The sequence below is a fragment of the Mesocricetus auratus genome, unplaced genomic scaffold (genome assembly GCF_017639785.1).
Source record: "Mesocricetus auratus isolate SY011 unplaced genomic scaffold, BCM_Maur_2.0 Super-Scaffold_15014, whole genome shotgun sequence".
Lineage (NCBI taxonomy): Eukaryota > Metazoa > Chordata > Mammalia > Rodentia > Cricetidae > Mesocricetus > Mesocricetus auratus.
The window spans coordinates 8,286,523-8,400,042 of NW_024429186.1; the positions used below are offsets into that span (position 1 = coordinate 8,286,523).

Genomic DNA, 113,520 nt, shown 5'->3' on the forward strand with positions numbered 1-113,520 from the left:
GCAAGCTTGAGAGGAAAAGGGATGCAGTGTGCAGGAGGATGTGACCGGATGCTTGGGACATGGACCCAGCCAGTGCTCCTGAGGTGTAGACCCTCCAGGTAGAGCAACTCCCAGCAGCACTTGGGGCCATCCCAGGGAGACAGGCTCAGGAGCCTGGGCACATGGAGCTGAATGCTGGGTCTGCAGTATTATCCCACAGAGCTCCATAGGTGTCTGTACCCATGGCTCTAGTGTGCCCAAGAACTAGGTTCCAAAGGAAGGATTTGGGGAAACACCGGGGAGGGCAGTGTGATCCTTCTGGAGGTCACAGTCCAAGGTCTCAGACAGGGGGAGGAGCTGGAATTACAGGCCTGTCAGCATGCACCAGCCTCAGCTCCCAGCATCTACAAGTCCCTGGAAAATGAATAGGTACACTCTGGCTCAAAGCCTGTTTGCCTCCCACCCTTGTCCCTCAGCACGGAGAAGCTGCAGCACATGGCTGTCTTCCCAACAGCCCCAGACAACAGCTCATGTGCCAACCGCTGGTCCCAGGCTGACCCTGGCTCTTTGGCTGTGCCCCTACCTCTGTCTTCTTAGACTCTGGCATAGAAGTGCTACCTATTTGACTGGGCTGGTTGGATAAAGTCGATCTTTCTCTGCTCCATTTAGAACCTGCTTCCCACAAGGTTGTGCCTCGCCTACTGTGAGGCTCTGCTGCCCAGAAGGCTGACAGGGGTGTCTGACCTGGGTGGGTCAGCTGCCAGTGCTCTGCAGGTCACAGCAGCCAGAAGACTCCTGTTCTCTCATCCTGCCAGATATGCCCATCATCAGCCTGGGTCTTTTCCATGAGCACCTCATGAAGGGGGTTGAAGCCTTTGAGGGTGACTCCAGAGGGAAGAAGGCTGTCCTTTCCTGGGGCAGCGAGTGAAGGGGAGGGGACTCTTACGTTTCTTGACATCTGAGGCTGGTTGAATTTTCAGGTTTATCTACCTAATATGAACTCTGGGAAGGGCAGTGATTTTCCTCTGAGCCTGTTGCCATGGAGCCCAGTTGGGGGATCAAAGGTGTTGAGGTCCAAGCCTATCCTGAATGTGATTCATAATCCACCTACTCACTCAGAACTTCCTGGGTTATCTGCTGTGAACCAGGAATCCTGGTGGTATGGATGAAATAGCATCTAAAACAAAGAAAGGTCGTTGCATCAAAACCACGTTCTGTGGTGGTTTGAGTAAGACTGTCTTTCATGAGTTCATATATTTCACCAGAGAGTGGCATTATTTGAAAGGCTTGGAAGGATGATGATGTGTGGCCTTAAAGGACTTGTCACTGGGGGTACCAGTGTCTATTTGTGTATCAGGATGCAGCTCTTACCTTCTGTTCCAGAGCAATGTGTGAGGCCAGGCACCCCACCACGATGATCGTGGACTAAACCTCTGAAGCTGTAAGTCAGCCCCAATTAAATACTTTCTTTTGCTAGATAGCGATGATGTCTGCCTTTAATCCCAGCACTTGGGAGGCAGAGGCAGGCAGGTACCTGTGAATTTGAGGCCAGCCTGGTCTACAGAGTGAGTTCTAGTACAGCCAGGGCTAAACCCTGTCTCAAGAAACCAAACAACAACAGAAAAAGTGTTTCTTTACAGCAGTAGAACAGTGACTAACACACATTCTTAAGTAGGGAGACAAAAAAAATACACAAATAAAACAAGTGTAGGGTACATCAGGAACTGTGGTAGCCAAGGGAGGCATGACCCACCTGTGCTCTGGTTCTGAGGTGATGCCTGAGGGACAGCAAAGACAGCAGCACGGTACGAAAGGGCCTGAATTAATTCCAGAGGGGGAGAGCTGACAGAATGTGATGGGGAAGTCCTGTGTGTATGTCAATAAAGCACTGTTGGCCAATAGGGAAGCGAGATAGGTGGGACTAGGAGTCCAGGAGGACTGAATAGGAGAAACACAGGGAGTCATCATGTAGCCCGCCAGGGAAGTAAGATGTCCATCCAGTAAGAGAAATACTTAGATGGGTTAAATACTTAAGTCAAAGATAGCCAGTAAGAAACAAGCAAACAGCCAACAGCTTCATAACTAATACAGCGTCCTGTGTGGTCATTTGGGGACTGTAACGGGGAAAAACCAAAGCAGCTGACAAGGAAAAGGTTTCTCTCTACAAAAATGAATATATGGGATGCTCAAGAAACAGCAAACCCATCTGCTAGGCCAGGTAGACCATAAAGATAGCACCTGAAGTCATCTAGCGGGACCCGAGCGCCTGCTGAACCGTCAAGACTCGGGCCTGCCCACTCCCGAGTCTGCCACAACCTCTAACTGCCTCTCCCACCCATCCCGTGCAGTGTGTGTCTGTGTGCATGTGTACGCGCACGCGCATGTGCGTGACATGGGTTTTTCTTTTCTTTCAGCCAAAACAACCTCAGTGATCCAGGAAGTGGGTACTGCAAGCTGTAAATATTTTAATGATGATAATTCAAATATACACAAAGGAAAATGGCATAATAAGCCAGCTTCAAATAGGCAGCAATTTTCCACAGAAATGGAAAACAGATTCATAATTGCTAAGGATGAGAAGGGAGGGTGGCAGTCAGTTCTTAGTGGGTGTAAGCTTTTATTCTGGGGATGAAGAATGAGACAGAGGTGGTGGCTATGCCCACAATGACACACTAAATGCCACCAAAGCATGCCCATTAAATGAGTGCTTTTTCTGTGGTGCCAGGCTAGTCACCATTTCAAAGAAAGCAGTATTTTTAAGATACATTTTTAAAGTGTATGGGTGTTTTGCCTACATGAGTGTCTGTGTATTACACGTGTGCCTGGTGCCGTCATAGGTCAGAAGAGGGCGTCAGACTACCTGGAACTGGTTGTGGGCCACCATCTGTGTGCTGAGAATTGAACTCAGCTCCTCTGAAAGAGCAGCCAGCAGTCTTAACTGCTGAGCTCCCGAAAGACATTTCTGGGTCTGTATCAACATCAACCGTGAAACAACGCTGACTGCTCTGTTGGAACACCACAGGGCAAACCCTGGGTACCACAGTCTTTTCCCACAAATACTGTGGTTTGTTTGTTTGCCATGCTAACTGATCAGCAATTTTTTTTCAAGTACCAGGGTTGGAACCAGGGCCTCCAGCCTGTGAGGTGAGGGTTCTCCCACTGAGCTGCCACCCCAGTTTGAGAAGGAATTAACATTACCATCTTGTCAGCTTTACAGAAATTGACTTACCCTTTCTTTTTTTTCTTTTTCGGCAGGGTTTCTCTGTATTGTTTTTGAGGCTGTCGGTCCAGCACGGCCTCGAACTCACAGAGATCCGCCTGCCTCTGCCTCCCGAGTGCTGGGATTAAAGGCGTGGGCCACCATCTCCCGGCGACCCACCTTTCTTAAAACTATTAATTTCCCAGGTCACATTCAGATGGCATTGTTATGGTCCCAAAACCATCTTCATGGGTGGACCTGTCCCACAGCAGGGAATGAAGTATGCTCATTGCTTTGGTTATGGGACCTCTAGGCGTTAATTTTTTATTTACGTTGGGGGAGGAGGGGCCTATGGGTCACAACACATGTGTGGGAGGTCAGAGGACAACTTGCAGAAGTCACTTCTCTATCATGTGGGTCCCAGGGGCAGCGAGTGTCTTTGCCTGCTGAGACAGCAAACTGGCCTTTTTTTTAAAAACATTAACGTGTAAGAGTTAGTTCTACCCTGCAGAATTGCACATATTCTAAGATGGAAGCCCATGGAAGCCAAAGAGGGTGCTTGATTCTCTCAGAACTGGAGTTAAGGACAACTGTGAGCTGCCATGTGCGTCCTGGGCAATGAGCTGGGGTCCTCGGCAAGAGCAACCAGTGCTCTTAGTGGCAGAGCCACCCTCCAGCCCTTTCTTTCTTTTCTCTTCATCTTTTTTATCCCCTCCCCCCATCAAGATTAGAATCTTACTCTTTAGACCAAGCTGGCCTTGAATTAATAATGGTTGGTCCTGTGGCTTCAGTCTCTCAAGTGTCACCTGGACGAAACCACAGCAGTGTGTTGTTATGCTGGCTGTCACTTGCACTGCAGGACAGGTACACACACACACACACACACTTCTGTGTGAGGAAAGCCACTGGGACAGGCAATCCGTGCTACCTGGATAAGACACCCTGCCCTGTGATGCGGTACTTAAAAGTGGACATGCGTGCACTGGCTGTAAATGTGTATTGCAAATGTGAAAGGAGGAAGCTAGATGCACGCATGCACACACACACTCACACACACACACTCTCTCTCACACACACACTCAAAAAAAAAAAAAAAACCAGAAGAAACAGGAGCAAAACAGCAGACAAAACCAGGAGGGAAAACCAACAAATGGGAGTCAGAGCAGGTGGTGTGCACTGTGGCCCAATGGTGCTAGGATGCACTTTGGTTCTCAGCCCCGTTAGTTTTAGTGTAGCCAATTTTTAAGTTTGTGTGCTTGCTTTTCAGACTGGGCCCCTTGTGGACCAAAGGTCACTATGTAGCTAGGAATGATCCTGATCTCCTGATCTTCCAGCTTCCACCTGCAGAGTCTGGGGTTATGGATATGTGCTGTCATTCTCTATAGTGAACAACAGTATAAACACGCCAATTAAAAGATTATCAGGGCCGGGCGTTGGTGGCACATGCCTTTAATCCCAGCACTCGGGAGGCAGAGGCAGGCGGATCTCTGTGAGTTCGAGACCAGCCTGGTCTACAGAGCTAGTTCCAGGACAGCCTCCAAAGCCACAGAGAAACCCTGTCTTGAAAAACCAAAAAAAAAAAAAAAAGCTGATCAGGGCTGGAGAGAGGTCAGCAGTTAAAAGCACAGCACTCTGTTCCCAGCACCCAGACTCATAACTATCTGTAAATCTGATGCCTCTTCCAACATTTATGGGCTCCTGCATGCACAGTGCACCTACACACACAGTAAGAAATTTTTTATTGTTGTTTTTCCACACAGGGTTTCTCTGTGACTTTGGAGGCTGTCCTGGAACTAGCTCTGTAGACTAGGCTGGTCTCGAACTCAGAGATCTGCCTGCCTCTGCTTCCCAAGGGCTGGGATTAAAGGTGTGTGCCACCAACGACTGACTCACTAAATAAATATTTTAAAAGGACAAGATTATTGCCAGACATGGTGGCACACACCTTTAATACTAGCACTCAGGAGACAGAGGCTGGTGGATCTCTGACTTAGTTAGCCTGGGGTATGACACCTGTCTCTAAAACAACGGGGCTGGTGAGATGGCTCAGCGGGTAATGGCAATTGCTGCCAAGCGTGACAACCTGAGTTCCGTCCCTAGGACGCACATGGTAGGGAGAACCGACTCTGCAAGTTGTCCTCTGACCTACTGAGTCACAGAACTCACAATGTGACTAAAATCAAAGTCAACCAAGTTGAAGGGCATAGCTACAGTGACACCAGCCAGATACTCAGAGAAAAATAAAGTTACAAGGGATGCAGGGGTCACTAACTTCTCCAGGATACAAGTTGATCTATAAAACAAACACTAACAGAAGGCTACTAAACATAAGGCCCAAACCTGATACAGCCAGAAGGGACTGACAGACCACTACTACAGCTCTTGAGTTCAATACCCCAGCCCCCGGCTCAGCCCAGTGTCGTTCGGCTTCAGTCTGGGGCCTTAGAGTTAAGTCTTTAATCCACTTTGAGAGAATAGGGTCTTGCACACATCCAGTTTTCCGAATGCCATTTATTGGTGACTTCCCTCCCTCCCCCCAGTGTGTGTTCTTGACCTGCTTGGTGAGGATTAATTGACCACTGCAAGGATGTAGTGCTGGGATTTCGATTCTGTAAGTCTGTATGTACTTGGAAAGAATCATCTCATGCGGCAGTGTGGGTCCTGCGGGTTTATCTGTCGGGTCCATCTGGATTTCCTGTCCTGGTGATCTGGTTTAAAACCGCTGCAGCTATCATTAGGCAGGCATCTTTGTCTACTGCAGAAGTAACAGTTTTATGACTCAGAAGTCCGTATTACTGACAATGGTACTCAAGACTCTTGCTATGCCACCTTTCCTTTTAATATTTCCTTAATACGTTTGGGTACCCAATGTGAGTACATGTATTTATAATGATTGTATTCTCTCAAAGAGCTGACTGTTACTGCATTCGTTATTTTATCCTGACTGTTGAGGGCTGGAGAGAGCTTGATAGTTAAGAGCACTTGCTGTTCTAATGGAAGACCTGGGCTCAGTTCCCAGGGCCTCACAGCCATCTGTAACTGCACTTCCCGGCATGCAGAGTACACAGACATACGTGCAAGCAAAACAGGCATAAAATAAAAGTACATATTAACTAGAAGGAAGCAAGTTGAGAGGGGAAGGGCTTGTTTTGGGCTGGCTATTTCAGGGGTACAGTATACCATGCAGAAGTAAAGAGATGAATGTTGACACTCAGCTCACTAGTTAACTTTCTGTGTGTGTGTGTGTGTGTGTGAGAGAGAGAGAGAGAGAGAGAGAGAGAGAGAGAGAGAGAGAGAGAGAGAGAGAGAGAGAGAGAGAGAGAGTCTGTTGGTGCTGGGATGAAGATTAAGGCCCCCGTGCTGGGTTAACAGACACCACCTCTACACTCTGTTGGTGCTGGGATGAGGATTAAGGCCCCCGTGCTTGCCCAGTAGGACTCGGCCCATTGAGCATCCTCCCCAGCTGCTCCATTTTATTCCGTTTGGGACCTGATCCCATTGACGGTGACACCCACATTCACGGTGGGTTTTCCCTCTTCAGTTATAAATCTTTCTGAAATGGTCTTCCTAAACATACCTAGATGTGTTTCCATGGTAACTCTAAAGCCCGTCAAGTTGACAAAGACAAAACCCTTGCAGCTATCAAGCAGTGAGCTTTGTCTACTGCAGAAATAACGGTTTATCTGGAATCTGACATGATAGCACAAGCCTGTGACACCTGTACACCGGCCGTGGATGCAGGAGGGTGGTAAGTTTGAGGCCAGCCAGAGCAAATAAGGCCAGTCTGAGACATACAGTGAGACCCTATCAGAAAAACAACAAAAAGCCCCCACAAAATGTCTACAGCTAGGTGTGTGGCTCACATCTGTAATTCCACGGCTCAGGAGACCAAGCTAGAAGGATCACAGTGAGTTTGAGACCATCCTCCCTGCTGCCCAGGGGTACCTGTAGGGGCTGTGAGAGCATGCTGACTACCCACACTTCTGTGAAACTAGCCCAGTGCCCATTCTCGCTGTGACTGGAAAACTGCTGAACCCTATTCTCTTTTGACCCCAATCTAATGTTGGAGACCCCAGCAGATATATTTGGCATTTAGTCAGGAAGGTCATGCAGATGGGCAGGCGGGAATCAGGTGTCACACAGCAGGAAAACGCTGTTGCCCAAGGTGGGAAGCATTTCAACCTTGAGTCTCCTTAGTGAAAAGCATTTGACCACCACGATCCAACCAATGCAGATGCAACCTGGGAGAGTTGGCAGTCTATTCCCCCCATCAGCTGTTTATTCACGCCTGGCCTTGGATGTCAAAGGTGTGGTCCCAAGGAGTGGCTGGCCTGTGCTTCTACGCAGGGGTTGTCTCCTGGGGGACTCTGGGTTATGCCTTAGGGAGCCAGAGTGGTGACCTAGCCTCAGAGGTAGGGGTCTACACTTTGCACACACTTGGCTAAACGTAATTCTGAGAAGGGACCTGGGACCCCATCTGAGGGCTTTGCACACAGGCAGCAGCCCAGGCTCCAAAGCTCAAGCGCTCGGCCCTTTTTGGCAGCCTGAATTTTGCCCCACCCTCTCCAACTGCCAGGTGTCTGTTGCTGTATGACAAGCTACACCAAAGACAACAGCTGCTACCAAAGGCCACTGTCCCTAGGGCCAGGGCTCTCACCTGGGATGGTTTGCCCACGCATACCTTGTAATGGTCTCTCCAAGGTCACTTATGTGGCCTTCTCATGGTCCCGTGACCTCTGGTGGCTTTGTACACAGGTCTGGCGGTTGATGGCCTTGTCAGTCATTTTTGCAGGTTGTCTTAAACTTCTTTACAGGATGGTAGAGTCAGCAGGAGAGCCCAATTCCTTTGCCATGCCTGTGAAGGCTCCACTGACTAAGACAATTCTGACCCAGTTCAGAGTTTGTGTATGGGAAACTGGATCCCAGTGTAGTGGCATGGGAGTTGATGGAATTCTTCCAAGTGGAGGCTAGCCCAGGTCCTTAGGTCAACGGAGATCTTAGAGGAGTAAGGTAGCTCTTGTGGGTCCCGAGTTGTCTGTTATGAGTCTGCTTCTCCATGGTACCTCAATCTCTTAAGCATCCTTGCCACTGCCAACCATCTTGCCGGGGTGTGACCCAGAGGCCCTCGCCCCAACCTTTGTTGTGCTGTGTGAACTTTTAGCCTTCAAAATTCTAAGCGATAAGCCTACTTTTCTTCCTAAGTAGTCTGCACCAAGTTTCTATAGCAAACGATAAAACACACTAACAGCCATGGAAAAACACAAGGCACACATAATGGGAAGGGATTCCATGGGGAGTCATAACCATGACGCTCTTACTTAAAAGGCGGAGAGAGAAATGTCACCAGAGGACCCTGCAGCCAGGGTAGTCACAGGCCAGATCCCATACTGGTCCTGCTGAGGCTGTCTGGTGGCACACAGGATGGTACAGACTCCGGCCTCGTAGCTGATGGACTGATGACCACTAGGTAACCTCGGGCCCCAGAGAAGCCAGAGCTTACCCTTAGAAACCAAGGACTAAGAGGACGACCTCTACAGCTTCAGAGTATGTCAAGGACCTGCCTGAAAAGGCCAGTGTGGGAAATGCAGTGAGGAGTCCCCTTAAAGTAGCCCTGAGAGTTATAGGAGGGGAGACGTGGTGGAGAGAATACTTTGTTGGGTTTTACTAATCTGAACAAACAGCAAGTCTTCACAGTATGCGGGCATGCACCCCTCAGGGCCTCTTACTCAGATAGATGAAGAGAGTGAACAAGATCACAAGACCTCGTGACACAGGGCTCAGGTAGAACAGCAGAATCTGGAAGAGAGTGGCGTGGGCATGTCTTCTCCCAAGATTCTAAGTCTTAGTTTCCCCTTCTTCAAAGGAGGGATGGCAAACATGTCTGCTGCACAGACTGAGGGCTGGAGAGAACTGGTCACAGGGAACTGGGCAGCTAAGGTGCTGTGAGCGACTTCTATCTGTGGCCATTCAGAAACTGACTAAAATAACATGTGTGTGCACACGTGTGTGGTGATGCTAGGGAGGAGCCCAGAACCTTGTACACGCTAGGCAACGCCCGTCACGGAGTCTCACCCCACCTAGCCTTTAGTTTTTCATTTTGCTTTTCTCTGTAGCTTTGGAGCCTGTCCTGGCTCTGTAGACTAGGCGGGCCTCGAACTCCTATGTTGAAAGGTTCATGATTGGGGCTGAAAGAGATGGTTCAGTGGTTCAGAGCACTGACTCTTCTTACAGAGGTCCTGGGTTCAATTTCCAGCACCTACGTGACTGCTGGCAACTGTCTGTAACTGTAGTGCCATGGAATCTGAAACCTCACACATAAAGTAGAAAGGTTCCTGCTTATGATGGGATGGATGAGGAAACTGAAAAGAGCAATGCTGGGAACTAGGTACTTGTGTGCTTTGCCAAGGCATCAACTCCAGCAGCGGATGCCTGAGGTGGCCAATGTCAGTGTTTCTGGTTTGGTGATCAGACATAAGTGCCATTCACTGAGGTAGACAGCTCAAAAGGAGGACCAGTGAATGGTGCCCGAGCACATGAACCTCACAGGAGGTAATGGGAAGAGAGGCTGAAAGAGACAGGCCACCAACTGCTCAAGGCAGTATCCCCACTTTGAGACAGGGAGAAAGGACACACAGCCCAGGAGCAGAGACTAGCCTGAGACTCCTCCATGAGTGAGCCTTGACAGCACAAGTGAAGTCAACGGAGTGCATGATAGGCATGGCCTTGACTCTACTAAGGCAAGAGATCTGACCACTTGGGATGGCATACACAGCCCTCTCTTCAAAGCCAGCACCTCCGAAAAGGCTGGGTTCTAGATTAAGTATATAGAGTATGGAGGCTGTGGGCTCTCATTTTCATATAACATCACCAGAGAGTGCTTTAAAGACACAGTACTCCTGGAGCTCTGGAGAATTCCCTATGACTCCTGCATGGTAGGGCTGTAGCCATACTTCCCTTTAGTCTGGATAGGAGCAAGTGCCAATCTCACATGAGGTAAGAAACAAGAGATGGGGGCTGGAGAGATGGCTCAGAGGTTAAGAGCACTGACTGCTCTTCCAGAGGACCAGGGATCAATTCCCAGCAACCACATGGTGGCTCACAACCATCTACAATTCAATCTGGTGTATATGTAATAAATAAATAAATCTTTAAAAAAAACAAAAACAAAAACAAGAGGTGACCTTGTAGTTACCAGCGTGTACACTTTCTGTGTTTTATTTAGACTGGAGGAAGTGCACCTGGACCTGAGGTCTTGTCTTTGATTTGGGGATCCATGGCCTTCCGTGCCTACATGAAGTTTATATACCCTCTATGCCAGTCTTTGCAAGAGTCGTTCCTACTCAAGCTAGTCTTCTAAGTCAATGGATATCAAGCTTAAACAACCCCTCTGTGCAACTGTCCTAGCAGATCCATGGCTATGTGTGACAGGAGAGTGGTCCTTGGCTAGGATCCTCCCTGCCATCTCCCCTTGCCATGTTTACTTTTGGCTTATTTCCTCTATCTCCTGCCAGGAAGCTCCAGGTTCTTCTAATCCTTACTCTTGCTCACTCTTGTTCTGTCCCTCTGGCCACCACAGTCTGACATACAACTCTTGGAGCCTTATCTTGTCTCTGGGATGCGGCCTTCAGGTTCCTCTCAACATGTGGCATTTTCTCAGGACAAGCTCTACAGACACAAACTTGCTATGCCCTTCCTGCCAGGAGTTCCTGCAGCACTGGCTCTGAGCTGTGGACTACAGGATTTTCCCTTTCTGTTATTTTAGGCTGTTAGTGCTGAGGCTGCTGGTGGGCCCTCTCACTCTTACAAAACCTCCTAGTTGATGCAGGCATCACCCACCCACTTACTGCAATGCAGGTTTGAACCTTAGATTCCTGTAGTAGTTACCCACTGCAGTGTAGACCACGTTACCCAAAGGCTTGCTTGCTAAATAAAGGCTTCAGTACCAACTTGGAATTGACAAGAAGTAAAGGAACCTTTGAAAGGTGGGATCTAGCCAAAGTCTTTAGGTCACTGGGGACCAGTGGCTTACCGGGGATCATGGGAGTGCTGGCCTTTGGTCTTCCTGTTTGTTCTTTTTGGCCCTGGCTTGGACAGCTTTGTTCTGCCACTTTCTTTCCATGGTGTGTTACTTGCTCTTACCACTGGTCAAAAGAAGGGGGTCAACAGGCTACACACCATGAGACTGTCAAAAAATTTGAGGGCAAATGGTCATGAGTAAAAACCTTCACAACTGGGCCGGGTGGTGGTGGCACACACCTTTAATCCCAGCACTTGGGAGGCAGAGGCAGGCGGATCTCTGTGAGTTCGAGGCCGGGCTGGACTGACAGCCTCAAAACAATACAGAGAAACCCTGTCTCGTAAAACAAAACAAAACAAAAAACAAAAAAACCTTCACAACTGTGGGCTAATAACCCTTTCTATGTAAGTTAATTTACCTTAGGCATTTATGAATGCAGAGAAAGCTCAGTAATGCATTATTTCAGCCAGGAAAGGGAAGGGCACAGAAGCTGCCAGTATCCCTCACGCTGCTCAGGTACTGAACCATATGTGGTTAGGTTTTGCTGACCAGAAACAAAAAGGCAGTAGTCTGCCCCTTCACTGCCTTAGACCAGGGACTATGCAGAGCCCAGCCTCTAGGACGTAGTCAAGCTGACAAAAGAAAAACTGTTAATAAGGGAAACAACCTCTTACGGTAACACCACACACTTTATGAAATATACACTGTACTTTGATGCCTGGTAACCACACACAAGAAGACTATCAGAATATTGTGGTAGATCTAAAAGCTAAGGACAATAGCCTCCTCCAACCCCCAGCTGCCTGTCCCACAAGGTCAAATATTGGGGCAGTAACACCATCAGAAACCCAAGGCCTTCTTGGAAGGGGAGAAAAACATCCCATTCTGTAGCAAGATAGACATGGGGATGCAAAAATTGTTTTGTTTCATATTTTATTACATCAATGGCTTGAAAATTTTTTATTTAACTTCAGCAAATATTGGAAATAGAAAAATGAATTCTGCAGAATTTCACAAATAAATTTCCCAATCTCCACTAACAAATGTTATAATCCAATGGCTAAGCAGTGATAATGCTATGGACATTCACCACAATGACTGTGCTGAACTATAAAACAAGCAAAGAGAGACATGGAAATATTACTTACAACAGCATTATTACAACATATTTTCTTTAAAATTTTAACATGGATTTTATCACTCCAAAAGATATACAGCATTTCCGTTATATTTGCAAACTTAACCTTATACATCTTTTAAAATCTTGAAAAATTTTAAGCAATCTAAAAAGCACTTAGCAAAGTTTTAAGTCTACATAATGGAATGCTATCCACTCCAGTATAAATTTTCATCTTAGAGAAGGTGACTGTAAACACTCATTATTTTACAACATGCATAGACTCTACTGACCTTCCTTCTGAACTGTAACGCTCCTGCAATTGTGCTTTACTACAGTGAGAAGAAGCTGCAAAGACCAGGGAGTGGCGGGAGGAGCATTGCACACGGTCATTAGGCTCAGATGATCTACCTGCCTTTAGTCGATCTGAGGCAAAGTTGACTTGATACTAAAAACTTGAATCCTGGGTCACTAGGTGTACAAACAGGATAGACACGAGAGAAAGACAGGCTCTGTTCTGTCTCTCCTTTGCTTACATGGAAGCAGGGATCCAGTTAGTGTAATGCACTGTTGGACTTATTTTTGGTGTGCAATTATACCAATAGTACATCTGATATTTAGAATGATAAAAGCAGGGTATAGTTGCAATTTAAAGTGACAATGAACTCACTTAGAGTGGTGTGTAGTACTGAGGAAACTATATAAACAGAAAACAGCTGCTTCATTATTCCACAGTAAGCTTTCTCACCTTCTGTTTTTTGATTACGGTTGTGACCGTCATGGGGAGGGTCTTATAAGAACTGTCAAATCCACCTTTAGGGAGCTGTCTTGACAAACAAAGAGGCGGTGGGAGGGCTACACGGACTCTGCTCCTGCTGACACAGCACCTAACTGGGACACAGAGCTGATCAGCACAACTGAGGCATGGGAAGCCCAGCTAAGAGCAATGTACAGAATTGATCACTGCTGCTGACCAGTCAACACAACATTCAAGTAACAGGGTGTTTAAGTGGGTAAGTGAAAAGAATTACCTAAACACTTTACAGGTCTATATAAAATTAAATAAAACAAACTTTTAATGCATACGCAATACAGTTTATATCTTTAGGGATCTCTAAACTAAAAGTTAGACTATTATTTGTGTCCATGATACTATATTTTGCACAATAACTTATATTTAGAAGATTTTCCCACAAAAATATATAATTATGACATTCACATTGATAATTTTTAAGAACACAAAGCTTAAGTGACATTCCATCAGAAGCAGGCATCATGTCCAAACCTAACCTGCTGATGCACCTAATTTTTGACATGTTGAACAGTCACAGTTCAAGACCAGAGCCCTCAGCTTTGAAAGCTAAGTGATTTCTTGGATTTACATCACTGCAGACTGTGTCATGAGACGCTTAAAACATGGAGACTATTCCAACAGCAGCCAGGCAAAGACCACTTTCCCCCTTTTGTCATGAAATGAAAATGGCATGCCTATCTCTTTCCCTTGGAGAAAAAGCCAAAATCAGCTACTCTGATCACAATCACTCTGACACCCGACTTGTCCCGGCTGCTTGGAACAGGAAAGGACAGGACAGCAGAGTGAGCTTGGTGCCCGGCACTGCCGCTCTGCCCATCACACCGGCCAAGGTGATCGAGTCTAAGCACTGCCCAGAGGGAGCAACTCTTAAGAAAAGTAGCCCGGGCACAAAGACATAGAGCCACTGGCAGAGCGAGAAAGCCATTGTAGCAACCACCACGCTGCGTCTGCTCACTCGAGAGAGGACATGCAAAAAGATGGCGAGCAGGGCTTCATCAGGCGCCTTAGTGTCTCTGTGAGTGAAGCGCAAAGCGCGGCTGACCTCCGACCCCATCATATTTTCATTCCCTTTCTGTTACACAGCAGGGTTATGATACACACAGAGAAAAGCTGACTCCTCACTAGTGTAGCTCTGTCACCTGTCCCTACACAGGAACAGTGGGCTGTGCCTCGCACTGCTCCACAGACTCTCGACCAATGGGCACCTGGTGTGGGACAGATGAAGAAAGTCCCTCTATATTCTCCTTTGGAATGACCTTTCTCCAGTCCTCTCAAAAAGAATGTACACCCCACCCCCAGTCTAGATTTCTAGAGCTGAACCTCTTTCTAAAGAGAACAGCTAACTTAAAAAAATTAAAAAAAAAAAAAAGAAAGGTGCTTAGGAGTCAAAACATCGAATTTTAATTGCATATTTTAAATTCGTAAGAACTCCGTTCATACCTTAAAGCATCTACTTTTTTTTTTCCTTTTTGGTATTGAAAGCAGAAAAAATATTCAGACACTGCAAATAACAACAAAAGATATTTCCACATGGTTAGTGCAGTCTCAACTGGCCACGGATGCTAGAACGCAGTCTGGCCGGCTGCTCCTCAACCCCCTGCAGGCCCACAGTCTGCTAAGAGAGCAAAAGTGATTCTGGAAGTCTCAGAACATTTATTAGAAATCTTTGCTTGTTCCTAGTCTAAACAGATGGCATCGTACACCACTCTGTAGAATGCTTCTTTTCGTGTCGGTCTCACTAAGCAACACATCCATCACTTTTCTGTCCTGTCTGCTGCTGAGAGAGGTGTGGTGCATGTGTGGTCACACCACTACACAGATGACACAACACACGTGGGGTGACAGCCGATGGCCAGGCACACCAAGAGGAGGAGCACTAATGCGCACAGCATCTAGAAAAAACATCCCTAGCTTCCCTCATGTCCTCTCCTGAGCTGACCTGATGTTTCAAGTCAAATCTGCAGAAGCTCTCCCCATCTGCTACACCTCAATGATGTCATCTTTGGCAAGCAATAAACGTTAAATAAGACACTTGAACAGAAAAGCGATTGATAACATGGTTGCCAGAAGGAGAAGGCACCAATTCCAAATGTACAAGCACCAGGTACAGTGATATGAACCAAATCTCTCGGAGTTGGGTGATGATAGTGGTAGTTTGGTAATCAAGAGGAGATAGGGTGTACCCACATCCTGGGATTCCAATGCTGAAGGCTGAAGGCAGAAAGAAAGCATTGAGGTCCATGTTCCCATTAAGCTACAATGTCAAGGACAGTTGCTGCAAATGAGCTTTTTTTTACTCTTGGAAATGGAGAAGAGGAAAAGAGTTAGGGGAGAGGAAGGGGGGAAAAGAGCCACCTGATTTATAAACCATAACTCTGCCCTCTGTTTAGGGAAACAGAAGTCATATCAGGGAGCTTGGTATGACAAAGGTTACAATGTGGTCTGCCAATGGGCTGTGATTTCCAAAGAAGCATGATATTACTTAGGTGGCTGCCCCAGAGAAGGGGAGAAATTTTCTAGAAGGCCAACTAGGCCTTCTGGAATTACACTATGCACAAAGTAGAAACTGCAGGCCATGCAGGAACAGAGCTGGGCCTTTCAAGACTACCTGTTCTGAAGCTGTTGACTGGGAGGGAGAGCTGCCACTGACGGGGCTCGGGCGAGCCAACTGGAGGGTAGGTCCCAGACTGGAGGGTGTGCAGGCCGTGGGTCCCCCAGCCCGTAGGCAGAATGAGATGCAATGGAGCTCTCTGGGAAGTCGTTCCAACATGGAGCAACGAGCAAAGAATTAAGGCAGATGTAGCACAGGACTGGAAGTGTATGCCTTTTTTGGTAATAGCTGCTTGTCCACAGAGATGTGATGCAGATGGCTAGGTGATGTCTTGTAATACCTGATATCTGGATAACATGTCGTCCATACCAAGTGTTCAAAGCTACCAGCAGTTTTCATGAGGCAGATGCGTATCTTACGTCGAGGACAGAAGCAGCCTGAAGGAGGAGAAAAAGGAAGGAGTGAGACCAGCCATCAGCACAGCTCTGGCAGGCTCCACCAGGGAGCAGGGGTGAACTCAACAAGCCTGCACTGCAGGACAAGCATCACACTCCCAGGGCAGGGGTGCTGGCCCACCTTCCTGTCTTTCTCATTCTGAGCATCCCTATCTGCAGAGGTACACAACAGCAATGCTTTCTCCACAAGGTTAGATAAGTCAGCCATCTTCCCTCCTAACTGACAGCTCTGGTGAAATCAGTGTCACTACCTCCAAAATCACAATGCTAGTCATTGCCACAGAAGTTCCAGCAAACACAGGACCAGAGCCGTCTTTACCAACTTAAGCTAGTCAGGCCCAGACAGCATTAAAAACTCGAAGGTGGCTGCTGGACATCACTAAGAGCTCCTAAAGGCATGCAGACTCATCCATAGCAATGGCTAACACTTGAGACCGGCCTAAGTCGTAGGACACAACTCAGCAGTCCCTGATGGCCTTTGTCACAAGTGTAGAGGGAAGCCAGGATGGAGATATGGTGTCTGTAAGTCAGTGACAAGCTACTTGAGCCAGCTGCTGAGTGACTGAACTATAAGACATTTCAGCAGCCCTAAGCATGGTCTGCAGGGAGACCACCCCTTCCAGATTTACCTCATCTTCTTCCTCAGGGATCTTGGCAGAGCTATCAGGGGACTTGACAGGCTTCTGGTTACTGGGCCCATTGGTCTCATCTTTACCGTGTTCTGCTTCCCATTCTTGTAAAACTTCATCTATGTTGAAGCGACGCCGATAATTTACAAAAAAGTTTTTCACCTGAACGACTGACTTGTTCCCAATCACATCAGAGATTGCTTGAAAATCTCGTCCATATTTCCTGATGGCTAAGGACAGAAGAGAATACTTTTAAAAGAATAATTTTAACGTAAGAGAAAACATTTGTATTCATTTTTATGTGTGTGAAAGTTTTCCCCATGTGTGTGTCTGCACACTACTAATATCCTGCAGCAGGCAGGGGTCAGAAGAAGTTGTTAGATTTTCTAAAACTAGAGTTACAAAAGGCTATGAGCTGCCCTATGGGTCCTGGGAATTGAACCTTGGTCCTCTGGAAGAGCAGCCAGTGATCTTAACCATTTTTAAAAATCACAACTCAGGTCGGTGAGGGGGCTGAATGGATAGAGCACTTGCTGATGACCTGAGCTTGATCCTTGAAACCCACCAAAAAGAACCAAAACCACACCCACACCCAACCACACACACACACTAATCACACACCCCCAACAACACCCCCAACCACACCCACATCCCAATCACATACACACCCCAACCACACAAAAGCACAACAATAAAAACTCAACTGATGCTAGCAACCCACCATAGCAGTTTTACCCATAGACACTATCTCAGTGTGTTACAGCAATAGAAACGCATGGCAGTCACCTTTAGTTAACAGATGACAGCACACAAATCTAGTAAAGTCCTGTCCACTAGAAACCTTTCTTAAAGCATGTCACTATCATACAAGTTGCTGAGGTTCCTGTCAAGAGCCTCATGGCTGTGGGCATTCTATTTTGGCTTTTCAGAATCCTAAGTTTGAGAAACATTTCCTGTCTTAAAATGCTAATACTCGCCGGGCGGTGGTGGCGCACGCCTTTAATCCCAGCACTTGGGAGGCAGAGGCAGGTGGATTTCTATGAATTGGAGGCCAGCCTGGTCTACAGAGCACGTTCCAGGACAGCCAGTGCTACAAAGAAAGTAAATAAATAAATAAATAAATAAATAAATAAATAAATAAATAACATGGGCTGAGGCTGTTTCACAGTGGTACAGCATCTGCCTAGCATAGCCCTGGGTTTAGTCCTCAACAACACATACACACAAGTACACATACCTAGGAGAAAGACACAGCTATGATACTGTAAGCTTCCACACAAGTGAAGTAATAGAATGGAACTAATAGAATGAAACATGACATTTCCCAGGTGCTAAAGAGAGCTCCCTCATACCTTGTACGGCGAGAAGCTGTTCTTCCGTAGTCCATCGTGCATTGCATTTCTGAATGACCTAGATATTCAAATGGATTTTCAACTTATTACATGCATTTTATGGCAGTTAAATGAACTGGGTTCCGAAAATTATGTCTTTGTCTTTCCAAATCAAGGCACATTGGAGACATGTACCATACAGATACCAGAATTTTAAGCACATAAACTCAGCCCTAATTCCGAGATAAATATAATCCTACCTCTGGAAGTCGGTAAGGCTCTATTCCACCATCAAGCTTTTCTTTAAGAGCACTGTTTGTCTGCTTAATGTTCTGAATCTAAGAGAGAAAAAGAGTTCCATTTTTAAGATAGAGAGCTAGAAAAGACATCTTAGATGGGGAAATGGCAAAATTCCCATTAGCCTAACTGACCAAGGGCAGCCTCTGTCTTCTCATGAATTATCCTTCTACCCACAGGTGTGCGGACTCAGCACCTAGCTTTTCTACTTATGAGGGGGAGGGAGGGAGGGAGGGAGGGGGAGGAGGGAGGGACGGAGACAGAGGGAGAGACACAGAGACAAAGACACAGAGAGAGGGGGGGAGGGAACGACAAAAATTAAGCCATGTTATTTAATTCCCCCCCGGAACTCCAAGGACGGGGCATTTCTATATTGTATAATGGGATAGAACTCTTAGAGAACTTTTTATTAAAAACAAAAAACACAGAAGCAGTAAGAAAACCAAGGAATAAATAGGTTGATTTTGATAAATAAAACATCAAAGATATTCAGGAGCAGCAGGTATTACAAAAAAAGAAAGAAAGAAAGAAAGAAAGAAAGAAAGAAAGAAAGAAAGAAAGAAAGAAAGAAAGAAAGCTTACCAGCAAAGGAACATCTAAAGAGAGAAAAGAGAGTTTGGAGTAGGAGGGGCAAGGTATACCCTTCCTCCTTGTCCTGGAGATTGGCACAAGACCAGACTCTACCACTAATGCATAGAGACACACATACATGCAGCCCTGGTCGGCTAGGCTAATTTGGAACTTGCAGTGTATGCTAGACTGGCTTTGAACATGTTACCTTCCTATCTCAGCTTCCTCAGTGGTACTTACAGGCCTATGTCACCAGGTCCTGCTTACTACCCTGTTCTGTTTCTCTTCTCTTACAAGTTACTATGGTGTGTGAGTATGACGTGTGAGCATGCTTGCATATGCAGTCAGGAGACAGCTCAGTGCAGCTGGTTCTCTCTCTCCTTCTGTCACCTGGGCTCTGGGGAACTCAGAGAGCCAAGTTTATGTGATGAGCACCGTAACTGGAGCCTCTTTGTCACCCTTCATCTGGCTTCTTAAACAGCCTTTTATACTGACAGATTTTCTTTTTCTTTTGGTCTGCCCTGTTTTCTCAAAACAGTCTCACAATATAGATTGGCTGCCCTGGAACTCACTCTGTAGACCAGGATGGCTTCAAACTCCGAGATCTGCCTGCCTGAGATTCCTGAGTGCTGGGAATCACCACCTCTGGCTCCAATATACTCTTTTGAAACTCCATTTCTGTCAAGTGCTTATGGGGTGGGTTGTTTTTTTGAGACAGGGTCTTACTCTGTAGCCCAGGCTGGTTCCAAACTTGTGGCAATCTTGCCTTAGACTCAAAAGTTCAGGGCTAAGAGTAAGAGTTGGAGGCCAGCCTGGCATAGAAAGTAAACCTTGTTTTCAGAAAAAAACAGCAAAGATGGATGGAGAGGTGGAATCTAGGATTTGGGAGTCAGAATAAAACAGGTTAAGGACTGGTTAAGGAAAGAAGCACTTGCTATTCTTCCAGAGGTCCTGAGGTCCTGAGGTCAATTTCCAGCAACCATATAGGGGCTCACAACCATCTATGTTGAGATCTGGTGCCCTCTTCTGACCTTTAGGTAGAACACTGCATAGGTAATAAATAAATGGATAAACCTTAAAGGGGGGCAGAAATTAAAATAGGTCAGTCGGCAAGCTATGGCCAACTGGAAAGGAAACTGAATAAAAATCGGGATAAAGCTGTGTGTAGCATTTAAAGAAAAAGCAAAGTAACCCACATGGCTGGTCCAGGGGCCTCCCCGTGCCTCCCCTCTGTTTCTATTCTACTCATATCTTGTACACAGGGACCCTCTCTCCGTGAGGCCACTGATTCTCCGCAAACTTATCCACTGAGGAAACAAGCACTGTCTTCACAGTTGCCCTGTTCCTGAAAACCAGGAGCAGAGCATAGGGTGCCAGCAAGCAGCCGTCTGGGGCCTCTGGTAGAAAAGTCTTGTTTCCCTGCCTCCATTTCCTTTTCTTACTGCCCTGAATATAGATTCCAGCATTACAAAATAGCTTCTGCAGCTTTCACAGAAGGCAACAGCAAAAAGCTGAGACTCTCAGAAGAGAGAGACTAAAACAAACTGGATCCATAAGTGTCCCTGGACAAAGAACTTACAATAGCAACTATGACGCTCAGACTCCTTGAAATGGTGTTAATCAGGTTTTCTGTCTCTCTGATTTACCTGCAAAGTAACCATCCCTGTAACTGTTATTTTAACTCTAGAAGTGCAACTAAGCACCTGCCTCTTCACTATCATGTTAGGCTCTAAGCCCTCCCTCTACAAAATTTTCAAAGTAAAAGCACAGAATGTTCTTTGGTGCCACATCCGGTGACCGAGGAGAGCCTCTTCTCGCTCACCACTGGGTCCTCCCTCGGCACCTTCCCCACTGCACAGCACTGACAATGCCCTGGGCACGGCAACCCCAGCAGATCTGCAAGGATCAGCCCCAGGATTAATCTCCTCATTTGAAAAGAGGTCTCTAGGAAGATTAAGAGATTCTCCTAAGATCTGGGCATAGCTCTGCTGACAGCAGGCTACAGAGCTGTCCTGACTCTAAATGGATGCTTGGTCCCTGTCCTGTGCCTCCTTGAACCAAATGAAAGACAGAGCCATCAGCTCCACCCTTCTGGAAACCACCAGAAGGTCTGACCACCTTTGACTGCTGGTTTCCAATCACTTAGTCTTAACTCCTCAAGAGGTGGGAGGAGAAAGGGGAGGAGAAGAGGAGAAAAGAAGGGGAAGAGAGAAGCCCTAATGAAAGACCCATTCTACATCGCAGACACAAACAACCACAAAAAACAATTCAAAATACTATCTATGAACTGGTCTCAGGTACAACTCCCATCGCTGACACTCTCCCAACAAAACACTTCTATTACAAGAACACCCAACATGTACTAAATATCTTGGAGTAATTCTAAGCCTTGCACATCAAAAATGATACAGCATAAAAAAATTAAAGACCTGAATAGGTGGAGGGACATACCATCTTAACTCATCAGAAAATACAATAAAGATATTAATTTGATAGCTATCAACAAAATTTCAATCAAAATTCTGGAACATTTTCCTCCTGAAAATTGAAAAGGTGACACAAATTTGATATGGAAATACAAGGGTCAAGGACAATTAAGACCTAGGAGACTTTACTGTCACACACACAAATTTATAAAGCACAAGACATCAGGGTACTATGTGGTTTGTGAAGGACAAACAACCCAACAAAAGAACAAAGAACACAAAATCAGAAGGTCTGTTTTTAAACAAAGGCCTCACTGCTTCTCAGTGAAAGTACTTTTTCAGTAAAAAAAAAAAAAAAATAGATGCCCATACTTACTTACATGTAACACCACACCCAGGAAAACACTGATAGACTGAAGATCAAAATACAAAAGCTGAAACAATGATGCTAAGATGACACTCAACACATCTTCATTACCTGGGGAAAGGTTCTTTTAAAAAAAGATTTGCTGGGTGGTGGCTCATGTCTTTAATTCTATCAATCAGGAGACAGAGGCAGGTGGATCTCTGTGAGTTCAAGGTCAGCCTGATTTAAAGAGTAAGTTCCAGAACAGTCTGGGCTACATAGAGAAAACCTGTCTTGAAAAACAAACAAACAAAAATATTTATCCCTATTTTATGTGTATAGGTGTTTGGCCTACATATATGTGCACCAGGGTACAAGCTTGGTGTCTGTGTAGGTCAGAAGATTCCCTGGGTTCCCTTGGAGTTACAAATGGTTGCAAGCTACTATGTGGGCACTGAGAATCAAAACTCAGGTCCTATTTAAGAAGCTGCTCTTAACCCCTGGAGAAAGTTCTGACCAGGATTTAAAACCTACTAATCTGAGAGGGAAGATTGAGAATTTCAGAGAATGGGGGAGGGACAGAGTGGCAAATGATCTAATGAGACAGGTGGGAAACCATTCACAACCTGGAAAAGGAAACACACAGAGAGGCAGGAACACATTGAGCTAGAGCTTCACTGTGAAGAGCACAATCCAGGAGAGAACCAGGACAAACACCGGGCAGACATACTATGAAAAGAGGACAGCCCAAGGGCCAACCAATAAGAAACAAGGTAAGCAATGTCTACAAAGCCCAAGGAGACCTCATCACAATGCACCAGAGAAAAGCCAGTTTAAAGACAACTGTTGTCAACAATGTAGAACTACCATTGTCAGTGAAGATGACCGTGTCACTCTGAGGAATATTTCTGTTGTCTCTGCTGGTAGGGTGAAGGAGGTACACAGTGAGTAGAGGTTGGGGAGGTTGCACCTGTAACACACAGCTTAGTCCAAAGAGGGAAATGTAGGTGGGAAATGCTGGTATGGTACAACCAAAATACATAGACACTGACAAGATTACTCTGAAAAACCCTGAACATATGACGATCCAACAGAGATGTGCTCTACAGAGACACAAGCATAATGTACCAAATACGTAACATTCATGGTAACAGTTTGTGTAATGGCCCCAAATTGGAAAAAACCAATGTCTCCCATAGTATAATGTATTGCTAGTAGACTATTTCCACAGCAAACAGAAAAAACAGATCAAAAGTAACTGCTTTATAAAACACAGGCAAATTTCACACACTGAGAAAAAGCCGTAAAAACAAACATTTTCTTATGTTTATTTTTTGATAATATAAAAAGTAGACTGAAACTATCTGTGAGGGTTCTTTTGATGGTGGTGGAAACCACACATAAGGCTTCTCACATGCTGACCACACTACAAGCGTCAGCCTAGACCTCTGACTGGGCTGGTGGTTTATCCCAGTGGTGAGTGCTTGCCTAGTACTTCCCTGGGTTCAGTCCTCAGTTCCAGAAAAGAGAAAAACAAAACAAAACAAACAAAACCAAACCAAAGTTAAGTGGCACATATTACCTAAGCCAGGCGGTGGTGGCATAAATCTTTAATCCCACCACTCAGGAGGCAGAGGCAGGTGGATCTCTGAGTTTTGAGGCCAGCCTGGTCTACAAAGTGAGTTCCAGGACATCCAGGACTACATAGAGAAACCCTGTTTTGAAACAAAACAGACCAAAACCCCCAAAACAAATCAGAATAATGGCCTGTCCTGGGGGTAGCACAGACGGAGCTCCAGAGGCCTGATGGAATAGTGGTGAAGGGGAACTTCCTGGTCCACACACATTACTTGAGTGGGTTGATGTAAAAATCTTTGGAGCACACACACAAATACACAGACAAAGCAATTACTTTAAGCTACATAAATAGCCACATGCATTTCTCTATCAAATAGCTCAATTTAAAGGTAATTTTTAGAGGGAAAGGGCAATACCCAAGATCTTCTGCCCAGTTCCTTAGAAATAAAATGCTGAGGGCTCACAGGTAAAGGCAATCTGAGTTCAATCCTAAACTCCATGAAAAGGCAGAAACAAAGACTCAACTCCACAAAGCTGTCTTCTGACCTTCACACATCACACATAATCACCAACCCCCAATACTAACAGATATTTTAAAAAGGGAAACAAATACTCTTCTGACACCTCTAGGACTGCAAGGCCTGGGTAAACAATGACTTTCCCTATGCTGGGCTGGCAGGTACCTGTCGTTTGATGGAGACCAGTTCCATGTCCAGCTGTCTCAGCACCGTGGTTGCAGCAGTAGCATTAGCAGACACAGCCTCCACATCTTCTTGGGAAAGAAACATTCCTTTTGGAGGTTTCCTTTTGGCTCTGTTTTTAGCTTGTGTACTATGCTTTTCTTTTTTGACCTGAGGAATTGTCTCAGCAGGGGGCACCTGTATGACACACATATTTAGTAAGTGAAATTAAAAAACAAAAATGTCAAGTGGAGAGCAGTAATAAGCACGTGTCTTTAACATGGCCCCAAACAATCTAAAACCATCCTTCTTATCTACCCACCCTAAGCAGAAGCTTAAAGATAAAAATTAGCTATGGACACGTCACAGAACACAACTTTTCTATTCTACTTCTTCAGGCCTCTGATAAAAACAACTTATGAGTTCTGTGACTGTGTAGTTGTCTATATGACACGTAGAGTCATTTTATCTCCAGCAAGGCAGACTGCATGACACAGATCACCTTTGCTGGGTGTGGGAGGATGGGGAAAGGGGAGTGTCTGTAAATCTTTCCATTAAGAAATATAAACTTCAAAATGAAACAGGCATTTCACACATCACTTCTTCTTGGACAATGTTTAGTTTTTGGACTGACATACATACTTTTTTCTACAAATGTGCTCTCATTTTAAAAAAAATTACTGGGCTAATTTATTAATGCTTTCTCTAATATGAAAACTTTCAGGGATAAAAATACAAGAGCTTGGCAACAAAAGGACTATCTGACAACCATTTACTTAAACATAAGGTTTTAAGTTGTGTATGGCAGGGAAATATTTGCAATTATAGCATTTGGGAGGCAGGAGTGCAAGGTTAGTCTGGGCCTGACCTTGTCTTTAAAAAAAGTTACCAGTCAAGGATAGAGCTCAACATTTCAGAAGACCTTTTGCTTTATACTTTACAAGACTAAAATAAAAAGACAATTAAACAATGATGGTAACAGAAATTCCTTAAATATGTGGTAATAAATAACAGTAGGAAATAAACTATATTCTGTGTAGCATTATGCTATTTCATAGAGATTACCTATTGGTCATGTGTGTTTTAATAACATTTTACACTGTAAGATTTATTCTACTTTTTCAGTCAGAACTTGTGCCACTTAAAAATAATTACAAAAAACAACAAAGCCAAGCTTGTTCACTTAAAATGTGTTATGAAAAACCTAATAAACAGCAATACACCAAAACAAAGGAAAATTCCAAGTACATGTCACTCTCCAAACAACCTAACTCCATTAGCCCCAGGCACTTTTGTGACACCAAGAAGAATGTTATCCAGAAATAAGGAGGACTAACCCACCTTGGTGAATCTACTTAAAGAAGCTGTAATACACACCATAGGGATACCTTAGAGCAACAATTCAACTATCAAGAATTACTTTAATGGAAAACAAAGTGTAAAATATTTAGATATGTGACCCACTAATTCAGCTCTGTACACAGTAGCATGGACTTAAGTAACCTAAACAGCTGTTTACCATCAGTTGATTCTGAGAGGTTCATACGATAATAAATGGCTATGTATGTGAGTGTACTTAAAATAAGTTTCAAAAATCTCATTAAGGTATCACTTCACTATTTTTTAACTAAAAATTCTGAATTGTGTATACATATGGGCATTATATTTTACAGAGAAAATTGTCTCAAAAGCTACCAAAGTGGTGTTGCAAGCCTTTAATCCCAGCACAAAGGAGACAGAGGCAGGTGAATCTTCTTGTGAGTTGGAAGTCAGGTTGATCTACAGAGCAAGTTCCAGGACAGGATCCAAAGTTACACAGAGAAACCTTTTCTCCAAAAGACTAAAAAGTTACCAAGATCTAACAATGACTATGGGTGATGATTCAGTAATCACTTTAACGCCCTTCTTTTTGCTGAACTCCATTACCTATTTTGTTATAAAAAGCATGCAGCATTGCCAGAATTTTACAGTTTAGGCAGCCCAGAGCCTTTTGTTCTTCCAAGCTTAAAATAACAACTCCCGCCTTTACAGGACAGAGAGCTGAGATACCTGCCCAAGCAGATCCTGGACAGTGGCAGCCAAAAACACCAAGGAGCTGAGCAGTCCTGCCACCAGCGGACATGGGCTTTCCCATATGATTCACAGAGGCAAAGCTGGTTCCATCTGAACCTTTGGACTCAGCACTTAATACACTACACTGTACAAAAGGCAGGCATTACTGGCAGAACCAGTAATGACATTTACTTCCTACAAAGGGGGAAAAATACCTCCTTTTTGCTTTCCTTGTTTGGATCAACCTCAATGTCAATGGGGTGACTTCCATTTGTTTCTTCCAGTTCATCCTCACTGAAAGATAAGAACAAATTACTGAAAGGTTACTCTATATTAACTGCTTTTCACATAAAAACCGAAAAACCAGCCGGAACAGGCGGTACATGTCTTTGATCCCAGCACTTGGATAGGAAGACCTCTTGAGTTCCAGTATAGCCAGGGCTACACAGAGAAACCAAACCAAACAAAAACCAAACAAAATTTATCCTAAAATAGTTCTATCCATCTGCAGACTGCTAGGATAAAAAATTCCTACTGTGTGGTTCTTTCATGGCCATAGTTCTCAGCCTCCCTGATGCTGGTTCCTTGCTGCTTCCTAACTGTATTGAATACCTGATATCGAGGACAGTCTTAGGTGACCCATGAAAGGGCAGCTTGCCCTCAACCCAAGGTCATCAACACAGACTGAGAACCAACCACTGTTTTATGCTAGGTGATGAAGAACTACTAAGGTTTGTAACTAACTACCCAAACCAACTCTAAATAGTATTCCTTTGTATTTGTCAAGTGTTTGTTTTCAATTCTCAGCTAAATTATCAAATGTAGGAAGTATTTACTTTTCCTCATACTGGAGGGCCAGGAAAGATCACCAAAAAAAATGAGAACTATGCAGACATGAACGTCCACTGCACTAGAAACAGACTGGGCAACAAAGGAAAGCCCAAGCTCAACTTTTCTTCTCACGTCCACATACATTGGTGTGGCACTTCAAATACTTTTGCCTGAGGTAGAAAGGACCTCCTTATTTGTTTTTATTTATTTTTTCGAGACAGGGTTTCTCTGTGGCTTTGGAGGCTGTCCTGGAACTCGCTCTTGTAGACCAGGCTGGCCTCAAACTCTCAGAGATCTGCCTGCCTCTGCCTCCCAAGTGCTGGGATTAAAGGCGTGCACCACCAACGCCCGGCAGGACCTCCATATTTAAAATGAGACAATTGAGTCTCTCAGAAGTCAAGCAACTATCCTAATTTGTCTAGTGAAACCAATGGACACTGTCTTCAACTCCAACTTCATACTGTGTAGCAGCATTCCTTCCCAAGGGAACCCCAGCTCCTCCCAAGCCATCACCCATTTCCACTGCTCTCTACTGCATGTAAACTGAGCGTTGAGTTATCCTTAAAGTGAATATCCAGGCTGGCAGGCAGGAGTCCTGGCAATGTGCACTGAAGGACAGGAGCTGGAGGAAGCTTTCCATGCTGAGGACGCCCCCATGACTGCCCTCTTCTCACGCTGCTTTTGTTACAGCAACAAGGTAAGTAACTGATACAAAAATCTAAATTATTTTTCTTCTTTTTAAAGCAAGCATGCCAAATGTTATAATACTCAATAAATTATGACCCTGAAACAAAAACACCCCTTTTAGTCAGGAGGCATCACCTTGAAGAGTAAGGAAGGATCTACAGAGGGACTCTGGTGTCTACTGCCTCTCACACTCGCTTTCCTCTGCACCCACAGCTCTTAGAACCCAGTGCTCACGTAGATGCCATCCCTGACAGCAAGCTCACCTCTCTTCCCGCTCCCGTTTCTGCTTCCGTGCATGACGATCCATCACGCTGGTTTTAGTTCTTGTTTTCTTCCAAGAGTAGTAAAACTTCACCAGACTTGCTATGGATTTATCAGGAAGCTAAATACAAAACACAACTTGTGTAGATGTGAAGCTAATGTTTGCCAATCAAATGTACTTAAGACATATTTCATGAGGATCATTCTCCTATATTTTAAAGTGGATGGAAGCCAGGCAGTGGTGGCGCACGCCTTTAATCCCAGCACTCAGGAGGCAGAGGCAGGTGAATCTCTAGGCCAGCCTAGTCTACCTGGTGAGTTCCAGGACAGCCAGAGCTACAGAGAAACACTGTCTTGAAAAAAACCAAACAAAATAAAATGTATGTAAAGGGGAAAAAAAATCCTCACAAAATGCATTGTCCTTTTTAAAAACTTACCTTAAAATTTATTATAAAAAAGTTGTAACTAAAAAACATCACACATTGAAATTAACCAAACTCAAAGACTCCACAACTTAATGAGCTTCTACTCAGAACAACCACTCAGAACTGAAATTGTAGGGCTTCACAAACGATTCCAAGTTTTCAATATAGAATATTTTTCTGCATCTATCAACCATGAAAAATGAAAAGCCCATACAGAGTTAGAACTACAAAACAATTAGTTTGTTTTTCATTTTGCTTCTTCTTTAGTTTTTTTAGTCTCAGTGTAGTCTTAGAACTCACTCTGCAGATCCAGTTGGCCTTAAATTCAGAGAGTTAAGAACAAACAAGCTGCCGGGCGGTGGTGGTGCACGCCTTTAGTCCCAGCACTCGGATCTCTGTGAGTTCGAGGCTGGGCTGGACCGACAGCCTCCAAAACAACACAGAGAAACCCTGTCTCGTAAAAACCAAAAAAAAAAAAAAAAGAACAAAACAAGCTGCTTAGCCAGCCAGCCTAGTTCTTTCTATAGAACAAGTTCCAGGACAGCCAGGACAGGCTCCAAAGCCACAGAGAAACCTGCTTTTCCAAAAGGCAGAGCAGATGGAGCTCTCTGAATCAGAGACTGTTGTTATCTGTGTATATTTGTGTGTCTGGTGTATACTGAGACTAGAAGAGGGCATCAGATCCCTGGGCCAGGAATTACAGATACCTGTAAGCTGACATGCGGGTGCTGGGAATCTAACCCAAGGCCTTTTGGAAACACAAATATACACAGACATACATGAAAGCAAAACACTCCCACATAAAACAAACAAATGAGCTGTTTGAAGCTGATGATAACAGTCTCACAAAACGTGTGCTGTGAGACATAAGAAGCAAAAACAAAACAAATAAAGCTACTCACCATTTGTTGGATTCTATGAAAAGTTTTCCCATGGAAGCTAAAGGCTTGTTCAAATAAGACTTTATCTTCTACGGTCCACTCATCTGGAAAGGGGGTGAAGTTGGGCAAATCGGCCAATGATTTTTCAATATTATGCTTATGCCAGAAGAGCATCCCAAGAGCCTAGAAAAATGTTATCGGCAAACAAATAAATGAAACATTAAAATGGGAGTGAGATCAGCATGTTTTATGCCAGATAGGTGAGAAAACACTTGTCTCATAGACACAGGAATTACAGGCATCAGTCAAGACACATGTAACTCTAGCCTATGACCCCAAGCATGTCTTAGCATTCAGCAATGGCACTGAACACATGCCCAAGACTCATCATCTTGAGAAGCAAACCCTGTCTACTTAGCGGCAGCTCTCTGCCCTCCACCCACTATGTTCCAGACTGAGCAACCAACTGCCTAGGATTCTGACTACAGAGTGAGTGCCTCCAAAGAGTGGAAAACGAGCATTTTTGCGTCAAGATAGGGTCTCCCTATGAAGTCTATGCTTGTTTCAAACTCTCAATCCTTTTGACTTGCTCTCTCAGTGCTGGGGCCACAGGTTTCTAGCTATTCCTTTTGGTTGTCACAAGGATCACATTCAACATTCTAAAGTGAGATTTGGATTTGTATACAGTTTCAACAAAATACAAAAATTGAGCTTCTTTTAGCCGGGCGGTGGTGGCACACACCTTTAATCCCAGCACTCGGGAGGCAGAGGTAGGCGGATCTCTGTGAGTTCGAGGCCAGGCTGGACCGACAGCCTCCAAAACAATACAGAGAAACCCTGTCTCTTAAAATCTAAAAAAAAAAAAAAAAAAAACCCAACACACTGAAGAGAACACTGAAGGGGGGCGGCCAGTGGCAAATATGCACTTACCTGCTCCATGTTGTACCCGTGCTTCTCTTTGGCAATAGCGATGTACTCGTCCACTGGAAAAGAGGACACTAGTGAGCAGCCTGAGGACAGCAATACACACTCACCAGAGCTGACAAATCTCTTTTACAACCTGTCATGCTCAGTGAAATAAAAGACAGCATCATAGTGTATGACCCTAGTGTGGATCTAAATACCCCAGAGAAAAGACCAAGTGAATATTTATTTCCACACAGTGAGACTGTGAACATTTTCTGCTCCTACTTGTATCCTCCGGGATATAAAAAACTTATTTAGTGTAAAAGGAATTAGGACAGGCTGAAGAGACAGCTTAGTAGCTAACAGTACCAGCTACTCTTCCAGAGGACCTGAGATTGATTCTCAGCACCCAGATGGCTAGTAACTGCCTGGAACTCCAACTTGGGGACAGCAGGAATCTGGCTTCTTCTTCTGTTCTCTGCTGTAATCCCCACATACACGGCATACACACAACACACATGCACATACATATAATAAATATCTTGTCATTTAATTAAAGAAACCACAACCTTATTACAGCTGCTCTTTTGCTTGTCTGAGACAGTATCTTACCACATAGATCAAAGTGCCTCTGGTAACGCCAGCTATCACAGCCGCTCTAAGACAGTCATTTGGTGTATCTACTGGGTGCTCTGGGGCTAAGAACCTGCTCTGCACTAGTCTGTAGGCACTTTTAGCCATTATCCTCAAAACCCTACAAAGCTGAGATTGTCTGCTAAGTTAATGACAGCGGTATCTGCTCTGAACGGTAAAGGCAGCATATGTCAGGTGTGTTCACAATTCAGGCTCTGTCTCTACTGATAAGGCTTGCTTGCAACAGGGTCAAGGCTGGCCTTGAACTTTTGGCAACAGTTCTATACAGTGTCTGGCCCCACAATGTGTTACTTCTTTAGCAATTCTGTGTTCTTAGTATTTAATAAAAATTATAGGTTACTACTGATTGGACTTACCTCCAAGAATGATGCCCAAAAAACTGGGCTTTAAAAATTAAAGTAGGAATTGGGGCAGTAGCGGCACATGCCTTTAATCCTAGCATTCGAGAGGCAGAGGCAGGTTGATCTCTGTGAGTTCAAGGCCAGCCTGGTCTACAGAGTCAGTTTCAGGAGAGTCAGTGCTAGAACCCTGCCTCGCACCAAAGTTAAAACAGGGGCTTGGCAAGAATCCTGACAAATTGAGCTTAACTCCTAGGTTCACACTGTAGGAGGAGAGAATCAACTGCAGCCAAGTCATCATCTGACCTCCACATCAGCAAGGCTGTAAAACAGAACTGTGCAACATAGTGCACCTAGAGAGCAGCCAAATTTCCAACAGGCCAGAGAGTGAAGCTCCTCTGCTTTCTTGTTCAGCCAGTTGAAACGCTCTGAGGTTAACTGATCGGTTATTTTGCTATTCTGCCTCTCTGTGCTCTTACCAGGAAACTGATCTAATCTCTGCTGTTTCTGCTTCACTCAAGCCTTCCTCTCTCTGTAGAGCCAACCTCCTGTGCTCAGCCCATTAAAAGACTGACAGTCAGAACTGTGTTTGCTTCTCTTCTTTTATTTGAGACAGTGTCTCTCCTATGTAGTCCTGGAACCTGCTATGTAGACCAGGCTGGCCTCAAACTCAGAGATCCCAATTATGATTTTACTTTTAACATTGAGTATCATCAACTCTAGCAATGTCAGGCCACCTAATTGGGAACACAGACCATGGACATCTACTCTCCTTTTCTTGAAATGTTCTCTACACAGAGCTAATTGTACAAACACTGCTTGATAGGCCTCATTTCTTTGTATTCTCCCACCCTACCTGGTCCTCACTTCTCTCTGATATTCTGAAAGAGATGGACACCTACCACCCACCCTATCTTCACAGGACAGCAGACAAAGTGATGAAACAGGAGGCGTGCATTATTCAAAAATTCCCTCATGGTTAACTTAAGTGAAACTATTCACTCATAAAGATTTAACAGGTGCTTAAAGTAGATGAAATAGAACAAGAGAAACACAAGTTTCTTATGCTCCAAAAGATGAGGGCTAGGAGGACTTCTCTAATACCTTTTGGTATTTTTTGTTGGTGGTGGTGGTATTTTTTGTTTTTGTTTTTTGGGACAGCTGCTGGTACTGGCTGCCAAAATTATTATTATTTTTTCTGAGACAGGTTTTCTCTGTGTAGCACTGGCTGTATTCATTCTGCATACCAGAGATCCCCCTGCCTCTGCCTCTGCTAGAATTAAAGGCATGTGTCAGCAGGTACTTCTCCAATATTTCTGTGTCTGTCATAATAATCTCGATTCTTACAGAGAGCTCATCTCAATGTGGGGGTTGAGTCGTGTGCATGGCCTCATTGGGGGAACCAGGTCAGGACTGCTAACAAAGGTCACTGAGCTGAAGAACACAGCAGCCCAATTTCCCGCTGTGGGGACACACACTACTGAGAGAAGAGAGTGCCTCTGATTGCTAGAGTGACGCCATCCTGCAGGACAGAAGCACTCAGGGAACTCACTCTGCTCTAAAGTGAAGCTACCACAGCTCAGTGATTACTGTTCACTTGACAATCTCCACCATAACAAGCATGGAAAGCCATCTGATATCAGCTGTGATGGCTACAGATACGTACTATTGTGATTGTGAAACAGACTGTATTAATCCGTGATTAAAGGAATTTGATAGGAGCTAAGGACAAGTAATAGGAAAATGCCTGGTGTTAAACTTTATTTCTATGTTGTTTTTAATCCAATGAAATAATGTCATTACCATGAGTAGTAAGAGTTTCAAATTCAATTGCAAATGAGGAAGAATGAAGATGAAAACTGCTATGGTAACCGTAATACACCCTCCCCTGCCCCAGAAACTGAAGAGATTCAGAAAACCTGATCCTAAATACTTTACAGTGTGGCAGGCTGACGACAAAGCTTATGGCCTTAAAGGAACTTTAAAAAAAGGTCAAGATTTCCAGTGGCACTAGGTATTGCAAAGGAAACACAACAGCAGTTTCGCTCATAGCTCAAATTGCGCATGCCAAGCATTTTTAAAGCATGCAATACTAAGATTGGAGATGTTGCTCAGTAGAGCGCTATGCCTAGTGTGCAGAAGGTTCTGAGTTAAATTCCCAGCACAACAGAGTATGATAAATTCCATCGCATCTCCTTTTATTATTATTAAGGAAGTTATCCCCAAGACTCACACAGAAGCAAAAGAAACATTTAAGTACAGCAGCTCTGCCATCTGGTGGACACAGACAATACCACACCTAACATCTGAAGCCTGACTATCTTCTCTAAGGGTAAAGCACACAAGACAAGTTAGAAATAAGATGAATATGCTATTTCTTAATCTGATCTTATAAAACAGAACCCCACTGCAGAGAATACTCCTCCCCCAGACACCCAGTAAATACAAGGGCAGAAACAAAGCAGATGACTGCTCCAAACAAGGCCATGCATGTTATGTTCTATTCTAATCTAAACTGCACCTCTGTGTCTTGTATCAACTTATTGTATAACTGGAGTAACTCTGCCCACTTTTCTAGAACTCAACTTTCATTTATCAATGTAAGAATAAGCAAACTAGGCTGCGTGTGGTGGTACACACATTTAACCTCTGCAGTCAGGAGGCAAGTGAACCTCTTGAGTTTGAGGTCACTCTACATAGTGGGTTCCAGATCAAACAAAGCTGCATTGTGAGACACCGTTCAAACAAAACAAAATCTCTTCCATGTCAAGTCAAGTCAACTTACTTGACGTGTTCCTAATCAGGAAGTTAAATACACAAGGCAATCTTATTGATTTCCATTCACTCTTGGCTGTATATGCTGTATAAAATCCAAAGGAAAGAATCAAGATCTGTATAGTCACACAGGAAAGAAAGGGAGGAGTAGGGAAGGCAAAGAATGAAGATGGGCCGGTCACGTATCTGCTCCTCATAGCTGATCAGAGGAAAGAGTCCTGGGCCCTAAGTCAAGCCCTTAGCTTCTTTCTCCTAAGGACGTGGATGCTGGACTCCGTTGCTCAAGTGTAAAACAAGAATGAGGCTCTTCTTCAGTCCTTCACAGAGTATGAGAAGAACATTTAAATAATCAAATGTAAACAACTATTAAATCAATTCTACCTAGCATTTCTTTTTTTTACTGAGCTAGAAATCAAACCTACAGTTTCACCCATGCTAGGCCAAGTGTTCTCCCACTGAGCTACATTTAGTTATTTATTTATTTAAAAAAAAGGATTTATTTATTTATTTGTTTGTTTGTTTATTTATTTATTGTGTGTGCAGACAGGCCAGCAGAGGGCACCAGATCTCATTACAGATGTCTGTGAGCCACCATGTGGTTGCTGGGAATTGAACTCAGGACCTTTGGAAGAACAGCCAGTGCTCTTAACCACTGAGCCATCTCTCCAGCCCGAGCTACATTTATTTTTAAGCAAAAATTTTTATGCTACTTTCTCCTCAGTGCTCAGAACTGAATCCAGGTCTTTCCAATGTTAGATAAATTCTCTGCCACTAAGCTAAACCTTCAGCACCTGGAGTATATTCATGCCCCAAACAACCTTTTCATAGCTAGAGAGGCCTTAAAAATGACTCATTTCAAAGCAACCACTGATTAGGTTTCAGGCAGGAGGACGGTGGCAATCGAAAAGCTGTTTTCAGTCTCTAAATTCCAGGGTCATGAGTGGCTTATGTGCCTTTAAGCCTGGCCAGCTGGTGAGGCATCACACAGGAAGCTCTGTCACAGGTGCTTCACCCAGGGTCCTTGCTCTCTTTATGCCTGCTTCTTCTGGGGACAGGGCTGAGGGGGGAGGGTGGGAGGGAGCTTTCTATTATGAATTCTACCTCTTTCAACGCTGCAACCTTCATCCAATACAGACACTCTCAGTGGACAATGCTAGAGCAACAGGCTCTTTAAGAGCCTACAGCACAAGCTGCAGCAGGACAGTCAACAATAAACCAGTCTACTGTACACTGAATTAATTCCCCAACAGATCTTTCAGATCTACTTTGTGGCTAGTGCTGCTCCTGTAGATGTGATTTGGGGTCTTCTGGAATTCTCCTTACAGCTGAAGAGAGAAATAACTCAAACAATGAATTGCAATTGTCTTAAGTACCAAAGAAGGAACCATGAAGGAACTATATCTAAGCAGCCCACTCTGCAGAATGGAGGAAGTCCTTTCCTATAGGGGTAAAACATGCTTTCAACCTTACTCAAGTGCTAGTTATAGTAAGGAAATTAGAAAAAAGAAAAGAGATTGGAGCCTGGCTAAGTAAATTAGGCTACAAGATGAACTGTTCTAACAGTTCAAACTTCACATCTTTATTTTTTGTTGGTGGTACAGTTTTGTTTGTGGGAGATTTGTTTGTTGCTGTTTGAGACAGTTTCACTTTGTAATCCAGGCTGATTTACCCTTACAGACCAAGCTGGCCATAATCTCACATCAGTCCTCTGGCCTCAGTCTTCTGATTTGCTGTGATTACAGGCAAGAGCCATGATACCCAGCTTCTGTTTTGTTTTACCCTGAGATAAGGTTTGATTATGTAGCACAGTTGTGATCTCAAAATCTTGATTTCCCCCCAGGCGTTGGTGGTGCAGCCTTTAGCAGGGGGATCTCTTTGAGTTCCAGACCAGCCTGGTCTACAAGAATGCCAGGATAGGCTCCAAAGCTACACAGAGAAACCCTGTGTCTCAAAAAAAAAAAATAAAACAAAACAAAAACATCTTGATTTCCATGCCTTAGCCTCCAGACTACACCTAGCTTATTTCACCCCCCCCAAAAAAAAACCCAGTGTTTCTCTGTGTAGCCTTGGCTGTCTTCTTGGAACTCACTCTGTAACCCTGGCCTCAATCATAGAAGCGCCTGCCTCTGTCTCCTAAGTGTTGGCATTACACCTACTTCATTTTTTAAAAAGCTTTATTTATTATTTATAAAGTGTTCTGTCTGCATGTATGCCTGAAGACCAGAAAAGGGCACCAGATCTCATTACAGATAGTTGTGAGCCACCATGTGGGTGCTGGGAATTGAACTCAGGGCCTTCAGGAGAGCAGGCAGCGCTCTTAACCACTGAGCCATCTCTCTCCAGCCCCCCCCCTTTTTTAAAAAAGATTTATTATGTATCCTGGCATGTAGATGGTTTGTGAATCACCATGTGGTTGCTGGGAATTGAACTCAGGACCTCTGGAAGAACAGTCAGTGCTCTTAACTTCTGAGCCACCTCTCCAGCCTCCCCTACTTCATTTTTAATGGCAAGAAAGTTAAGTTTAAGAATTATGGTGGGATACCCTGACGCACAGCAGCACAGAGAAGAGGTTAGAAAACAAGCTAACAGTGGTTACAAGCCACACAGCGTGGAGAAGCGAGTGTCTAATGTGAAGTTCTCAACAGAATGTATATTTTTATCATGTGTCAGGCCCAGACAAAAGAATATCCATATGGTAGGATGAAGAATTATCAATTCTGGGGGGGAGGGATGTGTTTTTCAAGACAGGTTTTCTCTAGCCTGGCTGTCTTAGAACTCACTCTGTAGATCATGCTGTCCTCAAACTCAGAGATCTGCCTGCCTGTCTCCTGAGTGCTGAGTGCATATGTCACTGGCCCACCACCACCAGGATCATCAACTATTTTTAATAATAAAAAGAAACTTCAATGCAAGAATGTACTTCCCCAAAACCATTTGATAGTAACTTTCACACCTTACAACCCAATCTCTTAAATATTGAGTTGTATTTGCTAATAGTAACAGATTATAACTACAGAAAAGTAAATAAATTAAATTCTCGACAATGCTTTAATCTTCATCCATAGACCAATCTGGCTAAATTTCACCCTTACATGTGCATGCTTTAATAAAAAGTATAAGCATATTCTATATACCAGAGAGTCATTATCATACCTAACAAAAACAGCATAATCCCTGGGAATGAGCAACAATGTTACGCTCTCTAGACTGTCTACAATGTATAAATCTAACTCTAGCAATGACGGCAGATAAGGAGCAAATCCCTTCTGTCTTTCTCTGGTAGCAGTGGTAAATTAATCTGACCACTTTAGAAAATTATTTGGCACTGACTTCTTAGCTGAACAGATGAGACATAAAAATAGGTCAAAGAATGTTTCTGCAGTAATGTCTGTAGTGAAAACTTGAAGTAACTTTCCTCCACTGACAGAACGAACACTGTAACTAGGCAGATGAGATCAAATGTAAGGGAAGGCCACCTGTAAGACATGATGATTAGTCAAAGCAAAAGAGGCCAGACATGTAAGAGTCCAACATTCCAGGCCACTGCACTCAGCACTATTCAAGTAAGCTCTTCTACAGCACACGTTAGGGACCAGAATTTGTACTGGGTACATTCCATCACTCACAGGGCAGCTTCCCCCAGACTAAAGCCACATCTAAGAGGGCTGTCAGATACTAACAGGGATAAGTACATCAGAAGCAGTAAACTGATGACCACAAGGAAAAACGTTACAAGACTCCAGATGATTCAAGCTGTATAGCAAATAGTTTAAAAAAAAATAATCAAGACTGAGCTGGTGAAACCCGGAGAAACAGCTGACCTGAGCAAGGGGAAATCTTGGATCCCAGACTGATGGCTGGGAATCCAGCATGGGATTGATTCAGACCCTCTGAATGTGGGTGTCAGTGAGGAGGCCTATGCAATCTATGGGGCCTTGGGTAGTAGATCAGTATTTATCCCTGGAACACAAATGGACTTTGCATGCCCATCCCACAATGAGGGATGCCCTTTCAACCTGGACACTTGGGGGAGGGCCTAGGCCCTGCCCTGAACGAAATGACAGATTCTGGAGATTCCCCATGGAGGGCCTTACCCTCCCTGCGGAACAGAGTGGGGATAGGGGTGCTGGGGAGTGGAGGGGGAGAGGAGGGGAGGGAGAGGGAGCTGGGACTGACATGTGAAACAAGTTTGTTTCTAATAATTAAAAAAAAAAAAGACCCTGAATTTGCCAACTGTATGCTGAGACATTTTCACAGCCCAACCATCTCTTCATTCAACTGGTACTGTACATTTACTCACCACATGCAAAAGGGAAGAACAGGTTAGACAAACAGACCAAACATACCATGTTCCTACATGCAGTCTTACAGTACAGAGAAGACCATCCAATCAACAGTATACTGGGTAATCAATGAGGTAAGACGGTGAGTGGTTCCTATTTCACAGGGAGTTGAAGATCCCTCTAGCAGTCTCACCTAAGGAAATGGACACCTGGGAGAATACTTGTTCTCCAGACAAGAGGACAAAGAAGGCATTAATAAGGGTGCTCTAAATAAAGTCACAAGGGCAAATACTAGTTACACAGCTCAGGGTTGCAATGAAGTGGGATGTCCTTCTGTGTGCTGCAAATATGTGTTGCTTTATTGGTTGATAAATAAAACTGATCTGGCCAATGGCCAAGCAGAATATAGGTAGGTGGGAAATGCAAACAGGCAGAATCAGGAAGATGCCATGTAGCTGCAGAAGGGGTAAGATGCCAGAACATTACCAGAAGAGGGCTTCAGATACCATGGAACTGGAGTTGCTTACTGTGTGCACTGCAATGTGGCTGATAAGAATCAAACCCAGGTTCTCCAGAAGAGCAGCCAGTGCTCATAACCACTCGCCCAACTCTCCAGCCCAAATGTGATTTAAAAAAAAAAAAAAAGACAAATTCCTTCATGACTGACCCCTCTTGTACATTTTGTTTTGCCTAAGTCAGCAAGCACCAGACTGAGCCTAGGATATGGCAAACTGTGTATAAAGTCTTTTTGGTGTGCTGTGTGGCGAGTCTTTGAGAGATTGTTACTAATGCTTTGTTAAACTTCAACTGTGTTCCTACACAGGCCAAATCCAAACCTGAATGGTTTTGCAAGCACTGCCACCTACCCAATCCACAATCATGTGGTCTCTAGTCCTGAAAAGCTCAAAGCCTCCTGGCACTACATGTTTGACTTCCTCAACACTAAGCCTGCATCCTAGGCAGGAGAGCTATAAGCTCTAACCTGGAACAGCATGAGTTACTCCTCAGTCCCTGCTCTGTTCTAACCCCGAGGCCATTAAGAATTTCCTAATGATAAGTATAGGACCTCTCATCCACCCCACTGTCATCACCACTATTGCTGTGAGTGTAGGTGTGTGTTCCCATTTTGTAGCATCTATGTGGAGGTCAGAGTACACTATGAGTTGGTCACTCTGTCCTTGCATTGTGGTACACGGGGCGTTGTTGTTAGTTATTTTGTACACTGTGAAGATGTGTCTTTGCCAAGGCGCCTTCTCGTTGGTTTAATAAAGAGCTAGATGGTCATGAGCTAGGCAGGAGGTGTTAGGTGGGAGGGTCAGACAGAGAACTCTGGGAAGTAGAAGGGTGAGGCAGAGAGAGACACAGAAGAAGCCAGGTCAGACTTGGAATGAGTCAGCCACACAAAATGGATAGACGTAAAGGCCACATGGTAGACCATAGATCTATAAAAAGATGGGTTAGTTTAAGTTATAAGAACTAGTTAGGAACAGGCCTAAGCTATTGGCCAGGATCTTAAAATTGAATCTGGGAGGTGACAGGAACCACTGAGCCACCTTGCCCATCTCATAACCACCATCTACTTTTCTGGTTGCTTCACATCTCAATTTCTCAAAGACAATGTGTCTCAGACAAGAGGTTCTGCAAATGTCAGCACTAGATTTCTGTCTTGATCCAGCTAGCAGACTCCTACTCACATTTCAACTATTCTCCTAAATCACTGAGGGTCTTCCAAAGTTCTCCCACGAGGAAGAGGCACTTCTGGTGGTCAAGGAAATCATCACAGGAGATACCTGGTACCAAAATAGGTGAAGGGTCAAATGCCCCCTTCCAATTGGTGAGTATTTTCAAGTCTGACAAGCTGCCACTCTTTAACTCTCACTACACCATGGCAAACTAAATGACACTCAGGTCTTTGTCCCTTACATATCAAACCACTGTTTCTCAAGTAATGTTCTATGTTCATAATGGATTACTGTTTCAACTCTGTGGTTCCTGTCTATGCCCCTGAATTACTTATACTTCCCTAACTGTGTCTCTCTACAAGGCAGATTTTCTCGACATATCCCATAGGCTGCATCTCCCACTAAATGATTTTTACTTAGACATAACCCAAAGCAACTTGTGAAATATTAGTGATATTTTAAGTACTTAATTACCCTTGACTAACCAAAGTAGCACATGAAAGCAGATGTGTGCAGTAAATGTAGTCTAGAGACCTAAGATCTAAATTGACTACTAACTAGCTGTGAGACTGCAAACATCTGATAAGAGAACATAGGAAAAATGTTCTCATTGCCACGGGAATACAAACTTTCCAGATCCTTTACTACCAAACATGTAAAACTGCCCCCCCATATGAATAAAAATCAACCTCACAAAATAAACTCGTTCAAAACAACCCCAACAAGAAACTATGGCAGAATACTACACAAGCAATCTGCACACCTAAGAGAATAAATACATGATCGTGGAAGAGGGAAAAGAATGGACATACCATTGAGTAAGAAAAAATAAAAACAAGAACAGAGCTGGTACTTGCACACCTTTAATCCCAGCATTCGGGAGGCAGGGGCAGGCAGATCTCTGTGAGTTCAAGGCCAGCCTGGTCTACAGAGTGTGTAGCGCTGGCAGTCCTGGAACTGGACGGAAGGATGGACAGAAGGAAGAAAGGAAGGAAGGATCACAAAAAAGGAAGATGCACATGGGGGTGGGGTGGGGCGGGGTGGGTTAGTGCATGATAAAAAAGTTTACAGAGCGCTGGAGAGATGCCTCACTGGCTGCTATTCCAGGATTCAAGTTCAATTACCAGCACCCACATGGTGGCTCACAGGCATCTATAATGGGATCTGGTGCCCTCTTCTGGCATGCAGGTGTACATGCAGGCAGAACACTGTATAATAAATCTTTAATAAAAAAATAAAAGGTTTACAGGAACATTCTCAAACACCAAGCAGTTGTTTTTTAGTAAGAAACCTGGGTTTTTATGTTTTTCTTTTCTGTGTCTTTGAAATAATCAACAGTAGGCAAAAATTGTTACTTTTAGATTAGTTTTTGTTTTTTTTTTCCCCTCCAGTGACAGTTTCTCTGTGTAGCCTTGGCTGTCCTGGTACTCCCTGTATAGACCAGGCTGGCCTCAAACTTGGAGATCTGCCTGCCTCTGCCTCCGGGAGTACTTGGATTGAAGACATGCGCCAGCAGCTTAGTTTTCAAAGTTTGTTCAACTTTTAATGAATAATGAGTGGAGTATAACAGTAAAACTGGAATGTATTTTACAAAATACCTCTTAGGGAGGTGTTATATGTACACTTGTAGGCTACCACTCAGGAGGCTGAGGCAAAGGATCCCAGTGTTGAAGCCAATCTAGCTACACAGTGAATTCTAGCCTTGGGGTGGGGGCATATTAATTTTATATATTCAGTAGTTTCCTTGTAGGTCTACTAAAAATAAAATATTAAAGTTAAATTCTGATCTCAAGGATTCTAGTATGTGAAGTCAAGATACAAGATATGCTAATTAGAAAGAACCAAGGGGGGGAACGACACACCAAAGAAAAGAGGTAAAAAGATACTAACATAACCCTGACCTAGAAGAAGTATTATGAATGGAAAGAGAATCAAGACTGGGAACAGGCCAGGAGTGATGGCACACACCTCTGATCTGCAGCACTCCAGAGGCAGAGGCAAGAGGATCTCTGTGAGGCCAGCCCAGTCTACATAGTGAGTTCCAGGACAGCCAAGGCTACAAAGAGAAATCCTTGGGGGGGGGGGCGCTCAGACGTTAAAGTAAACGCTAGACTTGCAACTACACCCCCAAACACAAAACAAAGCAAAAACCCACCAAACACTGGAATAAACAAAAAGACTCTAGGAGCTCAGACTGGGAGGAGCAGGGTTGGAGCAAAGCACAGCTGGCCAGTGACCTTGGGTTCTTATTTCATTCCGGGTCTCTCTCTAAGCTGTGGAAAGCCGTAAGCTGAGTGAGTCATGGATACAGGGCTCAGAAACCCTTGCTCTTCCCCAAGAGCACTGTGAGTAGAACACATGCAGGAGGACAAAGAAAAGAGACCTTCAGAAGCAGACCATCTGAAAAGAAAAAAATTCCAGCACTAAGGAAGACAGGGAAACTGGGTGCCTAAGATTCTCACAGAAGCAGGGCTCAGGAAAACAAAGCTTTCTTTACATATTACAAGGATGTAAATTTTTCACTTTCTTTTTTTCCCCTGCTCTGTAAGAAAGCATGTTCAAAATGACATGAATTGACTTTGTAAATCACTGTAAATGCTCAAAGAGATGAGTGAAAAACAAGCCATACCAGGAAATATGCAGAAAGCTTTTCTGTAGCATGGTAGAGGATCAGAAACGCTAAGCAGGGTGTGGTGGTGCACACCTTTAGTCCTGGCAGGGGGATCTGTGAGTTCCAGGCCAGAAGTGCATAATACCGAAAGAACATTGTGATGTGATTTCAGTTATAAACCTCATAAATGCCATCCATAAACTCCACTGGAAATTTCTCAAAAGAAAAACTTGTTTTATTTCTTAGTTATATGATGAAAATATAGACCTTCAAACAGCAAGGAATTATGGCAACATGGCACATATAAAATAAGTCTTAAAAGGCAACATGAATAAACAAAAAATACAATTAATATCCTGATCAGAACCTCTCTACTCCTCCCCCTCCAAAACAATGGCTCAGGTATTGCCAGTAACACTGCCAGTACTGCTAGGCTGAGGTGCAGCTCAGTGGTTGAGTACTGACCTAGGACTGTGGACCCTGGGTTCCATCTCTGCATTCCCAGCTGAGGGGTTACATATTTCATTGGAAAAAAACATTTTCTGGGCTAGAATGTCTCATCTTTTGGCATGTGTGTACACCACACAAGTCAGAAGGGCTCATCAGATCCCCCCCAAGTGCTCTGACGGCTGAGCATCTCTCCAGCCCACTACTTCCTTTCTGCTCTGATCCGATCCTTAGTTACACTCATTATTACCTTACACAGCATTCAGGAGTATGTAAAAGATAATGAAGTCATAGGCTAGAAATATTTAAATTAACTGGCCATACTTCCAACTCAAAACTGTGAGACAGCAGTAACAGAGAATTTAAGTAACAGTCTTGCCTTTAAGACACCACATTATCCAAGGAAGGTGGGAAATAAAGGAGCTCAAGACTTACGTTTTGCTTCTGAAAGATTCTGATTAGGTGACCAGACCAACATGCCAAGATTGTCTCGTTCTTGACTGCGCCTTGCCAGTTTGGCTTCGTAGAAAGAAAATAAAAATCGTATTATTATAAGTTAGCAGCTATAAGCAGTAAATATCACCAGTACTCTGATCTTGTAAGCCTTAGAATGACATACCACCTATCCTTCACCTTACACCCTTACTAATAATAAATAACTTTAAGATGATATCTTAAGAAACTCATAAAGTTCACTAAAATGACTTACATGGGGGATGGAACATTTTGCAATCTGTGGATCTTCACCCTTTGTGGGGGCTGAAAGACCTTTTCACGGGGGTTGCCTAAGACCACCCTGCATATCCTGCATCTGATTCATAACAGTATCAAAATTAGAGTTATGAAGAAACAAGGAGCCGGTAAGTGGTGGCACATGTCTTTAGTCCCAGCACTCGGGAGGCAGAGGCAGGCAGATCCCTGAGTTTGAGGTCATTCTGGTCTACAGAGCTAGTTCCAGGACAGCTAGGGCTGCTACACAGAGAAACTTAATCTGGAAAACCCACCCCAAAAAGGAAAATAATTTTATGGTTGGGGGTCAGCACACATGAGGAACTGTGTTAAAGGGCTGCAGCACTAAGAAGACTGAGAACCACTGTCTAAAGGATGAAGAGACAGAAACGTGACAAATAGAAGTGGAACCGCATGCCCCTTTGTAAGTTTTTTGTATTCCTGATGGGTCTGGAACTTGCTATGGAGACCAGGCTGGTCCTGAGCTCATGGAAATACACCTGTCTCTGCCTACCGAGTGTTGAGATTAAAAATAGGCACCCCATTCCTGGCCCAGAATGCCTTTTAAAAATAATTCTGCTTAGCACAACTTTAATCCCAGCACTTGGCAGGCAGAGGCAGGCAGATCTCTGTGATTTCCAGGCCAGCCTGATCTACAGAGCTGAGAAACCTTGTCTGGAAAAAGAAAATTATGGTTTATAAAAATGTCCATTCTGCATAACCCCCATACACATACACAGAAAAAAAAATTAACAGTCCACTGATCAAACCATTTTAATGAAGACACTGAACCCATTTCATGAGTTTGAAACTCTCATTGCCTCTTAACCTATTGACATGAGTTTTGGAGTAGACAAACATTCAAACCAAAACAACATTATCACCAAAGAAAGTACTTAGCAGAAACCTGTGTGGTAGTGCATGTGCCAATCTCAACGCTTAGGAGGCTGAGAAGTTCTCAGGCAGCCAGAACTACAGAGCAAGATCCTATCAAACGAGAAACCCTCTGATGGACTAATGGAAGGTGGGCAAAGGAGGGAGGGCAAGGTTAAAACCCACAAACAGGTCAGGGGGAGGAAAACCGGAGCTCCACGAGTAACTACTTACTATACCATGCTTCCTAAAAAGTACAAAATCTGGGCTGCAGAGATGGCTCAGCTGTTAAAGACCAGACTCACAACCAAAAATAAAAGTACAAAATTCAAAACAATGCCCAAGTTTGGTGATAATGTGGAGAAAATGAAACTCTCTGTACTGATGGTAGCAATGAGAAATGCTACTAATGCTCTGGAGGGAAAGTCTAGCATTTCTCCAAATGGTAATATATCCATGCAATAGAATACAACTGAGCAATAAAAACAAATGAGCTAAACACATAAGAACATGAATGAATCTCAAAATATTTAAGCTAAAGAAGAGTTACAAATACAGAAAAGGGGACACTTTTAGAATGAATCCCATGGTGGTGGGCAGGAACTGTTGGTAACAACATGCACTCGTGAGTTCTATTACCAAAAGAATTATAGCTTTGTGTACACATGCATCAATCTATTTCCCATCTGTCCACTGAGAAAGCCTTGAAGGAAGGAAAACTAAGCACAGTAACTCCCAGATGGGACTTCTAAACATGTCTTCAATAAAATAACAAAGATATCGTCAAGAAATGTTTTATTTCAGGGCTCACAAAATTACAAATGATCCTAGAGTTTTTTCTTATACCACAAAATAAGATTTTCAAAGACCAGGGGGGTTATATCTTCCACTAGCCAAATCTCAAACAATTTGAGCAACAAAATAAATGATACGATGGTTATGTCTTCAACCCCAGCACTTGAGGGAGACAGAGGCTGGAGATCTCTCTTGAAAAGTTTGAGACCAGCCTGGTCTACTTAGTGAGTTCCAGCCCAGTCAAGGATACACATTGAGACCCTGTTCAAAACAAAACAAAACGAGGATGTGGTAGCTCACACCTACAATATTAGCATTTGGAAGGTTGAGGCATGAGAACCCCCACAAACCAGGGCTACAGACTAAGAGAGAAAGATACAGAAAGCAGAAGCAAGAAGAGAGAAAGGAAAGGAGAGGTGAGTTAATCTTTCAAAATAAGTACTCTGTAAATGAACAAGAAATTGTAAAGCTTTATTATTTATTTATTTATTTATTTTGGTTTTTACAAGACAGGGTTTCTCTGTATTGTTTTGGAGGCTATCAGTCCAGCCCAGCCTCAAACTCACAGAGATCTGCCTGCCTCTGCCTCCCGCAGTGCTGGGATTAAAGGCGTGCGCCACCACGCCCGGCTAGGCATAGTTCTGAGATAGGTACTGAGGCTATCTATACACTGTCAACCAGAACACCAGCAATGAGTGACTCAGTACAGTAGTAAATGGGCTGTTTGTGACTGCCAACTCCCCCACCCCCACAGATACACAGCTTACCTAACAGGTACTGTCTAATGCCTGCCATCAGCAAGGCCCATAGCCACCCAAATCACAGACTCAGGGTGTCTGCAGTCTCCCTCTGCCCAGCCCTTGGAATTCTCGTCCATGCGCAAGGCTCCCTCCATGTCACATCCTGGAGTGCAATACCCAGAAGAGCTCCCTGGTTCTTTTTTTTTATTTTAATTTATTAGATATACAATCTTCTACCTGCATGCCAGCAGAGGGCATCAGAGCTCGTTCAAGGTGGTTGTGAGCCACCATGTGGTTGCCTGGAATTGAACTCAGGACCTTTGGAAGAACAGTCAGTGCTCTTAACCGCTGAGCCATCTCTCCAACCCGAGCAGCCTGGTTCTTAAGAGCTACAGCTTGGGGCTGGAGAGATGGCTCAGTGGTTAAGAACACTAGCTGCTCTTCCAGGGGTCCTGAGTTCAATTCCCACCACATAGTGGCTCACAACTTTCCATAATGAGATCTGGTGCCCTCTTCTGGCGTGCAGGGATACATACAGGCGGAACTATATATTACATAATACATCCTTTTGGTTTTGGGACCACTAGGTCCTCAATCTTTCACTGTCCTCTGAGCCATTCCTGGGATCACTCAGCACCAGAGCCATGGACCTAGTGGATGTGGCATTGCCACCAAAGCAGGTGCAGAACATTTTTGAATTTTCAGAGCAGCCTTCCCTGTAGCACACAAATGGTCAGGGCCCAGTGCCTTCACCCCAGTACTTCCTTCTGAATGCATTCTCCCATCCACCTGCATTGCTGTCTGTACTGAGCAGTTACTATTCCTACAATATAAATGATATCCAAAAACATTCTGAAAGTTTCTCTATGAGTGGAACTGCTGTTCCTGGGTTACTCCCTGTAGCCACTGTTGCCCTCCAGCATTCTAGGAACCTTACTGTCCCCAACACTTCATAACCTGAAGCTTTTTAACATTTGTTTCTCTGCCCTGGAGGTCCTGGAACTTGCTATGTAGACCGGGCTGACCTCATACTCACAGAATCTGCCTGCCTCCCGAGCCATGGAAATAAAGGCATGCACCACTACACCCAGACCTAGGCACTCTTCTATATTCCGTTTTTTGTTTTGTTTTTTTTCTTTTGCAAGACAGGGTTTCTCTGTAGCTTTGGAGGCTGTCCTGGAACTAGTTCTTGTAGTTCAGGCTGGTCTTGAACTCACAGAGATCCGCCTACCACTGCCTCCCAAGTGCTGGGGTTAAAGGAGTGCGCCACCAACGCCTGGCTGGTACTCTTCTATGTTAACTGAACATTAGTAACCATTTACTTTTTCTTATTCAGTTCTCTTCATTTTTTTGAATTTATTTTATTTCCCAATGAATAACTAAAATGTTTTCTTTTTATTGCACATGTAAACATCAGTATGCCATGTGTGTCTGGGAGTTACAGACATTTAGGAACTGCCCAATATGGGTGCTAGACCCTCTGGAAGAGCAGCAGGCAGCTCTTAACTGCTCCCCAGACCCACCCAAATAAAGCTTCTGTGAACGGCTGCATGGGAGTTTCATTGAGAACATGTGCTAATTCTATTTCCCTGAAGAGTGAGTTTCCTGGGTCAGTCTTCTAGTAATAGTTACTTCTTTATAAAAGACTGTCTGCTTGTTTTTGAGTGGCTTTACTATAATTCACTTACTTCAGCAAAGTAGTAAAATTCTTCCTGCTTGTCAGTAGTTTTGCCTAGGCCTTTAAACACTCTGCAAGTGAATAGTGCATTTACACAGTGGCTTTAAGTTTCTCCAATGTTAGCCGGGCGTTGGTGGCGCACGCCTTTAATCCCAGCACTCGGGAGGCAGAGGCAGGAGGATCTCTGTGAGTTCGAGGCCAGCCTGGTCTACAGAGAGAGTGCCAGGACAGCCTCCAAAGCCACAGAGAAACCCTGTCTCGAAACAAAAAAAAAAAAAAAAAAAAAGTTTCTCCAATGTTTAGTAATACTGAAGGGCTTTTCATGACATGCTACTTGTATTTTTTGGTGAAGTGACTGTGTAGACTTTTCGCCTATCTTAAAAAACAAAAACAAACCTGGCTTATTGGCTTATTATTGAGTATAATAAGAATTCTTTATGTTAGACATGAATATGCAAATGTTTTCTCAAAGTATGCAGTGTATCTCTCAATAGTGTGTTTCAAAGAATAAAAGTTGTTAATCAAAAAACTGGAATTTGCCTGGCGTTGGTGGCACATGCCTTTAATTCCAGCACTCGGGAGGCAGAGGCAGGCAGATCTCTGTGAGTTGAGGCCAGCCTGGTCTACAGAGCGAGTTCCAGGACATCCTCCAAAACAATACAGAGAAAGCCTGTCTGAAAAACCAAAAAACCAAAAAACAAAAACAAAAACAAAACCCCTGGAATTTAGGAGGTAGGAACAGAGATGGCTCATTAGTTAAGAATACTTACTGCACTTGCATGATGTCTTATAATCCGCTGTAACTCCGGTTATAGGAGGTTTGATGTTCTCTCCTGGCTTCCATGGTTACAAAGTGCCATGGTGCACAGACATACAGACCCATGCACACTAAAGAAGTTTTGTTCACAACTATCAGAAATTAGACAGCACACAATTCCTGAGATGCAGGCCAATGTCGGCATCTTCATACAGTGGGCTAGTACACAGCAATAAGAGTAAGTGCTAACAATAGGCCAGGCGTTGGTGGCACACGCCTTTAATCCCAGCACTTGGGAGGCAGAGGCAGGCGGATCTCTGTGAGTTCGAGGCCAGCCTGGTCTACAAGAGCTAGTTCCAGGAGAGCCTCCAAAGCCACAGAGACCCTGTCTCGAAAAACAAAAACAAAACAAACAAACAAACAAGTGCTAACAATAAATAAATAAATAAATAAATAAATAAATAAATAAATAAATGCTGACTATTGATTTAGACAAGGTTCTGTCTTCAGGATAGAAACTGAGGAGAAGAAGTGTGATGCTTTATATTAGAATGCCAACCACGGGATCAAGTTGGAATGCTTATTTTCCAGTTGGTGGATTATTTTAGAAGGACCAGAAAGTGTGTGTGGCCTTGTTGGCGTTGAGGTTCTGAAAGTCAACTACAGGCCCAGACTCACTTTCTCTCTGCCCCCTGCTTGTGGATCAGATACTGCTCCAGCGACACGCCTGCCTGTCTGCCTGCCTGCCTGCCTGCCTGCCTGCCTGCCTGCCTGCCTGCCTGCCTGCCTGCCAGAGACTCACCCTCTGAAATTGGAAGCAAGCTCCCAACTAAATTCTTTTATAAGTTGCCTTGGTCATGGTTCCTCGTCACAGCATTAGGTAAGACAAAAGGTCAAGGTCAAAGGTTGTCTTCTCTATTCACACAGCATTTTAGGGAAGGTAAAAAGAAAGACTGAGCAGAGACCAATGGTTTCCAGTACAGAGGTGAGGGAGGGTTAAGAAAAGCTCAAGAAGCCCGGTGGTGGCAGCAGTGGCGCAGCACACCTTTAATACCAGAACTTGGGAAGCAGTGGTATCTGTGAGTTCAGGGGCCAGCCTGGTCTACAGAGTGAGTTCCAGGACAGCCAGGGCTATACAGAGAAGCCTTGTCTCAAAGAAAAAAAAAAAAAAAAAGGGGGGGGGACTCTAGCACGGAGCTGAGGCAGGAAGATCAACGTTGAGATTGAGGCCAGCCTGGCTACATAATGAGTTCAAGCCATAGAGAGAGGAAGGAAGGGGTAGGAGAGAGGAAGAAGGAAGGAAAGTAGGAAAGTCACACCATTGTTTCTTGAAGGGATCAAAGACAACCGAAATTCATAGGTTCTGCTTTATGTACACTGAGGAACTCTAAGACGAAAGGAAAGTACCTGCCACTGTTTCTAGATAATTCTAAGGTTGTTGTTTCCAGTCAATAGATGCCAAGTGTTAGAGCATTCAGAATAAACTCAGACCTGCCTGGAACAAGAAGGAGCACAGGAAAGCAGAAATCACCAATAGCAGCATCAACAGAGAAGGCTCACACTAATGACAGGAAGTGCAGTTGTGCAAGCTCTGTCTTACAAGAACTGACATTAGGTAATGAATGCGCTATAGCAACTCCTCACCTAGATGCAATGTACACAGAGCAACACAGCAATGGTATCACTGCTAACCAGGCCTACAGTGATTGCTGTACCTTAATAAGCATTTAAAAGAAAAGCAGAAGCCAGAGACTGTATACCTTCAAAGCCCTGGCCAAGAGACACTGAGATAGGGCCCAAATGAACGTTGGTATGTACTGCTTAGCTCTGTGGAAATTGACTATGCCTTGCTGGCCTTACATTCCTCAGCTCAAGCCATCTCCCGTGTTCTTCACCCTTAGCGAGATGAAGTAGGTGGCTGTAAGGTATTAGGTAGATCAAGTTAACATCTACACTCAGATGATAAGTAACATCCACCAAAAGGCTGGGATTTGGAGAGAAGGTATTGAGAATGATGCTTAAGTCTGCCTCACACAAGTCAAATCCCTTAAAATGAACCTCTAAATATCTACACATGACATCCTCTGCAGTTCTCTCGGGGAAGCCTTGCGATAGTAGCTATAGAACTTGGTTTAGTACAAAATATAGAAAAGTCTTTAATGCTCACTGATGGGGATGAAATAAACTATGGAATTTAAAAGAGTTAAAAACAAAAAATTAGCTCTACACCAGTTTCATTATAAAACTCAAGTTATTATAACAAATATTGTTTATAAATATTAATATAAAATTGGCCCTTCCCAGCTTTCTTAAAACGGGGACTCTGAAAGTTTAGCAAATTTCTAAATATACAATAGCCAGAATTGAAATTCAAGCATGTAATGAACAAGTGTCTCTGTAGTAATGGCCCATGTTGCATCATGTGACATCACAGCAAACAGTCTTGGGTCTGAACTCTCACCCTGTGTATATTGAGCTATGCCTAACATCAATCACAGCACCCAATGACAGCAAACACTGTCTCAATTACCTCCACTCAGGTTAAAAGCCTATTGTATGTTGGGTGTTGGTGGCGCACGCCTTTAACCCCAGAACTCAGGAGGCAGAGGCAGGCAGATCTCTGTGAGTTCAAGACCAGTCTGGTCTACAACAGCTAGTTCCAGGACAACCTCCAAAGCCACAGAGAAACCCTGTCTTGAAAAACCAAAAACCAAACAAACAAAAACTACATTTTACAAACAAAAAAAGAAGCAAAACTCTGAATGTATGATTTTGTTTCTTAAAAACAGTGTGTTCAATTTAAAATCATTTACTCCTACAATATCCTTCTAGCATATTTCCTGGTTATGATTTGAAACCATTAATTAGCTGTCTTTCCATAGGGCCATATTTTATCAACTGTTTGGGAAGGTAACAATTTCCACTTTATATTCCCAGTGACATTGGTTCCTATTCTCCCTATCTTGACCTGTTATTGATTGTCTGACGTTTGGCTCAAGTCAACAGGATAGTCTCTCAATGGGATTTCCCTGATGACTAAAAATAGTGGATACATTTCCTGGCAATATGTAAACATCTTTCATGATCAAATGTCTAGTTCAAATCCTTTTCTATTTTCATATTGATAGTTCTTAAACTTTCATCATTCACTGTAATTATGCATGTCATGTTGGTGGGGTACAGTGTGGGCAGTGGACGCCATGCACAGTAGGGTCAGAGGACAACTCTGGAGTCAGCTCTCTTCCTTGCACCTGTATGAGTGGGACTGAGCTCTGGTCATCAGACTTGCATGACAAGCACTTTACCTCCTGCATCTTCTTACCAGCCTTCTCCACTTTCAGACGGGGCTCCTTGTCTAGAGCATCAGGATATGAAATGGAGTTGACTCCATCTGAGGCCCTCTATATAGAGGGCCACCCAAACACTTGTGTGAGACAGACAGGGTCTCCCTGCCTCTGCCTCCTAGTGCTAAGAGTAAAGGTGTGCTCACACCTGGTTAAAGATGCTATTTAAAAAGAAGAGCTGGTGGTAGTGGCACACGCCTTCAACCCCAGCACTCAGAAAGCAGAGGCAGGTGAAATCTGACAGCCAGAGCTGTTACACAGAGAAACCCTGTGTCAAAACACAAAACAAACAAACAAACAAAAAGCCAGGGGGTGGTGGCACATGCCTTTGATCCCAGCACCCAGGAAGCAGAAGCAGGCAGATCTCTTGAGTTTGATGCCAGCCTGGATTATAGTGAGAGAAACTCAGTTTTTTGTTGTTGTTGTTGTTATATTGTTTTTTTTTGGGGGGGGGCTGAGGGACAGGGGCTGAGGAGATGGCTCAATCGTTCTCAGTCAGTAAAGTGCTTGCTACACATGCATGAAAGCCAGAGTTCGTATCTCCAGAGCCTTCATAAAGAGCAGGGACAGTGGCATCTGTCAGTAACTCAAACACTGGAAAGGAGCCTCACAGGCGGATTCCCTGAAGCTCCCGCACCAGCCAGTCTACCAATCTAGAGGAATCAATGAATCTCAGTCTCAAAAGGACACTGTCTAAAAAGTAGAGATGGAGGAAAGACACTCAAAAATCAACTTCCCGCACTACATGTGCTGGCAGTCACATATGCACATACCTACATTAGCAAGTACATACAACAACATACACAAACACACACTAGCATGTGCGCTCATGTACTTACACCCACATCAAGTAGAAAAAGTGGGATATGTGTTCTAATTGCTTTTGGGGGGGAGTGGGACAGGGATGTCTCACCATATAGCTTTGACTGGTCTGGAATTGATAAGCAGACCAGGCTATCCTCAACTTGAATATCTGCCTGCTTTTGCTTCGAGTACCAAAATTAAGGGCAAATGCCACTACACTGGCTCTAATTGGTTTTAGACTCCACTTTTCATTGATGAAAAAAACAACTGGAATTAGAGAAACGACTTAGTGATTAAGAGAGCACATACTGTTCTTGCAGAGTGAGTTCAGTTCTCAGCACCTACATCAGGTGGTTTCCAACTGCCTATAATTCCAGTTCTCAGGGACCTCTTATTCTCTTCTGGCTTCCAAGGGGACCAGAATGCATGCTCACATTCCCACACACAGATATACACATAATTGAAAAAGATTTAAATTATATGAAAACAGCAAAAATATCAAAAAATGTAGATAAACCATAATATGATGTAAGAACTCAAAAGCCAGACATGGTAGCTCATATAGTAATGAGCTCAAGGCCAGTGACAGCTACATATTAAGTTCATGAAGGCTATATGGAAAGACCCTGCCTCAAAACAAAACAAAGAAGTACTCAGGAAAGAAAAGTGGGGGTTGAAGTCACATGGGATATTGTAACACACTTATTATAAAAGTATAAAATTCCAGCCTCATTGTGGAAGGGCACGCCTTTGACCCCAGCATTGGGAGGTAGAGACTCTGGTCTACAGAGTGAGTTCCAGGACAGCCAGGGCTACACAGAGAAACCCTGCCTCAAATAAATAAATAAATAAATATATAAGAAAACATATAAAAGTCAGTAGGACAACAAATGGGCTGTTGGACTGGGACAAAGAAATAAAATTTGTAACTTAGAGCTGGGCATTGGTGGCGTAGGTCTTTAATCCCAGCACTCAGGAGGCATAGGCAGGCAGATCTCTGGGAGTTCGAGGCCAGCCTGGCCTACAGATCAAATTCCAGGACAGCCTCCAAAACAATACAGAGAAACCCTGTCTCAAAAGACCAAAAATAAATAAATAAATAATAAAATTTTTTAAAAATGGGGCTGGTAAGATGGCTCAGAGGGTAAGAGCACTGGTTGCTCTTCCAGAGGTCCTAAGTTCAATTCTCAGCACATGGTGGCTCATGATGCCCTCTTCTGGCCTGTAGGCATACATGGAGGCAGAATGTTGTATGTCTAATAAATAAATCTTGAAAAAAATAAAATAAAAATAAAAAATTTGTAACTTAGCTGTATATGCTTCATCATTGTTTGGGTTTTCACCCTTGGAATGCACTCACAGGGGCTGGAAAGACGGCTCAGTAGTTAAGAGCACAGGTTCAGTTTCCAGAACTCACAGGACAGTTCACAACCATCTATAGCTCCAGTTCCAGAGGATCTGAGCTCTTTGCCTGACCTCTGTGGGGGCACGCACATACTAAATACAATATAGTCATAGTACTTCTACATTACATGCCTTTCAAGGACACAACAGTGACACTTTTCCTCTATGGCCTCCTTCTCTCAAAGTCATAAGCTCAGTGAGGGGGAAGGCAACAACCTCAAACACCCTACAAAACTTTTGGTCAGTATACTTCAAAACAGCAGTGTCATTTAAAATAAGCGACGTCTACGGAAATGTCATGGCCAAGAAGAACCTAAGATGACAACTAAACACATAGCATTGTCAGAGTCAAGATAAGATGTTATTAGGAAGGGAAACTGGGTATGTGGGGTAGAGAAACTCCCCATGCTATCTTTGTAACTTTTCTGTAAATCTAGTACTATGTTTATATAGTATATAATATGTAACGTAACTATATTCTATATAAATATGTATTATGTATAAAAGGTTAACTGAAAGTCAAAAAAGAAATCTCCCTGTCATCTCCCAATGCATTTAGGTACAGGGGATCCCCAACCCTACCAGCCTGTCTCCACTCACCCCTTGGCTTCTCTCCCACTGCAATCCATTCTTCTCCCACTGCAATGCAACTAACCTGTTGAAACCACCAACTATGACAGTCCAGGCCAACAGTCTTTATAGCCTCTCTGTGTTTACACACACTGGAATACTCTTTATCCCAGTTCAGACTTTTATCATGAGCCATTTGAGCACAAAGGCTGCTGTCAACTAAGTACGATGTAAACCTTGCCCAGGTTTGTGAAGATCAGAAAACAGTGTTTCATACCTGGTATGTGTTTAGTTACACCTCATAAATACCAATTATTTTTTTCTGCCTCCATTGTTAAATTCCAGGCCTTAGACATCTATAGTATCTACCACATTACATGTGTTTTGTAAACTGACAGAAGCACAGGTAGCTAGCCACAGAAAAGCTCTGGAAAGGGCAGTGCCCTGGTTCCCTCCCTCCACTATAGAATCTACCACACTGGGAACTAAATCGGGGAAGAATCCTAGAACTTGGGGCCCCTGAAATGTAACCCCTTTACTTCCTGAGGTTGCTTTTCCTCTTAAGAGTTTCTATGCATGACTGGAGAGATGGCTCAGAGGTCACGAGCACTGGCTACTCTTTCAGAGGTCCTGAGTTCAATTCCCAGCAACCACATGGTGGCTCACAACCATCTGAGACCTGGTGCCTTCTTCTGGCCCGTAGGTTTACGTGCAGGCAGAATACTATATGCACAATAAATAAAATCTTTTAAAAAAAAAATAAGAGTTTCAGCCGGGCGTTCGTGGTGCACGCCTTTAATTCCAGCACTCGAGAGGCAGAGGCAGGCAGATCTCTGTGAGTTCGAGGCCAGCTTGGTCTACAAGAGCTAGTTCCAGGACAGCCTCCAAAACAATACAGAGAAAACCCTGTCTCGAAAAACAAACAAACAAAAAAAGTTTCTATGCAGCCAATTCCTGCACTGCCATCAAAACTAGAAACTGGGCTGACATTAACATTAAAATCATCTTAATATATGAAACAAGGAAAACTGCGGGGGAGAGGGGCACGGGGACAGAAAATAAAGATGGATACAAAGGAAATAAAGTCACAGTCAGCCCCACCAAAAAATCAATAAGTGCTTTTGTTCTGCTTCTGTACTGGACACGTTTGCTTTAGGGTATTTCTTTTTAAACTGGCAGCAATTATTTTACTTGAGATTTCTCCAGTACTTTCTGTTAATAGCTCTGAAATATTTAACTGCACAGCTCAATGCCATATAAATTCAATAGTCACTCAAAAGTATCTCCAACTCAACGTATCTAAACTGATCTTTTCCTTCAGCTTGACCATCACCACTGCCATCACCGTTCTGACTCTTTATCTCAAATACAATCTCTGTGAGTTCAAGGCCAGCCTGGTCTACAAAGCAGTTTCAGGACAGCCAAACCCTGTCTCGAAAAACACAGTTACTCATCAAATGCTGCAGGAAATTGGAATGAACTCAAACGTCCAACAGGAGTCTCAGGCTGAAGAACCCATACCTTACAGGGGATACTCCATGCACCAGACTGACGTCGGACAGGTGCACCTAACCTGTAAGGAAACAACACATAAAGCAAATCTAGGCAAAGAGCAAAGCAGGACAGTACATGCAGTCATCCTTAGCAATAGCTCATGTTCAACTTGAAGTAGATTCTATACATGATGATTATAAAAACAGGGTAGGTTTATAGAAAGAAGCTGAGGTGAAATTATCCTTCAGACCAGAGTTGCAGCATCACCCCCTGAGGTGGGAGAGCAAGCTTATGTCAAGGAGCAGTTTCATTAGGAGAGATACCCATCACGGACAGTGTGACAGGGAGGACAGTGTGACAGGGAAGACAGTGTGAGGATACTGGAGGGTGGAAACCCTTCAGTTCCAGAATATTAAGGAGAGCACAAGCAGAATGACAGGGAGTAAAGGGGAAGCAGGCTCTTCAGTTTTGTCAGCTCCCTTTAGATCAGAGAAACAAGGGGAGGATAATACATGTGGCCTAGTCTATGTCCTACAGGTCAGGAGGCACTGATAAAAGTCTGGCTGTAACTCAACACCACCCTAGGTCTGTGCAGCAGAGCTCACCAAAGAAGGGAGCCGGGCTGGTTTTCAGGGAGAGAACAGCAGCAGGACCTGGGGTCTAACACAGTACTTACCAGCTGTTAATACCAGCTGTCTCTGGAAGGCTCTGCTTGATGCCTGTTACTGCATGCCCATCTCATAACAGAAGTGACCCCTTCATGCTATGCTTCTCCCAAGATACTTTTTATTATTTATGTGTTTTGCCTGAATATTATACATACATACATACATACATACATACATACATACATACATACATATATTAACATGCACCGCTTGTGTGCCTGAAGATTGAGGCCAGAAAAGACATCAGATTCCCTAAAACTGAAGTTATATATAGGCAGTTGTGAGCTACCATGTGGGTGCTGGGGGTAGAACCTAGGCTTCTGGAAGAGCAGCCAGTGCTCAGTCACCTCTCCAGCATTCTCCAAAACATTTAATAAATTTTATTACTGAATTCTTTGATCTCATTTTTTTTGAGACCAGGGTCTGACTACTATGAAGTCCAAGCTGGCCTATACCATGAAATCCTATCACTTCCAATTCCTAGTTATAGGCTACACCTGGCTTAAATGTTTCCTCTTCCTAATGAGAAACTATTTTATTTCCTCTGAGTCTTAAGTTGTTAAGGAATAATATACTATGAAAGAGCATAAGTGGAATGGTCTGTTACAGAGTGAAATAAACACTATTACTGTGTATCATACTTCATAGCCCTGCATCATAATAAAGGACTTTTCTGTAACTAACCCAGATTTGTGAAGACCATATTAGATTCGCCCTTCTCCCCAAACTCTATACTGCGTTATCCTTTTATGGGATAAGAAAGGAGGGTTACTAGCAATTGTAGGCTGGCATCTACCTGAGCTACAATCCAGCCCTCTACCTTAAATAAAAAGGGAAACATGGCATTGGTGTGCACTCCCTTAATCCCAGCACTAGAGGCAGAAGCAGGTGGATCTCTGTGAGTTCGAGGCCAGCCTTGTCTACAAAGTGAGTGCCAGGACAGCCTCCAAAGCTACACAGCTCAACCCTGCCTCAACAAATGAATGAATGAATGAATGAGTGAAACAATTTGTAACACTGTAATTTACTCAAATTATAGAAATATCTATTTCTGATATTAGACTTGAAGATGGAAGGATGAAATGGTCTGTGAACTTTTTTGTGGGTTTTTTCTTTTTGGTATGCTTTTTGTTTTTTGAGACCATGGCACTTGCTACCAAGAGTGACAATCTGAGATCAATTCCCACGACTAACTTTGTAGAAGGAGAAAACTGACTTTAAAAATTGTCCTGTGATCACATATGCCATGTCATGCACATACCCCTGAACATAAACACAAATAAAAAGAGTATCCAAGACCCTAAAGAACAAAAAGAAAAGTCAACAGGTAGACCTGTAACTGTACTTTATTTGTATGGAAGATACAATGTAACTGCATTTATTTATATGGAAGAGGAAGTCACCTAAAAGGCTCCAACCAAAGGCAAACGCACATGCAAAATCTTCTATCTGCCACATGTCCAACACCCACCACATAACATAGGACATTTTGCAAAGCTATCTTCATAAGCCATTTTCACAAATGCTTACTATACCATGATAATAAAAGATCCAGAGACAGATACTAGTGTTCAAACTTCAAGCTGAAGATCAAAGCAAAGCAGCCAAGCCAGTAGATCTTACCTCTACCCAGATGAAATGGCAACCCTGTCTCCATGAATTCTCAGAGGCAAATAGTGCTCAGATCCTGTCTCCACCTTATACTTCTTTATCATCCAAGTCATATCACTGTCTCCACCTCCCTGGTGCTGGGATTAAAGGTGTGTGATCCCAGGTGCTGAGATCACCTTTGTGAGAGGTTTAAGACTGGATCAATTTCTATAGTCAGTGTGGCCTTGAACTACCAGAGATCTGTCTACCTCTTAACCCTGAGTCCTGGGATTGAAGGTGTGCACCAGCACTGCCTGGCTTCTATAGCTGACTCGTATGCTGCTTTTCTATTTTGATCTCAAGTGGCTTTTTTTTGTTTGTTTGTTTTTTGGTTTTTTGTTTGTTTTTTTGTTTTTTGAGACAGGGTTTCTCTGTGGCTTTGGAGGCTGTCCTGGAACTCCCTTGGTAGTCCAGGCTGGCCTCGAACTCACAGAGATCTGCCTGCCTCTGCCTCCCGAGTGCTGGGATTAAAGGTGTGTGCCACCAACACCCAGCTCAAGTGACTTTAATAAGTCATAAACAATATATCTCCACAGCTCACTGTTTTGGGGGTTACATAGTCAAAAGAATTATAAAACAAAGGAAAACATATTAGTGTGATGGCACAAGCCTGTAATCACAGCTCTAGAATAACTGAGGCACAAGGATTTTGAATTCAAGATGAGCTTATACTATACAGAAGACCATCTTTCACCCACATGCATATAGCACTTACAATGGAGGCAGAATTACAAATTTAAGGTCAGTTAGAAAAGCTTATCTCAAACAACAACAACAAAAGAGGGGCAGGATTAAGGCTGACAGATTCCCCTCCCCGGCTAGCATTTGAAAGGCCTTGTGTTAAACTCCTAGCCTGGAAGAAAACTACAAACAGTGGAGATGGAGAGAGAGACACAGAGAGACAGACAGAGACAGACAGAGACAGACAGAGAGACAGAGACAGAGAGACAGAGAGAGTGCTTGTGTGCATGTGAGATACTTAGAGGAAGGAAACGCCATGGAACCAGGTCCACAAGAGAGCCCTGCTCCAGAGTTACTCTGCATGTGCACAGCAGCCCTGATATTCCCACATCTGAGCAGGAGCCTCAGGAAGTCAGCACAAAAGGTAAAATGGCTGCCTCCAGCTATAGGAAACAGACTGGGAGTGAAGAAAAAAGCCATTTGTGTCATGCAAACCATTTACCATCTTTTGGATTTATACCGTATGCCTGCACTGCCTACCTAAATATTCAATCATTTAATTTGTCTAAAAAAAAGTCAACCACAGGAATAAAATGACACCAAGACCACCAGTTCTAACTGGCATCTATTCAATTTGACCATGCCCCTCCCTTTGCCAGGAACTGTGGTTCTAACACTCTTTTACAGGAAGGGTTACCCCACAATCCAGCCATACTAGGAGGTATCAATTACTAAATATGAATTACTATCTTGAATTAAAACTAAACCTTGAGGCAGGTTGTGGTGGAACAACCTTTAGTCCCAGCACTTGGGAAGCAGAGGCAGTGAACAGATGACCTAAGGGAACTTAAAGGAAATGTCCAGAAGACTGACCAAGCAGACATTCATTCTAGGAACAAATAATTACACCATCACAGAGAAACACTGCTTCTGAGAACACAGGACCTAGTAGAGGTGACAGAAGATGACAGACAGGTGGAAGCGGTCCCTGGGCAGGCAAGGGTTTTATCTGCTCACAGCCCAGCCGTCCCTTAAGGCTGCAAACACTCACATGGTGTAGCATTACCAGTCCCTAAAGGGAACCCAAGCTCTAACAAGAAGACTGAAGTCGACTTTCCTCACCTCAGAAAGACCTCAGATTTCTCTTCTGTCCAAATGGAGGGAACAGACCCCTTCTCCAGAGCTTAAACAAAACACACCTAAAACAAGCTGCAAGGTGCCAGCACACATTAGCAGTTTAAAATAGCAACCCGGGCACCAGGGCTACATTCAATTGTAACGTTTTTTTAAAAATTATTTATTTTTACTTTTTTTACTGCATGACTATGTACACCACAGGTGTGCCTCCTATCCTCAGAAGGTCACAGGAGAGTCAAATCTGTTACAGATGTTGCAAACCACGTGTGAGTGCAGTCCTCAGTTCCGGGCCTCTGCCAGGGCTCCAAACAGCTGAGATTTATGAGCGCCTTTAAAAGACTGCGACAGCCAGCCCTCCAGAGGCAGAGGCAGAGGCAGGTGGAGCTCTGCGAACATCTTAAATAACAGAGACAACTGTTCAAATGCTCTCACTTGAAGCCAGCTAAACAATTCTACTTAGCAAATTAAGCACAAAGTTTTTTATGTTTATTTTTGTTTTTTTGAGACAGAATTTCTCTGTCTAGCCTTGCTATCCTGGAAGTGAGGGGTACACAGACAAACCCTGTTTTGAAAAAAATTGAAAGAAAAGGAAGAGAAAGAAATCATGATAGTTAAAATTCTTTCAAACGAAGCTGGGCCATGATGGTGCACACCTTTAATCCCAGCACTCTGTGAGTTCCAGGACAGCCTCCAAAGCCACAGAGAAACCCTGTCTCGAAAAAACCAAAAAACAAACAAACAAAAAAAAAAACAAGTGTGCCAGGCATGGTGGCACTCACCTTTAATCCCAGCACTTGGGAGACAGGCAAACATATCTGAGTTCAGGCTAGCCTGGCCACAGATATTCAGGGTTCCGGGATATTCAGGGCTGTGACACAGAGAAACCCTGTCTTGAAAACCAAAAATTGGGAGGGGGGGGTCCAGGGGACATGGACACAGAGAGAGGTCTGAAGTCACAGTTTTAAAAAATCCAAAACTAATAAATGAAAATACACCAACCATCATTGTAAACCCAGCCTTTACCCTGCAATTAACCAACAGAAACTGATTTGATGCAGGGCACACAGCAGAATCATGGACCCTGCTTTCTTAGAGAGTACCAATTGCTGGACAAGAAAGGCTAAACCTTGTGCAAGTCACTTAACATCTCCCAGCCTTGCTTTTTAAATTGTGTGTGTATGCATGTGTGTGCCCACAAGTAGACACGTGTGCAGGCACCTGCAAAGGCCAGAAACATCAGCTCTCCTGGAGCCAGAGAGAACTGTGAACTGTTTGGTGTGGGTACGGGAACTCAAACTTGAGTCCTCTGGAAGAGCAGTATGTGTGTGCTCTTAACTACTGAGCTATCTTTTAGTTTTCTTATCAGTGATAATAAATGCTTCTAAAATCATTCTAGTTTACTTATGGTAGCTAGTACAAAGAGCTGCACAAATATTGTCTATTAAATAACTACTCAAGTGAGTCTAAGATTGTAATTGGATAAGAAGTGTGATAACCCTTGGAAAAAGGAACTACTTATACACACGGACAACACAACTAGAGACCAATTACAATTCATGATATGCCTTTTAAAATTAAGTAATCTTTCTATCAATGATATTATTACCTACTCAAAAAATTGTAATCCAAAAGAATTAACCAAAGAAAGAGGCAATTATCTTAATGTCCATAAGGCCTCCCCTGCTAGTTGTTCAAGTCTGAGGCAGAGAATCTAGGAGAGACACATTAGGACAGACCAAGTGTCACAGTAAGTTTACATACACAATAATTTTATGCCTAAGGGACTAGGCTTCAGATATTCCCCTTCACTTCAAACATCCAATTGAATAAAAACAAGACTAGCCACTCAGGAGGCAAAGGCAGGTGGATCTCTGTGAGTTGAGGCCGGGCCGGTCCGACAGTCTCCAAAACAATACAGAGAAACCCTGTCTCGTAAAACCAAAAAAAAAAAAAAAAAAAAGACTAGCCATTTCTACTACAAAAAAGTTTATGTAATTTTGGAATTGTAATTTTGAACTGCCCTGTTTACCTTATCCTACTGAAAGCAAATACCAAATGCTTTGCCCTATCTTTCTTTCTTCCACCCACCCACCCACCCACCCACCCACCCATCCATCTGCCCGCAGTACTGAGAACCAAACCCAGACCCTGCATGCTAGGCAAGTTCTCTCCCAGAGTTAAACCCCAGCCCATCAAACACGTTTTAATGAGAATATTTCAATATATTGTGAGCTACATCTGCCTAGCAACAAGTTATAAACTTATGTTCCCATGGATACAGTCATGAACAGTACAGTGGAAGCTGTGGGAATCAAGAAAAGAATCCCAAGAGCAATGCTCTAAGGGTAAAAACCCTGTCTAGTATATTCCCATTAGAACCCACCTCTCCCTGTCTCACAAATCCCAAAATCCTTTCATTACCATCTCCTTTCTTAAACTGCTGCCTGCCCACAGCTACAGCAGTGACTATGTCTGAACTGACAATGACCTCGAGCTTTTTCTATGTTCTACTACCAGAATTGGTACACAGATTTCGTGGTATTTAGGACGTAAAAAATTTGCCAAAATGACTTGAAAACAACGTAGAAACAACTTTATCCTGCCCTGTGGCCCCACATTGGCCTCAAACCTGTAATTCATTCTCTCTCTCTCTCTCTGTCTCTCTCTCTGTCTCTCTCTCTCTCTGTCTCTCTCTCTCTCTCTCTCTCTCTCTCTCTCTCTCTCTCTCTCTCTCTCTCTCTCTCTCTCTCTCTCTCTCTCTCTCTCTCTCTCTCTCTCTCTCTCTCTCTCTCTCTCTCTCTCTCTCTCTCTCTCTCTCTCTCTCTCTCTCTCTCTCTCTCTCTCTCTCTCTCTCTCTCTCTCTCTCTCTCTCTCTCTCTCTCTCTCTCTCTCTCTCTCTCTCTCTCTCTCTCTCTCTCTCTCTCTCTCAACAGAATGTCTCTGTAGCTTTGGAGCTTGTCCTGGAATTTACTCTGTATACCAGGCTGGTCTCAAACTCACAGAGATCCACCTGCCTCTGCCTCCCGAGTACTAGGATTAAAAGCCTACGCCACAAACGCCTGGCTCACAGATTATATATATATATATAGTCAATGAAAAAAGTGAATAAACTAGGCCAGGGTCACCAACAAAAAGAAAAAAAACAATGACCTATAAACAAGAAAGATGCTTAAATTCACTAGCTAGAAGGACTGAATTTACAGTAAAAGCACTTTCAACATCTACAAGAAATCAAAATGAGTCTTCCTCTGCAGAAGGAATTTAAGAGCTTATATATAAATTCTGATCCAGCAAGTCTGCTCTGGAGAAAAGTTAACCCAAGTGAGCACAATCACTTGCAGTTTAGAATACTACAAACATAAAATGCCTATCAGTAGGTTCAGATTATAGATATACCCAGGCAAACTCTATGCTGGCCGGGTGGGGGTAGGGGTGGGGGTGGGGGTGTGAGAAGCAGAGGGCAGAGGCATCTCTGTGAGTTCAAGGCCAGCCTGGTCTACAGTGAGTTCCAGGACAGCCAGGGAAAGAAAGCCTGCCTCAAGAAAAGCAAAGCAAACAAGCAGCATGCTGCCATTCTATAGAAATACAGAGGGTGTGCTCTGTGGTGGAGCACTATCCTAAGAATGCAAAGGAACTGGTTTCCATCCACAGCACCAGAGAAGAAAACAAGAGAAAGGCAGGGTAGCAAATTGACTCAACAAGAGTAATTCCCGGGCTGGAGAGAATGGCTCAGAGGTTAAGAGCACTGACTGCTCTCCCAGAGGTCCTGAGTTCAGTTCCCAGCAACCACATGGTGGCTCACAACCACCTACAATTCAACACTGTATATGTAATACATAAATAAATATTTTTAAAAAAAAGAGTAATTCCCAAGCAAGCATGATAACCTGCGTTCAATGTCTGGAACATGTAGCAGGAGGAACAAACTCCCAAAAACTGTCCTTTGAACCCCACACATGACCAACAATGCACATACATATGCATGATCAATAATTAGCTCATTTCTTCATATATATATGTATGTCCTTAAACTATCTTGTACCAGGAGAAATTGGGAGAAATGAGACAAAGCAGACATCTTAGAAACTAGAAGCAATAGAACCACATGCAAATGAAAGCACACATCTGACTGAAGTCACATGCAGTTAAATAATTGAAGGTTAACAATCTAAGAATATGTACTGTAATCAGTGACTACAAATTTAAACTGACTAGAAAGCCATAGGTACCTCCCTCTTCAGTGGGAAAAGTACATAAAGACAAATCATAAAATAAAACAGAAGTATCCCACCACCTCTAGAACCTAGAAAAATACATAGTAGCAAGACACTGGGCAAATAATTTTTTTCCTAATGTAAGCAAGAGTACACAGTAAGCCAGGCATGACCTATAACAGCCTTTGGGAGGCTGAAGCATGATGATCAAGTTCCAGATCAGCCTGAGTTACATAGCAGGATATTGTTTCTAAAAGCAAAAGTACATGGTAAATATAGTCAATGTCCCTGTAATATACCCTGCTAGCAAACACTGCATATTTCTAGAAAGCACATCTGAACCAGCAATTAACTTCACTTTGGGGAATTAAAACAAACAAACAAACAAACTGGAAATACAGGATTTTTTGGGGGGGGTTGTTGGGATTTTTTGTTTTGGTTTGTTTTGGTTTTGGTTTGGTTTTGGTTTTTCGGTGTAGTTTTGGAGCCTGTCCTAGAACTCTGTAGACCAGGCTGACCTTGAACTCACAGAGATCCACCTGCCTCTGCCTCCCAAATTCCAGGATTAAAGGCATGCATGGTACTTCTTTTTTTTTTTGTGCCTAGTCTTCTTGTATCTTGTTATGCCATGTTCAGTTGATATCCCTGCGAGGCCTGTTATTTTCTGAAGGGAAATGGGGGAGGGGTGTTGAGAGGAAGGGATAGAAAGGAAACTTTGATTGGAATGCATTGAAAACAAAAAAAATTTTTTTGTTTTTTAAATTAGGGGAGTCAGCAATGGTGGCACACCTTCAATCCCAGCACTTGGGAAGCAGTGGCAGGCAAATCTTTGGGTTCAAGACCAGCCAACTCTATAGGACTCCAAGTTTCATGACAGCCAGGGCCATAGAGAACCCTGTCTTGAAAAACAAATGAACAGAGAGGGAGGGAGGGAGGGAGGGATAGTGCATATGTGTGTGAACAAAGGAGTTGGTATGTTTGCTATTTCATGGACTGTTATTCTGTTTTTAACAGTTTTAAAAGTTGGGCGTTGGTAGCACACGCCTTTAATCCCAGCACTCGGGAGGCAGAGGCAGTCGTATCTCTGTGAGTTTACAGCCTGGTCTACAGAATGAGTTCTAGGACAGCCTCCAAAACAATACAGAAAAACCCTGTCTGGAAAAACCAAAACAAACAAACAAACAAACAAACAAAAGTTTTGAAGACCTTGCACACAAAAGAAACTATTACGTCATGAAAGTAGTAATAGTGAATTTAGTTCTTGTCAGGCACAGGCTTATGCAATCTATGTATATTAAATCATTTAATACAATTTTAGAAACAAAGCACTGGTTTGTGAAATTTCGTGAGGCTTATCTTGATCCATATCTAGAGAATTTGTAAAGCTGACATGTTCTAGAAAAGATGAACATTAACATTTTGCACAGAGCATTCATGGGGCCCAGTGTGGTGGTGCATGCACTGAGGAGTCAATGGCAGTGGACTAAGTTTCAGGCTGGCCTGGTGTTACATAGCAAGTTCCATTACAGCTTAAATAGGCTCCCACATGATTTGTATCTACCAGTTGGTAGGTACACAATCAAACAGTTGACTAAATAAATATTTGTAAAGTTCTATACCTAGGCATAGACCCAAAAATTTGTGGCCAGCCTAGGCTACATATTTAGATCCTGCCAGCAAAGAAATATAAGGTCTTTAGCACAATGCAAATTGTCCACTGGCATGCATGTGTACACACATGCGCGCGCACACACACACAAAATTGAAAAGTACGAATCTCTATGATAATGGATGAAAGTTTCAAATGGATTCTTGTCACTCTCCTGAAGCATTCCTTCACAAGAACTTAATTCCCTAAGGGCCTGGATGTATTCTTTGGTCAGTTCTCTAGATAGTACCTAGAACAGAGAGAGCCTAGTGTGTGAGAGCTGCTCATTGAAAAGTTTCTACACTGACAAGCTGGGGAGATGGCTCAGTTGGTAAAATGTTTGCCATACAAACACGAGGACCTGTTAGATCCCCAGAACCCAAGTGAAGTTAGGCACAGTAGTTTGAGTCTGTAACCCCAGTACAGAGAGACAGAGGCAGGCAGATCCCAGTGGCCTGCTGACCAGCCAGGCTGTGAACAATGAATTTCAAGTTCAGTGAGAGACTAAAAAAAGGTGGAATAGCCAGAGAAATGGCCTAGCAGCTAAGAACATGTACTGCTCACCGGGCGTTGGTGGCGCACGCCTTTAATCCCAGCACTTGGGAGGCAGAGGCAGGCAGATCTCTGTGAGTTCAAGGCCAGCCTGGTCTACCAAGCCAGTTCCAGGACAGGCTCCAAGACAATACAGAGAAATCCTGTCGAAAAACTAAAAAAAAAAAAAAAAAAAGAACATGTACTTGCTCTTTTCAGTAGCAAGGTCAGGCTCAAACTGCCTGTAGCTCCAACTCCAGGGGTGTGGCATCCTCTTGTGGTCTCCATGAGCATGCATAAGTACAGAGACAAACAGACACACACACTCTCTCTCTCAAATAAATCTTTTTAAAAAATGGTGGAGAAGCAACTGAGGAAGCTATCCCAACACTGACCTCAGGCTTCAACAGGTCCCTGCACAGGCGAGCACATCCTGGTGTGCAGTTTCTGCACTGCCAGTTGCAGTAACGTTAGTGACAGCTAGATGGGAGGCAGGAGCAGCACCACTAAGCAATGGTCAACATGTGCCTGAGCTAAGGGTTAGGTTCTGTCCTAAATCTTACATTGCTGTGTTTCCTTCACAATTAAAGTGCTAACCAACCAAGTATCTATGGTAAAAGCTGTGCATTAGGGATGTCTAGCAGCTGTTGTTAGTTTTATCAGCAGTTTACAAGAGTCACACTAGACAGGACTGACACCAACACTTCCCCTTTTCTCTTGCTATGCTCTTACACAAAAAGTTGGATTTCAGTCTTCACTTTCTAAAGAAATGAAACCCTTTTTAAAAGAATTTAACCTTCAGAAAAGTGACTTTAGAGGCAATGTGAAAGCTCAGATACTAAAGTTTGTACAACTGAATCAGGGTAAGAGAGGCCTACCTACAGCACCATCCCCAACCTCTCAACCCACAATTCTACACAGAAATGCAATGCTATGGAAGCAAGCAGAAAGCCAAGCAACAAATCAGAATGAGGATGTATCAGCTGATACACAAAATCCCAGTTCAGTTTAGGAGTATTGATACACATGGCAAAAATGTTGCTGAAAATGACTAGGAGACAAAGTTCCTAACAAGGTTACTAAAAGAAATATTCTTTCCCCAACCCCTTCTAAGCAAAAAAAAAAAAAAAAAAGAGGTCCAACACAGTCGAGGGAGTATTTAATTATTTTTAACTTCTGAATAACACTAATGACTATCTTTTGAAGAAATCTGGATTATAATGACTCAATTAGTAATCAGATTTCAATGAGATCTGATCATATACATTATTACAAATAGTGAAGCAACAACTATCAACATAAAATGTATCATTCTGGTTTTACTAAGCCAGGCTGAGAGCCAGCGTGATGACACACACCTAAACCCCAGTATTTGGAAAGCAGATGCAGGAGGATCTAGAGTGACAGTCATCCTGGACTGAGTTCCCAAAACCCATACTGGGTAGCTCACAGCTGTCAGTAATTCCAATTCCAGAAACTCCAATTCTCCATGAACATGAACATAGTATACATACACACAGATATACACATGAGCAGGAATAAAAAAAAATTAAAAGATTTTTAAAATTTATTTTTAAGTATGACCATGAGTGCAAGTACCCTTAAAGGCTATGGCCTCTGGGCGTTGGTGGCGCACATCTTTAATCCCAACACTTGGGAGGCAGAGGCAGGTATACAGCCTGGTATACAGAGCTAGTTCCAGGACAGCCTCCAAAACTATACAGAGAAACCCTGTCTCGAAAAAAAGAAAAAAAAAAAAAGGCTATGGCCTAGAGCTAGAGTTACAGACAGTTGTGTGCCACCTGCTGATGAGGCTGGTGAGAATGAACTCAAGTCTTCTAGAAGAGTAGTACATGCTCTTAAATGCTGAGCCATCTCTCCCACCTCAAAATTAAATCTCTATTTTTATTTTATGTGCATTGGTGTTTTGTCTGCATGTATGTGTGAGTGTCGGATCCCCAGAATTGGAATTACAATTTTGAGCTGCCATGTAGGTGCTAGGATTGAGTCCTTCTTCTGGAAGAGCTCATAACTGCTGAGCCAGCATGCCAGCCCTCCAAAATTAAATCTTAAAAAAAAGAAAAAAAATTGAGGCTCTCTGGAAAGGTGACACACTAAAGAATCACACTAACAATCATGAAGCTAACACAGGAACAGGAAGTACTCCAGGTCCAGGAAGAGCAGGAAAACCTCAGAACTCACGACTATCCAGGTGTACTGCACAACTTTCTAGCCCTGGACAAGATGCCACCTTCTTCCTACCTAACAGAAGTTTAAGCCCCACGTGATGGTGCATGTGCAACCTCAGCACTCAGGAGTCAGGGGCCTACCACAGGCCAGCCTCAGCTACACATAAGACTTGACAACACTCAGGAGTCAGGGGCCTACCACAGGCCAGCCTCAGCTACACATAAGACTTGACAACACTCAGGAGTCAGGGGCCTACCACAGGCCAGCCTCAGCTACACATAAGACTTAACAACACTCAGGAGTCAGGGGCCTACCACAGGCCAGCCTCAGCTACACATAAGACTTAACAACACTCAGGAGTCAGGGGCCTACCACAGGCCAGCCTCAGCTACACATAAGACTTAACAACACTCAGGAGTCAGGGGCCTACCACAGGCCAGCCTCAGCTACACATAAGACTTGACAACACTCAGGAGTCAGGGGCCTACCACAGGCCAGCCTCAGCTACACATAAGACTTAACAACACTCAGGAACAACTGTGAGCCAACAAGACAGCTCAGCACTTTAAGCCATCTGCAGCCCAGCCTACCAACCTGAACTTAATCTTTAGCACCCATATGTTGGACCCAAGTTGTCCTATGAGCTCCACTCAGGTTACACGCATGTGTGCACACACTAAATAAATATAATAAAGGAGGAACTGGGCTGAAGACCTCAGCTGTTATAGAGTGCTTGCCCCCTGTGAGGCCTTGGGTTCAATTCGCATCATTGAGGAAAAAAGTAGTCTATGGGTACAAGAAAATGTTACTGCCAAGTGTTTTCCTTAAAGAGGTTTTCTGGTTTCATACTGGACTGAAATCTTTCAACTAATGATTATCTTGTTAATAGGTTGTTCCTGGACCATTCTTTTTTTGTTTTTTCAAGACATGGTTTCTCTGTCCTGGAACTCATTCTGTAGACCAGGCTGGCAGCAAACTCACAGAGATCTGTCTGTCTCTGCCTCCCAAGTGCTGACATTAAAGTCATGCACCACCACAGCCTGGTCTCCTGGCCCATTCTTATTCATGTCTCATGACAACTTAAGCCTGGGTTAATAACTTACTGAAGGTTTCCAGATTGAACAAAAACTTAACTTTTGGGTTCTGAATACAGAAAATGAAGACAGTAACTTTCCCTGGTGTGACTTTGGGAAGGGTTAAATGATCTAATATAATATTGTACAAAGAAATCTGGTGCAAATGAGTGCTAAACTCACCTGGCCATTACTTTGTCAGTCTCTTGACAGTGATGACAAGCTGCACCTCTATCCACATGCTCTGCCTTTCTTTCTGTTATGCACTAGTGGCAAATGCCCAACACAGCACTTTAACCCCTTCTGAGAAAATAACTGACCACTCCAGGAATCAAAGCCTTCACTTTAACCTCTAATATGCTACTCTAACTGCATGCTAGGCAGACATTAAACCAGGGCTTCTCATCTGACACTGTAATTTGGACCAACCAGTTAATAGCATACTAACATAAACTGAAGAGAATAAGTTCTAAAAACAACAGGTCTCACATTTTGGAGATATGCACCTCAGAAACCAAGAGTCCTACAGTGACACATATAGGTTAAGAGCACTAACTGCTCTTCCAGAGGTCCTGAGTTCAATTCTCAGCAACCACATGGTGGCTCACAACCATCTGTAATGAGATCAGGTGCCCTCTTCTGGCCTGAGGACATACATGCAGACAGAATACAGTATACATAATAAATAAATAAATCTTTAAAAAAAAAGCGTATTTAAAAAAGACAAGGCGCACGCCTTTAATCCCAGCACTGGGGAGGCAGAGGCAGGCGGATCTCTGTGAGTTCGAGGCCAGAGTTCGAGGCCAGCCTGGTCTACAGAGCAAGTTCCAGGACAGCCTCCAAAGCCACAGAGAAACCCTGTCTCGAAAAACCAAAAAAAAAAAAAAAAAAAAAAAGAAGACAAGGAAAAGAGAAAGAAATAAATCTAGTACCATGGTGAATGCAGGGTAAAGCAAAGGAACTGGGGCTGAGCATGATGGTGAACGTCTGTAATCACAACACTACGAAGGGAGGCAGAGGCAGGGGGAGCGGAGGTCACACTGGACTACATAGCCAATTCCAAACCAGCCAGGGATACATAGGGAGTCCTTGTATTTATTTTATTATTTTATTTAGTTATTTATTTTGTTTTTTCCTGACAGGGGTTCTCTGTGTAGCTTTTGTTATCCTGGATCTCCTCTGTAGACCAGGCTGGCCTTAAACTCACAGAGATCCACCTGCTTCTGCCTTGAGTACTGCAATTAAAGGCGTGCGTCGCAATCATCCAGCAAGCAGTCTTTAAAAGGACAGAAGAGAGAAATCATCTACCTATCTACCTACCTGGCTAGCTTTAGAATGCATGTGCCTTAAGAGCTAGGGAATACTAGATCCAAAGTATCAACATAGATGGATATGCACGAATCATTTTATATAAAGACTAGTAAGTAGACAGAATGATACACATTGTATCTCTCATCACAAAAGATACAGACGAACTCCTACTTAGGAGGTAAAGACAGTAGGATCACAGTAGGATCAAACATTCAAGGTCATCCTCTGCTATACAGCAAATTTAAGCATCTTGAGCTAGGAGAGAGCCAGGGTCTTATCTTAAAGTCAATGTGGGCTGCACATCAGACCTGGTCTCAAAGCAAAAGGGCAGGGACTCTAACTCAGGGATGGAACACTCGCCTAGCACGAACAGACCTTGAGTTTGATCCCAGCACCACAAAAAAAATCAATCCACTAATCAATCAAGAGTTCCAGAATTCTTGAATTATGACACTCAATTTCCCTTCTACAGGAAGTGGGTTCCCAAACAGCCCAAGCTGCCCAGAAGGTTCAGATCTTCTCCAACATCCACACAAAAGAGAATTTGCCTCAGCCAATGGTTGAGTCAGCAAGTATCTAAAACCAGAGCCATTTTTGTCCCTGCCCTCAACAGTCATGCTACAAGTACACTGCCATCTCAAGCCTCTCTCCTTCACAGGTGTCACAACCTGCGTGTCACAGTTCCTGGCTACTGGAGCCTCTTTCCCCATTAGCCTCACAAGCATTTACACCAATGAATCATTTGCACATCTGATTTTGCCTGCTTCTTGGGGGATGCAAACAATCACAGAAATAATACAACTCAATTCAAACTAATAAAGCGAGGGGAAGATTAGACTTTAGCTGGGCCTTATATGGCTTAGGCAAACAACGGTCGGTCTCAGGGCAGAGCACTATTCCATTGGAAATGTTTTGTCTTGAACTCTTTATTCCGTTTGTTTTAGAGTACAGGTGGCTGATGAGGCCAAATGTTGGATTTCCCTGAAGCTGGGTTACAGGTGGTTGTAAGCCATGCCGTGTGAGTGCTGGGAACTGAACTCTGAAGTATTATGTACTCTTAATGAATGAGTCATCTCTCCAACTACCCCTGAATTTCTGGTGTTCTGAAGCAGAGACTCACTGCCTAGCGCAAGCTGGCCTCAAATTCATGGGATTCATTCTGCCTCTGTCCTCCTGTATATATATAGGACTACAGATATGAGTCACCACACCTAACTAATAATTCTGTATTCACAATTCTATCTTACCTTATGGTGATTCGCAAAAAAAGGCACCATCAAATTATACATAATAACTATTTTAGCATTTCAATTTTTTAAGGTTTTTAACTCTTCTCTTTCCAAAATTCTAAGTGTATTAGAGTTGACTCATACTACTACCTGAACCCAGTAATAAGGTTCTAAAACAGTAAAACATAAGGTTTGGTCCAGATGGCTTTGCCTTGAGACAGTTTTAATCACTATAACTTTCTAGGCCTCTATTTCCCTCATGTAGAAAAGAGAATAGCTGCCAGGGTGGTGGCACATACCTATAATCCCAACACTTGGGAAGTGGAGGCAAGACAAGTAGGCCATCCTCAACTACACAGTGAGCTCAAGGCTAGCATAAGCTACATGAGACTGGGGGAGGGGGGAACACATGGACGGTCGCCTCAATCAGCAGGTAAGGACATTTGCCAAACCAGACCTAATCCTAAGGACCCATGTGATAGAGAAAATCAGTTCCTGAAGGTTGTCCTCTAACATTCAAATGTCACGGGATGGATGGGATGAATGAATGGATTTAATTTTTTAAATAATAGGGGGAATAGTAGGCTATGGAAGGAACTCCGTAATTAAGCCCAGCTATAATTTCAATTTCCAGAAATGCAACAACAACAACAAGTCAGTGAAAAGCAGATAAGCATAGGTTCCTATAACTGCTGCTCTGCACAGGTAAGACCTTTACAGGTCAGCTGACATGGTAAAGCCAGTGCTAACTATAAACTCTGGAGGCAGACATAAGAGGACGATGGCAATTTCAAGGTTGGCTGATGCTATAAGAAAAGACTACCTCAAAAAGCCAACAAGCCAGGCAAACTCTGTGAGTTCAAGGTTAGCCTGGTCTACAGAGCAAGTTCCGGGACAGGCTCCAAGAGAAACTCATGACGGCTCAGCATAGTCTGACAACACAGACTGGACACCACATGTCAAAGGGGGAGGCTGAGCACTGAATTGTGTTTGACTCCATGGGGTCAAGACTTTCCTTGTGAACAGAGATAGTATTTCATCCCTAACTATGCCACCGGCCTAGCTCAGGCCTCACTTAAATGATTAGGACCAAGGAGCACTTCAGAACTACGGTGCTCTATCAACCCCATCTGCCTGCTATTTGTGAGGGATGACAGAATTAAATCCTCCTTGGACAAGATAAGGTACTCTTAGTTTCAACCACTCTAGAAATTAGGCCAAAATGAGTTCTACAAATAAGCAAAACAGACCTGAACAAAAATTACCATCAAGCCAGGCTTGATGGTCCATACCAACATACAGGAGGCTGAGGCCAGTCTTCATTAAAGGCTTTAAAATGTTCATTCACACATCTTACTACTTAGTTGTTTTTTTTTTGTCTGATTTGTTTGTCTTTTAAAGTGTTCTAGGACAAACGTGGTGGCTCCTGCCTATAACCCAGAACTCAAGAAGCTGGAGAAGGAAGGTCACCACAAGTTACAGGCCAGCCAACCCAGGGCTACTTGGGAGACCATGCGGGGTGGGGGTGGGGGGCGCTTTCTGCTAACTCAAATGTTAGTAAGGAGACAAAACATAAAATAAGATGCTTTCAAAACTTGGGCAGAGCCGGGCGTTGGTGGCGCACGCCTTTAATCCCAGCACCTGGCAGGCAGAGGCAGGCGGATCTCTGTGAGTTCGAGGCTAGCCTGGACTACCAAGTGAGTTCCAGGACAGCCTCCAAAGCCACAGAGAAACCCTGTCTCGAAAAACCAAAAACCAAAAACCAAAAAAAAAAAAAAAAAAAAAAAAAAACTTGGGCAGAAGGATTTGAGAATGCAGCTAAACTGGGCATGGTGATGAACACCTTTGATCCCAGCACTCAGAGGCAGAAAAGCAGGCAGACCTCTGGAAATCTGAGGCTAGCCCAATCTACATAGCAAGCCAGGGCTACACAGTGAAATCCTGTCTCAAAAAAATAAATATAGCTGGGCAGCAACATGTAATTAACATGCCAAGACTCTGGAACGATCCCCAGCACCAGAAGAAAAGAGCAATACATTCATCAGGAAGTAAAGAAAAGCAGTAACAACACCCTTGATTTCACATTAGTTCTTGTTTTTCCTTGTGTGTGTGCTTACAGGAATGTGGGTATAAAGGAATCTGGATGTCAGGGTTTTTCTCTATCAGTCTCCACCTTTTTTTTTTAGACAGGATTCTCTCACTGAACATAGAAGCTTAAGGTTAAACATGTGTGGCCATGCCCATCTTTTTCTTGTAGGTGCTAGGAATTTGAACTCAGGTCCTCTTGTTTCATAGTAAGTACTCATACCCAGAGCATCTCCCCAACCTTGATTCCATTTTTAAGATAGGGCCTTGAGCTCATTAGCCTGCCTCAGCCTTCCAGGTGAGATTGCAGGTGTATGCTACCATTCCTGACACTGTTTATAAGCACATAAAGACCCTGTCTTGTGGTGCTGAAAGATGGCCCAAAAGTTAAGAGCACTAGCTGTTCTTTTGAGAACCTGGGTATGATTCTCAGCACCCATACGGTACTAACAACCATCTGTAACTCGGTTCCAGGGAGTCTGGTGGCCTCTTCTGACCTCAGAAAGCACTGTACACATGTGGTATACAGACATAAGAGCAGGCAAAACACTCATACACATTTCAAAGGAGGAGTGGGTAGGAGGGGGAGACAGAGCAAGGCAGACAGATCTCTGAGTTTGAGGCTAGCCTGGTCTATAGAGTTCCAGGACAACCAGGACTACACAGAGAAACCCTGTCTTGGGGGAAGAGGTCGGGAACAACAACTGTCTTGTGTCTAAAGGCAAACTGGTGTGAAACAAAGATGCTGCACCATTTCTGTTCTAACAGCTTTAAAACGAGCACTTCAGAACCAAAAGCAGGTAGAGCTCTTGTGATCTCAAGGTCAGCCTGGCCTACTTAGTAAACTCAAGGACAACTAGAGCTACATAGTGACTCTCCTTTGATTTTTACAACAAATGAAAACACATTCTGGCATGGTGGCACCCGCCTTTAATCCCAGCACTTGAGAGGCAGAGGAAGGCAGATTTCTTTTCATCTTGAAAAACAATCCCTGCTATGGTGACCCACGCCTTTAATCCCAGCACTCGGGAGGCAGAGACAGGCGGATGGATCTCTGTGAATTCTAGGCCAGCCTGGCCTACAGAGTGAGTTCCAGAAGCGCCAGAGCTGTTACACAGAGAAAGAAAAACTAGATAGATGATAGATAGATAGATAGATAGATAGATAGATAGATAGATAGATAGATAGATAGAACAAAAACCCTAAAGGACAGCATGAAAAATCACTTGGAAATAGTAAACGAATGTGCCCCAGTGCTCAGATTGACAAAAGCAAGGTTTGAAATAATTTCATAGCAGTTAAATTCCTTTCCAGATTAACTCAAACACAAAATAGTACATTTAGAAATATTAATGTGAACAATCAGTTGGCAACAAAGCTTTCTGTGAAAACATTTACAATGTTTTACTTTCTAGACTGTTAAGACGCTAACAAATATATCCCCCATCAAAAGTACAAAGACAAGATGAGAATGTAGCTCAGTGACAGAGTGCTTGTCTAGCATGTCTAAGGACTGGGTTCAATCCCAGCACAACAAAAATAAATAAAATTAACTATCACATCTGGCGTATAAAGACACCCTATGTCACAAAACCAAAAATGTCCCAAGAGTTCAAAAATTATTCTATTACACTTGATGTTTCAAAGAAGAGTCTAACTCTAAAGGCACCAGGCACCTTCATGACCTACAACCACTGAGCATGTCCTTTCCTCAGTCCTACCAATCAATTAAATAAACTTTCAAAATATGTAACAAAAATGTGTTGACAAATGACCATGTTTCCAGAAGGTCTGCTCAATTCAGTATTTAAGAACAATTCCTGAGAGAAACTTTGTGGCTTTATGTTTATGTATTACTGCAGACAGACTTGACCTACAAAATAAGGATAGGGTCAACTGTAACCAAAAAACAGCATGCTTCCCCTGGTGGCCAAGCCAGGAATGGAGCTCTGTTCAGAAGGGGGGGTGGGCGTGGGGGGTGGACAGGACACATGACAAAACCTGGCTCTGTCCTGTCACTCACAAATGAGAAGTGAGGCCCAGAAAAAGATGCCCGTGTTTTGGATGGTTTCCCCTAAGTTTACAAAACAAATCAGGGAGAGCGGAGTTAGACTGCTCATTTATTCTCGGGGTGTCCAAACACTCATCCAGAACCCCCTCTTCTGTATTTTCACTTTTACCTAAACATAGAGTTCAGTACCTTAATAACAACTTAAAAGCAATCTCCTTTCCCAAGGACCAGATCCTTGCAATTTTCTGCAGTCTTGTTTCCAAGGAAAAGCGTTTATCTTTTCAAACCAGTGGTATAACCTACTTAGAAAAACCTCCTGTTCTGAAGCCCTCCAACCAGGACGGTTCACTCTAGCTGTACAAGACTGTCTTTTGAATTTTATTTCTGAAACAAAACCCACGTCCTTTCAAACATTTCCAGTAACCACCACCTTTAAAGACAGTCTCATACAGAGAAGGGATAGAATCATGGGCACTAAAATCCAGCGAATTCCTTTGTCTGATAGGATTCCCCCCCCCGGTACCCCTTTAAATTTGCTTCCACACAGATCAGCAGCAAGGGAAGTGAGATGCCCCATTCTTAGAGACAGGGGTTTCTAGTAGATTGAAAAGGTCGGTTAGCTAAAGCTTTTGATGGTTCTATTCTTTCACAACCTCTTCCTCCCCACCCCATTCCCCAAAGAAAAAGAAATAAAGGAAACACACACATTTACAAACAGATCCCAAAATAGCAGCCACAAGCAAGGCTCTCTTATCTAGGCAGATGCTCTCTGGAAGCACACTTCTTTTATTACCTGATTGGGGTGGAGGGACGGGGAGATCGTCACTCCACTGGCCCTCGGGATGGGATGGGACGGGAGTCAGGGGGACAGCGAGAGCGCAAGGCTGGCAGGTTAACACTGGGAGACGGTTCGGAGTAAGAAGTCTCTGCGGAGCCCTGAGTCCGAGCGCCCCAGGACGCCAACTCTCCAGCACTGCCACCCGGGATCCCGTCCTGGCCCCGGCGCCCCTCACCTGGACGCAGGGACACCCCACTCCGGCACGGCCAGGAGTGACCCCCTCAGGGCCAGGGGCGCAGCGGGCGGGCACCGTCCCCACCGGGGCCCGCGGCCTCCCCGCACCCGGAGCTGCAGCACACTCGTGTGCGAGCGTGCGGCGCCGCCTGCCCTCGCGCCCCGCGTGCCCCCGCGGACCGTAGGCCAACACGCACAAAAACAAAGTTGTCGCCGGGCTCCCTCCCCTCGCTACTCACCGGGGTCGAAATCGGGCACGGCCGCCTGGTACTGGGGTCCCACGCGCATGCCGCCGCCACCTGCGGGGAAGCAGAGCACGGCGGTCAGCGCGGGCGCGGGCGCGGGCCGGGCGCGGGGGCGGCTGCCACCTACCGTGCTCCTCGTCGCTGGACGAGCCCGAGCTGCCCTCCTCCCAGGAGTTGCTGCCGCTGTTCCCGTTGGGAGCCGCCGCCGCCAAACTTTTATTCTGGCCATTATTGGGGGCGGCGGCGGCCGAGGCGGCGGCGGCGGCCGAGGCGGAGGCGGTGCCGGCTGAGGCGGCGGCCGAGGCGGCGGCCGAGGCGGCCGAGGCAGCGGCCGACGCGGCGGCGGCCGCCGTGTTCCTCCCTCGCCGCTTCCCTGAGACCTCGGGGCCCTTCTCCACCATGGCCGGCATCGGCGGGGCCCGGGGCCGGGCCAAAGTGACGGGGACCCCGGCTCGCGAGGCGCGGGCGGCGGGCCGCGGGCAGGGGGCGCAGGTGGGCGCCGGGCCGGGCGGGCGGGCGCGCGGGACCCGCTGGCGCGAGTTGGGGCTAGCGGAGGCCCAGACGGGCGGAGCGACGAGCCGCCTCAGGCCCCCGACGCCGAACGGAGCGCAACTTTGGCTCTCATCGCCGCCCGCACTTCGCTGGCTCTAACTACTCCGGGAGCCGCGGGCGGGCGGGGGGGAGGGGCGGGGCCTGGGCGGGGGAGGGCCGCGCGCAGCCTAACCCCGGCGCGCGGAGGCTCCGCCCTCGCGCACTCCCATTGGCTCTCGCGGGATCCGGGCGGCAGGCGGCCGCGTGGTAGGTCCCGGAGCGCGTCCGTCAGGCGACGGGGGCGGGAGCGCGGGGAAGTGGGGGGGGCAGGAGGCTCCGCGCTTCCGTTGGCCGGGTTGGGTTGACGCGTATCGCCCACTGTACGTGGTTTGAGGTTTGCGATCGCTCTACGCCCCATGATCCATCTCTCGAGGCAACAGCGAGGAGTTAGCCGCCCTGCCAGCCCCCTCCCCCCTCCCCCCGGCGCCCCGCTCCCTCCGCGCGCACCCCGTGGGCCCCGCGCCACCTCCCCCAGGGATCCCGCCGAGCGCCCCATCGGCTTCCCCAAGTGAATGTGCCCGACGCGAGAACAGAAATCGCGGGCAAGGTCGGGACTACTTTCCCCCTCGCGCGGAGGAGTACGCGCACAGTTTGAATGGGCTCCATACAAAGAGGGGAAACTAATTGGAAGAAACTAATTGCGCCCCCGCGTCGCCCAGGGGGATCGGGGTGTACGAGGGCAGGGGGACCTGGGGACGAGGCTCTCGGGTGGCTGTGTCCCCCGAGGGGAGGAAAGCGGCCGTGCTAGGAGTCCACGGCGCTCCCCGCTAATTGGGTTGGGGGCCACCGCGTCCCCGCATTGCCCGAGGGGCAGCGGGAGGAGCGGGGACGATCGGCCGAGGAGGGCCCCGGAGCCGTCGGGATGAGGGGAGGCGCCGAGCGGCCCCGGGGCGGAGGCGGGACTTAGACCGGCCGGGGGCCCCATCGCGGGGGGGGGGCTTGGGTCCCCAGCTCGGCGCGGGAGGAGGGTCACTTCCCGAGACCCAGGCCCTTCCCCCACCCCGCAGGGCCGAGGGCCTGAACGCGTAGGAGTCGGTGACACCCAGCCTCGGGCGTCCTTGTCCCTGGAGTGATCGGCGAGGGGCCGTCACTGCCTGACAGCTGCCTGTGGGGCTGGGTGGGCTGCCCCACCCCCCGCGCCATCAACCAGCCAGACCTGGGAACTAGGCAGGAGATGGCTATTTCCCGTTTAAGTTACTTCAGACCTGGGCTTCATATGGGGACAGTTTTTACACCCGCTCACGATATAAATAGCTACAGGGAGAAAACGAGAGTTTTATGGTTTTAAAGCCTGAATAAATAAGCAGGGTTTTCGCTTCGACGTTTTCTGCAGCGCGAATCATTTTAAACTTTGCTGAAGTGACCACATTCACTTCTAAGCAGCCTTTAAGAACAGGGCCCAGAGCCTCCCGGTAGCAGATCCCTGCCCCCACCAAGTTCCAAGCCTTGCTCTTGGACTGCTCTCTGAAGGACACCCCTCACTTAGGGAGCCCAGGGCACCACAAGCATGAGCCCCGGCACAGCTGCAAAACCAGAGGTGGGAATCAGGGGTGACCTTCCGGGACAGGAACCCCATGAAGCATGGCTTACTGCAGGGCTGAACCTTTGAGGCTAGAGGCACTCTGACCCGCCCCCTCCCTGCCTCCCAAGATGTCCCACAGACCAAGGTTAACCCACAGGGCACAACAGTGATCCGAGTTATTTAGTAGGACAGGTGGAGTCACCTTCCCTACCCACTGGAACCCCAGGCTCGCAGCCACTTCCTAGAAAGTGCCTCCTGTTTCTGGGGGCAAGAGCTATAGAAAGGGAGCCCACAGCCTCTAGAGCAGGGCAGGCTGGGTAAGGCAAACCCGGATCCCAGGGCTCTCGGCTACTATGTTGCATCCAGGGCACTTGCCTGCCTCACCCTAGTTAGGCTCTGATCCAGGGTGCCCTCCCCCACCCCACCCGCCACTGAAAGGGAGGATGGGCTTGGGAAGAAGGAAGCTGAGGTTCACGGGTTTATTTGAACTCCCTTCTACTGCCTACCCCACCCTACCAGTCAGCCCTGAAGTCTTGCTAGGTTGTAGCCTTGGGTGCCTCGGTGAACCTTCCAGTTGGTTATTGGATTGGTTTGCTGGCCGGGTGTTATTATTTGAGACAGTTTCTCCTTTAATGCAGGAGCAGGCAGGTCTTGAACTCCCTAAACAGCTGAAGCTGACATTCCACCCCTGATCCCTCTGGATCTGCCTCCAGTGCTGGGGTTGCCATGCCCGGCTTAATCTATAGTGGTTTTTTTTTTTTATTTATTATGAATACAACACCCTGCCTCCATGTACACATCAGAAGAGGGCACTAGATCTCATTACAGATGGTTGTGAGCCACCATGTGGTTGCTGGGAATTGAACTCATGACCTCTGGAAGAGCAGTCAGTGCTCTTAACCTCTGAGCCATCTCTCCAGCCCCTATAGTGGTTTTTAAAAGATGTTATTATTTCTGTGTGTGTGTGGGAGACAGAGAACCCACATGAGGGCAGGTGCCTGTGGAGGCGAGAAGAGGGGTTGTGTCTCCTGGAGCTGGAGTTACAGAAGCTTGTGAACTGTCCCACCTGGGTTCTAAGAACCAAAGTCAAGTCATCTGCAAGGGCAGTACTTAATCTTACCCACTAGGCAAGGGCAGTACTTAATCTTACCCACTAGGCAAGGGCAGTACTTAATCTTACCTACTAGGTAGGCCACTTCTCCAGCCCCATGGTTGGGCATTTCTCTTCTGTTTTTTGTTTGTTTTCTCCAGACAGGGTTTCTCTGTGTAGCCCTGACTGTCCTAGAACTCACCTCACTCTGTAGACCAGGCTGGCCTTGAACTCACAGAGATCTTCCTGCCTCTGCCTCCCAAGTGCTGGAATTAAAGGCGTGTGCCACCACCAACAGCTCTCATACTGTCGACAATCCTAGCCTCAAATTTATAGCAATCCTTCCCATCCCTCTACCAACAAGTGAGTGGTGAAAACAAAAGCTACCACACCTCTTTGTTTTTGTTTATTTAAGCAAATATGTCCTCTAACACACTCTGCTCCAGTTTGACCACACAGCCGCGTGGATACCGATTGGCTGGCCACACGTCTGCTTCCTCATTCATAAAAACCAGATAACAACAGTGGTTGGCTTTTTGGTTTTTGTTTATGTTTTTCTCTTACGGGGTCTCAATATTAGCCTGGCTGGCCTGGAACTCACTATAGAGACCAAGCTGCCCTCGGCCTCCTCAGTGCTGCTAAGAAAATAGTCAAGATGAGTCACCATGAGTAGCTTCCTGGTGGATGCTTTTTTTTTCTTCTTCTTCTTTGAGACAGGGTTTCTCTGTATTGTTTGGGGGCTGTCCTGGAACACGCTCTGTAGACCAGGCTGGCCTTGAACTCACAGAGATCCTCCTGCCTCTGCCTCCCGAGTGCTGGGATTAAAGGCATGCTCCACCAACGCCCGGCTTGGTGGATGCTTTATAGAAACTCATCTCCTCCAGCCTTACGTTCCCTCCCTCTGCCATAAGGAGCCCTCACCCTGGATGAAGGAAACCCCTTTCTTGTTTGCTGCTGGCATGGCTTACACACATAACTCCATGATGGGGACTGTGCAACCACATATTAAAAATGCTGCTCCAAGTAGGGCAGTGGTAGTTTAATCCCAGCACTTGAAAGGCAGAGGCAGACGAATTTCCATGAGTTCAAGGCCAGCCTGGCCTACAGAGCAAATGCCAGGACAGGCTCCAAAGCTACACAGAGAAACCCTGTCTTGAAAAAAAAAAAAAAGAAGAAAAGAAAACAATGCTACTCCACACACTAGTAGCCCTACTAAGTCAGTGTCTAAAACTGTTCCCAAGCTCCTAGGCAGTCCCTGTACTCCTCATACCCCCCACAGGCACTGACTGAAAGCTTCCACCTTCCACCTTGAGAAAAGCTGAAGCCCTCAGGCAGGGGTGCTCCTTTAGTCCCCAAACTGACACATATCTCTGCACACCCCTCTGCAGACTCTCCCACCCCTGCTGCCTTCCCGGCACTGCCATCACGCCCAGCTCCATCCCAGGCTAACACTGGAGCAGTATTTTCTAAAGAGACCGGCTGCCTAGGCCCCTCTAGCCTTGGCTCACTTCTTCACTCCCCTGGCCAACATACTCCTCAGAAGCTAGTCTACACTTGCCTTCTCTATTCCCTCCCTCCACAGTCTCTCCTCACCCCGCCTGAAGGCCGCTGTCTCCACCCCTCCCTCCCTCCCTCCCTGCCGCCCTGTACAACAGCCAGTTATTAGCGGCACTGAGCCTTCCAGAAGCACCTGAGCAGACATTCCTCTCTGGACATCCTCACTCTCCCTGTTCTACCTCACAGACCCCTCCCCCAGTCTCCTTTGCAGCCCCGCCCCTTCCTTCTAACCTATAATCGCCTCGGTTTCTGATCTGTGATTTCCTCTTTGTGCCTACAGTACCGTAGGTGCTCACTAGATGTTAAGGGAAGAGTGATATGATGTGCAAGCTACTGTGAGTATGCACAGCGGAGCAAATTCCAGGGGATCAAGTGAAATCCAGCTGAGATGTTGGTTCTATCAGGAAGCCCTTACTATCAGTTTAGCATTCTTCAAGGGCCCACTCCACCCCTCCCATCCCCAGCATCCTGTTCTGTATGGTTGAGTCCAAAATTCCTGACCTACATGTGAATCAGAATTGGCATTAAGATGTTCCCGGTCTCCTGTCTATGAGTGATGGGCTCAGGCATGGGCATATGACACAGCCAGAACAGTCACCACTCTTTCTAGAACTTTTGTTGGAAGTCCTTTTTGAGGTCAGGACCTAAGAGGAAGAGCCCAGAGCCTCTAGGATAGGCCTAGCTAAGTAAAGCAAGCCAGGGTTCCAGGGTTCTCAGCTACTATGATATATATACCTAGGGCATCCTGCCTCCCTCACCCTAATTTGGTCCCTTCTCTAGGAAACCCTTCCCCATACCTCCATCACTCAAAATGGAGGGTAAGCTTAGGCAGAAGGAGACCCATCTGAACTCTCCCTACTGCCTACTCCATTCCTATATTACAGGAGGAAACCCAAGCCTTTAAATTGATTAGTATTTCTGTTATAACTCAAGAGTCTTAAATGATACAAACGACTGGACATACAGTCAGAAAGCTAGCTTTGAACAGGGCAGTGATGGTGCACACCTTTGATCCCAGCGTCTGGGAGGCAGAGGCAGGCGGATCTCAGTCCTAGGCCAGCCAGATCTATAGAGCTAGTTCCAGGATGGCTAGGGCTGTTACACAGGGAAACCCTGTCTCAAAAACCCAAAAACCAAAACCAAAACAAAACAAAAAAGCTAGCCTCCCCTGAACATAGAATCATAGAGTTTTGTTTTTAAGCATTGAAATCAAAAGACGCTTTTGTTTGTTTATTGCTTTTGTTTTTTGAGACAGGGTTTTTCTGTAGCTTTGAAGCCTGTCCTGGAACTAACTCTGTAGGCCAGACTGGCATTGAACTCACAGAGATCCATTTGCCTCTGTCTCAAAAGCCCTTTTAATAACTCCTCAATGCTGGGCGTTGGTGGTGTACGCCTTTAATCCCAGCACTCGGGAGGCAGAGGCAGGTGGATCTCTGTGAGTTGGAGACCAGCGTGGTCTACCGAGTGAGTACCAGGACAGCCTCCAAAATAACACAGAGAAACCCTGTCTCGAAAAAAAAAAACAAAAACCCTCAATAAATGCATCATCCCAGCATAGCAGATAAGGAAACTGAGGCACTAAGAGGTGAACTGATTTGCCTGAAGTCATGGATTCAATGAGTAGTGGAAAAAGGACACATCTAAGCCACAGAGCTGTGGAGCCAGGAGGAGAACCCAGGGACCACAGCAAGGATACATGTGAAATTCCTTGTCTTGATTCTTAATAAATACAATGTTGCAGACTAGGGCTATAACACAATTGGTAGAGTTCCGGCCTAGCCTAGCATGTGGGAAGCCGTGAGTTCATTTCCCTGCGTTACATAAACCAGGCATGGCTGAACACAGCTGTAACCACAGCAACTCAGGAAGAAGAGGCGGGCCACCAAGAGGTCAAGCTCAGCCTTGAGAGTTTGAGGTCAACCTCAAAACAATCAAATAAATAGGATGTTGATGGTTCGTGTTGGTATTTTATTATTTTAGATGACTTGTTATTAGAACATTCTACTTGGCAAAAAAAAAAAAATAGCTTCTACAAAGATGGAGACAGGCAATGGCCAGGCCTGGAAGGTGGCAAAAAACAAGTTTAGAAACTGAGACTTAGCCATGCCAGGATTTTAAAGCTGAGCTGAATGGAAAGAACTCAGGAGACCAGAGACCAGGGACCTGGGAGAGAAACTTCAGAATGGGGACAGCATTAGCAGTGCCAGGACCTGCCACCTGTGCTGATTCCCACACTCCACTGGCAGCATCTTAGAGCATCTGCACTTATCTTCAAAGTTACAAGAGATGCTAGACCTACCACTGGCTTGTTGTTTAATATGTTAACAACTCAGCAAGTGACATGAATCATAGACCTAATTACAAGAAAGAACTAGAACCATAAAACAGAAGAAAACCTAGGAGCACAGCTTCATCCATATTTATTATATACGTACATATATATAATACACACATGTACATGTATACACACATACATATATCATACATTGTGTGTATATTGGTTTTCTGAGGCAGTCTTACTTTGAAGCTCAGGCTGGCCTGTAAGTCTATGTGCATCAGATTGTCCTGAAAATTCTGTAGAGCAGACTGGCTTTGAACTTACAAAAGTTCATTGTTGGAGTGCTTGCCTGGCATGTGCAAGACTCTGGATTCAGTCCCCAGTGATGCACAAACTAAAATCCACAGCACAATGAGCAGCCATGTCATGCCTACTATGACAGTTGTCACCAGAAAGATAGACCATAACAACTGCTGTGAAAACATGCAGACATCAGAACTCTCTGCGAGTAGAAATGTTGAATGACACTTCTGCTCTGTGAAAAACTGGGAGATTCTCAGAAGTTCAACACAGAGCTACCAGTTCACCCATAAACCCCACCCTGCCATATCTGCCCCAGAGGACTGAAAGCAAGTCCATATGGAGGTATGTGTACATACGCTCTTAGAAGTACCATGCACAATAGCCACAAAATCAAAAGCACAATGGTTGTCATATGATGAGTGATTAAATGTGGTTTGTTCACACACTGGAATATGATTCAGCCATAGAAAGGCACGCAGTCTGTTGCCTCCCTAGGGAAGGACCTGGGAAACGTTGCAAAAGGGGTCTCCCACAAAAGCCTTGGGATGTGATGGTTATGTGCGAGTACAGAAGTCTGGGACAGCCGGGCGTTGGTGGCCCACACCTTTAATCCCAGCACTCGGGAGGGAGAGGCAGGCGGATCTCTGTGAGTTCGAGACCAGCCTGGTCTACAGAGCAAGTTCCAGGACAGCCTCCAAAACAATACAGAGAAACCCTGTCTCAGAAGAGAGAGAGGGGGGGGGGCCTGGAGAGTTGGCTCAGCTATTAAGAGCACTGGCTGCTCTTACAGAGGACCCAGGTTCAATTCTCAGCATCTACATAGTAAGTAACTCACAACCATCTGTAACTGTAGTTGCAGGGGATCTGACACCCTCTTCTGGCCTTCATGGGCACAAGGCATGCAAGTGCTGCACAAACATACATGCAGGCAAAACACCCTTACATGTACATTTTAAACAAAGAAGAAAGAAACAGAACAAAGAGACATCTCCGTTGGGAGAGTGCTTGTTCATCATGCACAAAGCCCTGGGTTTGAGTTCTAGCACTGAATAGACCAGGCATGGTAGCACACGCCTATAGGCTTACCACTCAGGAGATAGAACCAGGGCTACTTGAAAAGATCCTTTCTTCAAACAAAACAAAGCAAAACAAACAAACAAACAAAAAAGCCCTGTGGTGGTGGCACACACCTTTAATCCCAGCACTCAGGAGGCAAAGGCAGGCGGATCTCTGAGTTCCAGGCCAGCCTGGTCTACAGAGGGAGTTCCAGGACAGCTAGGGATACACAGAGAAACCCTAGCTCAAAATAAATTAATTAATTGAATAAAATTAAAAAGACAGAAAAGGAAAAAGTGGGCATCGCCTAAGGAATGACATGGGAGGCTGTCCTCTGGTCTACATGTGCTTGTACGGACACACACACACACACACACACACACACATACACACTAAACAGTCTGAGTTTTCACAGATTTGATTTCCGTTAGGCTTGGGCTGCAGGGGTGAGTCAGGCCTCCCCTCGGGGTCAGTGTGTCAGTCCTGGCTACTGCTGAAGCTCTGGCATGGCAGGGCACCAGGGCCAGTGGCGGTGACCCATTTTCCCAGGAAAGCCACTGGAGGGTGTTTTTGTCACACCGGTTCCTCCAGCCAGACCCCTACCCATTTTCTGCCCTATCCAGTGGCAGTGGGGAGGAGGCCTGCCAGCCAAAGGCTCAGAGGGAAGTGATGAGCTCATGGCCTTTCCTGTCCAGTCACTTACCTTTTATTCAGACACCCAGGGAACTTCCTGTTTATTTGTTTGTTTGTTCTTGTTGGTTTGAGATAGAACGTCCTTATAGAGCCCAGACTGGTCTCAAGCTCCTGATCTACCTCCTCAGGCCCACAGCGATGGCATTACACGCCTACGCCACCGTCCAGCCCCAGAATCCTTCTATCTATAAGAAGCCTCCCGTGAAAACTGGTTGTAAAATACATGCCTCTGGGCCCCATAGACTCCTTGAAAGGATCCAAGGACCAAGAAGGAAAGGGTTCCAATCTGAGTCTCAGAGTAGTCCCCACAGTAATGGAGTTGGCCTCCCACTCCATGTCTAACTTGAGATTCCCCAGTTTGGGGCCTCACCCTTCTTGGATCTGTGTGGGGTTCCTTTCCCAGAGTTCACAAGTCCACATGGTCTCTCATGATTCAACTCACAGACTAAGGACCAGGAGCCCACTCTGCTGCTGCTGATTTCCCCCCTCTCCCCACAAGTCCATCCCTTTTGGAACGATCGTGGTCATGGCTGTGACATCCCATCTGGCTGATGATCAGCACTGCATTGAAACTAAGTTCCCTAGGCTCAGCACACGGCAAGAGCTCATTAACTCAGCCCTGTTGGCTTTGTGCAGGAGTCAGGCTGGAACAGAAAATACACTAAAGTATAAAGTCATCGCCAGGGAAACAAACACTGACCCTAGCTCTGGCCTCCCAGGAACCTGCCCAGAGCAGGCAGATGCCAGCTCTCAGACCAGCAGAGAGGGCTGTTTTCTCCATCTAGAAACTGCCTTCCAACTTGCGGTTTCCTGTCTGAGGACCCACCCCTCGTCCACAAGATTGATAACTCCCTTCCCTCCTCTCCTCTCCCCTGCTCTCCTTGAGTTTGCTGGATTAGAAAAACACAAACTAGCTCACCCACCCTTAGACAGGTAGAGATGGAGACAAGGTCATAGTGCATGGTCTAAGACACATGATGCTGTGTATACTGATTCCCCAAGACTGCCAACTGTGTCCAGACCCAATCAGACTAGCTTCCCTTTGCCCCTTGCTTACAAGCGCCTGCCTTTAGGAGTGACAGATGAGACCTTCTCCAGGGCTCCATTGGGACATCTTCCCAAAGAGCCATCACCTCTCCACAAGATAGTGAGAGAAGGCCTCTGAAATGGAGACTAGGGAGAGGAGACATAGTGCAGACTGGGCGTGGAGGCTGGGGACTGGAGGAGACCAGCATGGAGGCTGGGGTGTAGCCCAGTTGGAAGAGCACTTTGGAAGCCCCTGGATTCTATCCCCAGCCCCTCACACCAGGTCACAGCCACACACACCAGCCCTCGGGAGGTGGAGGCGGAGGCTAGAGGGTCTGGCAGCCTAGCGTGGTCCCCCCAAACCCATGTGAAATGGCCAGAGAGAACGACTGCCCAGAGTTGTCCTCTGACTTCCACACAAATGCCCCCCCACCTCTCCCTCACTCCCTCACCCCCTTCCCCCCTCCCTCACCCCCTTCCCCCCCACCTCTCCCTCCCTCACCCCCTTCCTCCCTCACTCCCTCACCCCCTTCCCCCTCCCTCACTCCCTCACCCCCTTCCCCCCACCTCTCACTCCCTCACCCCCTTCCCCCCTCACCTCCTCCCTCACTCCCTCACCCCCTTCCCCCTCCCTCACTCCCTCACCCCCTTCCCCCTCCCTCACTCCCTCACCCCCTTCCCCCCACACCTCAACCTCACTCCCTCACCCCCTTCCCCCCACACCTCTCCCTCACTCCCTCACCCCCTTCCCCACACACACACACCTCTTCCTCACTCTCTCACCCCCTTTCCCACAAGCTGGTCTCACACAAATAATAAACTTAGGATCATCCTTTAAGATCAACCCGGACTATGTGTGACCCAGTCTCAAAAAGACAGGAAGACAGGATACACTTCCCTGTTTACCACCCACCCTGGGCTTCCTGCTGCATTGGAGATAAAATTCCAAGCCCCCAACAGCTGTCCTCCGCCACCCTCTTCCTAAGCTGCCCGGTGCACCCAGCATGTGCCTGGGGACTTGAGTGTTACTCCTCTACCTAGAACACCGTACCCCAGGTCTTCCCGAGACTCACACGTCCCCTCCTCCCGGACCCTCCCCATCTCTCTGCGTCTCAGCCCCTCCCCCAGCCCCATCCTCAGCCTTATCTCTGCAGTTCCTCGGCTCTTGGCTCTGGTTTGCTATCGCTCCCTCACTAGACCCCACCCCCACTCAGAGCTGGTCTGTCGGTCTGTCTGCCTGTCTCCCAGGTGGTCCCCCACGGGAGATAAAGCATCTGGGGCCCTCCCAGCACGGCGCATCTCTTGGGGTGCTGGGGTGATACAGGAAGTGTAAAGGGACTCCTGCCACCTCTCCTGCAGTCCCCCTGAAGCCCTCAGCTTCTGCTTTGCTGGTGTCCCGTGCCGTCTCTCCCAGGCCTGACAGACATAGGCCCCAGCAAGTGTGGGGTTCTTGGTAGGAGGGGAGGGGCCACAGGCCTCCGGTTCCTTTACCTTTACCTCATTAGCAGAGGCAGGGCAGGACTCAAGCAGGCTAGGCCTTCCATTTACCCCTAACTTCCTGGACTTCAGGCTCCTCTGAGGAAGGGGCGGGGCCTGTCCCAAGGTGCTACTTAGGAAATCTTAGAAATCCCCGGAGGAGAACCAGGAATTGTCCCGGCACTTGGTTAAGGGTCAACCTAGGCTGTAAGAGACCCTGCCTTTAAAAAAAGCCTTTGGAAGCAGTGGGGAGGGGGATAGTCAATTCATTCTTCTCAGACTTGAGCCCAACTCTACAAAATGAACAACCGAACAGGGAGAGGCAACTGTGAGGGCTGAGAGCCAGATGTCCACAAAGCCAATTCCATTGGCAGAGGTAGGGAGGACATACCAAGGCAACCCCGAGTTTGAGCATCCTGCAGAATCGGAGATTGCCCACCTAGACAAGGGACACTGGCCAACGATGCACAAACACACAAGCCAGGTGTGAAGGCTCACACAGATAATCCCAGCACTCAGGGAGCAGAGCAGCAGGGTTACCATGAGTTCAAGTCAAGCCTGGGCTACACAGTGGTTCCAGCCTGCCCTCAGAAAGACAGAGGAGCGGAGGAGATGGCCTGGAGCTGCACGGGTCCCCAGCACTGCCTGGTCCCCAGCACTTCCTGCAGCAGACATAGTGGCACACACCTGCCCTCTCAGCACTTGGTGTCAGAAACTCCAGGCCCTCTTCAGTTATACAATGAATTGTAGGTCAGCCTGGGATACGTTAGACCCTTTCTAAAATGAACAAACATTAAATACTTAGCCAGGAGTGGTGGCACACACCCTTAATCCTAGCATTCAGGAGGCAGAGGCAGGTGGATCTCAGAGTTCCAGGACAGCCAGGGTTACACAGAAAACCCTGTCTTGAAACATAAAAGCAAACCAACACAAAGAACGAAGGACAGACAGACATAATCTAAGCTACATAAATCATGAGTTCCAGACCAGCCAGCCACAGCTATACAACAAAAACCCATCTCAAATAGCAAATGAAATTGGTGGCTGGGGAGATGATTCAGCCATTGAGAGCACCTGCTGCAGCCGGGCGTTGGTGGCCCACGCCTTTAATCCCAGCACTCGGGAGGCAGAGGCAGGTGGATCTCTGTGAGTTCAAGGCCAGCCTGGTCTACAAGAGCTAGTTCCAGGACAGCCTCCAAAGCCACAGAGAAACCCTGTCTCGAAAAACCAAAAAAAAAAAAAAAAAGAGCACCTGCTGCTCTTCTGCCAAAGGACCTGCGTTCTATTCTCAGCTCCCACCAGGCAGCCAACAGTCTGTCCTGTCCCTCCAGTTCCAGGGGATCTGGTGCCCTCTTCTGGCCTCTGCAGGCACTGCACATATATGGTGCACAGGCGAAGCGTCCATGTACCTAAAATAAAAGTAAATAAAAAAAGATTAAACAAAACTTGATTTAATTATTAATAATTAATTATAATTAAAATAATTAAAAATGACTGTATATGCATATATTTTTGTTGTTGTTGTTGTTTGAGACAGGGTTTCTTTGTGTAGCCCTGGCTGTCCTGGAACTTGCTCTGTAGACCCTGCTGGTCTCAAACTCAGAGACCCTCCTGACTCTGCCTCCCGAGTGCTGGGATGAAAGTCATGCACCATCACCACCACATTTGGCTTGTTTTTTGTTTTGTTTTTAAATGGTACCCAGCACTCTCAAGACCCTGGTCTGAGCCCCAACACTGTGACATGGGCCATCGGGTGAGTGAGCCTTGGAATCATTATGCTCCATAGACTGGGGAATGTTCTACTTGCATATGATGTCATTTCTGGGAAACTCACAGAAGGTGTCAGGGTGACTGCTGGTGGCAGGGAGGTACGGTTGGCTGGTTCTCAGGCTTCCTGGTGGGTCAGGAAGAATGCCGGATAGAGTGCAGAGCTGCAAGCCTGTAAGCTACATCAGAGCACTGAACCATACATTTTTAGATGGGCTGCCATGGGTTTTTGTTTGGCTTGTTTTGCTGTTGTTATTTGGGGTTTTATGCAGCTGGGGATTGACCCCAGGCTTCTCCCTGGCTAGTAAGTGCTTTGCCACTGAATCATGCCTCCAACCCTTTCTTTAAACCTTTATTTTTCTATTTATTTATTTATTTATTTTTGTTGTTGGTGGTTTTTGTTGTTATTGTTGCTTTGTATTTGGAGACAGGATTTACTCTGTAGCTTTGGAGCCCTCGTCCTGGAACTCGCTCTGCAGGCCAGGCTGACCTTGAACTCACAGAGATCCACCCATCTCTGCCTCCTGAGTACTGGGATTAAAGGCGTGCGCCATCACCACCACTCACTATTTTTATTTGCTTTGGTGTTTTGCCTGCATTGGTGTCTGTGTGAGGGTGTCAGATCTTGGAGTTGCAGGCAGTTGGGAGCTGTCACGTGGGTGCTGGGAATTGAACCCAGGTCCTCTGGAAGAGCAGTTAGTGTGCTTTTAACTGCTGAGCCGTCTCTCCAGCCCTTAAACCTTTAGTTTAAGACAGGCTCTCACTAAATTACACTGGTTGGCCTTGAACTCACGAGCCATAAGCCTAGAGCCTACCACACAGTGACAAACTGTACGCTTTGTGTATTTTACATACACACATGCTGAATTAAAGGATACCAAAGAGGCAAATACATCTGTACACATCCGGGCATAACACGACAAGGTCACGGGTGCAGAGCCACCACATGAGACCCGATTGTATCCGGGCTGCGGTTCCCGAGGGGTGGAGTGGGAAGGGAAGGACAGCCCCGGGCGGAGCCGCCTGTGCTGGGGTGAGCTCGGGTGGGAGAAGCTATGCTTGGGACTCAGCAGCAGAAGGCAGGGCTTTGGGTCTGGGAGGGACGTGGATGCTAGGAAAAGGGGCAGAGACCACAGCCCAGGGGCCAGATCGGCTCATCACCTGGGTCTGTACAGCCACAGGTTAAAAATGGCTTTTCCTGTTTCCATTTTTGTATTTGTACATGTGTGTCGTGTGTGCTCATGTGTGAGGGTGCACGTGCAGAGGCCAGAAAGGACAGGCATCGGCATCACTGTCCACCTGAACCTTATGCTCAGACAGAGTCTCAAAAGCTCGCACTTGCCATCCCTGGGGATTGGCATGTCTCTGTGCCCCCAGTGGGGGGTAACAGAGACCTGCTGCTGTGTCCCAGTTTTAATATAGGTGTTAGGAATTCGAACTCAGAACCTTAAGATTGTAAGTCAGGCACTTTCCCACAGAGTCACCTCCTCAGCCCTACTCTTTCCAATTTAATTTGCTTTTTAAAAATATACAGTCATAGGCCGGGCGGTGGTGGCACACGCCTTTAATGCCAGCACTCAGGAGGCAGAGGCAGGCAAATCTCTGTGAGTTCAAGGACAGCCTGGTCTACAGAGCAAGTTCCAGGACAGCCTTTAAAACAATACAGAGAAACCCTGTCTTGAAAAACCAAAAATAATAATAATAATAATAATACAGTCTTAGTCAGGCAGTGGTGGCGCACACCTTTAATCCCAGCACTAGGGAGGCAGAGGCAGAGGAATCTCTGTGAATTAGAGGACAGCCTGGTCTACACAGTGAATTCCAGGACAGCCAAGGCTCTTACACAGAGAAACCCTGTCTCTGGAAAAACAAAATAAAAATATATATACAGTCTTTTTTTTTTTTTTTTTTGGTTTTTTGAGACAGGGTTTCTCTGTTGCTTTGGAGGCTGTCCTGGAACTAGCTCTTGTATACCAGGCTGGTCTCGAACTCACAGAGATTCCTCTGCCTCTGCCTCCTTAGTGCTGGGATTAAAGGCGTGCACCACCAACGCCCAGCAAAATATACAGTCTTGCTATATAGCCCAGGCTGGCCTTGAGTGCCAGATGATTTTTCTGTCTAGTCCTGGTTCTGGGATCACAGGTATGAAACACTATAACTGGTAATACGTTTCTTAAATGACTGAAAAAATAATGTTTTGTGACACAGGAAGCTAGGTGTGGTAGCACAAAATGATATTAATTCAAACTTCAGTGTCTATAAATATGAGTGTATGGGCACACAGCCATCCGTGTTCATTTACATATTACACACAGCCATAATATTCCCTTAGAGAAAAACAGCCAATGATGGCACAGGAAAGGCCCTCACAAGCCCCGTATGAAGGGCTGTATGTAACCTGTGAGTCATGAAAGATGCTTGCAGACATCAGAGCCTCCCCTTCGAGGCTCAGGGGAAAGTCACATGTTATCTGGAAATTAGATGTGGCTTCCTGATTGCTTTGCTGTGGAGATGTGAGTGGAAGTGTCAGGCACTACCTCAATGCGAGAGCTTCAAGACCCAGTGAGTGATCAGTCATTTCCTCATCCTCCCCCTTCCTCGGTCAGAGACTACAAAGGACCCAGAGAACACTGCCTGGGCTGCCGGTGGGGAAAACAGAAGAAGGAGGAGGGAGAGGGAGGAAGGAGGGGAGGAGGAAGAAAGGGAGGAAAAAGTAGAGGGAATGGCAATGAGGGTGGACTTGATCAAAACATATTGTATGCACGTGTGTGCATGTGTGTGTATAAAATTCGCAAGCAATAACAAAGAAAGAAAGAAATGCTGCCTATGCATGATGGACAGGAAGCAAGAGAAGCTGCCTCTTGCTAGGCCACTTGGAAACATGCCAGGGACAGTGTATGGCAAACCTCTGTATTGTCCACTCAGTTTCACTGTAAAAATAAAAAAATAAAATCTTTTTCATTCATCACCATAAAAAATTGAAAGATAGTAACATGGAAAATAATGGCATCTTTTAAAAAAGAAGAAAAAGAAGAAAGAAAAGAACATAGGACCTGCAGACATCTCTCCAAAGAAGAGAGTCAAACAAAGCCATCATCATCTGTTGTCAGGGAAACACAAATGAAACCACAGAGGGATGCGACTTCATGAGGTCGGAGAGAGGGCCTAGTAGGTAAAGTGTTTGTCGTACAAGTATAAGGACCTGAGTTCCAATTCCCAGAACCAACACACAGCTGGACACTGTAACACCTTCTTACAATCAGCCTTCCTGAGCTGAGAGGCAGAGACAGACGCTCTGGAAGCCCTTCGGTCAGCTAGCCTGAGGTTCACAACCTCAGTGAGACCCTGTGTCAAATGGCGGAAGGTGAGGACTACACCAGAGGTTGTCCTCTGACCTCCACTTGTGCATAGCACACACACACACACATGCCCACACACACACACACACACACACACACACACACACACACACACTCACCTACAGGAATACACACAAGCTCAAATAAAGTCAAAATCTGTGTGTGTGTGTGTGTGTAAAATGATGGACAACATGGGTAACTCTTGAAAACATTATGTTGCAAGAAAGAAACTATTGATAAGATTTTTTTATTTGTTTGTTTGTTTTCTTGTTTCATTTGTTTTTTGAGACACAGTTTCTCTGTGTACCCCTGGCTTCTGGCTGTCCTGTAGACCCAGCGTAGAACTCAGAGATCTGCCTGCCTCTGTCTCCCGAGTGCTGGGACTAAAGGTGTGTACCACCATGACTGGCCATGTTTTTTTTATTTTATTTTTTTTGGTTTTTCGAGACAGGGTTTCTCTGTGGCTTTGGAGGCTGTCCTGGAACTCGCTCTGTAGACCAGGCTGGCCTCGAACTCACAGATATCCGCCTGCCTCTGCCTCCCGAGTGCTGGGATTAAAGGCATGCGCCACCAACGCCCGGCTGTTTTTTTTTTATTTTTAAGCAGAGTCTTGTGTAGCTCAGGCTGGCCAATGCATTGCGCCATTCAAGCAGTAGGTCCAGATGGAAACAAAGGTGGAAGGAAGACAAAATCTTCCTCTCCTTTCCACAGCTGGATGCCCTTACCCAGGCCTCTGGCTGTTTAGATTCCACCCCCAGAGAGTTCCACCTCTGGTTTCCCTGGTTCTGGGTGTGAGGCTGTTAGCCCCACTGCTCCTAGCTTGTCCAGTGTGATACCTAAGGAGGGGTAACAACTTCTCCAGACCACACTGCTCCTGAGCAGAAGGACTGGCCCCCATCTTTGTGCTGTGGATCAGGGACCATAGCCTTGGAGACTCTAATCCAAGGCCCCTCCTTAGCTGTAGCTCATGGGGTAGTCTGAGAGAGCTTCTAAGTGAAGGCATCATCTCCCTCCCCCACACCTGCCTCACCCAGGATGACAACTGTGGTTCCCAAGACACACCCCTGGCAGCTGCTGTGCAGGGAGGGAGCAGCTGAGTCCCCAAATAAAACCCAGCATCACAGTGAGAGCTCCCCAGTCTCCCAACCCAGATTTCAGGCCCTGGTCTGGGGTGGAGGGAAATCACAGCTTCTTGTGGGCCTGTTCTGGAGGCAGCACACACAGGACCCAGGCCCAGAGAACACTGCCCCCACTTCACTCACCTGTCCACTCGTCTGTCCACTCGTCTGTCCGTCCGTCTGCCCGGCGGGTACCTACTCAGAGCAGTGGCGCACAGAAGGCGGCCGTTGCAGCATCAGCCCTGCACATCTCCTCTAGGCTGGCTTGGCACAAGTCTCCCCTCCTTGAGGGTCTCCGGCCCAGTCCAGCTGCACGCCTCCCATTACTCCCCTTAGAAAGTAAAAGGACAGCGGCTAAGGTTCTGCGCTCGGGAAGCAGAGGTGAGGGCTGGCTCCCAGCTTGCCTCCCCTCTCCTTTCATTTAGCTGGGCACCCTAGCCCACTCAGGGTAGCTCCTTCCTCCTCAGTTTAATCTCTCAGGAACCACTGTCACAGACATCCCCCAAAGTGTGTCTCCTGGGTGGTTCTGAATCCAGTCGGGTTGACAGGGAAGATTAACTGGGATAAAAGGTAAGTAAATAAATCACCAAAACGTCACAGATCTACCCCTTTCCAGAACCTCCGCCTTGATCCCCTAGGGCCTGTGACTTGATGACTCACTGATGCATGACATTTTCCTAGGGTGACAAAAACAAATGTTTAGGCACCTCAGGCAGGGCACCAGTAACAGACTGAAGCAATGATTCCACCAAAGTTCAGTGGCTCGAACTGATGAGTTCATTTGGGCTTACTTGGAGAGTTCAGATGAAGGGGTCTTACAGAGCTTGGGATGGCCTCAAAGCAGTCATCATTGAAAAGTCCTACCCTGATACTGATGCTGCCCTCCACACAGCTACACAGAGGATGCTGCCATCCAGTCACCACTGTGTACTCTGCTCCCTGAACCTCCTCGGCGGAATGACTTCCAGTTGAAAGGACAGAGGACAAAGGAGCTGGGATCTCAGGTGAAGGTCTGATGACCTCCTTACCCTGTGTGTTGCAGGCTTTCTTGTAGGCTGCCAACCAGCTCCCAAATCATGACACAGAGACTTATTGTTAGTTTTGAGTGCCCAGCCTTAGCTTAGCTCTTATTTTGATCTGTTTCTCTTTATAGACATTTTGCCCTGGACCTTTTCACCTTTCTTTCCTTCTAGATACCTGACTTTCCTGCTGTCTCCACACTTGACTGGCAGCTGCCTGGCTTTTGACCCTGGGTGTGTCCCTCTCCTTCTCCCTCATTCTCTGCAGCCTGTATTTCTTCAACTTATTCTCTCCGCCTGCCAGCCCCGCCTATTCTTCCCCTGCCTAGCTATTGGCCATTCTGCTTTTTATTAGACCAATCAGGTGCCTTAGGTAGGTAAGGTGAACCGACTGTAACACATCTTTACATCATTAACAAAGGCAGCGGAAACAAATGTAACAAACCTTCACACAGTTAAATATTCCTGCAACAATGTAACACATCTTTGCATAGTTAAAGTAATATCCCACAAAGTGTGTGTGTGTACGAGAGAGAGAGAGAGAGAGAGAGAGAGAGAGAGAGAGAGAGAGCACGCACAAATGTTTTTGTTTTTTCCAGACAGGGTTTCTCTGTGTAACGCGGGCTGTCCTGGAACTCACTGCATCAGGCACCCACAGAAGCACTAGATAAGATACATTAAGTACTTTTTTTTTGTTTTTGTTTGAGATTGGGTTTTTTGTAGCTTTGAAGGCTGTCCTGGAACTTGCTTTGTAAACCAGGCTGACCTCAACTCACAGAGGTCCACCTGTTTCTGCCTCCTGAGTGCTGGGATTAAAGACCTGCGCTACCACCTCCCTGATAAATAAGTCTTTTTTAAATAAACAAAACCAAATCTGGTCAGGGCTTTCAAAACCTCCCTAGGAAATGTCTGTGATAGTCTCCAGGCTGGAAGCATCTTATCCAGGGCCTGTGGTTCCTTCCCTACTCCTTGGAAGGATCCCAACCTAACTGCCCAGGGGAGCTCTGAGCCTCACATTGCTCACACCCAAGCAATGTATTTTCCAGGTAGAAATGCTGGTTCCCACTCCTCCTAGAAGCAGCAGTTTGAGTTCCCTGGGGCATCTGCTCCTTCCTAGATCTGGTTTTGGGAACAGAAGCCCCTCCCACTCCAGGGAAGAAGTGATTGGTAAAGTTCAGCATCTTGGGGGAATCTGTTGTCACTGTTCACTCTACAGGGATGTTCCCTCCTCCCTTTTCTTTTTGTATTTATCAGTGTGTATTTTTATCCAAGTAATGCCAGTTTCCAGAACACACATGTGGTGTGCACAGAATTTTAAAAGGCAAATAGGTCTAGAAAGAAAGCAAATGCCCTCCCATCACCACCATCTCTGGGCCTCTGTCTTGATCCCTCCCCAGACTTGCCACATTCCAGACTCTGGGCTGCTTCTCTACTTCAAATGCAAGTTAGGAATTTTCTAGAAGGTGAATTTAGCTTTCTCACAACTCTTCCTGCATACTTATAGATATGCTCCAAGTAGCCTTTCATTATCAATATAGAATGATTTTTGGTTAAGCTGATACTCAGTTATAGCCACTATGATTACATAAACTTGTTACTGAACAACATGCTATGCTCATATTTTCTTTTTTGTATAATTTATTTTTATAAAGATTTTTATATTATTATTATTATTATTGTTGTTATTTTGGTTTTTGAGACAGGGTTTCTCTGTATTGTTTTGGAGGCTGTCCTGGAACTCGCTCTGTAGACCAGGCTGGCCTCGAACTCACAGAGATCTGCCTGCCTCTGCCTCCCGAGTGCTGGGATTAAAGGCGTATGCCACCAATGCCCAGCCTTTATTATGATTTTAAACATTTATTTTTGTCTCAAAAAAAAAAAAAACCCCAGGATTTATTGTTGGTTGGTGTTGGTGCTTGCCTTTGATCTCAGTACATGAGGCCAATCTGGACTACAGAGCGAGTTTCAGGACAGCTGAAGCTGTCACACAGAGAAACCCTTTCTCAAAAGGCAAAATAAGCTGGGTGTTGGTGGCTGCATGCCTTTAACCCCAACACTTGGGAGGCAGAGGCAGGTGGATCTCTGTGAGTTTGAAGCCAGCCTGGTCTACAGAGCAAGTTCCAAATCAGGCTCCAAAGCAATACATAGAAACCCTGTCTCGGAAAAAAAAAAGGTTTATTTTTTACTTTCTAAATAAAGACATTGACATAAATCTCATTTTAAATAATTTGCTTATTTTGGCCAGGTGTTGTGGGATGGTCTCTTTTTTTTTTTTTTTTTTTTTTTGGTTTTCAGGACAGGGTTTCTCTGTGTAGCTTTGGAGCCTGTTCTGGCACTCGCTCTGTAGATCAGGCTGGCCTCAAATTCACAGAGATCCTCCTGCCTCTGCCTCCCAAGTGCTGGATTAAAGGTGGGAGCCACCAACGCTGGGCAAAATAATTATTTTTTTAAAAGGATAATTGCCAGCTGGTGGTAATGATGCGCGCCTTTAATCCCAGCACTTGGGAGGCAGAGGCAGGCAGATCTCTGTGAGTTCAAGGCCAGTCTGGTCTGAGGCGGGGTTGAAATGAGTCCACCAGATCCAAGATAGATTATAAATAGGTGTTTATTAGGGAAGCACTCACGCAGATAAGAGTAAATAACCGCCGTGGTCTTCCTGCCCCAGAAGATACAATCTCTGCCCTTCCAGTGCTCTCTACAACCCAGGAGAGCAGGAGTCAGCCCCTCCTCTACCTTAAAGGGGTCTGCAGCTGAAACCACGCCCAAAGGGTGTGGCCACCACTGGCAAGGCAAGATGCCACTACACTGGTCTACAAAGTGAGTTCCAGGACAGGCTTCAAAGCTACACAGAGAAACTCTGCCTTGAAAAACCAACCAAACAAAATAGATTATAGATAGATAGATAGATAGATAGATAGATAGATAGATAGATAGATAGATAGACAGACAGACAACTAGGATAATTGCCTTTGATTTTGATTGCTGAATATGGAGAACTGCTTCAAAATGGCTCCCAAAGGGCACTGCCTCCTGGTATCCACACCTCTTTTGTGGCCCCTACTCCTAGAATGTGGGAAGGAAGTGTGTGTGACCCACCATAGCCAGCAGAACGTGTCAAAGATGGTGGGGCGTATGTGATTGTGTGACGTAAGACCGCAGTATCATCTAGCTTGAGCCTCTTCCTTGCTGTCTTACAAGGCAGCTGCCATGCTGCAGTGTGTAGACCAGGTTTACACCGGTGTTTACAGGCGTTATAGGAAATATTTGTCTCCAGTGAACTAGAAACGGTCATGCTCCCACCCTGCAGTGACAAGCAACTAGGTTGTGTTCCTGACTTGGGAAAGCGCAGGGGTAGGTTCTTCTGCAGCCACACCTCCAGTTAGAATGGAGTGCCAGCAGCTCGTGAAGCAAAGGTGCAGATAGGCCATGCCCAGACTCTGATGCACTAAGCCGATAAAATGTGTGGAAATCTGTTATGTAGCAAGAGGTGACCTACACCATACCTCTCTTTGTACCTATGGCTAATCCTCTCAGTACTTTCCACTGCCTCGGTACATCTAGTATTCCCTACACACCACTGAAGGTGCTCTCACCACTCTTTCACAGAAGCCCACGGACCCAAAGGTTGCCCTCTGGGCCAACAGCAGTTGGTGGTGATCTGGGTTTCCCCCTTTGCCTCTCTTGGATCTGTTCCTTGGAACCTATGTTTTTTCTTTTTCTTGACTTCCTACTTCATTTAAAGAGTATCCTTGAGTCATTCCCAATAAAAGCTACGTAACAGATTTGGTTTGTTCAGTCTTTGCATGTCTGAGAAGTCTTTTTTTGTTTTTGTTTTTTTCAAGACAGGGTTTCTCTGTGGCTTTTGAGGCTGTCCTGGAACTAGCTCTTGTAGGCCAGGCTGGTCTCAAACTCACAGAGATCCACCTACCTCTGCCTCCTGAGTGGTATTAAAGGCATGTGCCTCCACTGCCTGGCCTCTGAGAAGTCTTGAAACCAACTTTTTTGCTTGATGATAGTTTGGCTGGGTATAGAAACTCAAGCTGAAAAATCCTTTCTCCCTAGCATTTTGAAAGCTTTTTTTCCATTCCCTTGCAGCTTCCAGTGCTGCAATTTTTTGTTTGTTTTGAGACAGAGTCTAATGTATCCCAGGCTAGCCTGGGATACCCTATGTAGCTGCAGATAACCTTGAACTCCTGGCTCTTTCTGCCTTTGTTATAGAATCAATGTGCCTTCCCAGTGAAAAATCACTCTGTATACTTAATGAAGAGACTAGTAAAGAAGAGATCTTTAATATGGTTCATGTCTTGCTCTAGCTGGTATTCAAAGAGGAACAGCCATGAAGATTTTACAGACTTACATACACCGTAGGCTTATGCACTCTACAGAGTCTGACATCCTTAAATCTCTTTCTGATCCTGGCCCCGGTTACACTTTGAACAATTTTAAACAAGTCTGACCACTTAGGGAGATTGATACAGCAGTGATATTGCATAGTATCAAAATCATTTTAAGTATACCAAAGTTTTTCTTTTTCAAATAGTTGTTAGCTGGGGTCATCTTGCCCACCAGCCTGAATTATGGAATTGTGCTTTTCTCAAGAGGTGAGCTTCATGGCAGGCCAGGATGTAACTGTGGCTGTGAACCCGTGTTGCCCCTTGAGCTGCCCCTTATCTGGGGATGGTTCAAATGACTGGTCAATCCTGGGGAACAGAAGTTTGCATCCTAGCACCGTAAATCCTGCTTCTCCCCAGCAGGCCTGGTTGTCACACTACTTATCTTTGGGGTGTTGGGGTGGCAGCGTTCCCTTAGCTAAGTTCTACTTTGTTGATTTAATGTCACCTAAGCAAATCACTTAGTAAATCCTTTATAATATCACTTCTGTCACTTTGCCTTTCTGCTAGCTCACCTCTTACCCCCCTAGTGTGGTTACAGGCTGCAGCCGCCATGGCTGGTCAGGCACTGCCACTGATGAGGCCATGGCCTTTCTGGCTTTTCTGTTTTCTACCTTTGTAAAGGTGTTTGGCGGCTTTAACATATCGCTGGTGCTCCCAGGAGCTCCATGATGCGCCTTGGCTTAGGTCTTTTTGAGCACTGTGCAGGGCACAGTGAGCCCTGCACCCTGGAGACTTGTGTCCTTCAACCACACCGCTCTGAGACCCCTGCTAGTTAGATTCCGTCATCTCCAGGCTCGTCCTCTAGGTATGCCTATTGTTTACTTTTTTCCTATTGTCTGTTTTCTTCTCATTTATCTCATTTACTTACTTACTTTAGGTTTTTGAGACAGAGTCTCATTCTACAGGCCAGGCTAGCCTGGAATTCACTATGTAACCCAGGCTATCCTCAAATGTGTGGGTCTATCTGACTCAGCTTCCCAAGTGCTAGGATTTTAGGCATGAGCTGCCATTCTAGGCTTTGTGCATAAGTCCATTTATGTGCTTTTATGTATATAGGTCCATGTGTGGTTTTGTATGTAGGTGCACGTGTATGTTCACATGTATACAGGTACATATGTGTGTAGATGTGCATGCACGTATGTGTATCTGCATATAGAAACCAAAGATCACCTGTGGGTGTCATTGCTCAGGAGCTATCTATTTTGCTTTTTGAGAAAAAAGAATTCCCTTACTGGGACCTTGGGGCTCCTTAATTAGGCTTGTTAGCAAGCAAACTCCAGGGATCCACCTGGTACTGGGGTTACAACCATGCCCTAACATTCTTAGCTTTTTTTTTTTAAGACAGGTTTTCTCTATGTATCTCTGGCTGTCTTGGAACTCACATGTAGACCAGGGCAGCCTCTAACTCAGAGTTCCACCTGCCTCTGCCTCCTGAGTGCTGGAATTAAAGGCACCATAATCTGCCTGTCTGTATCTGTCTATCTATCTATCTTTTTTTCCAAAACAGGTTTCTCTGTATTGTTTTGGAGGCTGTCCTGGAACTCTCTGTAGACCAGGCTGGCCTTGAACTCACAGAGATCTGCCTGCCTCTTCCTTCCTTCCTTCCTTCCTTCCTTCCTTCCTTCCTTCCTTCCTTCCTTCCTTCCCTCCCTCCCTCCCTCCCTCCCTCCCTCCCTCCCTCCCTCCCTCCTTCCTTCCTTCCTTCCTTCCTTCCTTCCTTCCTTCCTTCCTTCCTTCCTGAAACAAGATCCTGCTATGTCACTATGTAGTCTTGGCTGGCCTGGAACTTGTTATGTGGAGCAGAGATCTGCCCGCTTCTGCCTCCTGAGTCCTGGGGTGGAAGGCGCCACAATGTCTGGCTCATAGGCACCTTTTCACACGGTGATGGAGATGACTCTCAGCTCCTCTGTCTTGCACAGCAAGCATTTTCAAAATAAGCCATTTCTATAGCCACCATTGTTTTTCTGAGGCAGGGTCTCTTCATTTAACAATGACTGTCCTTGTACTCTCTGTGTAACCAGACTGACCTCAAACTTACAGCAGTCCTTCTGTCTCAGTCTCCTGAATGCTGGGCTGTCAGCAGGCTTGCTTGGTTTCCTCACCGTGCCTGCACAGCCCTGGCTCTGGCTGGCGGGAGGCTTCAGGCCATGGGCTCCTCAGCATGGCTTCCTCCTCCAGAGATCCAGCTCAGCAGCTGGCTTTCTGTTCTGCTTAGGCAGCCCAGGCATGAGGATAGTGAAACCACCAAAGACGGCTTGTCCCTGTGGCTGTTCCATTGGTTAAGAGCGAGGCTTAGGCTCTGTCTGATGCTAGGAGAAATCAGGCCAAGTCACAAGAGTCATAGGGCACCCTGGGGATGTCTGCCACAGGGCCCAGCAGCCTATCACCTACTGTCGCAGGCTGTCATGTTCCACCCCACCCCCACCCCTGCCTCCCTTAGCTCCCAGGGCCCAGCACCCCTATCTGGTCTGCTGGGACTGCAGGGATGTGGTACTTTTTTTTTTTTTGGTTTTTCGAGACAGGATTTCTCTGTGGCTTTGGAGGCTGTCCTGGAACTAGCTCTGGCAGACCAGGCTGGTCTCGAACTCACAGAGATTCACCTGCCTCTGCCTCCCAAGTGCTAGGATTAAAGGCGTGTGCCACCAGCGTCCGGCTAGGTACTGTTTCTTTTCTGCTGAGTCTCATCCGTTGCTGTCTCCTACAAATGTAGGGTCCCATCAGGGTCATCTGCTCTGACTTTTATGCCTTTAACCTTTTTTGTTGTTGTTGTTTTCAGTGAGCTTCGAGAGGAAGCAGAGATTTGAACAAGGCTTGTACTCCACGTCTAGCCAAGCTCCTCCCCGTCCACGGCCAAGCCTCTCCAACCAGACCGGTGTTAGTTCTGACATGTTCTTTTCCATCCCACTTCTATTCGGGATCCGACCCCCGCCCCGACACACACACAACCCTAACCTCGGAGCTCCGTGAGCATGGGGACCTCTGGACACTCCGTGTGCACATCGGCAGCCTTGGGCAGGAAGCCAGACACACAGGCAGAGCCTGTCCGGGCTCTTTCTGCCTCTGTAGCAGCACCCTGTCTCTGGACCCCTCCTGCTACCTAGGCCCTTGGCATGTCTCCCTCATAACTCCACCCATCCCACCGCAGGCACCTTCCTGAAAACTCCCCCAAGTGGTGCAGGCAGAACTTGGCCCCTTTTCTTGGCCCGCCAAGCATCTGACTGGATTCTACAAACATCTGCAATGCAGGGCCTTGGGCCCTCCCTCCTGCCCACACAGCTACAGGATGAGGAGGCATGGGCGTCCTGCTGGACGGTGGAGCAAGACTTTTCTTCTCAAGCTGGCAGAGCCTGAGGCTGCACTGAGGCCAGAGGGATACACTAAATACAGTCTGGCAACTCCCTGGCCAGGCTCCTTGGAGCTGCTGGGCTCAAGTCCAAAGGCTGCATATGGCCCACAATCCTCCTAGGGAATCAGCCTTCGCGCCCCTCCCCCACAGCTCCCCTTCCAGGGAGCTGGGGAGTCCTTGCCTCAGAGCCCACTGCTCCCTGCTTCCTCTTCCCTCACCTCGCACCCTTCTCGATCCAGTTCAAATCCGCCCTCCAGGTCTCCGGGTTTCCTGCCTGCTGTTCTCCCTGCCGCACCCTCCTCATCTCTGGTTCTGTGACACAGATCACCCCTGGAATTGACAGGGTGTGGTTCCAGGCTGCAAGCCTTCCTCTCTCCAGCCCCACACCTGCCAACAGAGCACACAAGGGGGCTGTGTCTGTGTCACTGGAGACACGCCAAGGGCTATTTCAGACAACACCTGTTACGAATGGACACAGCAAACAGGGACCTTGAGGCTAGCTGTGCTACTCAGCTTGGGTACAGGAAACAAACCAAGGCCACTTAGCGACTCCAACAAGCTGGGGCCCAAGACTGAAGGGCCAAGGCCAGGCTGCTGCAGCCCCGGCCCTGGCTGAACTTTGGTGCCTGTGACCGGCTCCGGGATCCATCTCCCACCCCCTGGAGGAGCTGCCTGAAAGAAGAGGCCTCGGTGGGGGTGGGGTGGGGGTGGGGGTGGTGCAGTCCTGGCTGCCTGTAGGGCCTAGAGGCTGGCTGTAAACTAGTGAGGGCTTGCTAATGACTGGGCCCAGTACTGGGAAATGTGGGGTACTGGGGTTTGCCACCTGCAGGGTGGATAGGTGAAATGTTCCTGGAACACCAAGATGTATGTCTTCATGGGGAGAAGCGAGCAGAGAGCGGTGGACACGGGTGAGGGACCCATGGGGGTGAGTCTAGAAGAGCAGGGTGTGTATGTAAGTGTGTGTTCACGTGTGCATGTGTGTACACGTGTATATGTGTGTGTATACATGTGTGTATGTGTGTGTGTGGTATATGTGTGTAGTATATGTGCATATGTGTAGTATATGTGCATGTGTGGTGTGTGTGTATGTGTGTGTGGTGTATGTGTGTAGTATATGTGCATGTGTGGTGTGTGTGTGTGGTGTGTGTCCCCATCCTCCCCAGCAACTTCAGGGCACTAACAGATCATCTAGACTTGCAGTGAGTCACTAAATGGAGCTGGGTTGGGGAGGGTTGTATGCCGGGGTGGGGGTTGGGGGTGGCTTATACAGGAATGAACACCGGAAGTTAAGTTCTGACCTCACACACCAAGGGCCAGAGGGTTAGGGAGGGACTTGGCTGCAAGGAGAGGTTGGGTTTGAGAAGTCACCAGTTTACTTTCCACTTGGGGCTGTGACAGGGTTCAAAGTCCCTGCATGGTCTTGAGCCGCAGGACCACATGGAGTCCCACAACAGAAAAAACTGGGTGTCCAGGGCCACACACCAACACCAGGCGCCTGAGCCTCAATGTCCAAACCTAGGCCAGAGGGACCCGGGGGGTGATCTTGGTGACTTGCTGAAGAGTCTGGAGCCCTCAAAGGGGGTGCTATGTGCTCACCAGCTGACTGGGTCTGGGTTCAAATCTCAGAGGTCCTGCCTGGCCCTCAGCATCCAGGGTCCCTGTGGAACTACGGTCTTCCTTGCAGTCCTCTTGGGGTTCAGTAGTCTTGTTTTCTGGGCGCTCTTCCCAGCTGGTGTTAGCAGTGGACAGCAGTGCCCCTTGGCACTGGCTTTCACTTTCAGGAGGGGCTGCTGGTGAGTTCCAACACCTAGGGAGCCTGACGGAGGGCACCACTGACCATGCAGAGTGAGTTGGCCTCCCTGCTGGGCCTCCCAGCCGGCACCCACTCTCCTCCTCTCTTCTCTTCCCTCCCCCTCCTCTCCCTTCCCCTCCTCCCAGTGCCTCCAGTTAACAGTCAAGGAAAAGGGTGAGCGAGGGTTCCACGTTCTCAAGCTCAGCAGGCAGGCTGAGCCTGAGAGGACTTGAAGGGCAGGGAGGACCTAGTCATCTGGATAAGGGAGAGGAAGGCAGGTTTGGCGAAGGAACATCTTGGGCAAAGGCAAGTAGACAGGTCAGGATGTAGAGCCAAGAGGAAGGCCAGCGTTAGGGCACAGGGACCAGCATGGGCAAGGCCAGCGTGGGTCAGCGTGGACAAGGCCAGCGTGGACAAGGCCAGTGTGAACAAGGCCAGTGTGTGTCAGTGGGGACAAGGCCAGCGTGAGACAAGGCTAACGTGGGTCAGTGGGGACAAGGCCAGCGTGGACAAGGTCAGAGTTAGGGCATTGGGTCCACTGCAGGCTTAGTGGCTAGACATCTGGGGAGCTCTGCTTAGAGGCAATCAGGATAACAAGGAGGAGGTGTCTTGTGTTTGCGAGACAGAATCTCTTGTTTGAATATGGTGCTAGGGATTGAACAATGGACTTGTGTGTTCTCAGAAAGAGCTCTACCACCCATGCCCACCCCCATGCCCAGCCCATCCCCATACCCAACTGTTGTGGGAACATAATCAGCCAATAGCCTTTGGGGTACCGGTGAATTAAGGTGTGGTCTCAGGTGCTATGTGAGAACGGATAAGGGGGAGCAGAAGCGTGCCCACTCTCTTGGGTGGTGTCCCAGATGGGATTGCAGCTTCCAGCACCTCCGAGCAGACTTCCCAGTTCTCTACCTTATTTGTTACCCATGAGTGACTCCCCAGTAAATACCCAACTTCCCTTTGTTCCTGGCTCTCGAGGACTCTATGACAATCACCCATTATCCCCAATCCAGCTCCATCCCATGCTTCATACCCACACCCAGACCCAGCAATGTGTCCATCCCCAGGCCAGCCGAGCCCCAGGCCAGCCCAGCCCCAGGCTAGCTGCTACAGATGTCTACAGGGGAGGTGGGGTGTGTCAGAGGGTCATGAAGGGGATGGGACTTTCCAGTTCTGTGGTACCTGGTGAGTGCTGGGAAGTTCATTCTTCAGAGAAACCAAATGTCTACCCCTGGGGAGCAACTGGCTTCTTACACCTCTCTCACGACTTCCCACATACCCTCAAGAGATCTGGGAAGAGACCAAGGCCAGTGGGCTTCCTGGAGGAGAGAATGCCTGACAGTGGGCCAGCCTGGCCCAAGGGCTCTGTGGAGGGTGCTAGCTCCCAGACAGCAGCGACTGGGGACCCCGGTGCTGTGCTGGGCAGGGTGTAGGGCGAACAGGTTGGACCTGCTGGGCCAGGAGTCCCACTTCTGGGTGGGACATTTGACTTGCCTCCGAGTGGGAGGAGACATCTGGATTTGTTGTTCAGCTTGGGTGGAGCCTGGGCCAGTACTGACCCACTGAGCCTCACCTACCCGTTCTGAACAGAAACATTTGCCTGCCTCAGCCCTGGGCTCCATTCTGCCTCACCCTGCGCAGGCCCACAGGAGGGTGCCCACACTCCTGCAGGGCTGTCTCCTCCTGCTCCTCCCCCTCCCCTGCTCCTCCCTCCCCTCCCCTCAGCTGTGTGCCACACTTAGCCACAGAGCTCCAGGGCTCCCAGCTGTCTGTTGTCATCTACAAGACTCTGCAATTTGGGACGAAGTTTGCCCTCCCATTTCTCCCCTTCTGCCCAAACCCCAACTTAAGGCACCCCAAATCTTCCCAGATTCAGACCCAAGGACAGCTAGCTCCCATGGGGGACGCACTGCCCATGTCTTTCCTGAAGGTCCCCCAGGCACAGCCTGTCCACCCAGCTTCCTCCTGGGTTCTAACACATGACCTTGGAATGCCGGCCAGCTCCAGTGTCTGGTGCTGTAGGCTGTGGGAATAGAATACTGCCCTTCTCTGTTCCGAGGCCAGCTGTCCTCGAGACACCAAGTTCCTGGAGTGGCCGAGAGGAAGTGCCAGGCATCCAACCCTAAACAGTACACCCTCGCCCAACCACAACTCTCACTGGGGTAGTGAGAGGCCCTGGGTCCTGGATCCTCAGATTGACTTCCGGATTCTGGCCAAGGCTAACTAGGAAATGGGATGGGGTGGAGGATGTTATCACTCTACCAGTGGGTTGAACGTGACTCCTATTTTGGGAGCTTGCTTCAACCTCTTGTTTTAGGAGGTTAGAGGGTATCAGAGGTCACAGCCCTGAGCAGCCCTGAGGCAGGACCTCATGGCCAGAGCCTGAAGCTACCAGCAGATGGCGTGTCCCCACTGCACCCTGAGTTGAGTGGGCTGAGTCACCTCGGGGTTCCTGACCTGACTGAACTGTGAGATAGTGAATGTCAGATGTCAACTAAAAGCTTAGTGTAGTGGTACACACCCCCCACACACCCCCACACCTGCACACACACACCTGCACACACACACCTGCACACACACCTGCACACACACACCTGCACACACACCTACACACACACCTGCACACACACCCCTGCACACACACCTGCACACACACACCTACACACACCTGCACACACACCTGCACACACCTGCTCACACACACCTGCACATACACACCTGCACACACACCTACACACACACCTGCACACACACACCTACACACACACCTGCACATACACACCTGTACACACACACCTGCACATACACACCTGCACACACACCTGCACATACACACCTGCACACACACACCTGCACACACACACCTACACACACCTGCACACACACCTGCACACACACACCTGCACATACACACACCTACACACACCTGCACACACACCTGCACACACACACCTGCACACACACCTGCACATACACACCTGCACACACACACCTGCACACACACCTGCACATACACACCTGCACATACACACCTGCACTTACACACCTGCACACACACACCTACACACACACACCTGCACACACACCTGTACACACACACCTGCACACACACCTACACACACCTGCACACACACCTGCACACACACACCTGCACACACACCTGCACACACCTGCACACACACACCTGCACACACACCTGCTCACACACACCTGTACACACACCTGCACACACACCTGCTCACACACACCTGTACACACACACCTGCACACACACACCTGCACACACACACCTGTACACACACACCTGCACACACACACACCTGCACACGCACCTGCTCACACACACCTGTACACACACACCTGCACACACACCTGCTCACACACACCTGTACACACACACCTGCACACACACACCTGTACACACACACCTGCACACACACCTGCTCACACACACCTGCACACGCACACCTGCACACAACCTGCACACACATACCTGCACACACACCTGCACACACACCTGCTCACACACCTGCACACACACCTGTACACACACACCTGTACACACACACCTGCACACGCGCACACACACCTGCACACACACACCTGCTCACACCTGCACACACACCTGCTCACACACCTGCACACACACACCTGTACACACACACCTGCACACGCGCACACACACCTGTAGTTCCAACACTTGAGAAGTAGAAGGAAGATGAAGAATTCAAGGGCATCCTTGGCTACCGAGTGAGTTCAAGACTAGCCTGGGCTACAGGGGGCCCTGTCTCAAAACAACAACAAAAGAAAATGTCACTTAGAGTGATGGTGGCATGCACCTGCAATCCCAGCACTCGGGAGGCAAGATCACTGTGAGTTTGAAGCTAGCCTGGACTACATAGTGAGGCTGTCTCAAAATAAAACAAGAGAAAAAAATCTCAGTTGGAGACTAGTGAGTAAGGGCTCTTCAGGAGTTATTTTAGTTTTGGTTTTTAGGGACAGGGTTTCTCTGTATAGCCTGGAACTCTCTCTGTAGACGAGGCTGGCCTCAAACTCACAGAGATCTGCTTGCCTCTCCCTCCCAAGTGCTGGGATTAAAGGAGTGTGCCACCACTGCCGGCTCACCATGTTTTTTTTTTTTTTTTTTTTAGCATGCATGTTCACTGGCAGCTTCTGGATGTGGAAGCGCTACCCTATCTCACATACCAGAGCTGTTGAATCTTTGTGACTATGGCTGCATCTGTTGGAGGCCATTGCCCCAACACAGAATTTGGAGACACACAGAGAAGCAACCCACATTCAGCAGTAACCCACATTCAAAAATCCTGACATTTCCACTCCCCCTTTACAATGGTCTCTTTATACCCAATTCCACAGCCATGTGAAGGTTATACATTACTCCAAACATCATTGCAAAACATCACCTCAGGTCACGGTTACTGTTTTGGGCATTGTCTCGACTCACAGTGTAGGAGGATGATCGTGAACTACCGCTCCATCTGTCTTCACTTAGTACTAAGATCACAGGTGTCCCTAAGACCTGCAACTGTTTGCAGTCACTGCGGCAGCTGGGTGCTGTTAATGGGTTCACGCCGTGTTTGACAAGCGCTATGTTTAAGATGTGTCCAGAGGTTAGGAACAGAGCATGTGGCTCTCAAGCGGTGGATGAGCCGAGGTTCGGGGCAGACTTGAAGTCTGAATCGGAAACGGTTGAGGCTGGAGAGTTGGCTAGCACTTAAGAGCACGGGCTGCTCCAGCGGAGTGCACAGCTTCAGTTCCCAGCACCCACACGGAGGCTCATAACCACCGCCAACTCTGGCTGCAGGGGCGCTAATACCCTCTTCTGGCCTCCTTTCCTACCATGCATGCATGCTGTATGCATACATACATGCATGCCAAACACTCATACATATGTAAATTTAAATAAAATGCCCTAAATAGTTTATTTTTATATGCTTTGGTGTGAAGGTGTCCCTGGAACTGGAGCTACAGACAGCCATGAGTACCCGGGTCCTTTGGAAGAGCAGCCAGTGCTCTTAACTGTTGAGACATCTCCCCAGGCCCTAAATAAAAATATTTAATGTAAAGTTTGTTTTGTTTTGTTTTTCTTGACTGAGTCTTACTATGTAGCCTGACTGACCTGGCATTTGCTCTGTGCACCAGCCTGGCCTTTAAATCAGAGTTCTATCTTCCTCAGGGTTTTGAGTGTTGGGATTAAAGGCTTGAGCCTTCATGACAAGCCCAATCGAAAAGTTTTGCTTTTTATTGTTTTTGTTTTTTTGAGACAGGGTTTCTCTGTGTAGCGTTGGCTATCCTAGAACTTGATCTATAGACCAGGCTGGCCTCAGACTCAGAAATCTACCCACCTCTGCCTCTTGGCCTCTTGAGTGTTGGGATTAGAGGCGTGGACCACCACCCAGCTCCAATCAAGAATTTTAATTATGGGGGGGTTATGGATGAACCCAAGGTCTCAGGAGCTCCTGCAAAGTGAGCCTGTTTAATCTGGATGGGCACGCACGCCTTTTGGAATGGCCACGAGTAATTTAAAGCTTTTGAAAACCTACATTTTAAAGCTTTACAGACATTGCAGGTTGCCTCTGCGAGGTGAGCCGTTAAGACATTTTCAGCTGCAGTGTCAAGTTTCATTACCAGCAGGTACGATGGTCTCGCCAGCTTCTGAACCTCGGTAAGCCTCACTCTCTCTGTTCAAGTCCTCTTCCACTAATTAACCTGCGTCCCACAAGCTGCCGGGTCTCTCTCTGATTACCCCAGTGTGGCCCTGAACTCCCGTGCAGCCTCCTGCCTTAATCTCCTGCGCATGCGTGGAAATGCCCACCTTCTATTTTCCTGAGTGTCCTTGTGCCCCTCCCGGCATCTCTTCGTCCAGAATTTCCTCTCCAGCTCAGAACAGCTACTGAAATGGTTTAATTGTGTGTAATTCAGAAGAAAAAAAAGTCTCATCAGGGTATTCACTTTCATGCTGCTGTTCCTAAACAAGGCGTTCACACTCTTTGGAGGCAAGGCAGGCCAGAGCCTCAGTTTCTCCCTCTCAGTGGGTGTGAAGGCAAGACTCGTTCAGGCTTGGTGAAGAGGCGCAGCTAGCTCTAGTGTGGTCCTCCGCCTTCCCACTGAGCCGAGATCTCTGAAGGAATCTTGTGGTAGCTGGATGGAGGAGCTGTGGGGGGTCCATCCTCACTCCCCCCTACTGGAAATGGCACCCTGGCAACAGGGACCTCTAGCCAAGAGTGCCTGCAGAGGCAGGGCAGAGGAGGACAGGCCTCTGCCTCCAACAGCTGCCCCTTATCCTGGTTCAGCCAAGGGTGGCTGAGTACTTACAGGACGTACATGGATTTGATGCTAGCCCAAACTCCAGAGTACCTGGCCTCCAGGCGTGAGGGCTCAAGGGTGGACAGGATAGCCCTTTGCACGACTCTGCTTTAGCCTCCGGCCCATGCTCGACTGCAGCCCCTCGATCCTAGGGGATCTGTAGCATCCCAGGGAGACGCTGAGGATGCAAAGCATCAGTGTGTGAGTGAGTGGGGGGGAGCAGTGTTTGTGTGTCCAAGTGTTTGTGTGTGCATGACAGATTTATCATCTCAAGGCATGTCCCTAGCCCATTCCCCATTTAGACATTGTGTCGTAACACAAACAACTGTTGCACGAGGCCTAGTAGGTCTTAATAATAAAAGCCTGGGCTCAGACATCAGGAGGCGAAAGCTGAAAGGTCAGAGAAGCGGAGCAGCCAGCCACTAGAGCCCTTAACTCTATGAAATCCTCAGACTGAAATAGAGAGTGAGCTCGTGTTCCCTCCCGCACATAAGACTTCTCTCTGGCCAGCCATCTCACTTCCTGTCTGTCTGTACAGACCTCCAGAACTCTATGGTTAGCTGGTAGCTAGCTCTACCCTCTGACCCTTAGGCAAGCTTTATTTGTCAGAGTATAAACATGACATCACCACACGCAATCTCCTACAAGTCTACAGAAGGCAGAAAAAGAAATGTTTCTGCCCTGAGTTTTGGTCGCCTTTCTCAGGACTCAGACACAGGTACCCCTGCCCCCCAACCCCTCCACTCCTTACCCCTGCTTCTGAGGGGACAGAATGCTTATCTGTACCGGAGACCAGCCTCCTCCTGCCGTGGCCTGGGAGTATGTGCAAGGGCCAGTGTCACATACTTCAAGAGAACCAAGGTATGGACAAGGGATAGAGGCTAAAACCTGAGGCAGAGACTAATGCAGGCAGGGCTCTCTTGTCGGGACCCTGCCCCACCTATGACCCTAGGCCGAGAAACCATTCTCAGTTGAAGCTGATCTTAGATCTCAGGGAAGCATGACTCTGTTTGTGGAAACCTAGGAGCCTGCATCCCTCTGGGCCTCGTTTTCTCCCAGGAAGCAGGCTCAGAATCCCAAGCAATCTGAGGGGAAGAGAATGGAACCCTGG

The 113,520-nt window shown here is 46.2% G+C and overlaps 1 protein-coding gene across 1 annotated transcript; it reads right to left on the minus strand.

Moving 5' to 3' along the window:
- Positions 1-12,111: 12,111 nt before the first annotated feature.
- Rcor1 (REST corepressor 1) lies at positions 12,112-78,346 on the minus strand. The gene is made up of 12 exons (XM_040742448.1): positions 77,823-78,346; positions 77,690-77,749; positions 43,258-43,341; positions 30,057-30,109; positions 29,148-29,309; positions 27,823-27,941; positions 26,257-26,335; positions 23,993-24,187; positions 18,353-18,430; positions 18,114-18,171; positions 16,762-16,991; positions 12,112-16,114 (listed from the first exon to the last, which is right to left on the minus strand). The coding sequence occupies exons 1-12, from the start codon at positions 78,103-78,105 to the stop codon at positions 16,073-16,075; spliced, it is 1,443 nt and encodes a 480-aa protein (XP_040598382.1). The 5' UTR covers positions 78,106-78,346; the 3' UTR covers positions 12,112-16,072.
- Positions 78,347-113,520: the final 35,174 nt, after the last annotated feature.

What these genes read in the sequence shown, in the direction of transcription:
- Rcor1 (XM_040742448.1), bottom strand. Translation starts at nt 78,105, where the DNA reads ATGCCGGCCATGGTGGAGAAGGGCCCCGAGGTCTCAGGGAAGCGGCGA. An exon ending in GTCCAGCGACGAGGAGCACG is followed by an intron (nt 77,750 to 77,822) that starts GTAGGTGGCAGC and finishes GCTTCCCCGCAG; the next exon opens with GTGGCGGCGGCATGCGCGTG. An exon ending in CGTGCCCGATTTCGACCCCG is followed by an intron (nt 43,342 to 77,689) that starts GTGAGTAGCGAG and finishes CTTTCTACGAAG; the next exon opens with CCAAACTGGCAAGGCGCAGT.